The 134,784-nt window shown below is 39.5% G+C and overlaps 1 long non-coding RNA gene across 9 annotated transcripts; it reads left to right on the forward strand.

The window, feature by feature from the left end:
* The first annotated feature begins 36,987 nt into the window (after positions 1–36,987).
* On the forward strand, positions 36,988–115,203 carry LOC132406813 (uncharacterized). 9 transcript variants are annotated; one of them, XR_009516247.1, is made up of 6 exons: positions 36,988–43,210; positions 46,854–47,161; positions 75,455–75,555; positions 101,418–101,667; positions 112,211–112,397; positions 113,542–115,203. It is a non-coding gene; the product is annotated as an uncharacterized LOC132406813 (long non-coding RNA). The 9 variants fall into 9 exon arrangements; XR_009516245.1 differs by lacking the exons at positions 101,418–101,667; positions 112,211–112,397; positions 113,542–115,203 and adding exons at positions 79,243–79,295; positions 81,664–81,821; positions 85,252–85,619 and having other exon boundaries at positions 36,992–43,210; XR_009516250.1 differs by lacking the exon at positions 112,211–112,397 and having other exon boundaries at positions 36,990–43,210.
* The last annotated feature ends 19,581 nt before the right edge of the window (positions 115,204–134,784 follow it).

Below are 134,784 nucleotides of genomic sequence, written 5' to 3' on the forward strand. Positions count from 1 at the left end.
TGAACCTGGTCTGGTGGCAGGTCTCTCAGTAGGTGAGCATTTTGGAGACAGTGACCACAAGTCCCTGACATTTAGTATAGCCATGGGCGAGGATAGGCACATATGGTATAGGAAAATATATACTTGGGGGAGAGAGAATTATGATGCTAGAAACATCGGAGTGTAAAGTCAGAAATATATACAATGGTAATGTGGGTGCACTTGCTTAGGGTTCTGGATAGGTTTATCTCATTAAGACTGGGAAAGGATGGTAGGATGAAGAGAGATGCAACATCTAATTGAGAAAAAGAAGAAAGGATATTTAATGTTTCGGAAGCAAGGATCAAACAGGGCCCTTGAGAGCTATAACATACACAGGGTCTTAGAAGAGCTAGAAGGAGACATGAGAAGGCGTTGGTGAGTAGGATTAAGGAAAACCTCAAGGCATTCTACATTATGTGAAGAATAGGAGGATGACTATAGTGATGGTAAGATCAATCAAGACTAGAAGAGGAAACATGCCTGGAGTCAGACAGGGTAGGGGAGTCCCTTCAGTATTCACTAGTGAGAAGGACCTTGACAAATGTGATGCCAGTGTAGAACAAACTAATGTATTTCAACATGTCAACATTAAAAAAGAGGATGTGCTGGAACTTTTAAAAACATTAGGATAGATATGTCCCTGGGGATAGACGGGATATACCCCAAGTTATTATGGGAAGTGAGAGAAGAAATTGCTGTGCCTTTTATGGTGATTGTTATATCCTTACTGATCCTTACTGACAGGAGTAGTACCAGAAGATCAGAGGGTGGCAAATATTATTCCTTTGTTCCAGAACGGTAATAGGGATAATCATAGGAATTTTAGACCAGTGAGTCTTACATCAGTAGTGGGTAAACTATTGTAGAGGATTCTTAGCAATAGGATTTACAAGCATTTGAAAAGCATAGCTGATTAAGGATAGTAGGCATGGCTTTGTGAGGGACAAGTTGTGCTTCATGAGTCTGATTGACTTATTTGAGGAAGTAACAAAACAAATTGAAGTTAAAGTGGTGCATGTGATTTATATGGAGTCTAGTAAGGTGTTCAGCAAGGTTTCCCATGGTGGGCTCATTCAGAAAGTCAGGAGGCAAGGGATCCAGAGGATCCTGGTTGCATAGATTTAGAATTGGTTTGCCCACAGAAGTAGCAGTGGATGAAATGTACTCTGCTGAGAGGTTGATAACTACTGCTATTCCACAGGAGTCTGTTCTGAGATCCATGCTCTTTGTGGTTTTTATAAAGACTAGATAAGGAAGTGGAAGGTTGCAAAGCAAGTTTGCAGATGACACAAAGGTTATGGTGTTGTGGATAGTGCAGGAGATTGTCTTACATTAGTGTAGGCCATTGATGGGATGTAGAGCTGGGCTGAGAAATGGCAGACGGAGTTCAATCCAAAAAGGTGTGAAGTAATTCACTTTGGCAAGTGAAACACTGAAGGCACAGTACAGGGTTAATGGCAGGATTCTTAGCAGTGTGGAGGAACAGAAGAATCTTGGGGTGCATGTCCATAAATCCCTCAAGTTGCCATGCAAGTTGATAGGGTGGTTAAGAAGGCATATGGTGTGTAAACCTTCATTAGTCAAGAGATTGATTTCAATAACTGCGAAGTAATGTTGCAGCTCTATAAAATTCTGGTTAGACCGCAGTTGGAATCTTGTGTTCAATTCTAGTTGCTATTATAAGAAGAATGTAGAAGCTTTAGAGAGGGTGCAAAGATTTACCAGGGTGCTGGCTGGAGTAGAGAGCGTGTCTCATGAGGAAAGGTTGCATGAGCTCGGGCTTTTCTTCTTGGGGCAAAGGAGGATGGGAGGTGAGTTGACAGTGGTATATAAGATAGAACAGATCAAGTGGACAGTCAGTGTGGGTGGCAATGACTAATATGAGAGGGCATAATTTTAAGGTGATTAAAGGAAAGTGTAGGGGGATGTCAGAGGTAGATTTTTTAATAGAATTACAGTGCATGAAATGTACTGCAGGGGTAGTGGTAGAGGCAAATATATTAGGAACATTTAAGAGACTTGTAGATAGACAATGAATGAAAGAAAAATGTTTGGCACAACATTGTAGGCCAAATGGCCTGTACTGTGCTGTACTGTTCTTTGTTTTATGACATAAGTAAAAATATTTCTATATTGGACAAATGATCTGGAGAGACAGGATAAAGAAAAATAAACTGAATGGGATTGGCTAGATCCACCATGTTAAATAAACAATTATAGGCCTGATGACCCTATGGGAGATAAATTCCACAACAGAGGTCAAATGGCAAGTTTTAAAACGTAAAATGTAAGGTTCAAAGTATCTTGAAATCTTTAGAGCTGCTGACTTCCAACCAGCCTATTGGCCAAGTTGCAGATATGCTAAGTATTATGGAAGCTATAGGGGGTTTATTGCGGCGGGTATTGAGGTAGTAATATTTGCAATTGTATCTGATCAGCATGCACTTCAGACAGTTTCAGAACCTGCTTTGAGGAGCTCTAGTGAAGATAAAGGCCATGAAGTAGCAAAAAAAAGCAGGAGGATTTGGTGAAAAGATTATAAGTGTAAGTGAATTCTACAACCCAGAAAGGGGCAAGGATTGCAGTGACTGTGCAGATTTATCCATAAGAAACCAAAGGCATAAATGAGTCAGCCAGAGTTTAAGCGAATGTAAAACTGATGATGATCAGATATTTGATTTGCAGAAACATCCTGTTGAGCAAGTAGGAGGCAAGCCGGGGTGAAACTGAGATAGAATCAAAGAGCTGCTACTGTAGTTCTGGGAAGATTACCCTTGAGCTGCCCTAATATGTGGAGCAGTTGTGTGGGAAGTGCCAAACACACCTGCACTATTTGCATTATCTCAGGGGATTACTGATCCATGCAACTAACCATTGTGCAGCTATTACTTGTAAATTGTTGGTGTTGCCATGACTCGGAAGAGAATGTGTCACGTGGATGCCTACCATATGTTCTATGTTTCGTAGTTCATTATTTGCAAGTTGACTGCCACAATAAATGGGCATTTTCTTGACTGTCCTATTCTAAATTATGTTCTACTATACAAGAATCCAATACTCTCCTCACAAGGGTGGCACTGGATCTGAGCTGGGAGCATACACTTATCTTCACCATGTTTCTCTTCCTCTCCCCCCCCCCCTCCACCCCCATGCTTCTCTTGTGATTATTTCTAAATTCTTCAAAGCATGCTAAAGATCTCCTCGTTCCGGTTTTGATTTGTAAAGTCAATAAACAATAAAGATAGCATAAAAACATAGAAACGTTGGAAATAGGAGCAGGGGTGGTCATTTAGATGTCTAAGTCAGTTCTGCTATTCTGTGCAAACATGGCTAATTATCTATACCAATATAATATTACTGTTTCCTCCCATACTCCTTGATGCATTTAGCAATAAGAAATGTATTTATCTCCTTCTTACAATATTCAGTGACTACCTCTACAAGCTTCTGTGGTACTGAATTTCACAAGTTCACCTTCCTCTGGGTGAAGAAATTCTCCTCATCTCTGTCCTAAATATCTTGTCCTGTAACCTGAGACTCTGATCCTTTATTAGACACCCCAGCTAGATGAGAAATAATGGTTCCTACAGACAAGTATAATGAATACATGTGTATGATGAATTTAATCCCACTGATGATATTGTTAAAGTTAATTTTGAGTGAAACCTTTTAAGGTTATTGAGTTTGCAAGTTATGGACAGTAAATGCAACACAGAGCTCTACTACAGAATCAGCATTTACTATGAACATTTCAAATACTGGATTTACAGAGTGGGGGAAAATCCTTTGTGGCATACATACTTTGCCATCCATGGGGTACAGGGGTTTCATGGGCAGTACTTATTTGGTTGATAGTGATAGCAATATTATAGACTGCTATCTTTTCATTCTGTTTATGAACTGGCAAAGGAGCACTGTAGGCTCTCTTTTCATACATTTCCTTGAGGGACATTTAAGCTGGAATATTGCATTTAAAGATATACTATGCATATTTAACCAGACTTGATCCTAGAGAATGCACTGATCTCAGGTATGGCTGGCTGGGCTGTTAAGGGTACAGTGAATAGCTCTCATTTGCACTAAATGAATGCATTAAAGGATTTTTTTCAAATCAAGGAGTAGGTTGAAGAAACAGTTAAGGGAATGCATTGAAACAAAGCAGGGATTCAACTTTCAGGACAATGAGTTTTCTATTTCTGCTGTTTCTGAAACATAGCCTAAGTAAACTGCCAGAAAGGAATGAATCTCTTTAAGCTGGATGGATACGTTTGCTGTCTTAACAGAGCCAGTTCTGCTTCACCAAGTGACCTCTTTTGTATTTTTAAAACCAAAGTTGTTTCCTTTGACCTTTGGACATTGCCTAAGACTAACTGTGGGAAAATGTGTAACAGTGCACCAAGTGTCATTTTCAGTGCCAGGAATAAGAAGAATTTTTGCATATTGACACTGAATTGTGAACCATGAAAAGTAATAGCTCTGCCAGATTCCAGTTTGCTCACAGTATTCCACTCCATTTCTGGTTAAAGAATCTTTTTAACAAAAACCAATCTGTTTAGCCTGGACAGAAAGCCTTAGCTGTCCTTCCTGTGCTACCACAGAAAGAATGAGAAATGAAGGCTGAAGGCCTAGACAGTTTGCAAGGGGAAATGCATACAAGGTCAGGATAAGAAATGAGAACTTGTTCGCTTTGTGCTCCCCAGGTGAAATCCAATAACCCTTTCAGCTTTCAAACTGTAAAACACGGATTCATTTTCTCAATTCAGAAGCACAGGACAGATTTTGTCACAAATTTAGTTGGAGTTATATATGACAGAGCCTTACATAGCTGAAGAAACGTTTTCTTTATCTAAGCAACAGGGGGGAATGAAAATGTAAGCACTTGGAAGAAACGACATAAATTCAGTCTTTTGCTGATCTGACCCAGACCGGGTGGAAGGAATGCATCGTTTTCCTTTGACGCTCCGATTTCCTGACTGACATTTGAGAAGTTGTCTCGCCTGGCCACTAAAGAAAGTCTACATCAATTACTTAAAAGGAAACCAGCCTTGTCTCTGAAAGCTTGGCAGTAGAAGTGGTTATTGTTGAGCTAGAGTTAATGAACTAACTTTCTTTTTGTATTTTCAAAGCCTTAATTATTTGTCTTAAGGTCACAAGACCCTTAAGAACTTGAAACACAGCCTGCTATGGAACTGGAATCTCATTAGATCAGATAAATCACAGCACGCTCCTCATGATGTACTATAAAGCTTTCTTTCCTCCAGTTTTACCACTTTTCTTTATAATTTTCCTTTGCTTGCAGTTAGCTATTCATATTTCTATGTGGTTCGCACACAAATAGGCATACAATTCCCCAAAGAGATCAGCACTCTTAACTTAAATACTGCTCCATAATTGAAAACAAAATCTACTTTATTTTAAGTAAGATAATTGTTTGAATTGGTGGGAAGATCCATAAATACAGTTTCAAAAGACAACTTGTATTTTTAAAGCACCTTTAATGTAGGAAAATGTTTTAGAGAGGAGGTATCAGAGAAAAATGAGTATGGGGATATGAAGCCTTATATGCATGTAACTGAAAATTCAGTCGAGATGGTGGGTTTTAAGGAAAGGGAGAGACTGAGATTGAGAATTTTTGGGGGGAAACTGCATGTCTTGTGTCCAGATTGCTGAAGGAACAGTTGTCAATAGTCAACAAGAGATTGGAGATTGTTGACACAAGTGTGTGGTTATGGCCCAAGTGCAGCGGGAGAGACGCTGAAGCAGATGAACAGTTCACTGACTTTTAATCATAACTGTGCAGGAAAAAGGGGAAAAAAACAATAAACACTAGGCCAACAGGACCATTAACTAAAACTTCCATATTGAAAGCTAATGCCAACTCTAGGGCTCCAAAGCAGTAACTGATTACTAAATGAATATCACTCCTTTACAGTGTCAATTGAAACGGTAGTTTTCAGAACAAGGATGAAGGTAAGCAGGGAGCATAGACGTTGCTGTGCTTTTTGTCAAGTCTTGACATGACTAGAACGAGAGGAAGGGAGTTAAGTACCAGCACAATAGAACACTGATTGGCTGCAATGTGCATATACTTGTGAGCCTGATTGCCGAACCCGGCTGCAAGGGCGCGCTGACCCCATGGCACTCCGTCGTTGTGACAGGCCCCCCCCCCTCTCAGTGCAACTCCCGAGGTGCCTGAGACCTGCGGCTGCCGGAAATCCCGGATGAGAGATTGGTCCAGAATGTCATGGGTCGAAACCGAAGAATGTTCCTAGAAGCCATACCTCAAGATACTGGACGCTGCCCTGCACCCAGTGAGATGCCAAGGACCCATCCACCAGGTGGGTAGCAAGGGGGGAAGGTGGAGGTCACCAGCTTGAGCTTGGAAACATGGGACACTGGGTGGATCTTCATTGATGACAATAGGCACAATCTATATGAGATTTTGTTGATAGCCTCCACTACAAATAGTCCCACATATCATGGGGCCAACTTGCAGCTCTTAGCTTTCAAGGAAAGATACCTAGATACCAACCAGACTTTCTCCCCTTGCTTGAGAGGCTTCACATGTCAGTGGAGCCAATCAGCCTGCTGGTCATGTTGCTTCTGGCCCATCTCCACGTGCGCTTGTAGCATTCAACCAACAGTTCAGCAGCAGGAACTCTCACGTCAGTCTTCTGGTCAAAGAAGAGTAATGACACAGATAGGGACATGCCAGTGGAGGACAACTGGAGGTTATTGTGGACAATCTCTGCCCAAACCATTTGGGAGCTCCAGCACATGGGGTTGGAAGAGGCAAGGCAATGCAGGGTTGTCTCCAGCTCCTGATTTATTCCCTCATATCTGGCTGTTACATTGGCAGAGAAACCAGATGAGAGGCTGGCTGTGGCCCCCACAAGAGAACAGCAGGCCTTCCAAAAATGGGATGTAAACTGTGCTCCACAATGAGACATTATGTCCTGAGGGAAGCCATGTAGCCTGAACACATGCTGAACTATGAGGGTGGCAATCAAAGGAGCCTAGGGAGAGCAATGAAGTAGGCAGCCTTGGAGAATTGGTCCACAACTACCAGAATGGTAATGTTTCCCTCTGACAGGAGCAGATCAGTGATGAAAACTACCAAGAGGTGGGACCAGGGTTGAAGAAGCACATGCGGTGGACATAGCAGATGTGCAGGGTAGGCGAAGTTGTGAACGTCCTGGGACATTTATGGCCACTAGAACTGACTCTTGATTAACTCCAGAGTCTAATGAATTCCTGGATGACCAACCAGCCAGGAAGAGTAACCCCATTCCTATCTGGGCCTCGATCAAACAGTTGGGCGGCACTCACTTCTGCCTCTATCCCTCAATTCTTGCTGCTGGGACGATAGGTGAGGGTGAAATTAAACTGGGTAAGGAAAACCAAACAGGAGTGATCTGCCCCTGCCAGCCAATGTCGCCACACTTCCAAGTTCTTGGCTCCCAACATCGTAGTTGCACTCAGTCGGAGTCAAGCGATGGGGGAGAAAGGACAAGGGTGCAGCCAGTTATCTGCAGAAGGGTGTTGGGAAAATACGCTCCAATCCCCACAGCTGCTGTATCCACCTCGAAGATGAATGGCCGGATTGAGTCTGGATGTTGCAGCACTGGGGCAATGGAGAAGCTTTGCTTTAGTTCCAAGAATGCTCGGTCTGCTTCACTTGTCTGTTGGGTTCAAACAGAGGCCTTATTGGTGAGTTTATTTATGGGGACTGTGATGGACCTGTAGTTTCTGATGAAACAGCGATAAAAGTTTGCAAACCCATGAAGTGCCGCACCTTTTTGACTGTAGATGGTTTGAGCCACCCAGTGACAGCCTGAACTTTACACAGGTCCATGTGTGGCTATAGCCCAAAAGCCACACCTGCTCATTATGGAACTTGCACTTCTCTAGCTTAGCGTAAAGGCTATTCTCGAAGAGCCGCCCGAGAACTCTCTAGACATGCTGAACGTGTTCCTGGCAGGAACAGGAATGGATCAGAATGTCATCCAAATATGCAGAAACAAACTGATTCAACGTGTCCTAGAGCACGTCAATGACCTCGGCCTGAAAAACTGCAGGAAGGTTGGATAGACCAGATGGCATTACAGGGTACTCAGAGTGGGCAGTGGAGGTGCTGAAAACTTTCTTTTACTCATCCTTTTCTCAGCTACAAGCCAAGCTGTAAGCATTACGCAGATCTATCTTAGAGAATATGGTTGCTCCTTGGGGATGCAGTGGCAAATGGGGGGATGGGGTAGTGGTTCCTCAGTATGATGTTGAGGAGCATATAATCAATGCAGGAATGGAGCTTGCCATTGTTCTTGCTCACAAAAAAGAAGCCTGTGCCTGCTGTTGAGGTTGATGGATGGCTATATCATAAGGCCAATGCCTCCTTAATGTATTCCTCCTTAGCTAGTGTTTCTGGATGAGAGCTTGCCCCGGGGAGAACTAATTACTGGGCCCCACTCTTGGATGCTGTTAGGGACCAATCAATCCACAGGCTGTGTTGAGATAACCAAGGAAGGCCTATCACCAGCAGCAGTTCAGCCGAATCAACAAGATAGAAGGAAAGTTACTCTCTATGGTTGCGCTCTACTGCAAGTGGAAAGATGGATCTTGTCAGTGCCCAGAGGCTGGCAATCCAGAGCCTTGACATTGATATTCCCTCTCAGTTAATAAGTTAGGCTCTCCATCTTTGTGCCAGACAGATATCCATAGGGTTCCTGGCTGCTCCAGAGTCAATAAATACCTGAAGCTGATGGGTCTGGAAACCCCTAACAAGGAAGCTGAGAGCATTACGTGATTAGGAAATGATGCTTGCAGGGAGCATCAACCCATCAGAATTCTCTTTCCTGCTGACGCATATCTTCTTTAACTGGGCGCTTGGGACATGATGCCCCGAAGTGTTGTGGATTGCCACAGTAGGGGCAGGAGCTCGTCCTCCTGTGCCAATCTCATTCCTCCTGAGATGCGTTGGACAGGCTGAGTGGGGGATTCACCATGTAAGCCAGTTTACGCGTATCGCCCCGAACCGATTTGCTGGGCCTGGAAAGTCAGCTCACATTGGGAATAAGGTTCCTGCAGTCATTGGGGTCACCAGAGTATCTGCCTTGTGGAGGAATACTCAGCTCTGATCCAGAAAGTGCTATGGGAATATGGGCATTAGTGTCTGAGAATGATGAGACTGTAACCGGAGAAAATAGAAGAGATGCTGGGAGTGAGGCTGTCCTGGTTGAAGGCTGCTGCTGCTGAATTGTGGTTGTGAGAGCGGTAATGCCTGCCACCGGATTCTGGCTGTCAGTAGTGACCTTCTGAACTGCGGCAGTGAGAGCAGTAATGGCTGCCACCTGATTGTGGCGGTCTATAGTGAGCTTGTGAACTGTCACTGCAAGTGTTGAGACCTGTTCTTCCTATTTGGGCTGGGTTTACCGCTCTGAGCAGTCGTCGTACTGCATGAGCTATTCCAGCCAAACCAGACTGCATTGACTTTAACTTCTCCTCCAGATGACCAACAAACTTTGGTTTGGATGGGACTTACTGCTGTCTGAGTAGTCGTCGCACCATAAAAGCCACATCAGCGAAACCAGCTTCTACTGACTTTCACCTCTTTCTCACCTACACAACAAAATTCAGGGCCGAGATCAGCTCTCATGTGTCTGCTGACTCCATTTTAGTTGGTGAAGATTTGCTGACGCAAGTGTGCGATTAAAGCCCAAATACAGAGGGAGAGACACTGAAGCAGGTGAACAGTTTACTGACTTTTAATAAGAACTGTGCAACAGACTGGTTGGCTGGTGGTGCAGTAACATCAGCGCTTGACTCCGGAATGGAGGTTCCTGGGTTCGAATCCAGTTGGGCCGTTCCCGAATATGGTTTCCATCTGTTCTGGGTTGAGTGTTGAGCTCGCAATTCGACCTCGTAAAATAAAGAAAAATACTGCGAAATGTCTGTGTGAGGAGTGGTGTACCACAGTGTTTCATTCCGCACCTTGTAAGGGATGAAAATGCCCGACACTGGCCTCTCAGGCCTGAGTCGACGTCATCATCATCATCATTGTGCAAGAGAAAAGAAAAGCAATAAACAATAGGTGAATAGGGCTTTTAACTAAAAATCTCAAACTGAAAGCTAACACCAACACTGTGGCTAGGAAGCAGTAACATGTTTCTAAATGAATACTGCTCCTTTACGGTGTCAGTTGAAGCTGTTGTCTTCTTTCCTGGAACAAGGATGAAGGTAAGCAGGAAGAGTAGATGTTGCCCTACTTTTGGTCAAGCCTTGACAGACAGGAACAAGAGGAAGGGAGTTAAATACCACCACGTTGAAACACTAATTGGCTGGAAGGTGCATACCTACGAGTGTGATTGCTGAACCTGTTCTGTGCCCCACCTGTAAGGGTGCGCAGTTCCTGCAGCAGAGTCATAAGAATGGTCTTTGTGACAGAGATAAAAGATACAGTAATAGAAAGCAGTGAAAGAACTGAAAATAAAACCGAGTATTTTAAACTACTTGCATTGCAAAACAACAAAGTGGCAAAGATCACCCAAAACTGAGATTAGTGGGTAAATTGGTTCAGGAAATGGTTCTGATAAGGGGTCTCGCCCAAAACATCAACTGTTTACCCTTTTCCATAGATGCTGCCTGGCCTGCTGAGTTCCTCCAGCATTTTGTGTGTGTTGCTTGGGTTTCCAGCTTCTGCCGGTTTTCTCTTGTTTGAGAATAACAGCAGTGATGGTTTCGAAATTGCAAACATTTCTGGATAGCTGAGAATGTAGACCAGTCAGTAACCCTTTAGTGTAGGTATGTCTGTAGGTGATAAAGGTTCTTAGTGGATTGAGGTAAATATGGAGATGGTTGATATTTCAGAGTTAAGGAAGTAGGTAGTCTTCATGATATTTATAGTTTGTGTAATTAAAATCTGGACTATATCCCTTTGATTGTAGAATTGCTGACTAACTCCTTTAACCACATATAGATCCAACCATGATGCAGGAGCTGATGGTCAATTTTCTAGCATCTAATAACATGTCCTTACTCCCATTACTCCCATCAGGCAGTAGGCTCTGTAGCATCCACGCCAGGATCACCAGACTCAAAACCAGTTACTGTCCCAAAGCAGTAATGCCGTTCAACACCTCCATCCACAGACTCCAGCATGACTTGATTATTTCTTGTCATTCACCTTATGTGCAGCTTAATGTCACTTTATGGACATATAATCAATCTATGTATATAAGCTGTGTTATATATTGATATTTGTGCTTTTAAAAAAAATTTCTGTATTCTTTATCTTTTTTTTGTGCTGCATCGGATCTGGAGTAACAATTATTTTGTTCTTCTTTACACCTGTATACATGAAATGACATTAAATAATCTTGAGTCTTAATTGAGTACTATATTTGGAAGTGTCATGCCAATTGGAAAGGTCCCCAGGATGACAAGCATTAAGACCACTCCTCTAGTACTGTGGCCATTGTCAGTTCACTGGCTGAGACTGCTGCTGCCTGTGCTGTGACGCCCAGTCCACATCCAGCCTTCTAAACTCGCAGGTTTGCTTGTCTCAATCACCCTGCAAAGCCACTCCACCCCCAAGTCAAAAGCTTCCATAAGCCATATTGCTCTCTTCATACATCCTCTTGACAGACAAAAGCAAACAGAAGACAGGCACTGAAGGAGTGCAGAGGAGTAATTAGTAATTGTGTGTTTGGTGTATTGGTTTTAATGATTATTTAATGTTGTCTTTTTAAATTGTGGTTATGGATATTTTGGTGGTCTATAACAGAGGGTGAATAAACTAAGGAATTAATGGTGAATAGAAATGTGGATCATAGGTTCTACAATTGAATTAATTTGAGAGAATTTTAGTAAGGAAAGATTGTCCATGCTGCGGCCTCTTTGTTTTCTTCCGTATTCTTCTTTTCCTCTGCTTTTGACCTTCACTTGCTCATTGTGTAGTTAGAGTGAGCGAGTGCAAACTAGCAGCAGACCACCCTAAATCTTGTTACCTGCTCTGCCAGGAACTGCCATATGGAACAGGCTACAGAAGAGTTTGTTCAATCAGATATGAGACAGTTATATGGTTTTCATGATGCTTATGTCACAAATGTGCATCGGCTGTGCATCAGAATGACTTGTCACATTATCAGCAGATAGCCCAGTAAGCATACTGATTTTTTGTGATGGCTCAAATGCTATCAGGGTTGGCGACCATTGGAAAGTGAAAGCAGTTTGTCAGCTGCGTCGATACTGGCCTTTAACTCACAGAGTTCACTGTATATGGTGATGTAACAATAGAGTAATGATTGGAACATTCCAGGTCAGGGAAGAGTGCAACGGTGGCATGGTAGCATAGTGGGTAGCATAACGGTATTACAGCTTGGGGCATCAGAGTTCAGAGTTCAACCCAGAGTCCTCTGTAAGGGATCTGTATGACCTCTCCATGGAATGCGTGGGTTGTCGCCGGGTGCTCCCACAGTCCAAAGATGTAACAGTTAGTACGTTAATTGGTTATTGTTATTTGCCCCATGATTACATTAGGGTGAAATCGAGGATTGTCAGGGGTTGCTGGGTGGTGTGGATCACAGGGCCAGAGGGGCCTATTTTGTGCTATATCTATAAATTATTGCATGCATACATTGAAAAAGAGGAAGCTATTTTGATTTGATTTATGGCAGATTTGAGGTATGGTGCCCATACAAAGTTATGTGCGTGCATGCAATGACAGTATGGGGAAGTGCTATGGAAATGTATGTCATCTCAACAAAACAATTCATTCTCTACACTTTAGAGGCTGATATATTGAAAAACACAAAATGTAAATTTGTTCTTTAAGAGGAAAGTTTCAGCTCCCTGTCTTGCATAATAGATGTTGACAAACTCCAAGGAAACTCCAGTACCTCTTGCTCCAACTTGAAGGAGCCAAACACACAAACGTTCATCTTAATGTTAATGTTGATCTTCATCTTTGGTAGTTGGTGGCAACATTGCCCTTAATCTGTTCCCAGGTTTAATACATGGCTGGAGCAGATGGCGCATTGCAGATACGTATATTTCCACTATGCACTCCTGTCTGGGAGGAGATGACTTCAATTTATCCAAATGCCCTTCAACATCTGCCACTTTACTTCACCTAGACTTGATTAATGTGGCACAACAATAGATAGAGCCAAATCCTGAGCAGGACAGCCAGGAAAGATTAAAAGCAACTAACCAGGTAGTATTCAAAGATCACTATAAATGGCAGTTTCTTGCTTATTGACATTAACTCTGCCCTAGTCACGTGCAAAATTCTAGTTTGCAGTCACTACTTGTGTATTAAGTCATCTTGCAATATGATGTCTGCTGTTACAATATCTAATGTGATCTATTTTACAAGTGTGGATGTACATATCACATATACCAATTTGGAGGTCAAAGGGTACTCATATTCTCTTATTTCAGTCTTAGTTATGTAGGCTAGTTCAAAAATAATTTTAAAAGTACTAATTACTTAACACAACTTATTTATTAATAACTTATTTATTAATAATTAATAATTAAGATGTCTTTTATTTAAAAGACATCTGGATCCTAACATTAATTCATAACATTGGAGAGCATGACCAAGTGGTGAGATGGATTTCAAAGAGTAATTTAATAGTAGAGATAAAGTTTAATAAAGGGCTATGTCTGCAGAGTTAAAAAGTGACACATATGAATTTGGTATAATTTGGAAGTGGTGGGACTGCGAGTGATAAAGTCAAGATTTCTAAGTTGACTTAAAACATGGAACCAATTTGGCTAAACAATTACAAATAAATATTTAGCACTTTAAAGGTTGATCTAGGCCAAGCTAAGTAAGTAACCACAATCTTTTATGAAGCTATCATCATTGATAATACATGATCATAGTTAGGGATTGGGAGTGTAACCTATTGGATTTTGCTTGATGGTGCTAAGCTAAGTGTCTTTTTTAAATCAAATGTCCTAGCAACCAAGAAGAAATAACATGAAAGTCCTGTGATATATTTTCTAATATAACTAGCAACAAATCATTTTATTAGCATTTGAGAACAATGGATAAGGGTCACACTTTGATCTAATTAATTATTGTTTATTTCGATCCAAAATTTATCTACATTAGTTACATGATGGATGTTAAAAACTGGTTTAACTACATTTCTTGGTGAAGCCTTATTTACATAGTTTTATCTTTATTTTTATATTGTTGCTGCCAATATGCTTTTCACTTCCAGGCTTTTGGTTTGATCAAATGTGTGAAATTTCTAACCATTGAAGCCAAGTGTTTGATGCTGAAGGATACAAAGTGTATCAACTGACAAAATGTAAATGCTTTAAATTGAATGCCTAATAAATAAATGGGTTTACAATATGCAGCTGTTGTCAAAGTGAAGTATTATGTATACTAGAAGGAATGTAAGAAACATAGCCAAACAATATAGCCACAGTCAGTTAAAAGGCTGTCTAGTCTCTATGGATTCTTCATGCTGCTCATTGTCTGAGATTACTTTTTCCCTCCAATTCATTTGCATTTGTGGGACAAAGACCTTCTGTTAGACACCCATAGCAGCGCATCACATTTTATCTGTCAGGGAACATGGGTATCCATAGGGTGGGTAGTTTTCATTGCTTCACTCCTTATGAGTCTACAGGAGCCAATTCAAATCTGCCTATTAACACAACTAAGAACACAAATGTAGCATTTCTCCAAGAATAAAGCTGGTGGTTTGAAAAGCTGTCTCAAGAATAGAAGCCTTTAGTGTGAAAGGTTGAGGAAGGGAAGGATGGTCAGGATGGTTAGATTGCTTACACAAACAAGATTGTTAGGAGGTCTATTCAGGCTGTCTGCTCCTTAGTTTATACTGTAAGGAACTTGTGACTTCTGGAATGACAACAGAGGATTCCCAGCTTCCGATGCTTGCATGCGTTAAATGGCCATGAATTATGTATGTGATTTTTATTAAAATGCAGCAACAAGCTATGTGCTAAGCATATCTTGTACTTGGCAGCAAATCAGCAAATACGTGTAACTTCTCCCATTTGTGAATAGACAGAATTAGTTGTTTGCCCATTGAGTAGCTTTAATGTGATGACCAGAAATGTGAGGTCATGATTTTTTTCTTGTTGATGGTCTTTATTTGTGGAAACGTGGTTGATTTTGTTTTTAATTTGCGACATTAGGCAGCGTATTAAACTAGAAATCTAAATACTTATGAACTTCAAATTTTGAACTCACATCAAATGAACTTAAGATGCTATTTAAAAATTTTGTAAATATACATCTTATTATTGCCTAATTTTGCTATTGCTTTTAAACTCTTCTAAAGGAAACACTTTTGATCATGTTTAAAGTTACTTCTGATGTCTAACAAACATACCAAATTCTGTAATTTTTTTAGTATAAATATCCAGCCTATTGTCCTGGCCCCCTGTTTTAAAACCCCCATTTTTTTCTCCTTGGTTGCATACTACAGCAGGAAAAGAAGTAGTGACATTATGTACTGTAATAAATGAAATGTGAAATGATTGCCCAAAAATAAGGGTTTATTTTAATGAATGTGATTTTAATGAATGCATTGATGATCACTATAAGGGCATGCTACTATTCAAGGTTCTTATGATGTCACCTGTAAACAGGCAAGAACTTTGACACTCACACAGCTTGAAGCTACTTAAATCAGGGCCTCATTTACAGGACCCTGCTGCCTGCAAAATGGTTCTAATGGCATTATCCCCAGGCCTGAGGGGCAAGTTGAATAACAAAACCCAAAAGCCTCTGTTATGTAGAAAAATAAAGCTAATCTCTGATAGTATAACCTAATCTCCTCTTGATCTGCTCTAAAGCACCTCTGAAGTTGTGCTAAAAGAGTTTTTTAAAGTTTGTAGATCTGCTTTGTAAATTTTATTAGAGCATAACTTAAAATCTTTATAAACTCTTCCAGTCGGTTGCATACCGTTTTGAAAATTAAACATTTATTATTCCCCGTGACAATTTGTACAGCAGATCAAATTCCATCATAGAATTAATTTTATAATGCTTACTTAATTCAAAATATTAAATCAGGGTTTGGTTGCCCCAAGCATCATTTATATTGAAATATATAGACTGCTTGTTTCATTTGTAGTTCTATACAAGTTATCAAGGCATATACGATCTTGTCTGTTGATAACACGAAACATTTTTAAAAGCCAAGTTTGTTTGCAGTTATACACACAGTACTACTTATGACCTTAACAATAAAATTTTATTGAGTATCCACCTGACCTCAAATTGGAAATTTGTGTTGGAACCAATCTAACTAACTATTATAGTTCTCAACTGTTGTTAATTTTACATTTGACTAATAAAACTCAGCAGGAGCTACAGTACTTCCCTGTAATTGACAGTTTTAATACAGTTTGTTTTGGGTTAATTTCTGAATTTATTAGTCCTACTTTTTATGAAGTAAGCATAAAAATACTCCTGTTAGCAATGGCACAAATGTAATATAATTTATTTTATTTGTTTTTTTTTCTGTTTTGTGCAAGTTGCCATATATGTCTTTTTAATTAAGTATATTTGAGTCAATTATGCTAGATATAAGGGTCCAGAGAAGAAAATGGTTCAAGAAAGGCAAAAAGAAGACTCTATGCGTGAGTGTTCATCTGAGAACGGTTCTTTAAGGTTGTCATAAATGGGGAGGTAGTGGGGGATAAGTTCCCAGTACCTATTAAATACTCACAATGGCATGTGTCTCAAATAACCTCTGACAACCAAGTCCAGCTCCTGGCCTTCACATGTGGTTCAGGTCTGAAACCCCGCAGAACAGTTTCTACTGACAGGAGAAGGGACATAGGTAGATTACTGAAGCCTTAAATTCAGTCACTTTGGGCTGATGTGGCCCGTCAGCCATGGCTGCTCACCTAGGAGTAGGAAAACTCTGCTGCCTTGTGGCTATACCCACTCATGGGGAGAGCTTCAGAAGTAAACCTCAAGGAGAAATCCAAAGCTGAAATCCTACATTGAGTTCAACACTGACTAGCAACTCCTGCTGCCAAACTTTATTGACCTCTGCTGTTCCTTTGGATTTATCAGCTGCAAGGAGAGGGAGACCCTGCTGCATGGGCAACAGTTTGTTTTCCATATCGTTCTGCCCTATCTTTCATACAAGCTTGCATATCACATAAACAGCTGGGACACAATATCGATGGTAGACCCAGACTAATGGAGAACCTTATCTGAAAATGGTTTAGTGCAAACTTTTATCCTAACTGAATAGATATTAACTAAAGAATAATACTAGCTTGTCCTCTGTTCAGGCATTAGAAAGACATAACCTCCCATAAATGAATACAAATAGTTCAATAAAGATACACGGACTCACCCAAAACATCAACTCGTTATTCCTTTCCATAGATGTAGTCTGACCTGCTGGGTTTCTCCAGCATTTTTTCAGTTTCCAGAATCTGAAGAATCTCTTGTGTTTATGATTTTCTGAACTTTCTTTGTTATTTTAAAACTACATGTCAATATGCACAAGAAGGATTTTGCAGCTCAGTGATATCTGCACAGTTGATAACTTTAAGATATTTTTGTCCCTAAGTGAAATTTATAGCAAAAGATATTCAATAATCAGTGTAATTGTATGAATATATCAACTTAGTCCTGTCAGAATTAAAGCTAAAAAAAAAGATAGATTCAAAATGTTGTAAGTTTTATCCTTCCAACATAAACTTGAATGAATGCTGCTTTATCGATTTATTTATTATGTACAATGACCCCTGATTTTAGCTATGTTTATAATAATTATTTTCCAGTCCATGACCAACTAGTTTTACTTTAAACCTGTTCATTCCAAATTCATCATGCATGACTTCACTATATTGTTTTGTAGACATACTTTCATTGACTATGTGGTTTACAATAACAACAATTTGTTAAGTATAAGTGAGCTTTCTACATCTTTTTGTCGTGCAAAATAACATTTGAAAGCTGCAGAGAGCATGTTGTAATAGGTTACAAAGTAAAATAAAATGACCACTGATAATGCAAAAAAACTAGCCAGTCTAAGCTAATTTTTCTTTACCTGCTCAATGGGTTTGAAACATACATTCAGAACAAAATGCCTGAGGATTTTCTTGGCTCAGACAGGATTGATGTGTTTGTGTGCTTAATTTTCATTAACAGTTCTTTATCATTCAACAAATCGAGTACAGGAACAATGATAGCCTTGAGAGTTCTCTGGGTTGTTAATGACATAGAATCGCTCACTCAATTTTGTGTGCCTGCTCCTATGAAAACTGATCTCACAGTGAAACACTGATGAAAAAAGTGACCTTGTAATATAATTCAAAATTCCACTATTTATCATCATTAGTGTGTGAAACTGTCTTTGGATTCAGTTTCCTGATACTGCGAAGAATGCAGTCAACATTAAGAAGGGGTAACTATTCAATTTAGAGAACGCACATTTGAAAGGAATTGATCCTTAAACAGATGATAGAATTAGTACTGAACTGAGGGAACACAGCTACAGTTAAAAGTTTTCCTACTTGTGTTTCTTCACATGGGGGAGTGTTTGAAAGGGAGACCAATATTTTATATTGATTTTTGCCACATATTGTCACCATCAATCATGTTCTGTTTGTTTACCTAGCAACATGTTGTCAGTGTTTATTTTGTGTATGTTCTAATAGGGTACAAAACAAAGAGCTCTCCTCCTAGCAGGCATTTGATTTAACACCTTGTCCATTAAATCATTAGTCCTCTTGTTTCTTGATGACAAAATTAATTCATTAAGCTCCAACAAGAAAATCATTTTGTCTGGATTATATTGCTTCTAGAGTGACTTAAATAAACAGATTAATCACTGGATACAGCAACTTTCATTCATTACCAGGAGTATAGCTATTAACTCTTCAGGAAACGGTCAAGATGTCCAATATAGACTGCTATCTTCATAGATAGGTTTTCAAGTATTATTTCATCATATTTATGTAAAAGAACACTTCTAGATGTCAGCACTGTATAGACTAGACTATCTAACATCTCTAGCATGTAACTTGTTTCATCGACTAAGAACCTTTTACAATGGAGTTGAAGCATATGATGCATATTTCATCTTTCTATTTTAATAAAATGCATTTGAAAATTAATTTGATGTATACAGAAAAATGCACATCTATTAAATATATGCCATTGAAAATACAGTCAATTCCCATTCACTGGGACACATCAGGACCAGTACTTTTTGGCCCAATTAGCTGCATTTTCATGGAAATGGTTAAAAAGGTATATAAAAAAGACACACTACCATTTAACTGAATAATAAATTATGTATTTAAATAAAATACAGAACAAATTGGAACACTTCAAAACACTACAGTACTAGGAAACAGTGTATTAGTTTCTAGTAGTTATTGATGTTTTTTTTTGATGGACTATAAATGAACAAGATGAGCGCAGATGCCTAGTGCAGATAATGGTCTGCCTTCATACGATGCCTTCAACAATTGCATCCACTAAATCTTAATTTTCATTGTAACATTCAAGATAGTTGCCAATACCTTCAAATTCTTCATAGTTTCTAACTTGTTGAAGTAGCGAAATAATTTCATTTTCACTCTCGGCCACTTCTGGCATCTCCAAGCCTCAATGCTTGAAACCTCAGTGAGCAAATCAGTTCTGAATTGTCTTACTATTTATTTCTCAGTAACAATCAGTGAAAAAACGATGCTTTTTGAATGCAAACACACACAACTGACACTATTTAAAATCTGTTCAGTTTAAGCACAGTGTAGTATCTAATGGCCTCACAAGTTAGAAACTGTTTAGCAACAGTCTCCTGTCCCAATTAAGCAGCATACGATCCCAAATAAATGAAGGGAAACCTGGCTATTGTCCTGATTAGTTATTGTTCGAGTTGTCCCAAGTAGCAGCTGCCCTGATGAACCAGTGGTCCAATTAACTGGGATCCATGATATCATTAAGTGGTAACTCTTTGCATGCCACTCTGAAGGGAGTCATCAAGTATTCCCATGTTGGATGACTATGTCTGAAATCCACAGCCCCCATGAGTACTTCCATATGCAGCACTGTTTTAAGATGTTAAAAAAATCTATTGATACTCAAAATTAACAAACTTTGGATTGCAGTTCCTCTTTAAGAAAGTGTCAGTGAGGATGCCACACCAACCTACAGGTACGATTGAAACACGGAGGCCTTAGACTTTCACTCCCAACTATCCTGCTGATGAATGTATAGTCGCTGGAAAATAAAATTGAAGAACTCAGAGCAAGCTTGCTGTACCAGAGGGGGATCATTGACTGCTGTGTACTCTGCTTTATAAAACGTGGCTCACACCTGCAGCCCAATGGCTTCACCATCCTCCGCAAAGACAGGACAAAGTCTTTTAAAAGCAGAGGAGATGGAGTATGCTTTATGGTTAACTCATCATGGTGCATAACCATGGCATCTGTTATGCCTTAGTGCTGCTCAACCAACCTGGAGCATCTAGCAGGCTAATGTCATCCATTTTATCTGCTGAGGGAGTTTTCAGCCATCATCCCATTGAGATGTACATTCCACTTCAGACCATAATTAGGCAGGCGCAGGAGGTGCTGGCCAATGGAATCAGCAGGAATGAAACTGAACAGCCTGATGTTTTCCCTGTCATTGTGGGAAATTTCAGCCAGACTAGTTTGAAGAAGTTTCTGAACAACTACCACCAACATGTCACCTGTGGAACCAGAGGAGCAAATGCACTTGGCCACAGCTACACCACCATGAAGAACGCTTACTATGTCATCCCACACCAGGATTTTGAAAAGTCCAATTGCCTGACTGTACTTCTACACCTGGCGTAAAGGCAGAGACTAAAGACTGCAGCACCAGTGGTGAGGACCAAAAAGGTCTAGTCAAGGAAGGTGGGGAAACACTTAAAAGATTGCTTTGAGTTGGAAGACTGGACAAAATTTGGGGGTTTGAGTCTGAATGAAAATGCCACAGTTGTCACTGACTTCTCCAAGACCTGTGTGGATGAGTGTGTGCCTTTGAGAATGTACCAGACATACCCAAACCAGCTGTGAATGAACCAGACAATTTGTTGTCTGCTGACGACTATATCTGTGGCATTCAAGATGGATGAAGTCAAGAAGTCCAGGTAGAACCTACGGAAGGCTATTTTAAGAGCAAAAAAACCAATTCTGACTGTTGTTGAGATGGAATTGAACACACATCAGCTTTGGCATACTTTTCAAGCCATTACTTGAAAAGTGAAACCTAACATCATGAATGGTTGTGATTCTTCTCTTGAAAAGAACTCATCACCTTTTATGTATGCTTTGAAAGAGAGAATAGTACTACACCTGTGCAAATTCCTACCACATCTGGTAAGCATATGATCTCTGTCTCAGAGGCTGAAGTCAGAACATTTTTCAAGAGGATGTACCCACGCAAGGCGTCGGGCCTTAGTGATGTACCTGGTAGGGTTCTGAAAACCTGTGCCAACTAACTGGCAGGAGTGTTCAAGGACATCAAAATCAGAATCTGAATCAGATTTAGTATCACCAGCATATATCATGAAATTTGTTGCTTTGCGGCAGCAGTATATTGCAATACATAGTAATAAAAAGTATAAGTTATAATAAGTATATATAAAATTAAGTAAGTAGTGCAAGAGTAATCAAAATGCTGAGGAAATGTTCATGGGTTCATTGTTCATTTAGAAGGGAAAAAACTGTTTCTGAAATGTTGAGTGTGTCTTCAAATTCCTGTACCACCACCTTGATGGTAGCAGTACAAAGAGGCCATGTCCTGGGTGATGCGGCTGCTTAATGATGGATATCATTCATTTTGAGGCATTGCCTTTTGACGATGTCCTGGATACTGGCAAGACTCCCCCTTCCTGATTTCCACAATCAGTTCCTTGTTCTTACTAATGTTGAGTGCAACATTGTGTCACCACTCAACCAGCTGATCTACCTCGTTATTGTACGCCTTATCATCACCATCTGAAATTCTATCAACAATAGTTTTCACATCAGCAAATTTATAGATGAGTTTTGAACTGTGCTGACTACAGCAGTGAGAGGTTGAAGATGTTATGGAATACTCTCACCAGTTGGATGGCACAAGTTTTCAGAGCCTACCAGGTACACCATCAGGCCCTGATTCCTAGTGAGGGTTCACCCTCTTGAAAGATGTCCTGATGTCAGCCTCTGAGTCAGAGATGACATGATCACCAGATGCTGCAGGGATTCAAGTAGATGTCGTTTTATTCTCCCTTTCAAAGTGTGCATAAAAGACGTTGATCTCATCTGGGAGTGAAGTATCACAGCCATTCATAATGTTAGGTATTACTTTGTAGGAAGTAATGGCCTTCAAACCCTGCCAACGCTGACATGCATCCGATTCCACCTATAGCCTCAATCAGAATTGGTTTTCTCTCTTAAGATAGTCTTCCATAGGTCATTCCTGAACTACTTGTATGGTTCTGGATCACCAGCCTTGAATGCCACAGATCTAGCCCTCAGCAGGAAACTAATATGCTGATTCATCCATATCTGGTATGTACTTGAAGGCACATACTTATACACACAGATTTTGATGAAGTCAGTCACAACTGTGGTGTATTTGTTCAGTCTTGAAGATTAATCCCCGAATATGGTCCAGTCCATTGACTCAAAGTAATTCTTTAAGCACACCTCTGTCTCCCTTGACCACAACCTTGGTCCTCACCAGTCGTGTTGCAGACTTTAGCCTCTGCCTATATGCTGACAGTAAAAGTACAGCCAGGTGATTGTCTTTCCAGAGTGTGGACTTGGGATGTCACAGTAAGCACCCTTGATGGAAGTACAGTATTCTGGTGGTCAAGTGTGTTGGCTTCTCTGCTTCCACATATGATATGTTGGTGGTTATTGTTCAGAGACTTCTTCAAGCTAGCCTGGTTGAAATCCCCCGCAATGATAGGGTAGGCATCAGGGTGCACATTTCATGCCTGCTGTTCACAGACCTTAGCTCCCCTACTGCATGCCTGACACTGGCCTGAGTTGGAATGTACACAGCTACCAGGATGATGGTGGAAAACTCCCTTGGCAGATGAAAAGGACGACATTGGACCACAATGTGTTCCAGGTCGGGCGAGCATGACATCTTCAATCTCTCACTGCTGCAATCAGACATTCCCATCTGCTTCAAAAAGGCGATAATCATATCAGTGCCCGAGAAAAGCAGTGTGACCTGCCTCAGTGACCATCACCCAGTGGTACTCACCTTGACTGTGCTGAAGTGCTTTGAGAGGTTGACCATGGCTAGAACCAGCTCCTGCCTAAGCAAGGATCTGGACCCAATGCAATTTGCCTATCGCTACAATAAATCTATAGCGGATGCAATTTTACTGGCTCTTCTCTCGGCTTTAGATCACCTGGACAATAGTAATACCTATGTCAGGCTGCCCTTCATTGACTACAGCTCAGCAGTCAACACAATCATATCCTCAGTTTTAATCAACAAGCTTCAAAACCTGGGCCTCTGTGTATCCTGCTGCAACTGGATCCCTAACTTCCTCACCAGGAGATGAAATAACATCTTGCAGATTCTGTGCAGATCAGAACTAACGTCTCCTCCTCACTGACAATCAACACTGGCACACCTCAAGGATGCATGCTAGGCTTACTGCTCTACTTTCTCTGCACCCATGAATGTGTGGCTCGGCACAGCTCAAGCACCATCTAAAAACTTGACAACACAACTGTTGTTGGCAGAATTTGAGATGGAGTTGAGGAGGCACACTGGAGTGAGATAGATCAAGTTTCAAGTTCCTGGGTATCAGTATCTCTGAGGATCTATCTGGGCCCAACATATTGATCCAACTACATAGAGGGCATGACGGCAACTAGATTTCATTAGGAATTTGAGGGGAATTGGTATGTTGCAAAAGACTAGCAAATTTCTATAGATGTTCTGTAAGAGCATTCTAACTGGTTGCATCGTTGTCTGGTATGCACATGATTGGGAAAAGCTGCAGAAAGATGTTATCTGTCGGCTTTATCTTGGGCACTAGCTTCCACTGCATCCAGAACACCTTCAAAAGGCAATGCCTCAAAAAGGATCATTAAGGCCCAACACCCTTTATATACCCTCATCTCATTGCTACCATCAAGCCTGAAGACACAACATTTCAGGAACATCTTCTTCCCCTCTGCCATCAGATTACTGAATGGACAATGAACCCATCAACGCCACCTCAGTGATTTTTCCCTCTCTTAATGCACTACTTTAATTTGTGTTAATGTATCTTATAGTAATGTATAGTTTTTGTTCTTAAGTATCGCAACATACTGCTACCACAAAGCAACAAATTTCACGACAATGCCAATTATATTAAACCTGATTCTGATTCTGAGATCCAATTGATGAGGAAATCTTTTGATCTGAAGTCTTAGTGTAAGAGAAAGGGGTATCGGTGCAATAAGCAATAACTCAGATATCTGAGTTTTTTCTGAACGTCTACTGATATTTAATTGATTGTAAAAATATTAGTCGGAGCTCTCTGCTTACATGCGCTCTCTCAATATTTGTTCTCAAACATGATTATTACTTTTTCTATTTCAACAGCGCGGTATCTTAGTGTCAAATCAAACATGTCCCCTTAATTTTTTAAGCGTTATATCTCTTGGCACATCTATATATTGCAAGTTGCATATCGAAAAATATACTTTGAGATAAAAAAAAGGCAGTACTACATATCAAAACTAACATTCATCGAAGCATTACATTCTCGCATCACCAAATAGCTGTACAGATGTGGTCTTGTGTTCTGCAAGTCTACTCTACCTTACTGACTATTATATTTTTATAGGTTTTGTTCTGCATTCCTTTGAGTCAACCCTTAGGAGATGGAGGGCTGTTAGCTTATTACTTGCATATGTTTGAGCCCCTTTACCTCAGCAGGGAAAGACAAAATATGAAGGAGTAACTGTAGATTTGGGATGGTCGACTAATCTTTCTCCACCTTGAACTAATCGACAAGCCTATGTGTTATTGCGCTGAATGTTGTTCTGCAGTGCATAGCCAGTGGGGTTTCAATTTGTAGAAGCATAAACAGATACTAAACTAGAAGAAATGGTGCAGTGATTTATTAACAGAGCACAGATCAAATTATCACAGCAGTTCCCTGCTGTCAAACCAACAATTGCCTCCTTATTCCAGTTGCTGCAGAGTTTTTCTACATTATTGTCTGATTTTCTTCTGGAAGACTAAATCATTTGACCTGTGCACTGGATCATTAGAATTAACTTCAACATTTGTTTCCACTCTTTTCTTCCCTCTCCTTTTCCCAACCCTTGACTTTCTTCCTCTTGTAGTTACATTTGTACATTTCTTACAGTTCTTCTGGGACTGATTTATCATCATTTGTGAACATATATGTCTCAAAATCAAAGCTTTGATCATGTTGTATTTTATAACTTATGTCTTTTGTAGGTTTAACCTTCTGTTATGCTATTTTTAACATCTATCTTCGAAGACATGAAAGAATTATTTAGTTGGAAACAATGAAATTCTGTCTTGAAGAAATTTATCACCCTTGTCTTCTCCCTCTTCATCTACTGTTATCATTCTTGCTGGAATTCTGTTTACATCTTTTTTTACTTCATTGATCTTTAAGTGGCTTAACTCTTGTCACCTTCCAACTTCTCCTAAATCTTTAAACTTCATGCTCGCAATCCCTAGCCCTTTCAAATGCTTACAGTTTGATCCACTGGAACATGATTGGATTCACTTTACTGCTATTAGAAACACAGCTGTTCTGACGATCGTTTTACTTCAGATTACAGCCCTCGCATCACAAAAGGCAAGATTTAGGGAATGAAAATTCTATCAGTTCTTATCAGCGTCTAAAAGTTATTTTAAAGTCCTCTAAGTGAGGCATGTTAATATTATAAATAGATTACTAAATAATTTGCAAAGAATAATTAAAACATCAACTGAAATTAATAATCCCTGCAAATGTGAAACAATAAATATATTTCCATTCATAAGATTTATACATAGATAGTATTGATGAAAATATACCTGCAGATTATTGGTAAAATATGTGATGTCAAGGTGATAATTCACTAATTATTGCATATGATTTTTCCTCTAATTTGAAGCATTATAAATTATTGGAAGACCATAAGACCTAGGATCAGAATTAAGCCATTTGGTCCATCGAGTCTGCTCCACCATTCAGTTATAGCTGATCCTTCCCCCTCCCCAAGCCCCAGCCCCACTCCCCGGCCTTCTCACCATTACCTTTGATGCCGTTACCAATCAATCTCGGTCTTAAATACACCCAATGACCTGGCCTCTACAGCTGCCTTTGGTAACAAGTTCCACAAATTTATCACCCTCTGGCTAAAGAAATTTTTTGGCAACTCTGTTTTAAATGGACGTCTCTCTACCCTGAGTCTACGCCCTCTTTATCCTAGACTCCCCACCTAGACTTTTGTTCTAGACGGGAAATATCCTTTCCACATCCACTCTGTCTAGGCCTTTCAACATTTGAAAGATTTAAATGAGATCCCCCTTCATTCTTCTAAATTCTAGCAAGTACAGGCCCAGAGCTATCAAACGTTCCTCATATGATAACCCTTTCATTCCCAGAATCCTTGTGAACCTCCTCTAAAACAATACTTAAAGGTTAGACCTCACCAGTGTCTTATAAAGCCTCAGCATCATATCCCTGCTCTTACATTCTAGACTTCTTGAAATGAATGTTAACATTGCATTTGCCTTCCTCACCACTGACTCAACCTGCAGGTTAACCTTTAGGGTGTTCTGCACAAGGATTCCCAAGTCCATTTGCATCTCAGATTTTTGAATTTTTTTTCCCCATTTAGAAAATTGTCTGCACATTTATTTCTTCTACCAAAGTGCATGATCATGCATTTTCCAACATTGTATTTCATCTGCCACTTTCTTGCCCATTCTCCTAATCTAAGTTCTTCTGCCGCCTTCCTATTTCCTCAACACTACCAACCTCTCCATTAATCTTCATATCATCTTCAAATTTGGCAACAAATCCATCTACTCCATCATTGAAATACACCATAAAAAGAAGCAGTTCTAATACTCCTGCAGAGCACCACTGGTCTCTGCAGCCAACCAGAAAAGGATCTTTTATTTCCACTCACTGCCTCCTACAAATCAGCCAATACTCTAACCAAGCTAATAACCATACACTCTTACTTTGGATCAAGTTAAGAAATTTTCCAGCGAAAATGGCCAAACCTATTTATTATAATTAATTTAGTTTACGGAGATTATATTATCAGAATGAATAAAGAATATACTTTTTTCAACATTTCCTACACTGATGTCAATTCCTGTATATTTTGCAACTTGTTCATAAGTCTATAACTTTCATTGAACAAACTCAGCCCTAATGAAGCTTGTGTTGAACTTAGAGAAAATAAATAGCTCAGTTTTCACAATATTTTATTTAATGCTAGGACTAAACCCTGTCGTTATTAATCCCATATTTCCTTTATATAATAACCTGAATAAACAGGGATTATTCTATGTAAAGTTATTAAGTATTTTTGCAAGGAATGTATATAGGACAAGCTGTAATGATTGAATAAAATGTCAATGTTAAAGTTCAAAGTATGCATATGTCACCATGCACTACCCTGAGATTCATTTTCTTTAAGGCATTCGTTGTAGAACAAAGAACTACAATAAAATCAATGAAAAAACTACACAAAAAGACTGATAAACAACTAATGTCAACAGAAGGCAAAAGCATTTATTATAAATGAATAAATAATAATATTGGTGGGTGCGTTGCCATTACAAATTCACAAACAACAAAATGGAACAAAAAATTTGTCGTTTTTTCAAACCCCAGATAAGTGAGTAAATTAATTATTTTCATCTTTGGTAAGTACAAGAAAAATTATGAAACATAAAATGTATTGTTTTATGTCACTTGAGACATTAAAAATAGACTTTGTAACCAAAACTACAATTTGTTGTAATATGGCAGAGATTTTTGGCCTATATCTTCATTTTATATAACACAAATAAAACACTGAATTTACTGTGCTGGTTGTTTGTATACAAAATGGAAAAAGAATTTCTTATATATCATGTTGAGTGAAGTCGGTACTCTTTTCATGTGACAACCTAACATACAAACAAGGTGTATTTTAGATTAGTGTTTGATGGGGGCTCAGGTGTTGGTATCACCAAGATATCATATTTGTCCGAATAATTTAAGTGAAGTCATTTTGATTGTATTATCTTAAAAAAAATTCTTTGAACAAGCCGCTTAGTGCAGGCCACTTGTACTTTCTCAAATCAGTAAAAACTCTGGTCAGTAGATAAGGGTTCCTGACCGCTAAAGGGCAGATGGCTGCCTTTCATCTTCCATTTAAATGTGTAAGTGTAATGTTTGCTTATCCTAGCCATTGGTGTGCCTAGAGGATTTTAAAAAACCAGTTATTTAGCTTTTACACACAATATGCAAACAAATTAGCTAAAACTATTCTCAATGTTTAAAAAATAGCATAAGTATCAAATTTTGCTGAGCAAATTTGACTTTAATGTATTAAGTATGACATATATGTCTATTAGTACCTACATAACTGAAAGACCATACACTAAGATGTTTTGACTTTATTACATATGGTATATTGACTTCATTCTGCGATATGAAAATGAAAAGTTTTTCTTGGTTTGACTAGTCTTCACATCAAGTAAATTATAAGAATAATTGAATGGTCACATCTGTTTCACCTTTACACACTTAAGCTGCTTGACATTAAGGGGGTATCTTTACCAGTTGCCAATATTATTAAAATTTTTAGAAAATAAGGAAATATTTGATATGTTGTTCACAATGAGTAGACAGATATAAATAGCTCGCAGCATTTGTGCTAGCTGTGGTCTTTTTGTTTTGCCAGAGGAGGAAAAAATGTTATTTCAATGAGCCTAAATTGTGCTGGGCAGCATTATCAGCTGAAAGACCCTGCGTTTTGACAGGCTGCACTGTATAATGATTAATTACTTCTTAGCTTCATTGGACTTTTCTAATTTCCTTTTGCCATTTGCTGGAGGCTACAGGCAATAACTGCTGCTCTTATTACTTTGTGCGAAAGGAAAATGACTCTTACTTACCCCTATTCTACAAGTGTTCAGGTTGAAATGCTGGCCAATCAGAAGTTCCTCTGAAATATGCTCTTGACTGTCTTTATTTTCCTTCCACCCTGAAAACTTTATTTTACATAGAATATCAAGGTCAAGAACTTAACTGAGATAGGTCATGTACAAGTAGAATATAGAACAGTGTAGTAACAAGCCTTTCAGCCCACTATGTTGGCACTGAGCATGAGGTCAAACTAAAATAATCTCATCTTCCTGCTGACAGTCTATATCTCTTTATTTACTGTCTGTTCATATGCCTGTCTAAATTCCTCTTAAACACATCTAATGTGTCTACCATCTCCCATTGTAGTGTGTTCCAGACACCTACCATTCACTATTTTAAACACTATCTGCACATATCTCCTTTAAACTTTTCTCCTCTCACCTTAAATCTATGATATTTGATATATAAATCTCTAATATTTGACCCTTCTACTCTTGAGGAAAAAGACCGACTACCCACTCTGTTTCAGCCCCCGTAATTTTATAAACTTACATCAGGTCACCTCTGATAGTACCACTAAAAAAATCCAAGTTTGTCCAACTTTTCCTTTAGGTAATACTCTCTTTTACAGGCAGCATCCTGTTAAACATCTTCAGTACTCTCTCCAAAGCCTCCATATCCTTCCTGCACTGCGGTAACCCAAAATGTGCACAGTACTGCAAATGTGGCCTAACAAACTTTTTACTGCTGCATCATGGCTTTCCAAATTTTGTACTCAGTAACACAAGAGGTTCTGCAGATGTTGAAAATCCAGAGCACCACACACAAAATGCTGGAGGAACACAGCAGGTCTGGCAGCATTTATGGAAATGAATAAACAGTCAATGTTTCAATCCAGGACAGGAAAGGAAAAGGGAAGATGCCAGAATAAAAAGGTGGGAACAGGAAAGGAGGACTAGCTAGAAGGTGATAGGTGAAACCATGTGCGTAGGGAAGGTAAAGGACTGGAGAAGAAGGAATGTGATACGAGAGGAGAGTGCACCATCTGAGAAAGGGAAGAATAAGAGGTGCTGGGGGAGGTGATAGGCAGATGAGGAGAAGAGGTTAAAGGCCATAATGGGGAATAGAAGAAGAGAGAAGGGGAATGAAAAATTACCGGAAGGTTAAATTTATGTTTTTACCATCAGGTTGCAGTCTACCCAGATGGACTATGAGGTGTTCCTTCTCCACCCTGAAAGTGGTCTCATCGTGGCAAAACAGGAGGCCATGGACCAATGTGTCAGAATGGGAATGGAGAATTAAAATAGTTGGCCCTTGGGAAATTCTGCTTTTGGCAGATGGAGCAGAAGTGCTCAAAAAAGCGATCCCCCAGTTTATGTCTCATCAATATAGAGATGACCCAACAGATTTGCAGATGAATTGTTGTCTCTTCTGGAAGGACTATTTGTGACCCTGAATAAGGGTAAGGGAGGAGGTGAATGGGCAGATGTAGCATTTCTGGTGCTTGCAGGGATATGTCCCAGGAGGGATGAATGGACAAGGGAAACATAGAGGGAGTGATCCTTGTGGAAAGTGGGGGTGGATGGTAAAGACATGTCAGGTGATAGGATCCCATAGATGATAGTGAAAGTTGTGGAGAATGATGTGTTGGATACAAAGTCTTTTATACTCAGTGTCCTGATTAATGAAGGCAAGCTTGACTCTTTACTACAATAGACTTGTACAGCAATCTTTCTCAGCATATAGTGTTCCTAAGGTTCCTGCCAATGTACCTTCCTCATTTGACCTTTAAGGCTGCAACACCTCACACTTGTCAGGATTAAATTATATCTGCCGTTTATCTACCCAAATTTTCAACTGACCTGGATTCTGAGATCATTTGACAACCTTCCTCACCATACGCCCTTCAACTCATGTGGATACTTGCCCCATTCAGAAGAATAGTTCAGTTAGTCACAAACATCAAGCAGTTTCTGAAGTGTCTTTTACACTGTTACATTTATTAAGCAGTTTCAAAGTCTGGAGATCAATGACAACAATTAATTGTGTATATCACTCACCTTCCATAATGTCTGAGGTGCTTCCTCAGATTATAACAAACAGAATTTACAAGGAACTATTAAGGTAAACATCCAAAAGATTAGCCATGATGGTAAATATGCCATTTAGAAAAAATAATTAAGGGAACTGGTTAGAGCTTTAGGTTAAGGTTTCTAGAGTTTACAGCCAAAGGCCTAAACTCCAGAATTCCCTTCCTAAATCTCTCCATCTGGTTCTTTTAAAAATTTCCCCTAAATGTCAAACTTTCTGTTACATTCCTTCATTGCTTGCCAATATTGGTCAGCAAATGATTGGGCGATGAATGATCAAGACTTCTGTAACTTGGAACGTGGTTGGCAGTTGCATATACATTACATCTGTAAATGGTGTAAAAGGAAGTTGGCTAGTATTGTGTTGTCACAGACACCTCAAGGAAAGAAGTATGGGGATAAGTGGTACGTAAATCAAAGTAGGGCAATGTCCAAATGGGACTGGAAATTAAGTAGTCTTAAGTGACCCCAGAAACTAATTTCAGCACCAAATACAGCAGTATTCCATAGTCCAGTTGAGGGTCAGATTGTTGTAAAGTGAGAAGAACAGGGTAAGGCTTTTGCATATTTCACTGTATTTTCAAATTAGTTAACATCAAAATGCCATCTCATAGTTTAGTTATATTGAAAGGATTGAGAGAAATAGTAATGCGACAGTCTTTATCTAAAAATTATCACCTTGCTTTCAGATGTGGAGGGCTAACTCAGAGATAAGAAAGAGGAGAACCCCAGGGGTGAATCACTGGGTTATAGTAAAAGTAATGGTGGAAAAGCAGAAAGAAAAGTCATAGGTTCTGTTCACAGCTAAATAGTCAAATATAAAACCTGTAGAATACAGTAAAAATAGTATGTATCGAAGTTTTCATTCATAACAATTTGCATCCTATAAATGGAACTGCAACAGTGGAAATTATTGTAACAATCATTATATTTTTAACAAAATTATATTTTTAGATTCCTTGTGGTAGGTTGCCATGTTGACTACATTTTCAATTTCAGATATGAAATTAGAAAGAGACTTTCTACTTTTTCTAGGGGAAGGGAATGATTTTCTGGGGGTTTCAAAGTGAAAATGTGACTAATGCTTAATCAAGGAAAATACAATTGACTATAGAGTACTTTCTCAAAATTTCTCTATTTTGCATCTTTTATCCATATATGCAGGATCATATTCAATAAAGGCTCAGTCAAGTTATCAAACTGAAGTGAAAATGTGATTGTGTATTTTGTTAAAGAGTTGTAACTTTAGTATATTATCCTCAAGAACAACGTAAAAAGAAGTTCCTTTGCCTGCATCAATAGGTTTTCCAATAAACCATGTGTTAGCTTCATCAATTAGAATTCTAATTCATATTTAAATGGATGGTGGATTCTTTCAAAGGCAAAAAAGTCATCAGAAATAAAAGTAGAAAATACAGGAAACGATCAGGAAATCTGGCAGACTTTGCAAAGATGTAATAGAATTAATGCCATGATCTATTTTTATACAGTATGTTCCAAAAGATATTTCATATTTACAATTCATTGTTTATAAGCAACAAGTTACTGAGACATTGTATAATTCATCATAAATCTTTCTTGCCCTCTAAAAGTCTATAGAACCAACTCCGAATTTAAATGTAGCCCTTGTTTGAATACACTTGTAATGGGATGATGTGTATCTACTGCAACAACGGCATTGCATGCCTGACTACAGTGAACACCGTTTTTGATCATTCATAGAGAAAAACCTTTTAGATTAGTGAATAAACTAAAGGTATCCAATAAATATGAAAGGAAAGCACAAAAAAGATCTAAAATAAGACTAGAAATTGTTGGAAATGCGCAGTTAGTGTATGAAGTCCTTAGTCTTTTACAAAATGAATTTTTCTTCAAAAGCAGATCAGAGGTAGATGCTAGCTCAATTTCCATGGGCTGGAAATCACCAAATGCAGTTCTTCCATGCTTGCATTAGCCTGGTACAGAAGAAAAGGGTCTACCCCCCTAGCACTGTCTTTCCCAAAGCATACTAGGCGCTTCTCCTGAAATGCCCATTACATTTGCAAAACTGTAGGTAGTACTTTGCTTGTTTTAAGGTCATAAATGATTTATAAATGTTCAAATATTTCTGACAACAAAATACATTTAAAATCTAGTAAACAATAACTTAGAACTAATAAAATAATAGTTAACTGAAAACACCTTAAACCACATAAATTTTAAAAAACATTAAAGCCAAATAAATTTTAACATAAAGCATGCCTTCTCCTTTGCTCTAGAAACTCAATGGAAATGTAGGTCTCAGACCCTGCACAGGATTGATCACCAGGGTATTGAGCTAAAAGATTTTTCCCTCTGAATTGGTCAGTAAGTATGTCACTTCCATTTTCAATGTATGTGCAGATGGCCAGGATAGTGCAGTTTTGTCACCTCAGTGTCTGTGCTTTTGTTCATAACAACTGGAAGCAGTCTACAGGATCTGGTTGAAAATGTTACTTACCAAAGCAAATTATTATCTCTGTTGGCCCATTTATGTGACAACTCTAGCAACTAGCCCTTTCAACTCATATGTCACACCATGTGAAAGTCAAGTTTATTGTCATATACTCAAATACATGTATGCACAGGTGCAAAGAAAAACCTACTTGCAACAGCATCACAGCCACGTACCTCATACAAGTAGCATTCACAAGAATAAGGTTGTGCGGGTTGATTCAAGAATCAATTGGCTGAAGAGAAGTAAACACGAGGAAATCTGCAGATGCTGAAAATTCAAACAACAACACACACAAAATGCTGCTGGAACACAGCAGGCCAGGCAACATCTATAGGGAGAAGCGCTGTCGATATTTCGGGCCGAGACCTTTCGTCAGGACGTCCACCAGCATTTTGTGTGTGTTGAAGAGAAGTAGCTGCTTTTGGACCTGGTGGTGGGGATTTCAGACATCTGAACCTCCTGCTAAAACTTGTGTATCAGTATATTAATTTTGGTTGTGTGTAAATACTTCACAGGTTTTGCAGCTTTGCATATGTTTGTAGTTTTATTATGATAGGTCTTCAGTTCTAGTGACATGTCATTGTCTCTTTGGAATATCTTTGTGGCCAGCTTCTATTTCAGTCATGTGGGTTCTATGGTAACTGGTAAGGTCAGGTCAGTGTGAGACCAACAGGTTCAGCCAAAGCTGGACAGGAAATGCATGATGAAATAAGAATGCTCCTTCTGCCATTTTATCGCTGGGCTCCCTGGACAGGGAGGTAAGAAAGTCACATTTTCTTTTCAAGAAGACTTTGGGAACATCTTTGAAATATTTTCAATGTCTAGCCATGACGGAGCTTGAAATACAGTGCCTGTTTTTGGAGTCCAGTATGGAGCATACACACAATGTGACCTTCCCACTGGAACTATAATCAGAGATTTAATGTTTGTCTGGGTAATGGTATTGATGCTGGTTCCCTTTTCCTGCTGATGGTTTTGGAAGATTGTGCAAAGCCAACTTTGCTTTGAGATGCCTCCTATAAGTACTCCACATCTCAGAAGAGTAGGCAATTGAAGTGATCATTGTTGTATAGATTTTGAGTTCAGTGCTGGGTTTTAGGTCTGGACCTTTAAACACACTGTTCCTCAATTTCAAGGTTGGTGATGGTGCACTGGAGACTGTGGTGAATGTTATTTCTACTATTTGTACAAGATTGAAGTAAGTTGCAGAAACTTGTAAAATTACCTTCATCATGGTTACTAGTCTCCATAGTATTCAAGACATCTTCAAGGTGTGGCACCTTAGAAAGGTAGCGTCCATCATTAAGGATCCCCATCACCCAAGACATGCCCTCTTCTCATTGTTACGATGAGGAAGAAGGTACAGAAGCCTGAGGGCGCACACTCAGTTATTCATGAACAGCTTCTTCCCCTCTGCCATCTGATTTCTAAATGGTCATTGAACCCTTGGACACTACCTCACTGCATTTTTTTGCACTACTTATTTTAACTTAACTATTTAATATATTTCCTCTATATTTATTTATCAAGTATTTCATTGTACTGCTGCCATAAAGTTGACAAATTTCACGACATATGCTGATAATACTAAACCTGATTCTGATTCTGCCGAGAGATGGCTCATGAAAGTGACAGGTGATTTGTGTTTTCCAGGGTCACGTTATGAAGTTTCAACTCTCAGTGGAAGAAAATAAGGATGGTGAGAGCAATGGAGTGTGGTGCACCAGGGGGTGGTCTTTGATGGGCTTTCAGTAAAACTACTTTTAGGTTAATCAGCAGGCCAGGCAGCATCTACAGTATAGGAAGAAATACAGTCGACATTTCGGGCCGAGACCCTTTGTCATCTCCCTATAGATGCTGCCTGGCCTGCAGTGTTCCACCAGCATTTTGAGTGTGTTGCTTGAATTTCCAGCATCTGCAGATTTCCTCGTGTTTGCTTCAGGTTAATCAGGGTCAGTGTAGTGTTGGTTTCTGTGAATTTCAGATAGGTAGCAATCTTTAAAATGAGTTTCTGAGAAAGGGCAACATCAGTATATGGCTTTGGAAAACTAAACTTGAAAGAGGAGCATGTTTTCTCCTGTGGTTTCCTATGCTTTGTGGCTGCTGAGCTTGTTTCTGAAGTAAAGCACTGGTAAGAATTGTACTATATATCAGGATTTTTTCTGACCATCCATTCCATGTGATTTAATACTGTGTGGCTGAGTGCATAAATTAAGTATCTATAAGTAGAAATAAAAACAAAATATTTTGGCAACTCTCAGCAAGTTAGGCAGCATCTGTGGAAATAATACAAGTGAAAGTCAAGGAATCCATAGGAGCTGCCTGGCCTGCTGAGAGTTTCCAGCAATCTTTGTTTCTATTTCACATTTCTAGCATGTGGAGTACAGGAAGTTCCAGGTTACAGAAGACCTAATGTATGGTAATCTAACTTTATGCAAAATCTCCCAGCCCTGCTTTCAGGTATAGTCCCTGAATCTCTTTGCACAGAAACAAAGCAGGGACCAACCATAAGAACTGCAAGATAATGCTTTCTCCAAAATCTGTCAGGTGAGATCAGTCATCAAGAACCCAGTCACCGCTCATTCATGCACACATTCTTTGATTAAAATGCTAATAGTTTTCTTCCTTCAGTGGATCAACTGCCCCCATTACTTCACCCAGGCTGTAGTCAGTCAAATGTTTGTCACAACTCATAAAACCATAAGACATAGAAATGGAATTGGGCATTTTAGCCGACTGAGTCTGCTCTACCATTTGATCATGGCTGATTTATTTTCCCTCTCAACCCCATTCTCCTGCCTTATCCCCATAACCTTTGATGTCTTACTAACCAAGAACCTATCAATGTCCACTTCAAATATGTCCAATTACATGGCTTCCATAGCCATCTGTGTCAATTTACTTGTTGGTAACAACCCTTATCACCTCTGATGAATTTCTCCAGTCTACTCTTTGCAAATCAGTCCCTAATGGCTATCAAGGGAAAACATTTCACATTAGTATTTTGGGGGAAGTTGTTTCTGATGAGTGGAAAGTTCAGTTCATGGATAGTTCTCAGGAATGGACCTCTTATATAACCAAAGAACCCCATTCAGTTTGAGTTTCTTTATCTGTAACAAGATTTGATGTTAGAACGCAAACACGAGGAAATCTGCAGATGCTGGAAATTCAAGCAACACACACAAAATGCTGGTGGAATGCAGCAGGCCAGGCAGCATCTATAGGGAGAAGACGAAGGGTCTCGGCCTGAAACATTGACTGTACTTATTTCTGTAGATGCTGCCTGGCCTGCTGTGTTCCACCAGCAATTAGATGTTAGAAGTTATTTTCAGATTTATATTCAGGAGGAAAAGGTAGGAAAAAAACTAATGGTTTGGATATGAAGAATGTATCATTCAACAGAGATTAATGGCAAGTCAAGTATCCTTTCAGCAACTTAACTCAGCAAAATTCAATTTAGTGGAGAATGTCCTAGCATTCCATTAATATGAGATGCCCTTTGAAAACATCCCAATGCAGCTTTCCTGAAAAAGTTGAATGCTGACACGATAGTTCCAAGACACTAAACAATTTTCCTATGTTTCATGCAAGAGGCTAAGTATCAGTAAGAGTCTAAACAGGAGGCAGTGGCAACCTAAATCCAAAGGACAAACAGTATTGCAACCAGATCCAATCATTTTGTCAGTCAATATCCAAATACAGTCAGTGTTCAGACAAGGGTTCATAGGTACTCACTACTGGGAACTGATTTATCTCATAACTTGAAGTACTGAGACTCATGATCTTTTTAAGATGTGTTAGAAAATGAATCATCTGCAGTCCCATCCTAATACTGCAGTAGCAATCGGGCATCTTTGTGATCCCAATCTAACTTAATTTCAAAATTTCTAAACCTTTGTAGATCCAAATCAACATATTTTATCCAAACAACACTTAAAACTTTAAAAGTACCGGAACTTAATCTGATTCGAGAAGGAATTCCTAATTCCGTTAGGAGCAGCCATGGTGGGAGCTCCACAAAGGAGGATTTTTTTAGGGATGCCTTGTAGACCCTGGATAAGTCTGTATCTTGCACCGTTTCAAGCACCATCAGACAAAAAGTCTTCCAGTATTGTTCCAATGTTAATATTGCCAACTGTCAAAATCAACCACCCATAATGGATTGGTGAGGAACACTCCAGACTTTTTCTCTTCTGTCCTTGGGAGAGATTATGCACAAGTCAGATCATTCCATCTAAGATCATTGAGCAAAACATAAATCCATATGCTAGAAAAGAAAGGATGCTCTAATACATGAATTACCTGGCTCAGATAGAACCATAGAACTGTACAGCTCAGAAACGGGCCTTTTGCCCCTTCTTGGCTGTGCCAAACCATTTTTCTGCCTTGTCCCACTGTCCTGCACCTGGCCCATATCCCTCCATACACCTCTCATCCATGTACCTGTCCAAGTTTTTCTTAAATGTTAAAAGTAGCCTCCATTTACCACTTCATCTGGCAGCTCATTCCACACTCCCACCACTCTCTGTGTGAAGAAGCACCCCCCCCAATGTTCCCTTTAAACTTTTCCCCTTTCATCTTTAACCCATGTCTTCTGGTTTTTTTCTCCCCTAGCCTCAGTGGAAAAAGCCTCTATCTATTCAGTCTATCTGTACCCATCATAATTTTATACACCTCTATCAAGTCTCCCCTCATTCTTCTACACTCCAGGGAATAAAGTCCTAACCTATTCAACCTTCCTCTGTAACTCAGTTTCTCAAGTCCTGGCAACATCCTTGTAAACCTTCTCTGCACTCTTTCAACTGTATTAATATCCTTCCTGTGATTCGGTGATCATTCAGTATTATAAGTATTCTTAGAGCAGAAAAAGTTAGGAGGAGATTGGCAGAGATGTTCAAAATTATGAATTTTGTTCAAGTAACACAGAGAAGTTATTTTCATTGGCAGAAGGATGAATAATTAGATGACAAAGACTTAAGGTAATTAGCAAAAGAACCACAACGTAAGAGAAAGATAATTGTTTGCTTTGCATTATAACGTGAACTGCAATGCCTGTAAGATTGACAGAAGCAGATTCATTAGTAAATTACAAAATAGAAAACAGGCAAATACCTCCTCACTGGTTTTGTGAACTTTGTCTTCCTGTAGCAGTGTTGATAACATTGTTAACAAGTAGCAGCAACTCCATCTTGGTACGTTGTATAGAAACATAGATCTAGTATATTAATAAGCCCTTTGGTCCAGCAAGCCTATGATGACCTTAACCACCAATCTTACATGAATCGCATTTCTTAATTCTCCCCTTTGTCTCATCAACCTTCTCCCTACCCCTGCCACCCCCAGTTTCTATCATACACCTAACACATCAGGGAAAATTCACAGTGGCCAATCAGCTTGCACTTCTCTGGGATGTGGAAGGATACCAAAATACCCAGAGGAATTCCATTTCATCACAGGGAGAGCATGCAGTCCCCACCCAATCAGCACCAAAGGTCAGAATTAAACCTGCATTGCTGTAGCCGCACGACAGCAGTTTTGCTAGTTACACCATTATACTGTCACACGTTATGTTTAACCTTTGAGTGAAGTGATCCATTATTGTATTTCCATATTTTCATACCACAGAATTACATTTCAATTTAGCAAGCACGCTGGAACAGACATTCACAAACAGTTGTACAGCTGGACTTCTTAATATGTGTAGTTTTCTTACCAATGAGGCAGCTCATCCCTGAACTTAACCGCATCCCTTGGGTTAGCCGCTGACCCTTAGGCAGCAGGATAATAGGATACCTTGTTTCTTTTCATTCCATAATACTGATGATTCTCTAATCTGACCAACATTGTGGAGGAGCAGCTAAGTGATAAGTTTCAGAAATAGGAAAAAAAACTAAAGCACGAAATGCAAGTTAGTCCTGGATTCCGATGCACATTTGCTTTGTTAGCCAATCATTGCAATTTTCTGTCCATATATACTATACTTCCATAAATGGACTAATGAAGAGATGGGCAGAGGGGAAGAATGAGTTAGATCTGTGTTCAGTTGTACCCTCATCATTATTAAGTGAAGAAGAGCGACTATTAATGTCTTCTCTCCTCCCTCCAAAACGTGCAGCCACTCCCTGCTAATTGATAATAATAACCTAGTGAGATGTTCCTGCTATGACAGGTGGTATCCATCTCCGTCAGCTGGGGTATTATGAACCGTATTCCAGGAACTCTAGCAGTGTTTTGAGAAACTGTAACCTGTCGATGAACAGCATCATGTGGATGGCTCTACATTATCCTAAGGTTTCTGGGGAGAGACAGGAGGAGGGAACGGGGGAAGTGGCTTCAACTAGGATGAAGCAGTCAGGGTGACTTGGATGCTGTGACCAAGGTTAAGGGTGGAAAGATGATTAGTATTTGGCCAATGGCTCTAAAGCGAGCAAACAGCAGTGGTTCATTAGAAAGCCTTCATTATGACTGTAAGTGTCAGATGTGGCTCATTTGATAAGACCTATGTTCCAGAGTCATTGAGAAAGGTCAAAGGAGTCCTGGTTAATGTCAATATCTGGAATATCAAAATCCAGAGGGCATAGGTTTAAGATGAGCGGAAGGGATTTTACATGATATTGGATGGGTAAATTGTTTTTTTACACAGAGGGTGGTTACATATCTGAAACACACTGCTGGTGGAATCAGATATAATGACAATGTTCTCGAGAGAGTTAGTTGGCAGATGTGAATGTTGTCACTATAATTAAGAAAAAGGTGCTTGGGAACCTGAAAGGTCATAAGATGAATAAGCCACCTGAACTGGATTTACTCCGGGGTTCTGAAAGAGGGAGCTGAAGAGATTGTGGAGGCATTAGCAGTAATCTTACAAGACTGTTACAGTCAGAAGACTGGAAAATCGTGAATGTTAGTCCTCTCTTTAAGGAGGGAGGGAAGCAGAAGACAGGAAATTATAGGCCAGTCAGCCTGACTTCTGTGGTTGGTAATGTTATGGAGTCCATTAATGTTTCAGACTTTCTGGAAGCACATGATAAAATAGACCAAATTCAGCATGGTTTCCTGAAAGGGAGATTTTGTCTGACAAATCTTTTGGAATTCTTTGAGAAAGTACAAGAAAATAGCCAAAGGATACTTTTAGAAGGCTGTTGGCAAGGTGCTACACATGAGACTGCTAAATAATTTTGGAGTCCATGGTATTTCAGGATAGCTAGTAGCACATATAAAAGATTAGCTGACTGGCAGAAGTCTAAACAAGGGGGATTTTTTTTGTTGACTGCTGATGACTAGTGGTTTTCCTCAGGGTAGGTGTTGGGTCCACTGCTTTTCACGTTATATGTTAATAATCTGGGTAACAGAATTGATGGTGTTGTGGCTGTGTTTGCAAGTGATACAAAGGTAGGTGAAGGGGCAGGTAGTGTTGAGGAAACAAAGAGCCTGTGAAAGGGCTTCAGATTGAGAGTCTGGGCTAAGAAGTGTCAGGTAGGGAAGTATAACACTTCGATAGAAGGAATCAAATTCACAGTGCAAAATAAATTTGTTATCAAGGTATGTTCACTACCCTGAGATTCATTTTCTCACAGACCTTCACTGTAAATAGCAAGAAACACAATAGAATCAATGAAACACCACACATGACAAATACCTGTTCCTGAACTTGGTGGTGTGGAACTTGAGGCCCTTGTGCATACAATCCTACAAAAAGTAGGACCCAGCCCAGTCCGTCATGGGTGAGGCCCTCCCCGCCATTGAGCACATCTACATGGAGTGTTGTTGCAGGAAACATCATCAAGGACACTACCATAAAGGCCAAGCTCTCTTTTCCTTGGGGATTGGTGTTTCCATACCAGGCCTTGATGCGACCAGTCAGTATACCCTCCACCACACACCTGTAGAGGTTTGTCAAAGTTTTAGATAACATGCCAAAAATGTGCAAATGTCTAAGAAATTAGAGGTGCTGCCATGTCTTCTTTGTGATGGCAGTTACATGCAGGATGCAGGACAGATCCTCTGAAATGGTAATGCTGATGAATTTAAAGTTGCTGGCCCTCTCTACCTCTGATCCACTGAAGAGGACTGGCTCATGGATCTCTGGTTTCCTCCTTCAATAATCAGCACTTTGGTTTTGCTAACATTGAGTGAGGGAAGAAGCATAGGCTATTTTATAAATGAGAAGCATATTCAGAAATTGAAGGTAAAAAGAGACTTGGGAGTCCTTATACAGGATTTCCTAAAAGTTACCTTGTAGGTTGAGGTGAGTCAGTAGTAAGGAAGGCAAATTCAGTGTTACCATTAATTTCGAGGGAACTAGAATATAAAAGCAAGGATGCAGTGCTGAGGCTTTATAAGACATTGGTCAGACCACTTTTGGAGTATTGTCAGCATTTTGAGCCCATATCTGAGGAAGAATGATCCTAGCGATGAGCAGTGTTTGATGGCTCTGATCCTGCACTTGCTGGAGTTCAGTCGAATAAGGAGGATCTGAATGAAACATGAAATATTGAAAGGTCTAGATAAAGTGGACATGGAGATGATGGTTCCAGTAGTGGGAGAGTCTACAACTGGAGGGCACTGTCTCTGAATAGAAGGACGGCCCCTTTAGACCAGTGATGAGGACGAATATCTTTAGCCAGAGTGGGTTGAATCTATAGAATTTATTGTCATAGGTGGCTAAAGGATCATGTTCTTAACATTAACTCATGTTGAATTCACATTCAGTTTGATGACACACTTGGATAAGTTTTGATCAATGATTGCTAGCCCTATAAATAAATCAGTATACACAACTCTTTGTACCTAAGTATGGTCCACTGGCCAAATAGGTGTTGGATTTGCCAAGTGGTTGCCAAAGGTAACTGGGTGGTCGGTAGGGAATTATCAGTGCTCAGTGCATTTTCATGTTACTTCAGTTGATTGCCCTTGGACTGGTTACTGCTAGTGAGTACTTGAGCTACTGTTCACCACTGAAGGACAGGATTATTACTTACAGAAGGATCTGTTCATCATCCTTCAGTTTTCACCTGGATTGACCCATGCAATGTCACCACAAAAGTGGACCAAGTTAACAGGGCATGTTCCAAACTCTGTGATACCTGCCATTTTTCGAAAATCTCATTTTCTGGTCTTAACTTTTATTCTTGAAAATGGAGCAGTGAAGCATTAGCATCACAGCAGGTTCTTTTGGTGCTCATGAGTAAAGTGGCACAGTTCAACATTTCCAGGTTTCTATCTCAAGATGATTATTTTCTTTGTTTTGTTTTAATAGAGATGAAGATGAATGATCCATCTCTGCTATTTGATTGCAGAGTGTTGCTTATTTAATTGTGTTGCCTCTTATCTCTTGAGTGAAATCATCAAACAAGAGAAAAAAGAACATGCATCTCCTCACTGTCGGCAAGACTTAATTCACCCTGTGCTGTCTTCTCCAACAAGTAAACCAGTCGATTCGTGAGGCTAATTTGAATGCGCCAAATACATGAGAATGTACCAAAGAATATCCTTCACTCAACTTTACTCCAGTAATTATGAATAGTTCAGTCTTCTAAAACTGGGTTTGATTGCTTAGGTAACTTGGGATCACTTTGTTGTCGCGCGAACAGTATAGGTAATAGAAAATATTACTTGCTAAATTTTCAAGGGTAATCATATTGGTAAGATAATCTATTTCTGGAAATAGATAGTTCACAGCACTTCAGCTACAAAGCACTAAGACACTATGTGAGCAAATAACGCAATTTCAGATCAGAACAGGAAAACTGACTGTCTAGATTTTGATTGAGAGTGTGCTGAGTGACTATTCTACGTTCCTTCATTCCCTGGCTACTAGGTTTACAAACGTTTATACCTGAACCTGACTGATGAGATATGCAGTCATACATGACCTATTTCACACATGCTGGATCAAATAGCTAGGTTCTTCCATGTTGGGCTACTGAACAAAAGTCACAATGCTTAACTTTCCAGTGCACTCACAGGGTTCTTGTTAAATAACCACCTTACTCGCCTTTGTTAATTTATTATATTGTTTATGCTTTTACCAACTGATACAAGCTTAAAAATGATCTTAATTTATTTACATTGCTTGACATCCTAAGACATAGGAGTAGAATTAGGCCATTTGGCCTATCATGTCCATTCCATCATGGATGTATTATTATCTTTCTCAACCCCATTCTCCTGCCTCCTCCCCATAACCTTTGACATTCTGACTAATCAAGAACCTATCAACCCCTACTTTAAACATAATCAATAACTTGGCCTCTACAGATGTTTGTAGCAAAGAATTCATAGATTCATGACCCTTCCTGATGTTTGTTCTAGATGAATGCCTCTCTACTCTGAGGTTTTGCCCCCGGTCCTGCTATAGGAAACATCCTTGCCACATCCACTCTATCTAGGCTTTCAAAATTTGACAGCTTTCAATGAGAACCCATCTTATTCTTCTGAACTCCAGCGAGTACAGGCCCAGAGCCATCAAGTGCCCTACATGTGTTAACCCTTTCATTGCCAGGATAATTCTCGTGAACCTTCCTTCAACATTCTCCAATGCCAGCTCATCTTTTCCTACATAAGGGGACCAAAAGTACTCAAAATACTCCAAGTGCAGTCTGACCAATGCCTTGTAAAGTCTGAGCATTACATCCTTGCTCTTGTATCCCAGTCCTCTCAAAATCAATGCTAACATTGCATTTGCCTTGCTTACCACCAGCTCAACCTGCAAGTTACCATTTAAGGAATCCTCCAAAAGGACTCCCAAGCCTGTTTGCACCTCTGATTTTTGTATTTTCTCCCCATTTAGAAAATAATCAAAGCCTTCATTCCTTCTACTAAAGTGATGACCATACACTTCCCTACACTGCATTCCATCTGCCACTTCTTTGCCTATTTTCCCAATCTGTCTAAGTTCTTCTGCACACTTCCTGCTTCCTCAACACTAGCTACCCCTTCACCTATCTTCATATAATCCACAAACTTCATTGCAAAGCCATCAATTCTGCCATCCAAACATTGACATATACAGTGAAATAAAGCCTTCTGACATTGAATCCTGCAGAACCCACTAGTCACCGGCAGTCAATCAGAAAAGACCCCTTTTATTCAGACTCTTTGCCCCTTGTCTGTCAGCCAATCTTCTATCCATGCTAGTATCTTTCCTGTTATACAGGCTCTTATCTTGTTCAGCAGCCTCAAGTGTGGCACCTTGTCAAAGGCCTTCTGAAAATCTAAGTAAACAACATCCACTGACTCTATTTGCCTATACTGCCTGATATTTCCTCAAAGCATTCTAACAGATTTGTCAGGGAAGATTTCCCCTCAAGGACTTTGGCCTATTTTATCATGTACCTCCAAGTACCCTAAAACCTCGTCCTTAAAAATGGGGCTGCAACATCTTCCCAACTGCTGAAATCAAACTAACTGGTCTATACTGTAATTTCCTTTCTTCTGCCTCCCTCCTTTCTTAAAGAGTGGAGTGACATTTTTTATTTTCTAATTGCCTGGCGACATTCCAGAATTTAGTGATTCTTGAAAGATCATTACTAATGCCTCCACAATCTCTTTAGCTATCTCTTTCAGAAACCTGGGGAATAGTCCATTTGGTCCAGGTGACTTCTCTACCTTCAGACTTATCAGTTTCCCAAGCAACTTCTCCTTAGTAACAACAATTACACTCCCATCTGCCCTCTGACACTCATCAAATTTCTGGCATACTGCTAGTGTCTTACACAGTGCAGACTGAAGCAAAATACTTAATCAGTTCATCCACTATTTCTTTGTCCCTCATTACTACTTCTGCAACATCATTTTCCAGTAGTCCATTATTCATTCTCACCTCTCTTACTCTTTATTTATCTGAAAAAATACTTTTTTTCCTCTTTTATTTTAATGGCTAGCTTAACTTTATACTCCATCTTTTCTCTCCTTATGGGTTATTTATTTGCCTTCTGTTAGTGTTTAAAAACTTCCCAATCCTCTAACTACCCACTAATTTTAACTATATGCCTTCTATTTTGCTTTTATGCTGTTTTTGTTTTCCCTTCTCAGCCACAGTTGCCTCATCCCCCTTTTAGAATCCTACTTCATCTTTCCTGTGTCTTCTGAATTGCCCCTGAAAATTCCAGCCATTGCTGTTCTGCCGTCACCCCTGCTAGTGCCCCATTCCAGTCAATTTTGTCAGCTCTTCTCTCATGCTTCTGTAATTCCCTTTATTCTTCTGTAATACTGATGTACCTGACTTTAGCTTCTCCCTCTCAACCTGCAAGATGTTTTCTAACATATTCTGATCACTGCCTCCTAAGTTTAACTTAAGCTTCCTAATCAAATTTTGTTCATTACACAACACCCAGAATTGCCTTTCCCCTAGTGGACTTAACCACAAGCTGCTCCAAAGAGCCATCTCATGTGTACTCTACACATACCCATTCTTGGGATCCAGCACCAATCTGATTTTCCCCAGTCCACCTGCATATGGAAGTCCCCCATGATTATCATAACATTTCTTCTTTTTTACATGCCTTTTCTTTCTCCCGTTATAATTTGTCTCCCACATTCTGGCTACTGTTCAAAGGTTTGTATATACCTCCCATCAAGGTCTTTTTACCCTTGCAGTGCCTTAAATCTACCCACCAGGTTTCTACATCTTCCAATCCTATATCATCTCTATTGAAGGATTGGATTTCATTTTTTACCAACATAGCCTCCCCACCCTCTCTGCCTACCTGCCTGTCCTTTTGATACAATGTGCATCCTTGAATATTAAGACCCCACCTGGATCTTGCCCCCACAACTCGATGATACCACAATGTCATACCTGTCAGTCTCTAACTGTGCTACAAGATCATCTACCTTGCTCTGTAGATTGTGTGCATTCAAATATAACACCGTCAGTCCTATTTTCATCACCCTTGTTGATTTTGTCCCCATGTTACTCTTCAACTTTTCTGACCGACAGCAATTTTGCCCTATCATCTGCCTGCCCTTCCTCACAGTCCGACAACACATTGCATCTACTTATATACCAACTGTCCCATCCTCAGCCCAATCTCAGTTCCCATCTCCCAACCAAAATAGTTTAAACTATCCCCAATAGCTCTAGCAAACCTGCCCTCAAGGGCATTGGTTCCTCTCAGGTTCGGATCTAATCCATCCTGTTTTTTTTTACAGCTCACACCTTCCCCAGAAGATATCCTAAACCGTTCAACAATGAACAGTTGGATCTGCCTACCCAGGGAGTCACTGCTTTTGGACATTCTTGCTTTGTCATTTCAAGCAACCAAGTTGAAGTTCTGACCTTATAAATCAAATCAGATGTTGAAGGAAGAGGAAGAGATCCAATATAACTGTTTTCTTATTTTTATTTGGGAAATCTGCAGGTCTCCCACTGAACTAAAGGAGGACTTCCACGGATATCAGGGCAAAACCCCTTAATGAGAAGAGTAAAGTGTACAACAGTAGACGTGCGGTATGCTATGGTGAATATGTTTTATATGCTTTCAATGAGCGTACTAAAAATATAGCATGTTATTTTAGGAAGTGTTACAGAAGCAGTCAGCAGGAATGAAAAATAATAATCTAGTGCTGAAATTCTGCAGGGGCTGACTTGATCTCCTGCTGTAGCTACTGAAGTTATAACAGGAGATTGAGGGAACCCCTGTGGAATTTCAGGCCCTTTATGTTTAGGTGCTAAAGGCTTTGAAGACTTCAGTTTGTAGATTTCAAACACTGACAGTTCGCATACTGCACATGCATTACTTTTGTGCAATGCAGTTAGTGATGTCAGTTGAGAACAATCTGTTGTATTTAACAATTTTTCACTGTTGTAATGAAAACATTTTTGATTCAATGCGAGTGAGCCATGTGACTCATTTCTGAAGGATATCCATGTGGAATAGAAAGACATGTATTAGGTCTAAAGTGGAAGATTACTGAGTTCCATTGATATGGAACAGAATTGTACAGAAAAGGTACCTTCACAGCAAATATCATTAAAAAATGCTCGAATGGGATTTTCATTTGATCACAATTACTTCAATTTTAGAAAGAATCATACAAAGCATTTTGGATGCTGAGCTATGAAATGTTTTCTGCAGGAAGCTTTCCATTAAAGGTGAAGCAAGCCTTAGTATATAAGACTTCCCAAAATTTCACTTTCATTTGATTTTATTAAATTATTTATAAGATTAAGTAATTTATAGTAGTTATGCTAATTCTGAAAAGTTACCTGACTTGTATTTGGCATATTTTGGTATAGTTCCCCATATTTAGAAAGTAGATGATTCATAACAAAATTGATCTGCAAGAAAATAATACAAAACATGTGAACCATGTGATAACTTTTTATAAATCCTCCAAGCCTACACAGCATGTATTTTCTTATTTTACAATGAAGAGTGGTTCCTCCATGGAACAGTTCTGGAATTCTGATATGCCAAGTGTATCTATTTTGGGCTGGATCAAAAATGTGGGCACAATTTGGAGCCAAAAATCTGCTAGCTTTGCTGTTCTTTTGGGCTCAGATTGCCAATCACCATCTTTGGCAAATTACAGGATACAACATCTTCCATTAACCAATATAATGGAATAGTGTTTTAATTTTAAATCTTAAAAACTAGAAAAAACCCTTCATATATTTAAAAATAGTCTTTTTAAGGCCTCTGTTTATGTGGCACAAGGTCCATCAATATCATATTGCATTTGAAAACCTGATAGCTAATTTGTGCACAGCAAGTAACCAGAAACTGGAAGATGTTAATGATTCAATTGAGGAGTACATATTGGCCAGGGAAGACTCTTTCTTCTCGACTTTGAAATAATGCGGTAGGATTTGTACGCACGCTTCAGAGGCCAATGGGGCCTCAGCTTAACATTTCATCTGAAAGATGGCATCTCCAACAGTGCAGCACTCCCTGAGTTACCTCTGAAGTGCCAGCATAATTTTTGTGATCAGATCTCTAGAGTTGGACTTGAACTTACAGCCTACTGACTCAAAAGAGAGAGCATTATCAAAACTGGCAAATGGATCATTCAGCCACTGTTTTGCTAATATAGGTAAAAAGGCATAAACATTAAATTTGAATTGAAACTGCAAGTGTGGCTCAACCTGTTCTCATCTGCTTCACCTGTGGGCATCCTTGATTTAAACAACTAAAAATTATTTTTAAAAAGGCTAGGCTAAACAGCTATAAAAGATATTAGGGTACAGCAATCAACTTGATTGCTTTCAAAAAATGTATGCTCAAAATCTGATTTTTGATATGTTTGCACCCAAAAAAAGGCTCACTAATCTTTAAGTGGATATCTGTGTTAATTGTGGGGATGGTTGGGAAGAGACAAAGTAGCATGGCAGTTTAAAGAATGAGGAATGCTTCTAGTGTAAAGTAGTGTCGAATTACACCAAATATTGCATAAACTCAATTTACACTTGAATTTCAAACAAGAGAAAATCTGCAGATGGTGGAAATCTGTCCTGCCAAAGGGTTTCGGCCCGAAATGTCGACTGTACTTTTTTCCATAGATGGCGCCTGGCCTGCTGAGTTCCTCCAGCATTTTGTATGTGTTGCTTGCACTTGAATTTCTTCAGTCTTTTGCAGTTTTGCCAGTTTGGGGTGAATAACACTGGCAAAACCAGTGCATTCAAACAGAATCTCCCTGCCCATGACTTTAAACTCTATGTATATTTGACAGGAAAAAAGTATTGCTCTTGATTATCTTTCTCAAATTTCCATCAATTGTATCTTATGCTATCACCAAACAGTCAATGCCTGTTTGCCCAAAATTACCATTTTGTTAAGAATACGGACTGCAGCCCTCTATGCAAAGGGTGGTAGTACATGGACCATTTCCCACCTGGAGGTCAGTGACTAGTAGGGTTCTGCAGGGATCTGTTCTGGGTCTCCTGCTTTTTGTGAGTTTTATGAATCACTTGGATGAGGAAGAGAAAGGACATTTAAGACTCTCTGATAGAGACAAATGGATGAAAGAAAATTGGAGAGGGAGGGAAGGGTTAGATGGGTCTGGATCTTGGTGTAGGTTAAATGGTTAACACATCATGGGTGAAAGGGCTGTACTGTTCCGTGTTCTCTCACACTGTGTTGAATATGGAAGATAACAACTCCAAAGAATTGTCAGGCACATAGTGCTGAAAGACCTTCATTGTAGTCAAGATCAGAAAATCAGCAGCTCAGAGATCACCTATGGAGGGAAAGTGAGACAGAGTTACTGTTATGGGTTGAGGACCCTCCATCAAAACTGGAGAAAGCTAGACTTCACATGTGTTGTAAGTAGCAGAGAAGGGGAAGGGGTGGAAAGAAAAAGGGACACAAGAGACTGCAAGATGTTCAGAATCTGAATCAACACTCACAAAATGCTGGAGGACCCTCAGCAGATCAGGCAGCATCTATGGACGGAAATGAACAGTCAACATGTCAGGCCAAGACCCTTCATAAAAAGGTTTCATAAAAATTAGACGGAAAATGTCTGTGATAAGTTAGAAACCACAAGGAAATAAGGTCCTGGCAGAGGATAGTGAAGGTTTGGTAATCACATTTGATCTCTCTGGAAGAGATATAAATAGGAAGAAAAAAATGAAAACAGAGGGAGTAACATTATGGATTGGGAATTTTTCCAGAGTTCTGTCTGAGCAGGCCAATTGGCACTTAAAGCCTCCTCCACTGTTAAATATGAACATCCAAAGCAAGAAAACTGCTCTTATTTTCTCCCATATACCAAGAGACTTCAAATAAGATCTAATTTTGTCTTGAGTGTTAAGATTCTAGTTTAGCATGAACTGCCTTCTGTAGCAGAGAACTCTACAGACTTCATTGGTGAAATATTTTTTCTCATCTCAGTCCAAAACAGCTCAGCCTGTATCATTGCATTGTATTCCCTAGCTTTGGACTTCCTGAATCTGAGAAAATCCTTCCGACATTTACACCGCCCACCCCCCACCCTGGAAGAGTTCATGTTTAATTGTTTTACAACATTGAATCACAATGCATTTAACTTCGCTTTTTTGACACTGATCAACAGAAAATGACTCTTTCATGTTAAAGTGAAAACAAATATCTGCAAGGTGATCTAAGTTAATTACAAATATAAAATACAAAATAATTGATTGCATAAGTATTCACCCACCCTTAAAATGATACGCTACATCATCACTGGTGCAGCCAATTGGTTTTAGAAGTCACATAATTGGTTAAATGGAGATTTCTTTTTGGAGACCTGTGTGCAGTCAAGGTGTTTCAATTGATTGTAGTAAAATTAGACCAGTATCTGGAAGGTCCAGCTGCTGGTGCGTCAGTATCCTGACAAAAACTACACCATGAAGACAAAGGAACACTCCAAGCAACTCCATGAAAACATCACTGAAAACTGTATGTATGTCAGGAGGTGGATACAAGAAATCCTGAATATCCCTTGGAGTTCAGTTAAATCAATCATCAAGAAATGGAAAGAATATGGCACAACTGTAAATCTGCCTAGAGCAGGCCATCCTCAAAAACTAAGTGACTGAATGGTGAAAGGCCTTGATAGAGTGGATGAGGAGAGGGTGTTTCCTATTGTGTGAGTGTCCAAGGCCCGAGGACACAGCCTCAGAATAGAGGGGGATCCTTTTAGAATGGAGATGAGGAGGAATTTCTTTAGCCAATGAGTGGTGAATCGGTAGAATCCTTTTCCACAGGCAGCTGTGGAGGCCAAATCTGTAAGTATATTTAAGGCAGAAGTTGATAGATTCTTGATGGTCAGAGCATGAAGGGATATAGGGAGAAGACCGCAGATTGGGGTTGAGAGGAAAATTGTATCAGCCATGATGAAATGGCCGAGCATACACGATGGGCCAAGTAGCCTAATTCTGCTCCTGTATCTTATGGCCTTAGGGACCATGCAAGAAGGAGACTAGTGAGGGAGACCACCAAGAAACCTATGACAACTGTGAAAGACTTACAAGCTTCAGTGGCTGAGATGAGAGAGACTGCATGTACATCTGTTGCCTGGTTTCTTCACCAGTCAGTGTTATGGGAGAGTGGCAAAGAGAAAGCCACTATTGAAACAAACTCACTGGAATTCTTGGCTAATGTTTGCCTGAAGGCATGTGGGAGACTCTGAAGTCAGCTGGAAGAAGCTTCTGTGGTCTGCTAAGCCAAAATTGAGCTTATTGGCCATCAGAGTAAATGCTATGTTTGGCATAAACCAAACTCTGAATATCATCCAAAACGCACCATCACTAACGTGAAGCATGGTGGTGACTGCTGTGGGGATGCTTCACTGCAGCAGGCCCTGGAAGATTTGTGAAGGTAGAGGGTAAAATGAATGCAGCAAAATACAGGGAAATCCAGGAGGTAAACCTGATGCAGTCTGCAAGTGAACTGTGACTTGGGAAATTTGTTTTCCAGCAAGACAATTACCCCAAGCATAAAGCCAAAGCCACACAGGAATAGCTTAAAAACAACCAACAACCAGGAGTGACCAAGTCAGTGTCCAGACCTCTATCCAATTGAGAATTTGTGGCTGGACTTGAAAATGACTGTTCACTCATAATCCCCATGCAATCTGACAGAGCTTGAGCTGTTTTGTAAATAAGAATGGGGGAAAAATTGCAGTGTCCAGATGTGCCAAGCTGATTGAGACCTATCCACACAGACTCAAGGCTGTAATTGCTGCCAAAGGTGCCTCTACTATATACTGACTTGAAGGGGATGAATACTTATGTAATCAATTATTTTGTGTTTTATATTTGTAATTAATTTAGATCACTTTGTAGAGATCTGATTACACTTTGACACAAAAATCTTTTTCTGTTGATTACATTCACTGTGATTCAATGTTGTAAAACAATAAAACATGAAATCTACCGGGGGGGGGGGGCATGAATACTTTTTATAGGAATTGTAATCTTTCCACTTCTGTCAGTTCATAAGTTTCAACAAGGGCTTCTTCTAAATTCTAGGAAATATAAAATCAATCATTCTAATCTAGCTGCTTGGCAGAAATCAGCCTGGTGAGTCTTCATTGCACTCTGTCCATAGCAAGAATATTCTTCCTCATAACAAAATTGCACAGTATATTCAAGGTGTGGTCTCACCAAGGCTCTGTAAAACTGCAGTAAGTCATTGCTATGTAGGCCAACATACAATATGTCGCCTTAACTGCCTGCTGCAACTACATGGTTACTTTAATCAATTGGTATAAAAGAACACACAGGACTCATCATAGCTCCCTTGTCCTAAAATTTTGCCATTTAGATAATAATCTGCCTTCCTGCTTTTGCCGCTAAAGTTGATAACTTGCAGATAACCAAAGTAGTTAATGTTTCTGGATGCCATTGAGCGGAGTTGCTAATGTTTTCCCTCCAGTTTCTCACTAGAGTTTTTCCACTTTCTTTGTGTCATTGTTTGATTGGATTGTGGGGAATGGAGCGTGTTTGGTTAGAAGGAGGTCACGGTATGCATAAGTAAACTCACTGCATTGACATTTATATGTTTACAAACTTGGCTGCCACACCACTTTTATTTTAAAAAATAAACTGACAGGAGAAACTTACTTTCATTACTTTATGAGCTCAAAAGGCAAAGGGAAATGCCAGTGGAAAGTACCTCAAATCCCTTCATTTCTGTGGAAATATTTAAGGTGGTATTTCAACATATTATCTGTTTACCCTGGAGAAAAGTTCACAGGTACTAATGTCAAAGGTGGGCACAGGCACGTTGGATTAGGAGAATCTCTCAGAAAATATCTTGAGTTTAACATGGAAGCTTTGCTTAACTGATATAAAGTACTCTTTGACCTTGCGTACACTTCTATTATGTTTACTAAATGCCTGTCAGTGATGAGAGTGGCTCCTGAGACCCACTACCTGTATATCTAGACAACTGACTGATAAGAGCTTCCTTCCGGGAATCTGTCAAGACAGCCACCAGCAGCATTTGAACCTTCTGGGAACCTGCACTACATTGTAAGCATAGAAAGGTACAAGTCTGAGACAGTGCAGAACTTATACTGCACTGTATATGAATAATTGCACTGTTGCTGGTGACATTCAGTGACTGAGCTGCGAGATGCAGGTGCTCTATTGTGATGGGATCCCAACTCAGATAATACTAGCCATTTTGCACAGGGCAATGTAAATGCCTTCAAAGGGCCTTGGTAGCTGTGAATTTTTATACTGTGCTTAAAAAGTCAAATGTTCTCAGCAGGGAGTAACTGCACTCTCTCTCTTCTCTGACCACTGCCCTCCTAAGCAGTGGGGAAAGGAATTATTCTCTTATCTATTGCTTCTAGAACAGTTACCAATATTGTATTTAGTGATTCAGAAGGCAAAAGCCATAGCTCTTGGTGAGTGGTCAAAATCTGTAAATGTTCCCCCTTTCAAAATAGTTTACCATATTTGATATAGGAAAATCATGCTCATTCTTATAAAGCTGAAACCAATAAGTTAAAGTGCATGAAGGGTTACAGCCTAGAACAGAGATCTGGAACCCTGACTATAGGGCCCTTTTTTGTTGTTTTGCTGATAAGTGTTTTAAAATTGGGAACTTTACTTGGAGCAGCTCAGCACATCCTGGCTGGAGGATCAGTCAGTAACTGCAGAATCTGTTTAGCATATTGGCAGCAAGTTATAAATGTTGTTGTTCAGTCAGTTAGAAGATCTGGAATTGTTTCCTGAAAGGATAGCTGATGGGTTCAAAAGTAAGAATTGTTCAGAAAGGAATTGAATATGTACTTCTAAAGCTGGAACAGAGCAGGGAAAGGGGTAGCTTATGCTGCAGCATGTTTCACCCACTGGCATGACTCTTGTGTTGCCTTATCTAGTGTTGTTGAGCGCAGACTCTTCTTATTGGTGAATGGAAGAATCAGCACTCATCCCAGCCTGAGAAGTTTCGCTTGGGTATCTGTGCAGCAAGAGGCCTTTCAGATTGCATCCTCCTCACAACGTGGTCCATCTGGTCAATTCCCTTGCCATGATGTTTTCACTGGAGGCGCATAAGTCATGGTTTCTGCCCAGTGCCAATTTCAATTGTCTGAAACTGAGGATGGGAGTCATATTTAAAGTGCTGCTTTTTCCTCTTTGTCTGAAAGCTAAGTCCTCCAGTGCTAAAGGTCAAATGTTAAATTTCAGATAATATATTAATAATTTATTTTTAGGCGAAAACATAATAATCTAGACTGCAAGTGTATTGTGAATGTGATGGGTTGACCCCTGCTGCCATCACATATATGACTTTACACTTAGAGTTGGTGGTAGAACAAATTGCAAATATTATTTTTTTTAAACCTCCAGAAGCTGAAAATCTGAAGCAGAAATACAGAAAAAATAGCAGCAGGTCAGGCAGCATCCGTAGAAAGAGAAAACCCTTCATCAGAACAATTGATCCCATGCACGTCATTTGTCCATGAAAGCAATTCAAAAATGCATTCATTGTATTCCTCTCTTTCTCAAAACACTGTACTCTCCCCTTTGTTTTCTGAGTGTTTAAATGTAAAAGTGAACTGCTGTCTCTCAACCACTTTCTGTAGCAGATCATTCTATCCTCCTGCCATCAGTTGAGCAAAGATACTTCTTCTAAGCTGCTTCTCATTTTCTTAGTGCCAATTTTATATTAAAATCATTTTGTCATCAACAGTGCAAATAGAGAAGATGATTGTTTCTAATGCACTCTGCAATTTTAAAATCTCTATTGCATTTCTTGACAGCCACCTTAGCTCTTTTGGAATTAAGACAATATTTCCGGCCTGTCTTCAAAACTCTCCTTTCTCATCTCATTGATCATTCTGGCAAGTCTAGGCTATGTTTCCTTTACTATAATCAGAGCTGGAAATTATTCAAGATAGTCTGATTGAAGCTTGATCTATATTTAATACATCCTTAACATATTTTTTTATCCTTGCACAAAAATATACATGTAAATTATTTGGCCTTCAATCAATAATGTGCTGTGTGCAAGAATCCAGTAGATCTAATGGAAGTAAAAACAGAATAACAAGTCAACTCAAAATAGCATTCAAAATTATCACATCTGAAATAGTTATACATTTATTGTAATTTTAATTCCATTTACCAGGTGGTAAATTCTTATGGCAGCAGTATCAGCTACCCGCTTCATTGAAATGTATTTGTATATTCTTACGGTGATACTGGTGGATTTATGGGGCCACAAAGAATTTAAGCTATCGTATCTTAAAACCTCTGCCCGTTGGAGTAAGACTGTGTCAGTTTAGAAATGCTATATTATAACTAATATAAATAAATTCTTCAGGTCTGTGCAGATTTTGGTAGTATTAAATGTTAGTAGGCACATGCAGGCATCTACATTTATTAACATTTATGGGATATTTAAATTAGTATTTTCAGAAGAATGAAACATGGTTTCTTACTCTTCTTTGTGTATTTTCAAAATGAACACTTAATCTGCCATTCACTTTATTCTCATTCTCTTTCCCTCATAAGGTAATGGAACACTTGAGTATCATCTTTAGCATGATATTGGCTGGGCTTGTATTCACAATCATTCTGCATACTGAACTGAGAAAAGCCTCTAATGTCCTAGAACCTGTCTCCTCATTAATTTGACCATTTGTTTGATTTTTGGTACAAAGAAATGAAGGAATATGATGAGATCATGATATTTTAAGTCAATATTTATTAAAAAATCAATCTAGATGAAAATCTGCCCATCCCTCTAATTAGATGAGGCAACTAGAGGTCGATGTTTAATTGCAAAAGTAATTACATGGAGCAGATAGCCAGTGACATTTGATTATCTAGTTGATTGATTAAAAAGCCTACCTCATGGAACAGATTGTCAGCTATGGGATTCGAGACAATAGAGCAAATAAAAAAGTTGTCCTGTTAGCAATCATGAATTTCAAGGATGAAATTAAAGGAACTAAACACCTTCCAATCTTTTTAACCACAGCCATGCAAGTAAAGCAGTTGCATGAATGGGATACAGAAAAGGCTTGATTTTAGATATTTCTGGGAATTCTGGAAGAAAAGAGAGGGTTTATCAAATTACATTAGTATATATTAAATGTAAAGATTCTGGATTTTCTATTGTTGTGTTCGTAACTAATATTATTACCAACACCATTTCTTTCCCCTTCCTTGTACTGATTAGCTTCTTCCCACCAACCAAGCAATACAGTTTCCCCACTCCTGGGGGGTGGGGGAAGGGATGAGCGAGAGAGAGAGAGAGAGATTGAGATTTTTAAACAAAGAAGACAAATCTTATTAAGTTACTAAGGTCTGCCTGCTGTCCATTGTAATAGAGTGTAACTCCATGTTTCATAATAGTGTCCTGACATCAACTCCTTTATCTGCTCATCTATGATGTAGGCAAGTGATAGGATGTAGATGAATACTGTAACCAGGTTGGTCTGCAGTGCTGAAAGATGATAGAAATTGAAGTTTAGACACATATACCTTACAATATAATGTGGCTTACATACGAAATAGGTAAGATCTTTTAAACCATTCCATTGTTTAAAGAGGTATTTACCTTGAGGATGTACATATTGGCTTAAGCTACATAGGCCCCGGGTCCCTGCAACAACTGTTGTAGTTTCCAAAATGCTTGTAAATTGTCACATATGTGCCTCACAGTATCAGGCTGTTTCCTCTGCAGGCAAATACAAAGCAGCAGGACTTATTAAATTTCTATGAAGTTTACCAAATTTGCAGGATCAGTGGGGTGGGCCCAACAGGGAGGCTCTCCCACTGCCTCCAGCACCTTTGAAGCAGCTGATGGTTCTGATACTTAGCATTCTGCTGATATTACACAACTGAACCCATCCAGTTAATCTCTGCAGCAAAGATTAGTTTATTCAAGTAATATTGTTCTATAGGGACATCCTTGGTTATTCCCTGGAAAGCCTCAAGTGTATCTTATTGTAACCTTTTCCTGGCTAAAAGGGCTCAGAACTATTTTTTTCTTTCATTTTATATGATTGAAAAATAAATTGAAAATGTACTTCCGTTAAAGCCAATGTTTTAAATATGAGATAAAGGTCAGTACCCTAAGGATTTCTCTTTTTTTAAGAACAATAAAAACACAATAGTGTTTCTTGTAAAATCTCATGTTGATGCCAGAGTTTAGCCAATCCTACCTATCTGTTTCCTAATAACCACAGGCCTTCGAAGTAAGGTTATTTATTTATTTTGCAAGAAAGCAAACCCAGATTGAGAAATTTATAGTTGTCCATGAAACAAAAAAAAACTGTGTTTCCTATCCAGCAGAGTACAGTTCTTATTACATAGCATTTTAAATGGTAGCTGGCAACAAAATCATCAGAATGACAATTAGATAGTTAGAATGAGTCTCTCTCACCAGCGGATCAAGCTGAAGTATCGACAATTGGCATTCTGTGTTTTTATCTAAGACCACATCATTCACAAAACAAGCTCCCAAACACATTATGCTACATATTTGCAAAAAGAAATTCACTCAGAATTAAGAATCACTGATATTGAATATCAGAATGCAAGTGAAACAATTGAAATTTAAAAGAACTGAAATGTAGACCTTATTGCGGTAAAGGCAATATTGTGGTATTCCTATATACAGGCATGTATCTAATATCAGTGTTTTACCACAAGAGCTGTTGCTTCATGAGTAGTTTTTAAGCAAAATATAAAGCTTTATGAGAAGCAAATATGAACAATTACAAATTAAAGCTAGGTTGGCTAACCACGAATTAAATTAAAATCGTGACCTAAAACATTTGTGAAAATGCAAGAAATAACACCCAATGAGAGGAAAGCATACTTGACTGTGACCTTTAAAAGGAGACACATACCTTCATATAGTGGAGATATTAAAATATGTGCTTAAAATAAACAATTCTAGATAAAAATTTGAAATTATATCTAGGTTGATAAAATGATAGACTAGGTTCAAAAGGCTGAATGGTCAAGTTCTTAAGGTATGTTGAGGCTTAGGCATCCCAAATCCCTAATCATTCTAATTTTTGTATAGCAAATTATAGATATCTTTTAATTGACCAATTCAAGAAAAGCGTTCTATCTTGATCTTGACTCATCTACATATGTTCATAATATGTAATGTGTAAAAGTACTAAGCTGAACTTTGATTACGATAAGTTTGTCAAACATCCAAATGTGATACGCAATTAACATGTTCAGCTCCAGAACATTTTCACTCAAAGTTGTTTTAATTACATTTCTGCTACATTGTATCTATATATTTTTCAAATATTATTCATATTTCTGTACTGTTGTGATTTAAAATTGATGGGCTTCAGCTTTAAGTCATTTTTAATCAGAAGTTATTACCTCATTTTCCTTAGGGAATATTTAAGTTTGTATCAAATTTATGCATCTTTAAATGTTTCACTATTTTTTAGTATGTATGCAAAATATTTTAAGAAAACACTTGCAGTACACACTCCGTGTGTATGGTGTATTTCATGTCACTATACAACAAATAGACAAGCAAGCAGTCCAATCACATTTAATAGCTGGTTCCTAAAGCTAATTAACAAATGTTCAGAAAATTACACCAGCAGATAACAAATTATAGAAGGTAGACTGAACAAGGAAGAAATGATCTATAAAGTAATTGAGACATGATGTATAATGAAATGGAAAGTATACAATTTAAAATAAGGAAACATGACATTTGACCTAACCGGACTGTGTTAAAGAGCACATAGTTATAATCTGGAAGGAGACTTGCAGTATGCAGATGGTTGGAAACTAGCTAAAGGGAAGGAAGAATCTGAAAGGGGAGGTCAGAAATGAAACATTGCATGGGCAAGAAAGAGCAAAGAGTGTCTGAAGAGGAGCAACAGTAGAATGAATGAGAGGCCGGAGCCAGGCATTCAACTGTTCACCCAATGGAAGCTGTGAATATAATGGACGCATAGTAATGACCAGAAATGTTCGAGACCTTCCACAAAGTATGCCAAAAAGAGTGCAGGTATACCACTTCAATATCTGTGCAGCCAAGCATGATAGACTGTGAAATATGCAATCTGCCATGAAAAAGCAGCAATTCCCCAGATATCTGTAGGGAATCCCCCGAAGAAAGTAGACCAAAATCAGGAACCCTTTCTCCAGTGAATGCTCTTTCCTCACCGCCAACACTATGGATTCTAAACTGGACCATGTCCTCTACATTGTGTTGATAACCTTATGGTTATAGATTAGGAAAGGAAATTAATGGCTAAATACTACTCCAGAAGTCAAATAAACTCTTCTCCGGCTTCTAGCCGGGTACAGATATCGATTATAATTGATGTTTCAATGACAAACTCTGCCATCTTCTTATGGCAAAGTTTGTCATCAAAACATTGGTTATACTCGATACCTGTACCCAGCTGGAAGCCCAAGATGACTTTATTCATCATATACGCCAGGAAATCACTAGATCCTTGTCACTCTGGAAGTGTTTGATTATTGTTTACTGTCAAGCAGATCTCGAGCCAGCCTCAAAGGATGCATTAATGTCATTATATTCCAGAAGCAAGCATGGGCAAGATATATATCCCAGGGTAATCTCATTTCCATAGAACACTGTCAACTGATCTCAAAAAAAGAGAAACGTATAGGATGAGCCATTCAGTGCAGGGATAGTTTCAGCTTTGTTTTATTTTTAGTTGAATGGGGTAAAGACATCGCTCACTCACTTTAACAGTAATTAGAGAGCCAACATTGTAGCTTGTGTGTTTTTTTTCTCTTGTGTGCTGTGGGTATTGCTGCCATGTCCTATGTCCTTAATATATTTGAGAAGAGGTGACAATAGGCTTCTTGAACCACTGGAGTTGGAAGTTCAGGGGCTTAGACCCAATGGTGATGGAGGATCAGTGATGTATTTCAAAGTTGGGATGTGCATATTGTGGAGCAAATGACTACTTACCGTGGTCTACAGATTGATGATGGGGTCTTGATGGTGGAATGGACCAAACATAGTCCCAGTGGAGGGACACTGTATGAAAACAGCATGATGAATATGTTAAAGGTTGCAGAGTGATGAGAAGAATGAGCTCTAATCCAGAACTTTGCTACAAAATTATGAAATGGAAGAGGTATATAAATTAGATATGACAGGGAGTTGGGAACAAAGATCTGGGAGATGACCACTCATCTTGGAGAGAATGGAAACTGGACAATAGTTTGAAAGAACAATCTGGTCAAGGATAAGTTTATTTTCTGGATGGGGTATGAGTGAAAGAGAATAATGGTAAGAGTGTTAATGAAACTGAGAGCAATAATGAGTGAGCAGCAGGAAGTAATTATAATGGCATTGAGCAAACTAAAACAGAAAATGGGAACTACAGTAGAATTTAGCATCATTCAGTGTGACCAAAATCAGTAAGGGCCCTTTTACTATGAATACTGCATTAACCTAGTCTTTGGCTAAATTCACAGCTACTTCAGGGAGATGAATTCTTTAGCACAGCTTAGCTTTTTAAATACATCCTTTTTAAGAAAGCAAATTTGTACGAAATGAATATTATTGGCTGGAGATGGTGGTGCAGCCTTGGAACTTCTTCCTCTTGGACTTTTGAATACATGTCGTTGTACGTGGACCTCTGTGGCTTGTTGAGGAACAGATGGCACTGCATCTGTCACTACACTCCACTGGAGCTTGATGGCAAACCCCAGACTGGTGGGACTCCCCTGGATTACACTGTGGAATTACCACTTAGAGCATAGCACAGAATGTAAGACCTCACTGATTTCAATAGTGATGCTTAGCTTGTAGGTGAGGAGACAAAAGGTAAGTTTTTAAAAATAATTTTACATTATTATTGTGAGTTAATTATTTCTAAGCTACTTATGCATTTAAACTCTTATATTTTTAACACTTTTAATATTTTTACTTTGGTTTCAAACTTTTTAAGGAGAATTGCCGATGAGAAATCTTTAAAACTGTTTAAATCTGTGTCAGCTTTGGCAGGGAGAACTCCATCCCTATGGGGTTTCTGGACTATGTTACCTGAAGTCTAGTCACCATCTGGAGCCTAAGGCCTAATCTGCAGAGCCAGTGAAGTTGATCCTAGGTCAGGTTAGCCATGCAGAGATTGCAGTTTGACCTCCCACTCCTATGTGATCCAGCAGTGTGTTTAAACAGTTCAGAAGAGGATGGATGTTAATGTTGTGCTATAGCATGTAGAACAGAGCACAGTACATCACAGGACAAGGGCCCTTGGCTCATCAAGTTGTGCTGAACAAGCTAAAATGTAAATTTAAAAAACCCAAAACTAATTTCCCCTACCTACACAATGTCCATCTCTCTCCATTTTCCACACATTCATGTGTCTATCTAACCATCTCTTAATAAAGTATTTAATGTTTAATGGAATTTAATGGAACATTAAGCTTAACAACACAAACAGGCCAAACGTACAGAAATTCAAGGTCAAGTTCAACAGATGTGCATAGACCTTTTCCTCACGTGTCAAGCCTTCAGCAAGTTTTCCATCGAATTTCATGATTATACTTCCAGTGGAAAAGATCAGTTCTATTTTGCCAGTAAAGTAAGACTGGCAACCCCTTGTACAAAGGATTAGATCCCACGGTATACCGTATTTTTATCAGTGGGTTCCAGGGGTGCAACGGCTGGGAAGTACAGGTATTGTGGTATTTGTGGCACTGTTAAAGTGTGGTACAGGTTGAGTAATCTAGTTGATATTTTCCTCCCCGTTTTTGCGAGGGGTGGTGGATTTTCTTGCATTACGGTACTTTTGTTAGTGCAGGTTGTTGAGAATATTCGCTATTGAATAATCCCTCACTGTGACCATTAAAGCCTTTATTTCTGGGGATCTAATTCAACATCAAAAGTTTTCAGAACATTACAAGCACAACTGTCAAAAGATTACTGAAGAATGGCCTGGTCACTGATTGGCATTGTATTAGTCACTGGTTGGACAAAGACAACAAAAAAAAATGTTCGTCCACAAGAATTTCAATGGAGCAAGGAACCTCTAATTTAGCTTCATGTGAAGAAAATGTTCCCTTCACACACTACTGGGAACAGAATTAAATCAAGATAAGGCAAAGGTGAGAGGAAGGAGGTCTTCAGGTTGCTGAGAGGCTCAGGGGTTGGTTGAAGATCTGGAATCAGATCCCAGTGTCACCCTAGCACCTGAACTTGCAGGTTCCTTTAAAAATCATGGCAGAAGCAGGATTCTGTGAAAGTCTGCTGCATCAGAATCCCAGACATGGCATCCAGGGAAGCACCGCATGTGATTGTATGCCAGTCTGTACGAGGCCCTCATTCCCCAGAATCAGAACACAACATTTGTGATGCATCTTCGCTTTTCAATTACATCTTATTTTTTAAGCAAATGAAATGATCTCATTTGTAAAATCTGCACTATTCTATTTCTAGGAATATATATTTGAAGTCATGAGTTAAATTTATTTGGTGAATGCCTTGTAGTGAGTTTAGATTTTGAATGTACCATCTATTTCCCACCCTCTCCCCAACATCCCCACCACAACCAATGTTCAGACAAATATATAAAGATATCGCGTTTTCCTGACACCTATGGAGTTCTCACAAATGCCTATCAAAGACGTGTCAATCACAATGGTAATAAGATAGTTTAAAGACATTTTGAAAAGAAAATATTGAAAAGTGCAAGCAAAGAAGATAGTGCTAATGTGGGACTGGAACTAACGAAGGGACAGTATGTCGAAAAGCCTTATAAGCTGAAATTTCTAATTTGCGATATGATTAGAGTTGTACTCTGATTTCCAAAACTGCATAATGCAGTTTAATTGCATTAATAAATTTGAGCGTAAAAGTCTTCCTCTAATTTGCAATTCTGAGAAGAAATAGTAATAATCAACTTATAAATCAAACTTTTTTTGTGTGAAAATGAAGAAGTTTACCATATATCATTGTTTAACCAAATTCAGAGCTGGAATTTCAAATGGAGGTCAAGTTATCTCATCCCACAAAAAAACCAGTGTATTATTGCACCCCTGTGGTGCAGTTTGTATTCCTTTTGCTTTATAAGCAAACTAGAAGTGAAATTTGGCTAGTAACAAAGTGGATAACCCTTCACTGCTTTGCGGAAGCTGTGTTTGCATAAACCAGTATTGTGAATAGCAACCCGTAGTGGTGTGAATAGAATACTGAGAGTGTCACATCACTCAGATTGCTGGTCCTGTCACCAGAATCATGTTATCCAATTTCAAAAATACACAGAGCTGATGGGGCTTTCCATTAAAATTTGCTATATATCAAATTCCACAATGAGGTAGCTTGGGGTTTGAGGAATGCTAGGGTGGGGGAGGGAGAGTGACAATGCCTCTGGTCAGTACTTGTGTTACATTGGAGCATGAATGGTTGCATCTCCAAAGAACAGGGATGTATTTGTGGTGGGTAAGAAATGCAGATATAATCAGATATGGGGAAAGATAATCAGGTGAGCTCATTAAAGTAAACAGGTATAAAATAAATTTTGCAGAGGAACTATCTGGCAGATGACCAATGCATCAGGCTGAGTGGCCAAGGACTGGATAAGGTTGGTTCCCTTGAATTAGTGCAGAATCAGGTTTCATTTGTGTTGTTAAAGCCAGCTTTTGGGAGAGCGGCCATTCACAGTCCACTGTTAGACAAGTTAGTTTTGTGCAAATTACTTGAAAATATGCTTGCTGTTTGACATCACCATGCATATCTTGTGGTCTTTTGTGAATAGTACACAGAGAACCTAGAGTAAATCTCGCAAGCTGCACCGCCTGATCAATGGTGATGATTACATTCAGCGGCATCCCAGGTTTCTCTGGGTGCCTTGAACACACCGCAATAAACAGCCAATTGATCCGTGAGGCCAGGCAGAAGAACAGTCGTCTGGTTAGACCTAGCCAATGCCTACGGATCAATTCCACACATCCTCATCCAGGTCGTCCTGTTACTACCATATCCCGCTAGTAACGCGGGACGTGATCACCAGCCAGGTAGGATTCAAGCAATGTTTCACTTCAGCCTACTTTACAACCAGGTGGCAAGACCTCCAAAAAGGGATTCTAGTCGGCTGTACCATCGTCGGTATCTTGTATGCCACGGGTATGAACCTCCTCATATCAGCAGCAGCAGACGTAACCCGAGGCAGCAATGACAGATAGTGCCCACATCACCAACACTGTAAAACAGACTGAAGAAGATAGAGAAAACTGAACTTGCTGGCAAATTTAAACATGGCTGAATCAACATGGTCAACAAGGCTGCTGTGGCTTTTCTCGGTGTACAAATTACCACTGTAGAGGACATCGAGCGGAAAGTCAACAAGCACCTGCAGAGGTGGCTTAGGATTCCCCCCCCCCCTAAGTTTTTCTTCATTGGGGCTCTACTTAAGATCAGGGCAGCTACAGCTCCCATTGTTATCAGTAGTGGAGGAGTTCAAGGTGGCAAAGTGTAGAGTTGTGTTAACACTGAAGGGCTCTGATGACAAGCTGATAAACCAAGCAAGCAGGAGTCACAAGAAGATCAGGCTGAAAGTGGGCCGCCAACTCGCCCATAGACCAGGCAGTGAGCTCCCTGCAATTGAGAAACATCATCGGCAACCCACGCCTGGGACGGTAAGGCCTCAGCTTTGCACACTTCCAATGATAGGGGAGTGCAAGTGCAAGGAATAGGCATGACGTAGTCCCCATCCAGATGTACGAAACCAGGAAGATGAAAGGTGGGTATCAAAGGCAGTGGAGTTAGGGTCATAGGGCTCCTGGGCAAAATGGGATCTTCCCAAGTGCAAGGTCACTTGGGCAGAGCTTTGGAGTCTGGAGCCCTTCTGCATTTCTTTCCTCCTGCAGTCCATGTGTCACACTCTCCCTACACCATCACAGCTGCACACATGGGTCCTGAGAGAGGATCCTTACTGCACGCTTTGTGGTCAGCAGGGTTCACTAGCACACACACTGTCAAGATGCAAAACAACTTTAAGGACAGTATACATTGCGTCACAACAAGGTCCTGCTGTCCCTTGCTGACACACTGGAGTGCGAGAGGTGTAAAAAGAGACCAGCTGGCAGAGAGGCAAACAGGCAGTCATTTTCTTCAAGGACAGGGCCACACCAGTCGTATCAAAGAGGCCTAAGCCCAATTTGCTGCAAAATGCCAAATCATGGGAGATGAGGGTCAATGTGGGGAGGAAGCTGCAATTTCCAGAGGTGGTGCAAACCACACTTCAACCAGACATCGCATTGTGATCCACCGAAGACAGGAAAATCATCCTGGTGGAGCTCAGAGTACCATGGGATAAAGGATGCAAGGAGGCTCATGAGAGGAAGGCCCTGAAGTACCAGTCCTTAGTCCAGGAGTGCAGGGACAAAGGATGGCAGGCGTGGCTATTCCCCGTGAAGAACAGCTGCCAAGGGTTGCCAGCAAGGTTGCTCCATGAAGGTCGGGCACCACCTGACCACATCTATTCCTGGCCAAAGGCTGCAGTTATCTCACCAGGTAACTGTAGAAAGCACCCTGGTGTATAATGTTAGCAAGTGATTGGGTTTGGATTAAATTCAATGACGTGATGCACTTTCATAATAAACACCTTTCATAATAAATCATATAAAAATATTTGTTTTCAGTGCAATAAGAAAATTATGTCCCTATTTTACTGCAATTTGGAGCAACCATGAATGAGTTTTAAGTACTCATATTGAACATTCAAATTGTGCCATTGATCACACTGCATTGAGCAGATTATTTCATTATTTTGGAAAATATATTTCTTCAAATATCCCATCAGACTTCTCAAACATTGTCACTGATTTAGACTACACGTACATTGGGACAAAGGCAATATGTAACATCTTACTTGCTGTTACACAAGTTGTTGACAAGCCTGCTGTTCCATATTTACCTATGCTGCTATACTACTCCTGGCCAGGAAATTTCACTATTTTATTTACTAGATTTAAAATATGACATCACTCAAACATAAAGATATTGTGCTTACTCTATGGGAAGCAAGCACTCCTCGTCATGATTCGTAGCTGGTCTCAAATTAGATAGAGTGATGGAATTCGGAATTGTGCAATTATTATATGAGGGACTACAATTAAGCTGTAAGACTGCAGTCAGTAATTCTTGGGGCATCTAGAAATTTTGAAATGATGACACTTTCATCCTGTTGCTGCTGCTTTGTGAGAACATTGATAAGTATGCTAGCTGCTTTAACACTCGTCAGTCTGACCTGCCCATGCTCTGAAAACTGACAGATGTTCCCGATGTCCTTTCAGGCAGTCTGGAATTAACCAGAACCGTAGAGGGTGCTGGAATGACCTTGTCAGTCACTAGCAGAGTCACGCATAGTCTTCTAGAGCCTGTGAGTAGTTTAGCTTTCAACATGTGAAACTTTACAGAAATCCACTTTTTTGAATCTTTGCTTACAGATACTATTAGACAGCCACTGGCGGAAGTGATGGATGTGGGTTCAATTTCAACATTTAAGTGAAATTTGGATAGGTATATGATGGAAGGGGTAAGGAGGATTTTGGTGCAGGTTGATTAATAGTTCGGCACTGACTAGGTGAGCTGAAGGAACTGTTTCTGTGCTGTAGTGCTCTATGATTCCATAACAAGCTCAAGTCAGTTCAACAAATGCAAATTCAAAGCTGGAGAAACTTCCATAAAGATACTTCCATTGCAGTTACTATTCTTGACCACTAAGTTGGCTGAATAAGAGTACTGAAATCTATTGAAAGAGCATAGACTAACTTACTCACACAAATCACACATATGGAACTCTCAATGTTTCTTTAAATAACTTCATACCTAAAGGCACAGCCCAGTAACCCTGAAAGGACATCCTGACACTCACAGAATTATGAAGCCGCATACTTCTTATGTCAAGGTAGGAAAATGTCATCAATATGTAAATCACACCATATTGAAATGAAGCTCTTGACTACTTCTGGTGAAAGATTCTGCTGTGCAGGAAGTGCACATGATACATATTAAGTGTGAAGATTAAATGCAACTGATCTCCATCTAGATTTCTGTTCTGTTACACACAATTGCACTCATTTATGGGGTGTAACAGACTCTAATCTGGGTTCATTTTCTCCTGTTATTAATACTTTCCTATTCTCAGTTTTTTTCGAGTTGTAATTGTGATTGTGATAGGTAGATGCTGAAAAAGCCAGGAAGGCAACCATCGGTCAAAACAATGGTAGTGACAGTCTGAGTTTTTTTTATTGAGGAAGATTATTTTAGATGGTTACATTCACCAATTCCAGACTCAAGAAATGATTGTGGGAAACCTTCTTACTTTCCTTTTGGGGACTGGAGAATCGTTATCTATTGTTAAGGTTGTTCGGATAACGATTTTCTCGCTCTCCATGCTATAGACTGCAAAACCAGACATAATATCACTGGCCTCTTGATTACATTAGTGAGGCATTACTACAGGTTCAAGTTGCACTTGAGGTTAACCTTCTGTGTTCTTAAGTCTCTTCCAGTTAGCATAGAACAGTTTTGAAAAATTGTTCCTGTTAACCCCAGACAAAATAATTTTATTATAATGAGATAGTTTCAGTTAAGGTTGTGAATGATTTAGTATAATTACAAAATGATGTGCTTCACTGTAAAATTACCACATAATGCCTTCAATCTGGGCAGAAAACAGGATGGGGCTGACAGATGAAATACAAGACAAAAGCTGTATTTTGTTCATGGTGAGCACTTAAAAGGTTAAATCAATAATCAAGTAATCTATGATTGTAGTACAAATGGAAGATTGGATTTGTCTATCTCTGATTTATTTTAAATTGTAGTAGATGAATATAAGTTACCTCCTCCTGTGGAAAGGCACTTTGTTCCTTGGTGGCCCAGGTCTTTTGTTTTCTGCCTTAGCTCATCCTGCTATGATACACAAGTCATTGTCCACTAAACCAAATCAATTACATCTTGTCCTTTCTCTTTTCTCTGTTTCCCTCCTTGCTGTCTCTCTCCACAATGGTGTTTGGGAAAACTACTAATCCCTTCACAATGTGCTCCTAGGACTCCAACTCTGTAAATATCAGTGGGATAATGCCTTGACTCAGTAAAACCTCCTGCTGAGACTAACTCAGCAAAGCTGATTGTTGCAGAAGGGAAGTCAAAATGCATGTTGGTCTGATCATATTGCATTTTACATTGTCTTAATTTTTACTCCATGTTAACAAGGAAAATCATCTAATCCCACTCCATGGTTTAAACTGCTTTGTCCGGGAGAGGGGAATACTGGAAGAAAAGGCAGTGGTAGACAGACTTCATGATTATCCCTTAGCAACAGATAGTTTAGAAAGAAAGTCAGCAGCACACTTTCTTGTTGCACATGGAAGGTAGAACTACTGTAGGCCAAGTAATGAAGGTGACAGTATCCAGATGTATTAACTACAATCCTTCAAAATGTTCTTTGTATTTTTGATTAGGTTGATTAGTGTATGGCCAGAATAGAAGCCAAACTGAAAGAAATTCTAGAGGGAATAACTAGAGGTAGACTGGATATGGAAAGTGCATGGGTTGAATGTAGGGGAGGGTGGTGATCAGTTTGGGAATTTGACACAACAGTGTTGGAAGGGATGGCATAGTAGTGTAGCTGTTAGCATATTCACTTCACCAGTCCAGCTGTAATATAGGGGTTTGATTCCCAGTGCTGTGTGTAATTTGTTGTTATGTTCTCCCCATGACAGCATGGGTTTCTTCTGGGCTGTTCTGATGTCCTCCCACATTGCAAAGGCATACAATTAGGGTAGTGAGTCGTGGGCATGCTACATTGGCACTGGAACTATAGCAACACAATCCTTGCTGATTTGATTTGATGAAAGCAATGCATTGCACTGTACTCTTCGATGTACATGTGACAAATAAAGCTCATCTTATCTTATCAGGGTTTATTTAAAGTCCCTGACAAGTTTTGTTTTGAGTGGAGACTTTGCTACATCATTTTATCCTCCACAGCGCATGAAACTGGAGTGTTTATTTACTCTGTAGTTTTGTTTTGCAGAGCGCTAGGTTATTATGTCAGAGCAATTTAGATAGTTATTCATTTCCTGTGGTGCAAGGGCTTGAGGCAAATAGATGGTTGAGTGCATTCTACACTGCAGCCTTCTTACAGTGTATACCCCAGGGAGATTTTAAAGGCCAATCTGCCTCTATTTCCTGAGCATCTCTCAATTGGATTCCAATTGGTATATGTGGAGGAAAATGAAATTTAAAGAACTCAATTTTTGCAATACTAAATTGGCATAAAAGCAGTCATCTCAATGTAATCTCGTGATAACATGAATCATGAGAGTAACATTTGAGTAATCTTAATTTTAACTTCTTGCATGTCTTCAATTTCCTTACTCTACCACTCCAGCCTGTAACTTTCCTAAACTGTTCCATATCAAATTACTTGCTAAAGTTTAGTTTGTATCAAGAGGTTGTTTATGTACTCTACACATTTGCCATTACTCCTCACGTGGTTTATGTATCTCAGCAAAACATACCATTTCAACATAATCTTTGAAATATAATAAGTACCATTTTACAATTGACTGGTTAAAAAATAATATGTTTAAACTATATAATGTAAAAGTGGTTTAATTTGTATGATGTTTTCAAAAGCAAATATATTGTGAAAATGACTGTGATATATTAGCAGTTATCACATTTATATTGTATGTCTATTGGAGGGCCAGAGTAGCTACTGACAGTGTTCTTTTGCCTTTTATATAAGCAATATAGCAATACTGTGTTGGTGTGTGGTCAAATGGTTAAGGCGTTCGTCTGGTTATCTGAAAGTCGCTAGTTCGAGCCTTGGCTGAGGCTGCGTGTGTGTGTGTCCTTGAGTAAGGCACTTAAGGTCCTAATGACCTTCCCTTGGTCAACATCAGTGGTGTGGAGAGGGGAGACTTGCTGCTTGGGCAACTGCCAGTCTTCCATTAAAAAAAAACCTTGCCCAGGCTTGGGCCCTAGAAACTTTCCAAGACGCAAATCCATGGTCTATCGAGACTATCGGAGGACTACACACTGCCATACTAGAACCAGCTGAACTGAACTGAATCATAGCAGCTTGTTGCTTCAGTGTTGTGCAATGAAAATTACAAATTGGCCAACTGATTTTCCAAAAACTGATCTTCAGCTAGTTGTTGCTTATGTTTTGCCTGTGAACAAGAGGGCAGACACTTTGCCCCTCCAGAGCCTACCTGGAGGAAGTTTACAATGGCTATATGACGAGTACAGCACAGAAGTACTCTTGCAATGAACCCGTGAGTTCACAGGGAGAACATGCAAATTCAATTCAAGACGCCCTGGAGATATGCTGTCTCAGAGGTGAGATGAGTTGGTTGATTTCATGTGCACTATTGCTGAAACCTAAGAGAGTGATGATGGAACATGCACAATGTTGAATCTTGGCAAACCTGATCAGTATCAAATCATAAACACAGTGATTCTGCAGATGCTGGTAATCCAGCGTAACACACACATTGCTGGAGGAACTCAACAGGTCAGGCAGAATCAATGGAGGAGAGTAAGCAAATGGCATTTCAGGCCAAATACTGATGAAGAGTCATGAATGCTCACTATTTCTTCTTCTCCATAAACGCTGCCTAACCTGTTGAGTTCTTCCAGCACTTTGTGTGTGTTACTCTGTGTCAAATCAGCATTCTTCCCACCTGCCAGAGAATGCAGAGTAATTTCATCCTAATTTAAAGGAATAGCTGGGAGCCTGAAGTGCATAGAACACAGAAGTACAAGTCCTTTGGCCCTCAATGTTATGCCGACTTTTTAACCTACTCTAAGGTCAATCCCTCCTATTTAGCCCTCCTTTTTTCTATTGTTCATGTGTCTTTCTAAGAATTTCTTAAATGCCCCTAATGTATCTGCCTCCTCCACCACTCTCAGCAGGGCGTTCCACACACCCTGAACCTTTGCGTAAAAAACGTACCTCTGACATCCACCCTATATGTTCCTCCAAGCACCTTAACCTGAGAAAAAGTTTCTGGCTGTTCCCTTGGTTTACGCCTCTATGCCTTTTAGTCATTCATAGTAATTTATTAAAACTGAAATTTTAATTCGAGAGTTTTCATGTTGGGAATGAGTTAATTCTGGATAGATCTGGGTGCAAGGGCACAAGCAGTAATTGAAGTGTTTGTATGTGTACTTTGTTAGTGACCATTATTAAAATTGAAAATGAAATTAAAAGCTAATTAATACGAATTAGTTATAAAATTGTGAATAATCGAACATACTAGAAAGCAAAGCAGATTTATTTGAATATTAATTTGTGAAGCAACCATTATTCGCTTTTGAAAATGAAACCCTGTTTAAGAATATAAGAGTCCTAAAAGTAGGAGGAGGGGAGGAATTAGCTACATGCCCCCTCAAGCCTGCTCTGTCACTTGATCAGATTGTAGCTGCTCTGATCTTGGTTTCAACTCCACCTTATGGCCTGTTCCTCACAGGTCTTGGCCCAAAACGTCGACTGTATTCTCTCATTCCAATGATGCAGCCTGGCCTGCAGGATTCTTCCAGCATTTTGTGTGAGATCCCAGAATCCAATATGTTTCAATAACTATTCTGCCCATGTTAGCAGTTTCAAGGCTTTATACACATGTACTTGTTTCCTGTCTGTCCTTGGAACTGAGTCAATTAATCAAAATTCTCATTCCTTATGTTTTTTTCCAATGAACATCACTCCACATTTCTCTGTATTAACTTTCCCCTGCCACTTCCCTGCTCACTCGCTCAACCCAAGTCTTATTGCAAAACATTATTCTTCTCCTCACACTTCCAAGCTTTATGTCAGGAACAAATGTTGAAATTTTGTTCTTCTCGTCCATCATTTATTAATTTATAACAAATATATACCCAGTACCAACTCCTGGGGGACATCGTTACCAACTATTCTCCAAATAGAAAAACAACCAATTGTCAATGCTGCTCTGGTTTAAGCAAGTCTTCCATTCTTGCTGTATTCAGTTTTGGTGAGGCTGTTTTCTTCAACAGCCCATTGAGGTTGAGGAACATATTTCGGTTCTGTAAGTTCTGTGCCCGATGATTCCTACGAGGTGTAGCAGGTGGAGTTGATGGGACAGATAGACCGCTCTCTCTCTGTTGTTTGCACTTTGCCTCCCAGTGCTCCCACTGGAGAGATGTGAACACTACCTTATTATATTATTTATCAGTTTAAGATGTCTCAGGTCAGGGATGCACATGAGTTGTAGATGCTATATTATGTAAGGAAACTTTGAGGACTTGCTTGATTTGTTCTATAGCCTCCTGAAAATGACTTACTGTGATGGGTCAAAAGTTGGTTGAAGATGATTGCTGGACTCAAAATTATTGGGTTGCAGCTACACGTAATTTCTAAATATGACACAGAAATTTGTATTTGGGTTGTGTTCACTAGTTCTTCTATTAACTTGCCATTACACTTTTCATTAACCGCCCAGGCCTTAAAGCTGATTTATACTTGTGCATCACATCTACGCCGTAGGTGTCGCGTACCCTACGCCGTACCTATGCTGCACCCTACACCGTAGGGTGACGTGTGCCTCTCCAGAAAAGTTACTCACGGGTTGTGGCGATGCAGACCACAACAACTGTGATTGGCCCGCTTGGTAGCATTACATTTCCTCCTACACATTTCTGGTTGCTTCTTCTCTGCCATGTTTGTAGGCTGTGCATACACCGTTATGAAATAGATGAACCAAATCGTCAAATCTACCTGCTGACATGCAAAAATGTTTGAAATGCATTTCCTCGTCCATGTCTCTCACAAAGAAACTCAACAAACCCAAAGGGGAAATTCTAAATAATTTGGTTTAGGCACTGTCATGATGCTTGTAGGGTAAAACATTTCCAAGTATATTATTAAGCCAGGGAGACCTAATTTACACAAGTAAACTGGGCCTGGGTTGCACAGCAGTTTGGATGCTCTGCTTCCCCAGCTCAGCAAGAGAAGCAACCAATGAAGATTCTCCCTTTTTGATTACTTTTCAGTGCCCTCTACCAGAGGGTGTGCAGGTGTTGATATCTGGGTGAAGCAGGACCTGGTTTGTGTGTGATGCCTTCTGTGGCACAATGGCCTGCTAACAATGACTTATGAAGGTTGGTCAGTGGGACTAGAAAGATACTGAAGAAATGTTCATAGCCCTGAAAATGTACTCAACAATTAAACAGCATTTTGGGTGGGGATAAATTGGGATTTTATAAAGTCAGGTCAGATTATAAACATTTGATAACCAAAATTCCCTGAATTCAGATGAAGTAGACAACACAAAACATAGAACACTGAAGAACAGTATAGACCCTAGGACCATGATGTTGTGCTAATCATTTAGCATACTCTAAGATCAATCCAGCCTTCCCTCCTACTTAGCTCTCTATTTTCCTATCATCCATCTGAATTTATTAAATGTCCCTAATGTATCTGCCTCTACCACCACCCCTGGCAGGGTATGCCAAGCACCCACCACTCTATGTGTAAAAAACTTACCTCTGGCATCCCCTGCCCATACCTTCCTCCAGTCACCCTAAAATTATGCCCACTTGTATTAGCTATTTCTGCCCCGAGGGGAAAAAGTCTCTGGCTATCCATTTGATCTTTGCCTCTTATCACCTATCAAGTCACCTCCATTTTCCTTTGCTCCAAAGACAAAGACTATAGCTCACTCACCTATCTTTATAAAACACACTTTCTAATCCAGGCAGCATCCTGGTAAATCTCCTCTGTGCACTCTCTAAAGTTTCCACACCTTTCCTTTAGTGAGGCAACAGGAAGTGAACACAATATGCCAATGCTGTGTTCCAAAAAAAACAGGGTTTTACAGAGCTGCACTATTACCTCACAACCTACATCTTAAGGGTATTTTTCCTGGCTCCATTAGCATTCATTCACAATTCAATTCCTAAACCCAGTTATGTCAGAGGTTTTCTTCATTATAGTGTGGTAGTCTTGCTCTGATGTTAGCTGGAGAGGAGCGCCTATTGGAAACATTTCATTATGAATGGTAATGGCCTGTAAACCTCTCTGTCTGTATAGCTTGCTTCATTCTGCTTTGTGTTTTTGCTGCATTCAGGTCAGTCACAGAGTGTTTGTAAAAGCACTTTATTCTGACCATGATTTTAGCTCAGGCTAAGTTGAAGGATAAAAGGGATATTGTTTTTTGAGCACTTCATTAGAATCTGAGTTTTGTTTTAAAGAGGTGCAGCGATAAACCTATCTGCGACGCTGCCTCCAATCCTTTCAGGAGCATGAGTGAATGAAGTTGATCCTTTCTCGTTGAAATTCAATCAAGGGCATTAAAGTGTAAACCAGTTGGAAAAACAAAGAGCTTAGGGAAATCAGATGCGTAAACAACAACAAACATGTACTTTGTAATCTTCTTAGAGAAATTAATGAAGGGAAAAACCCCTGTGCTTGAAAGGATAATGATCCGCTGCGATCGTATAACAGCCCTGGGAGGATGAGTCTGGAGGTGAGAATGAAGCAGACTAGATTAAAGTAAACCCCCAATGGAATAAAGAAAAATTAGGAACAAGGATCACAGCCAACCCATTCACACATCCATAAAGATTTTGTGGATGTGGGAGCATAAATTTCAGTTTATTGTACTAGAACTCACAAAGACTGCAACATTGATACTGTCAGCTATATCGTTTCATTTGATTTTCTTATTTAAAAATAAACTTCCTTGAGTTTAAAAACAAAATAAATAAACGATTTATCCAGTGCGAATATTTTCTTCTCATAGGAATTAAGACTTTCTGTTAAAAGTGTATTTACTTTAAATAATTTTCCTTTGTTTTTGCTCCAAGCCAATTGCATTGCCCCGACATGCACAGCTATTGCGCTCCTTGATGGACAACTGTGGCGAAGATGCAGATTCATCCTCAAACAAATCATGCAAACAAAGGAAGTAAGTCTTGTTTTTCTAATGATGATGTCTTTAATCTGGCTTTTGATCTAATAGGCTGCATCCTGAAAGTTTGATATGGGCCATTGGAAGTGCTGAAAGATCAGTGTTACAAGGAAATAAATGCTGATTTGATTATAATGTCTCTGATAAGAAATAGCAGTTCTTTCCCAAGAAGCCTAGAAGAAGCTGTTCATTAGTTCTAGTTATCAAGTGATTGTTTCAATCCCTACCAAATAATTTGCAGACTAGTCTCATTCATTTCTGTCATTAAATGCATTTACCCATGAGACAGCAAGACTGACCAAATAAAGTCAGATGGCAATACAACCTGTACTGTTTCCTTTCTCTTCTGAAATGATAAATGTGCATTTGGAATCGAAGATCATCATCCATCTTTTTTATAAATCTTTGGCTAACCAAAAGTTAACAAGCGCAGAAATTTTTTTGTGAACGTATTCCGTGAGATTTTGTTCTTCATCTGTTTTTTAACTGAAGCAAACTATATTAAGAACAACAAATACAGACCTTGTAAAGACCATATGGGCAGAAAGCTACATGATGTGGCTACCACTGCCCTGCTTGTCATCCCCAATCATGTTTAGTATAATCCTTGTTTTAATTTACTCTGCTTGTATGGCACCAATCTTGCCAGGGCATTCCTCCGGGTCCCTTCATTCCTGCCATTTATGACAAGGAATATGCAAAGGCACAATTATTCATCCGCTAAGGTGACAGAGAAGGGCTCTGCCTGGGAATATGTTTTCAGTGGCTCAGCATCTTAATGTCAGTTGCTCAAACACTTTGCAGTTACAAGCAATTCTTCAGAGACCATTTTATTAATATGTTGATCTGAGAAGCGATTAGGCTTGGTATACATGAATAAATATATTTATTTCAGCAGCGATAATCTTTGAGACTGATGGTGTGAATAGGCCCTCATAGTTTCCTCCCGCTATATTATTTTAACGTATTTGTTTGGTTTTAGTCGGAGTTGACTTCAGCTGTTGTTTTGTTTATTTCAAGATTATATCTTTAGTTTATTTCACACAATAATGCAAAGTGCAGTCAGGAAAAATGCAAGAAGTCTCAAGTGCGGTATTCTGTTTCTTCATGCCATGATGTATTGCATTTGCCATGGTCAGAGCAGTTTTAACAATGGCTTTCATTTTCTTCTGCTCTGAAACCATTTTCTTTTTGCAAGGCCTATTCTCTGACACTTCTCTTGCCTTTTCAGGGTATCATTTGCAATTTAAAGCTCACCTGGTGTGTGCACTAACAATAGGCTTCAGCATGAAATGGTTCAAGGCCTGCCTGCATGCCTAATGAGGTTGATGTTGAGCTATTTAGCTCTTTGTCCCACCATAATATCTACTTAATGCAACTCAATGGGAGTGGATTGTTGGAAGCGTTAAAGATTCTATTAAGTCTTTACAAAAGCCACTCTATTCTGCTTCTAACTCTATAGTGGTGGCAGCATAAAATTTAAGAATGCAATAGTGGGAACAAGTGGTCCAAATAAGACCATATAAAGAAAATCTGTTAGAAATTTTAAAGAAAGTTTGTTACAAAAAATAAGACCCTTTAGCTACAAGATTATGGCAATTGTTCACCACAGTACAGAATTTGTGACATTCAGAGTTTTATTCAGCAAGTTTAAAGTTAAACACTATTATATTCATCGGCCCTTCAACCTCTTTCATTATTTGCACTTCACTTTAAATGTTTCTAAATCTTATGAGGTCAAAGGGCAGCAGCAAAGGAACAATAAAGCAATATAGATTAATTCACAGGCCAGGCTCCACCTGTTATTTTTGCAGAAGATTATTTAAACCCTAACCTCTTGGAATAACACAAAACACACAAAAAATTGTATTTATTCAGGCTCTTTAAAAAAATTTTCCTTGTGGGATTTTATCGGGCACGTATGGAGCTAGCCACCAGCCATGAAAAGGAGAATGTAGTAGGGCCAGGATTTCACACACTGGCTTGAGGAGGGGGGTACTAAGCTTTCTTTTCAGACATGGTAAAACCCTCCATCTGGCCACCCTAAACTCTCAGTTAGCTTGTTCAACTTGCTGTCAGCTGATTGGGCTTTCTGAAGCAGAAGTAACCACATCAATAGTGTAAACCCTTGCCACTTGAGAGTATTACATTTCATTTCATGCTTGACTTAATCAAAACTGGGGAAATGAAATTTACACCTTTTTGATGTTCTTTTCCCTGCTGTTTAAGAGAAAAAATCTTAACCCTTTTGATCTTCACAAGGACCTACTAAATGACCAAATATGCCAAGCTGCCAGGAGCAGACGGCTGGCAGTTGCCAAGTTATGTCAGGTCAACATTCAGGCACTTATTGCTGCACTGCTTCAGAAGCCCCAAAATGGAAAATGACAGTTGCTGTAGAAGTGCTGGTTTAATTACTCATTGGTGTGATGAGCCCTCAGATCCTGCCAGGCTCAGGGAGAAGTCTGCATCTCGCTGGCTGTGTGCTACTATCCAGCATCACTGTGCACTGTTTGCTCCTCTTAATGAAACCAGGGTTGTTAAGGCTGTTGGCAGCATCCTGCTGCTCATGGCACTGTGGTTGATCGTGACAAACACATGCAGGAAAAAAAATTAGTTTCCCCCCCCCCCCCCCTCGGAAGCTTCCAGAGGCTCGGACGCTCTCCTGCAGGCTTTTTGCTTTTTTCTCACCCTTACTAAAGCCTCCATTTGTGACTTGATGAAAACATTTGTGATAGATAATCAGATGCTTGTGTCTTGCGGGGAACAACGTCCTGTTTGTTAAATATAAATTACCATTAACGCTGATAGCATTGCAGAAGGCAAAGGGTTTTGACACATTTTCAATGAAGCAGGCTGGGTTTCAATGAAGGGAGCCAAGTGCCTGTAAAGAAACTTGTCTGGGACCGTGATGTTCGGACAGTTTTTGTGTGACAAGATACATAGTTTCTATTCAGCTACATGGAGATTATTGGTTACTATAGTTTCACTAATGCTCAATTGAAGCTGATGGCTAAGCTGAACAGAATAGGTTAAAAGGTGCCGATGTTCAGACCCAAGAAACCACATGTTGAGAGTCAGGGACCAAACAAAACAAAGAGCACATCTCCGTGTTCTTTGATGTCTTCTCTGAGGGTTGTAGAATGAGAAAAAAAGAATATTTTGCCCTCCGATAGGATTGCTCGATGGGACCTATGACAATGCTTCAGTGTGAAGGCACAATCTAATGGCTCAAACATAATAGGGCAATAAAAAAACATTCACTGCATGCATATTTATTTTGAATTTATTTGTCATATCTTTTGAAGCTAATATATTTTTCTCCCTTTAACCTGTTTTACCAAAATGAAAAACATTACACCCACTAATGCAACTTGGCCTGTCAGGGTCTGTTTGCATTTATTGGACAAATTGTCTCCGCCATAACACTGATCAGTTTAAAAAGTGGGAGAAATTTGTATTTATTTCTTTAACACTTACTGAGGTTCTTGTATCAAATACATGATATGCTATCTTGCCCATTGTTGACACCCAATGTCCAATAGGGATATTGTGTCATCATGAGGCAGAATACACATCTGAAGCCCTGCAACGTCATTTTATTTTTGGTACTGTTGTAAGGTGGAGGAGTGCCTATAGCATCTAATGTTTTTATACGTTGCTTCTGACATAAATCAACACTAGAGGCGACTTTGCATGCTCACTGCTGAAGAGAAGAAAAGCCAAAGATATCACAGGTAAATACAGGAGCTGCTTAATAATTATAAACCATCCAATATTTTTTAAGTCAAATAGAAAACGCATAATACTCATGCACTTCATCCTAAATCGATTTTTTAAAAATATGCTGCGAGTAAGCGGTGAAGCCTCTGTCTGTTTCTTCAAATGTTTAATCGTTGGTCAGTATTAGGCCCTTCTATAGCAGAACCGAAATTTGTTTTTTTTATGACACTGGTATGTTACACTTCACAACAGGGATGAACCACAGGCCCCGAGATTCAGCATGAAATGAAAATGTTACATATACTCAAGATATTTTGGAAGGCAAACATTCATTTGGGTTGGAGCCTCAGGCAATGAGCAGCAACCACCAGTGCTAACATATATTAAATCATGCTCATTGTCTCTTAGTTCATGTTTAATTTATATCCAGCAAGCTCTAGCTCCGGTTTTCATATAAGAATGTAATTTGTACTAACTGTGCTCACCAAGTAAACACTTTAAGAAAATTCAATCCTTATAGAAAAAAGTAATCAAACAATAGCTTTAGGATCACTGTCCTTGAATTTGAGTCTTTAGTGATGCATCAGTGGGTTTACAATATGCAGAATTACCAAGCATATTAATGACCAGATGCAGTACCAACCGATTCTCCTCACTGAAATCTTCTTATGCAAATACCCCATGAATCCAGTTCAAAGGGATGGTTTCAAAATGAGCTACTACGCACATTCAGATGAGTCCTTTCACTGCCTGGGAGAGGCCCTGTAAAGAAAGTGACGTGAGAGAAGTTTGGACACTTGTTTTTATACTGAACATGATCCTGTTGTTCTAATCTTATACTAGTTTCTTTTGCTCAGTTTGGTTTTTGATTTCTAAGTATTTAATAGAGGGGGATAATCCCACCCTTTGTACCACTATGTACTAAATTTGGCACTCAATGAGAAATTGTTGTGTTTGGTTGCATGTTTAAGCCATCTTTTCAGTTAAGAAGGGTTATGGTACTGAATAGTCTTTTGGATTTGATAATTGCCTGCATTTTGCATAAGAATGTAAAGATTTTATTAGCAAATTAATTAAATATGCTTTGAAGTTTTAATTTGTAAAAAAACATTAATATTTTCTGAACTAAGGATATAAAATGAGTAAATATTTTAGCATGATGTAATTTTGCATTTGGAACTGATAAAATGTATTTGCAAATGATAAAGAAAAAAACAAGTTAAGTTTGGTTCTTCAGCTAAGCTGTGTTATAATGTCAGATGTTCAGCATATAACGTATTGAACTGGTTGATAAAGATGCAGATATGAATTCTAGTTGATGATGCCAAGCCTATTTCTGATCAATTTTTAAGTGTTGGTTATCTAAGAATTAAGGTTAGTTCAAAATTAATATTAGGCTTCCTAAAGAAGAGGCTAAAATACACGTGGAGCTGTGTTGACATATATATTGGTTAAAAGATAATTAATAGGGTATTGTTTATATGAATCTTTCTTTTGAGTGCTAGTTTTAGTACATAATTATGTCAATCTATTTTCTGCCTTAAACATTTTCGCACAGTTGTCTAAATGTATGAAGAAAAAATTAATCATCATTGATCATTTTTTTTTCCTTTTGAAAATTCTGAAGTGAATGATCTAATTTTGGAAGTGCAGCAAAGAGCTTAAATGAAATTTATATAACATTGTATGTAATTACTGTTTTAAATCTCGTGCTCAAGTGAAAGTTAATGACTCAGTGGCCACCGGCGGCAGCACTTCACAAAACATTTGAAGCCCATCTTTCATTAGATGCTTCATAGGCAAATGGTACTGTAATTATGCAGAGGTAGGTAGCATTACTTGACAGCCTAAATAAAAAGAAACATTTGACTGTTGCAAAATTGAATTTTTATACAATTAAAAGATCATTTGTGCCATAAGTGTCCAAGAAACTATAAACCCATAGACAGAATTGAAACCTTATGCATTGAAAACAGGAGTGAAGTATTCATCCTATTCTGAATATAAGGAAAGGATGCATAATGGAAAACTGCACAACAAAAGTTTGGACAACAAAAGTATAAAACTCATTTTCATTTGAATGCTAGAGATGTCACATCTTAGAGCGAGTGATTCTATGTAAAGAATAAACACACAATAAAACGTTTATTAAAAATGAGACAATTAGACTGAATACATATCAAAATGCATGAAGGCTGAAGTATTAAGTTTTTTTTAAAGCTAGGTGAAGTCTGAACTTAGCTTGTTTGCTAAAAGCATGCTTTTTGTAAATTGAGGTAGATATACAGACAGAACAATTCATAGAACTCCAAATAAATGACTTAAGGAGTTCATGGAAATGTCGTTAATCTGTCTCATTTAATCCTTCTCAATTGATTCCAGTGTGTGCGTAGATTTTGAGAATTGATTCTCAAGCAAGAATGTTAGTCCACTGCACTGCTTCGGGCTGATGGGTATAACACTCTGATCAAACTTTGTCTGCAGAGGACCATGCAACTTGATTTCACCATCTGTGCCCCATCACTCCTTTCTCTGATCTGGTCTGTCTTCTTCAATTAGTTTGCCACACTTGTTCTTAAAATGTCTATTAAAAAAAAGCAATCTGCCTATTTATATTTAAATTTTAAACTTTATATTTTTGCATTGTAGCAAGGAGAACTATAAACATATATAAAAGTAGAACTATAGACATATAGCTAATTATTCACAGAATGACTGAGCCAGAGCTTGTAGTGAAAATCTAAAAGAGTAATGTCAGATTACTGGCACTTCATCACGTAAGTGTCACAAAATTCCGGATGCCCTCACAAGTGTAGAATTCCTAAACTTGTTAACCATTCTTTGGGATTCTGACAGGTGCTTGCTGATGTTGGACTGCTCACAGAATCTGCCTTAAATGAACCTGTGCCAGGTTAAACTGAGGGATCTGGCTCTGTATAAGATAATATAATTTGATTAATTCAGCTTACTTAAATACATTCTGTTATTCTCATACAATGGTAACTGCATTGTGTTGTATTTGTTGGAACAGTTCAACTTTCTTGCAGGTCAGGATGGCAAATAATTGCCTCCAGTAGCACTGGACAAGCAATGGTCCAATAGCTGGCAGATAATGATGGCCATTCTGGAAGAGGTAGTCAGATAGTCTCACCTGTTTCTGCTTCTCCAGACATGGTAGATGATCCCTTCTGACTCACAGAGTGCAGCTAGTAAAAGCATGGATTATCCAGTTGCAAACCCTTCCCTCTTTGTAGTTGTAGAGGAGCTGGATGAAGACTTCAAGAGAGCAGCTTTCATCAAAAACTAGTGGATAGGTTCTGTGAAATGCTTGATCAGCTGGCAGGTCTACTGAAAAGCCTACACGCAAAGGCAATGAACATGAGGAGACTTCATCAAGCCTTGGATCTGGCCTGGCATGAGTGTTGATTCCATCCTTTCTGGTATGGAAGTGGAGTCATATATTTCACTTCTCTATGTCTTTTACGTTTGTCTTTCATCTTGAACGTGTTCCTGGAACTTTGGAACCTGTGATTTGCAATTTGGAGATCATTTGGGTGTTTCAGCACACTGCAGTCTCTGAGAGGATTCGGGGAGATGGAGGCAGTGTGCACGAACCTCGTGGTGAGGAGACTGCGGGACGGGGCACAAACCGATGTTCAACTTCATATCGCCAATTAAAACTTCCATTGTTCACCGATTAAAGTGATGAGGGAGATTGAAGCATCGAGGCCAATGTGGAATGTGAGCACCAGTTATCTGCCTTTTGATCTCTGGTGGGATCTCTCTGCTAATGGAGAGGGGAGACTGCCTTTTGATCACTGGTGGGATCTCTCTGCTAATGGAGAGGGGAGACTGCCTTTTGATCACTGGTGGGATCTCTCTGCTAATGGAGAGGGGAGACTGCCTTTTGATCACTGGTGGGATCTCTCTGCTAAAGGAGAGGGGAGACTGCCTTTTGACCTCTGGTGGGATAAGTTGCTACTGGAGAGGGGGGAAGGCCAGCCACTATGCCCAGAAAATGTTACCTAGGTTTTCTGCATTTTGGATATGGACTTGGACTATAGATTTTTTTCAGTCTTATAGTTCTTTATATTCTCTGTTTTTTTGCCTGACCTTTCTTGTTTTTTTTTTGTGTACAGTTGAGGGGGATTTAGGGGTTGATATGCCCGTTCTATTTTTGTTCGTTTTTGTGTGGGGCAGAGATTTGGGGATTGATGATCTTGCTGTCGTTCATTTCTTTCTTGGTTTTGTGGCTATCTGGAGAAGAATTTCAGAGTTTTATACTTTGATAATAAATGAACCTTTGAGTATAGCTCCATTTTAACAGCTGCAGGCTGTTCTTCACAGAGCATGCCCCAGCTTAAGCAGAAGCCACCAAAGAAGAACTGTTAGACCTCCGTCTTTTGCCATCGGAACTGCGCATACCAGTGTTCCAAAGGACTTTGAGGATGTTCGAGCTGTTTAGCAATCTGACCTTTAATAGATTACAAGGACTGCTGAGTCAAAAACCTGAGGAATTAACAATGGAAAGCAAATTATCTGTTTTAGGGATGACAAAATTCATGCTCCCAGCACTGCCATTCCTCCAGTCCTATTGCTATTGTCTGTCAGTCAGTCAGCCCAGACCTGGATTGACTGACTGTCAGACAATGGCCATGGTATTTCATTGTGGGCCCAAAAGTCTCGGGTTTGTCCTCCTGCACCTTCCCACAGCTAAGCTGCATCCATTGAGATCGGTAAGTGCGAACAGCAGAACAGGGAAAGGCACGGAGAAGACAGGTAGTAATGGGAAAAGTGATGAGCTGATGATTTTCTGGTTTTGGTGATGGTTGGAAGTATAAAGATGAAATGCAGTGTTGAGTATTGCTCCATAATTTCAGTCAGGAAATAATGGGATGATTAGAAAGAGAGGCAAGGTAACACGGGCAGAGGTGGGGTGGAAAAACTGAGATTAAATGAAATTGCAGCCTGAGAATTCTGAGATAACCCAATCAGAAAGGAGTTGTCATGGTTGTGTTCCTCCTTTCTCTTCAACCCATTCTACCACAGAACCAGGACAGAGCCCATATTACTTCCAATTTATGGAAAACACAAAAGGTGAACTCAGATGTATAGTTTTATTCTGCAGTGTACTGCAGATTGTTTCCAGAATATTCCAAGCATTGGAATCACTTCAGAACATTGGTCCGTTCTTGGGCTTTGCGTAGCAGCAAGGCTATCACTGTGCCTTCACTTCCTGTGCATTGCCTTTGTAGTAGTTTAAGGAAGAGGGAAGAGGGAATCAGAAGGGAGCTCATATCTTCTTATCTTTTTTTTGCTTCAGAAGTGATGCCGTAATGAGCTGTTGTAATATAGAATGATTGTCACTGCACAATGGATACCGGACATTGTTCAGCATTGTCTTTCTGTATGTGGTTGCAGTTCAGCTAGGTCTTCAGGCAATGAAATTCCTTATGGTTATAAATCATCTCAGTATCCATCTCAAGGCAGTAATTTACTTCCAGCACGTTTAGGAAGCCTGCAGTCTAGGCACTTCCATGTTGCCATTTTCTCCTTCAGGTAGAAGGGGGATCAAAATTGAACTCATTGGAGTAGAGAGCACCTTGTGAAGTCTCTATATTATGCTGCAAATTGGAAATGCAGTGGATTCCAGTTAATTGAGCCACTGATTAATTGGAGCAGCTGCTTATTTGGGGCAAATCTTAAAGAACAAAAATGAATTGAGAAAATAGCTGGGATTTTCTTTATTTATTTGGGACACTACACCATTTAATTGTGACTAAAGGTTGTTGCCAACTAGCGTCAGTCACATTCACATTGTGTGGCCGTTAGACTCCGCACCGGTGCTTATAGTGAACATTTTAAATTATGTCACTTGCGTGTTTCTGTTCAAACAGTAGTGATTTTTGTCACTGATAGTTGGTGAGTAATAAACAATATGATAATTCAGATCTGTTTTGCTCACTGCAGTTTCAAGCATTCAAGCTAGGCAAAGCCCGAAATAGCTGGGAGTGAAATGAACCAATTTCACTACTTCGTCAAGTTAGGAATGATGAAGAATCTGAAGGTATCAAGAATCATCTTGAATGTTACAATTAAAATGAAGATTTGGAGGATGTAATTGTCGAAAGCACTGTCTGAAAGCAGTCCACAATTGGCACAAGGTGTCCACAGACTTTCTTCACTTACAGTCAATCTAAAGAACATGTGAACATATGCTGAATGAATTCCTCCATTGATAACTATTAGGAGCTAATACACAGTTTATCATACTGTAGTACTTTTGGTAGTGTTCTAATTTGTTCTGTATTTTAGTTAAATACATAATTTATTACTCTGTTAAATGGCAGTTTGGCTTTTTTTTTATACCTTTTTAACTATTTCCATGAAACCTCGGGTAATTGGGGTAGCCACTTAATTGGGCCACACTGTATTGGTCCCACTGTGTCTCAATTAACCAGAATGCACTGAATTCCCAGTAACTCTACAGTATCATGATAAAACCAAAGGTGTAGATGCTAGCATTATGTCAGTACCTCCAGTTGAATTCTATCTTTTTATGTGTTTTCCCCTAACTGTCAGTCTGTGGTTTTGTATTGCCCTGTGCTCCTGTCCCCACTCCTGCTCTACTCCGGCCCCTGTATCACTGAGTACTCTATCTCTCACCTGTTTCTCATTATTACCTGTATTGCTGCCACTTCTGTCTCATTGTGCTCCACCTATCATCTGCCTCTCTGTTTATTGCTCAGTGAATTTCAGTCCTGTGTTTTCCCCTGTCTGTTGTCAGGTTATGCTGCTTAATTTTCTTGAGTTTTTGCAGCATTTGTATCTGTACTCTGTTGTTCTGAATATCAACTCTGCCTGTTTCCTGATTGTGGATTTTGGATTTCTCTGGATCCTTTGATCTCTGCATGAATTTTGACACTGACTTTGTTTGCACCTTGGGATTTGTTACTCAATCAACATCACTGTGTGCACAGTACTGGGCCTGCGATTGGATCCCTGCTCCAGCGTCCTGACTCCTTAACATTCTGGTTCCATTGCTGCAGTGAGGAGTGGCAGATGCTGCAAAACATGATGGATTTATGATCTGATTTATGATAACTAGTCTGAAAGTGGCTAGTGTTTGCCAGCTAAGCAGGACCTCAGAGAGAAACCTTTGAGGGATGATAGGCTTGGACGGTTCAGGAACGTGGTTGATTTGTACCTGAAATTAGCTCATCAAATTTTGATCTCTATACTCCCTCCTGCCCCCCCCCCCACTTTTTTCTGTTCCTGCCCTACACACTAACAATCTATTCGTAAGATTATTAACAAAAACACCAGCTTTTACCCTTTTACAAATAGACTCTAGCCACAGATTATCATATTAGTGACCTTCCTCAATCTGATAAATCAAATATGGGATCTTTATTTGGCCATTTATCCCATTGAATTTGCATTCAATTGCAACTGATTACTTTTCTAGCTACACATGTTGACCTGCTTTCTCCCTAGGACTCTTGAGACCCCCCCCCCCACCCTTTATCAATCAAGAACCCATCAATTGCTGCCTTAAATACCCCCAACAATTTTGCTTCCACTGACCTTTGTGGTAATAGATTCACTATCTTCTGGCTGAAGAAATTTTTTCTCATCCCATTATCAAGGAGTCTGATGCTGGGCTGTGGATTCTTAGACTGTCCTACTTATGGAAACATCCTCTTCAATCTGTCTAGGCCTTTCAACATCTGGCAGGTTTTGATGGGATACTCACTCCCTCTAATCTTTGTAGTATTCAATTAATTTTCATGCAACTAATGTCAAACTGACCATTTCCTGGTCTCTTCTTCCCACCTTAATCAAAGTTCTCATTGTGGAAAAGGAAGTGGAAAACCTGAAGTGGGAATATTTTGAGGCAGAGATGGCCTTTCCGGTTTAGGGTCATGGAAGTCTTGGGATTATTTAGGTTTGTTGAGTTTGGGCACTGCAGATCTCGGACTGTGAAGTAATATATTGGAAATTGCAACAATGAAGCAAAGAAGAGGGTAGAAGCAAATATGACCAAAGTGGGATTGAACTCTGAACTATAATGCAGAAGTATGGATATTGTGAATTGATTTAAACAACTGGCATCATAAGTCAAAATGAAGAAATTGGTTTCAATTTCCTGTTCTCTACAAGAACAGCAGCTGTGACCAATCATCAGGCTTGCACCTGGTTTCCCCATGTTGCTCAGAGGCATGTCAGACTAAATCATCTAAACCTTTTATCTGTACAGAAAGATAAGCCCAGAAATTGCTGTTTGTCAAGTAACCATGGCCTGCTGGAAGTCTTTATATGTTGGCTTACTATTTTAATTTTCTAAAGATCCTCTTCCCCCTTCCCTGCCCCTCCCCTCCGCACACCTTCTTGGCATTATGGTGTGAAGTGAATAGGTGGATGCTGGCAGGCCCCCAACACAGCGCCACTGATTCAAACTGGCAATTTTACTGGCATGTCAACCGATAGGAAGAGAGGAGCAACAAATAAGCTGTGAGCCTCAATGAAGAAGTAATTAAGCTCTAGCAAAAGTACAGAGATGACGAACCAGTCTGGGGGATGTCGATTGTGATTGAATTGAGAGAAATGCCAACGGGACGCAAACTTGCTGGAAGGATGCTGAGGAAAGGCATACACTGAAAAAGACTAACGTGTCTTCCTGCACTGTCACCACTGCCAGTAGCACCTGGTGCACCAGGCCTGGGAGATACATGCACTCATGAAAAAGGACAGAAGAAAGAATGGAATTTATATAGTCCCTATCATATCCCTTTCAGAATATCCTGAAGAATTTTATGGTTCATGAAATATTTTTGAAGTGTAGTCTATATTATTGATTATAAATTGTGAAACAGAGCTACCAACCTGTCAAAAGTAGAAACAATGCAATAATGATCAGATAATCTCTATTAGAGGTATTAGTTATGGGATAAACATTGTTCAGATTACAGGGCTTAATTCACCAACTGACCTGTAACTGTAAAGGAATTCACCATTCCTTTTACATCAATGTAGGAAAACAGATGGACCTATGGTTAAGGATTCATCATAAAGATGCCACATCTGACATGGAAGCACTCCCTCTGTGCTGAAGCTTGAGCCTAGGGCTTTATGTTTAAACCTCTAGGACCATTATAATCACCCAACTCAGACAGAAGAATTTTACTGAGTGAGTTACAGCTGATATCAACAAGATTAAATGCATCAACAATCACAACTTTTATAGAAATGGGAATAAAACTTACAGTATATCCTTGATTGATACTGTGGTGATAAAATGCACAGGAACCCAATATCTGGACACCTTTGGCAGCCAAGTGACTGATGTTACTTATGTTCCTTGAAATAACCTGGATAGTGTTCCTGGCACAAAATTTAAGTTATGGTTGCCTTGACAGTCTCTGTTTATGTTGTCCCAATGTGTGAGGTTGTCTTTGGTCTTTGTGAATAAGATGCTGGAGATGTGTAACTGACTCAGCCTCCAGCAACAGAAAGCTGTGTCTGGGGACGTGAAGTGAATAGGTGGATGCTGGCAGGCCCCAAACACAGTGCCACTTGGTTCAAACTGGCAATCTTTCCCCAATTCCCCTTGCCCTTATGGTACAATTGCCACCGGCATAATGCTGTATGCCAGCAGCAGTTTGCAAACTTTAATGATGACAAAGTCAGATAGGTTATCAATTGTTTGAAAGCAAAGTTGCCCCCAATCTGTTACAAGCCTTATCCTAAATTTATAATATGAATAAATTTGAAAAAATTGTTTTAGTATTCAAAAATCAACAAACATTCTTAATGAGCTACCAGTACTTTGATAACCTTTGGACACTGGTTCTATTATATTGAAGGCTCTGCTGTCTTTTCTGCTCACCTGCAGTTTGGAATAATTTTCAGCTGTTACATAGTTTTTTTGTGCCAAAGCCATAAGTATCCGAGCCATAATTTTTCACCAATTCAACAGAGAGAGGCTGCATGGACTTCTGGCACATGATAGTACCTGATACCCATTCCACATAGGTAGCATGTGAACACTTCGAAGAATTTTCCCAAGCTGGCAAATTATTCTCCTTTTTGCCTTGATGATTAATGCCAGTTAGTGCCAATGATGATTAGATTTGCATTGCAGATATCTTAAGGACACAATATATATTTCAAGTCATAATGAGTGCTCCAAAGTTCTGTAACAGTTTGTAACCAGTGCTCAGTGTGCAAGAAGCTCACGGAAACTGTTGAATCCTCTCACTGACCTTATTTAAAATCCAATATAGTCACACCAGTTTTGCTCATTGTTAATACAATGATAGATGGTGATACAGACTTTTTGAGGCAAATGAGTGTGAGGAAGCAAATCAACATTACCTAAGTTGCTATGATGCTTTTGAACTGATTGGGCAATGACATTTCAAATGTTTGCGCTAACTTAACTTCCTTACATTGTTGGCTTCTTAACTTCTGCGATCCTAGTAGTAAGTTGATTGTCTTACATACCATCCAAACAGGGCAGTTCATTTCAGTAGTGCTTTGAGGTCATACAAAATAAAACAATGATAGAGGGCAGAATAAAGTGTTCCAGTACAGGTAGACAGTAAGGTGTAAATTCATAATGAGGTAGATTGTGAGATCAGGAGTCTCACCTAGTTCTACTAATGAACCATTCAATGGTGTTATAATTGTAGGATAGAAACTATCTTTAAGCCTGGTGGTACACGCTTTCAGGCTTTTGTATTTTCTGCAAGATGGGGATGGGTGGGAGAGAATGTCCTGGGTGGTGGGATCTTTCATCATGCTAACAGTGAGAAGGGCAGACAAAAACACATGGAAGAGAGGCTGGTTTCCATGAGGTGCTGAGCTGTGTCTAGAACACTCAAAACTTTCTTGCAGCTACAGGCAAAGCAGTTGCATTAACAAGCCACGATGCATCCAGATAGTATGCTTTCTATGATACATCAAAAAAAAGTTGGTGGGGGTCAAAGGAGACATACCAAATTTCTTTAGCCTTCTGAGAATGTGGAGGTGGCTGTGAGCTTTCTTAGCTGTGGCATCCGAGTGGTTAGATCAGGACAGGCTGTTGGTGATGTTCCCTCTGAGGAACTTGAAACTCTCAACCTCCTCGACCTCAGCACCATCAATGTGGACATGAACAAGTGCACTGCCCCCCTTTTTGAAGTCAATGACCAGCTCTTTTGCTCTGCTGACCTTGAGGGAAAAGTCATGACATCATGTCCATAGGCTCTCCACCTTCCTGCACTCCGACTCATCCTTATTTGAGATAAGGTATCAATCATCAAGTTGCCTCAAGATATCTTCGGAAAGGATTCATACAACTTACAGAAAAGGAGAAATTTCTGATTTATTTTATTCGATCTAAATTGTTATTGAAGTTTACATTTAAATGTAACCCACAAATGTAATAATAATACTTCTTGTGATTTGAACCAGATAGCCTTGTCTTATGCACATCAAACATGCTAAAGTTGTTTATATTAACATTTGGCAGACCAAAGCTTCACATTATTAAGCTGCTTTATTTCATTGTGTGTGAATGGAAAGTGAGCAAAAACCACAGTTAGATTCACTTATTTGCAAACATCTTTCAAATTATCTTTACTTAATAATAGAAAATAACTAGCAGGCGATGCTTCCCCACATCAGTGGGTTATCTTCCATAATAACTGTCCTGAGTTCTGGCCTTCAGTGAAGTGGATACACATTCTCTCACTGCAGTCTGAAACTACTGCTTCCTCTTCATCCCAAACAAATACACAGGGGCAGAACTAAGTAGCCTAACTTGGCAATGACTCCTGCTGTGTTCAAATAAATAGAGTTGTCGTAGCAGCAAAGACTGTGAGTGATTACTCGAATGCTAAGCTATCTTTCATTGTTTACACCACAGTGGTTCAGACATCCCATTGGAATTCAAATTTACATTTTCCAGTCCTGCTCTCCTGTGACATTGATAACCAATGATAAATATATACTCAGTCAAGTGATGGGGATTTATTTCTTTTATTATGTAGTGTGTAAACTTTGACTGCTTGAATTGGCATGGCGCTGGCCTTGGTGTTTGTGCTTTTTTTAACATTGTGGATTCCAACCTAAAACACCTGTAAGGTCTTCACAAATGCATTTACTTACAGTATATAGTATCAATGTCAATACTGTAGATGTGAAGAGGATGTTTCCATTGGCGGGGGAGCCTAGGGCCAAAGGGAACAGCCTCAAAATAGAGGGACGTTCATTTGGAATTTCTTTAACCTGACGGTGGTGAACCTGTGGAATTCAGCTGAATGTGGAGGCCATGCCACTGGGTGCATGTAAGGCAGAGGTTGATAGGTTCTTGATTTGTCAGGGCATGAAAGGTTACGGGGAGAAGGCAGGAGAATGGGTTTGAGAGGGAAATGGGTCAGCCATGATGAAATGGCAGAGCAGACTTGATAGGCCGAATGGCCTAATTCTGCTCCTGTGCCTTATAGTCTGATGATCTTATATGATCATGTGCAAAGTAGACCATTTCAACTGCATGCACATTGAACCTTAGCTCCCTTTTTCATAGATTGTGTGTTTCATTCATTTTCTTTGTTGCATTGTAATGAACAGGTATACAGCTTGTCCAATGGGATCACACTATATCAACACAGAATCATAATCATGGGATAGTATTTTACAGATTATTGAAACTAGTTTGCTCCTAAAGAAAGTAATTTTGCCTGCACTCCAATTCCAAAGTCTAGAGTGTGGTACTAGTGGCTTATTAATATACACATTTCACTAAATATAAGTGGCATTTAAAAAAAAATTAACAAATAAAAAATTTTGTCCACTCGCTGGTTTTAAGAGTCTTTCTGATCACCTACAGTTATTGATAAAGAAATGGACTGTTTATTATCTTTTAGTTATATTTGGCCTGTTTGGTTCTGCAGATGAACTCAGAGGAAGTTCCACTTCTTTGCTGAACTTGCCTGGGTTTAGAACTCCACTTCCTGGCATCATCACTGGATTCAGCTTGTACTCAGTTCATGATCAAGTGCCTCACCATCTGGACTTGGTTCATTCACAGCAGAGCGGTGGAATTTGTCACCAAACTCAACTAAATATCTCTTGGCTTTGTAAACCTCTACTGTGGGCCTCGCATCCCTCTTGAGTGAGCCCAATGGGAAGTAAGGGCTAAGACAACAAACACATTTTAATTGACTCTGCATGCTTCCCTATATCAAGAACTTCTGCAGCTGCACATACGGCAGTAATGAGTGGAGTGGTTGTGTACTTCAAAAACAAAATCGGCCAGCTTTATTTCACACTGAGTTTTAAATCTTCCTGCAAAACTTGAAGAGTCTTTAACGTAGACCTCAACTCATCTACACTACACTCTATACTAGTACACAAACCCATATTCTAACACTAGTGCAAGAATCTTGAACAAATGGATATAGCTACAAGGTAAGGGAGTGATTATTTAAAGCTGAGGTGCATAGGAACATTTCTTCACAGAGGGTGGTGAATCTCTACCTGGAGGTGGGGGATTGTGAAAGCTAAGTATTTTGTGGGATTTAAAGAGGAAGTAGAAATATTTTTGAAGGATCAGGGAATTACGGGCAATGGGGAACTGGCTCGGAAGAGGAGACAAGGTCTGTGGCTGACCAGCCATGATCATTTTGAATGGCAGAGAAGGCTTTAAGGATCCAATAGACCACTTCCACTCCTATTTTCTTTAGTTCACTTGAGGGACTATCTGCCCAAAGCAACAACTTCTCATTTCATTATGCATGGAAACACTTGGTTACTCATGGCATGGCTTTGGATAGTTTGTTCCTACCATTTCGATGAATCCTCCATTTGTTTATCAATATTTTGGCATAACACTATCCACACATTTCTTGCACTTGCTTTTATGCCAACTGTCCTTTAGTGTGAAGTTCAAAGCTATCAGCCATAGTGATTTCTATCAAGTAGGGTCCATCACTCCAAGGACGTTATGTGATGCACCATTCTCACATGACAGCTCGGTGTGACAATTATGGAATGGCTTCAGTTCCCATTCAATACATTGGTTATCTTCTGTCTATGGATCATTTTCAATATTGGATCTTGTCTGCAATTTCAGATGCAACCGCTAGGATGTTCCTCAGGATGCACTTAATGTGTAAGTTGTCTTTCACGACCAGCTTCAGAGGTCTTCTGTTGTAACTGCAACACAACATTCATAATGGTGCTCTGCTTGGAAGTCTTGTACATACTTGCATGGTTTCATTGCAAGAAAACAGATCCATTTTGGGTAAGTTGATGCCGCAACAGTAGTATCATTGAAGGAGATCTTCACTTGTTGAGCTTTGCTTGCATCCATCATGTGCACTTTGTTGGTCCCTTATTCACCTCTGTTTCACATGTCTTTACACAATGATGCAATGATATGAACAGCATCACATGGCCTTGAACAAATGGCATGATATAAGACTATAAGACATAAAAGCAAAATTATCCCATTCCGCTATTGAGTCTGCTCTGGCATTCCATCATGGCTCTCTCAACCCCATTGGCCTACCTTCTCATAACCTTTGAGTCCTTATAATCAAGAACATATCAACCTCCATTTTAAATATATCCAATGATTTGGCTTCCACAGTCATCTGTTGCAATGAATTGCACAGATGCACCAATCTAGCTAAAGAAATTCCTCTTCATCTCTTTCCTAAAGCACATCCTTCTATTCTGAGGATGTGCCCCCTGGTCTAGACCCATCCACTATAGGAAACATCCTCTCCACATCCAATCTATCCAGTTCTTTCAATATTCAATAGGTTTCAATAAGATTCCCCCTTCATTTTTCTATAATCCGGTGAGTACAGGTTCAACTCCTGCACCATCCCTAGGACCAACTAGATTAATATATCAATCCAAGATTAAGATTGTACATTATTAGCCTATCAACTCTGTACCGCTGCTTAAAGCATCAACTCTATGCCTCTGCTTTCTTCTTTACCGATTGTGGGCCGTTGACATCAACCTTCAAGGTACATTACTCATTTGAAAAGTCACATTTTCTTTACTTTAACTTCATGTTGTGTTTGTATCATCTCTTCAACTATCTCCAAAGTCAGAAGATTTTCCTCTTGTACTTATGGTAATTATTGGGTTATTTTGGTTACAAATGCAATGATTTATTCTTGTCAAGATTGTATTTATTATTGTATTTATTATAGGATTTGATCGCAAATAGTATCTTTTGAATATGTTGATAGCCAAGTATAGCTGATGATTCTTATTAACACTAATTTATGCATTGACAGGAAAGAAGTCCAAATTTTGTGAATGTTTTTATCTTTATCAATTGTGTACAATCCTTTTAAAGTGATAACAGATATTATCAGCTACAGCATAATTTTGTTCGACATTGTATTTCCCATTTGGCAGTGAATTTTGTCTACCTTGCTGTTATTGGTTTGGTCCTCTCTGGTAACACAAACACATAATTTTGTTCTGATTTACCCAATTCATTCTCATTTTGTCTCCTAAGAGCACATGGAATTGGTCTGGGCTTACAGCAGACCAACCTTACATTTTTCTGTATTGTCTTTGAATATATTAACAGTGCTTTATGTCAATAAGTGACTTCAAGAAATCATCGTCAAAGTTCTTGGAACAGATCATGCCTGAACCCTGAATCTGCACTGGCCTTTTGTGACTGCTAGTTCCCAGCATCCTGCAGGTTCTGCTGCTGCGACCATTTTGCAAGGCAGAGCACGGATCTTGAGTTCCGCCTGGACCATCCTTTTGACAGGAAGCATAATCCTTTTTAACTGTTTCTAAATGTCTAAATAACAGAAATTAATTTAATAAATTAGAATCATGCATTTATTGAAAACTCTTCCATCTTAAGTAAGTTGATTAAGAGCAATAGTATTAAAGTGAGGAAATTAATGAAAATGAGGAAATTGAGATATTTAGCTTAACTTAACCTTTTAACAAAGATGCTGATCTTGTTCTAATGATGGGATTGCGCAGGATGGCAGGCTTGTATCTGAGGAGCTAGACATAATTAAGAACAGCAGAACATAAGAAAGTAGGAAGAGGGGTAACGTATGTGGGTCACTCAGTCCCTCAAGCCTGCTTCGACATTTAATATGACAACAGCCGATCTATACTGGCTTCATCTCCTTTTCAGTTCCAATTCCCCACAGTCCTTAATTCCATGATCTTTCAAACATGCATATTTCTTCATCTTAAACATATATAGTGACCTGGCCTCCACTTCCCTGAGAGAACTCTAGAGATTCACTAACTTCTGAGAGGGAATTTTTACGCACATCAGTTTAAAATGACTTCCTTATTTTGTAACGTTGTCCTCCCTTATATATTATTTTTATTTAGAGATATAGCATTGTAACAGGTGCTTGCAGACCAACCAGCCACACTGCCCAATTACTCCCATGTGACCAACTAACCTCCTAACTCGTACATCTAAGAAATGTAGGAGGAGATCGGAGTACCTGGAGGAAACTCACACAGTCGCAGGGAGAACGTACAAGTGTCTTACAGAGAACATCAGAATTGAACCCAGGTCACTGGCACCGTTGTAGAGCTATGCTAACTGCTACACTACCATGCAACCCCGGTTATGTGACTCTCTCACAAACATCTCAGCGTCCTCTACAGTGCAGAGAACATAATGAGCATGCACTATGGTCATCAGTTCCCTACTGATCCACCAACTGAAGATCAGTGTATTCTGGCCCTATCTCCCAGTCTATATCAGGCCAGCTCTATTTTCGACATCCACTAGATCTATGGGCAATTGTACTTACTTTTGTGTTGAATAGTGCACTCCTTTCCCCCTCGCCAGGTTACAGCAGTGCTTTGTATAATGGTAAATGACAGAGCTTGCTTTACAAGTATCTTGACCGATCATTGAACAACCCACACCAGTATCAATTCACAAATTACCAATCGTGACATTTAATCAGAAATCTCTAAGCACTGTCAATACAATTTGTCACATGAATAACAAATAATTCCAGTTTCCCTCTGTCTCAGCAAACTTTCAAAATATGAAGTTCTCATTTATTTTAATTTAAAATGCTACTTAAATTGTTCCTCTTTGTTTTGGGTTTTGAAATGATATCATTGTTTTGCTAATTGATACTTTTGGCTGTTCTAAACTCACCAGAGTGTGGTAAATGGTGATCATTGCTACTGACAGCATTGGTCTCTCCAATACATTTTTTAGTCAGTTCCACAGCTTTGGATTTTGCAACTGGTCTCTGATTTTGGAAAACAGTTAAACTGCTTGCCTATGATGGAGGCAATTCATGTACCGTCTTGGATGACTTTCTAATGACAAATCAATTTTACATGCAAGCTTGAATGTCAGATTTTGCTTTCTTAACTCATAAACACAAGATGATGGAAAGCCAGAGTAACACACACAAAATGTCGGAGGAACTCAGAAAGTCAGGTGGCATTTATGGAAAGGAATAAACAATCAACATTTCGAGCCGAGACCCTTCGCCAGTCCTGATGAAGTACAAACACTTGTATCTTGGCCTGAAATTTTGACTCTATTCCTTTCCGTAGATGCGACCTGACTTGCTGAGTTCTTCAAGCATATTGTGTGTGTTTGGATTAAACTAACTTTAAGTTTCTGCATATTAACTTTAATTAAGGTGGCTTTTCTCTTTTATACCACAAGGAGTGTTGACAGCATTCCACCTGCTTCTGGCCCATTCTCCATCAAGAATTTGCTTTTTCGTGTATGCATCTCACATTATTTTGCCCTTTCACTTATATCAGCTTCTCCTTTAGCCTCCACACTTTAAAGGACCTAACTGTTTGCTCTTCAGCATGGTCATATTTGGCAAGGCACCTGACTCTGTTGATACCTAGATAACAATGTGTCCATATGCATGGTAATACCACAACACTAAAGTAGTCATCTTGTGGCTGCATAGATATTTTCAACAACAGACATTGGGCTTTTGGTAACACTGGATTTCCTTGTGTTATATATCGGAAGGAAAACACATTCGAATCAACCACTTCTGAGACTGTGCTTACTGACTGAAAATGATGCATCAAGCTACCTTCTCTTCTGCTGGTTCTGCAGATATTTCTATGGAGTAACCATCTGCTCTCACATGGATCTTTCTCTGCATCCAAGAAGAGTGTCTTAAGAGTCACTTTAAATAGTAGTACAGACAATTTCAGCAGTTTGGTTTCGGAGCTTTGTATCTTTCATGTTGTCCCAAGCAGCAAAGTGATTCTGAATTCTGATTCAGGGTAGACTTGTTGTTTCCTTCATTAACTAAGAAAATCTAAAGTTTTGCATATCAGTTGGAAACAGCAATTCCCTATGTAAACCAGCAGGAGGAAACTACTATAGAAAACAGATGTAATGCACAACATTCTTTTAAACTGAGCGTCAACCAAAATGTTTAGGTGTTTATGAAAAGTGTGTTTTATTATGTTAGCTAATTAAAAATTGTTATAATCTTCTGTGGGAAGTTACATATATATTTATACATAAAATATTATACGTTTGCAGCACTCATTTGAATTGAAACTACAATTCAATCTACTTAGTATAAACAACTTTTTACTACTAGGTGCCATGCTGAAATAGTGGTTATCTTGAAACTATTACAGCTCAGAGCATTGAAGTTTGGAGTTCAATTCCAGTGTAAGGAGCTTGTATGTTGTCCCTGTGACCATGTGGATATCCTCAGGGTGCTCCAGTTTCTTCCCACTAGGTTACTTGGTCATTGCAAATTGTCCTGTCTTTAGGCTAGGGTTAATTAGCTGGGCTTATCTCTAAATAATATTTTTAAAACCATTTTAAGTCATAAGAGCTTGCACTATAGAATGGAACTATTCCACCGATCAAGTATTTTACTAATATTTCAGTTCAAATTTTGTCTTTCAATTGTGAGAACCTGCTGACTTGATACCAACAACAAAAGAAGAGAAACCAAAAATATAACTGAACTGCTTCAGTATAATCTCAGTACATATCTATAATAAAGGGTAACACAACTTTGGGTGTATTTCAAGGCAGTAATGCATCTGTAAATACCAAAGATTTTTGATTTCATCTAAATCCATCAATATGTTAGTGGCTTGTAACGTGATATGAATCGTCATGGTCCTTTAAAGACAGATTGTATATTCTAATGTTGACACTGACAGCTTCTCAATAATATGCTTTTATACATGTTGATCCACAGATTAGTTCTACATGTTATATTGAATGGTATCCAATGATTAAGGTTGTTTCTCTGAAATTGGATATTTTTGTTGTGGTCGTCATGGTGATGGATGCAGAGTGCCATAATATTCAAACATATATACTTGCACATGTCTGCAAGTTTTCTTTCCCCCTTTTTGTTCTGGGTGGTATGAAACTGGAGAAGAGGAATGGAGTGGAATGATCTTCCAGAAAGTAACCCATGTGTTTTAATGTTTTTCTTTTGCTGCAGAAGCAACTAAGCTTCATGTCTTTGTGTTGACAATCCCCCTCAGGTGCTTCTCTGATACTTATAGTGAGAGAGCTAGGTTATGAGCATGGTTAGGGAGATGCAATTTGCTGCACATAGTTTGGATTGAATATTGTTACTTCATTTCCTGTTCTCCAGGCTACGAGTGATGTCTGCAAAGAGGTTGCAGGATTAGACATACTTATTGTTGATTCCAGGGTCTTTGCTCAGAAGATCAAAGTTATGACCACAATAGGCTGTTTTGAGTGCTACTGGATATGTTTTTCTGAACATAATACATCCTGCAGACTAGCTCTAATTCGTGAACAGAACTTGGGCGCGTCAATGGAGAAAAAGATTGCAGTGGGTATGTAAAGCGTAACTTAGCCAACGGTGGGAACTTCATGCTCCTGTTGTGTGCATAATATTTTGTTCTGTGAAAAGATAATCTTTATTTTATTTTTTTTTCTTCAATTTTCTCCTTTTAAAAATTGTCTAAGTCTCGTTCTTCTAAGATACGTTGTACCTGGAGCTGTAAATGAAGCATGGGAAGAGCATAAGTCCAATGGCTTTCTCTTCTTTCATGCACATAGAAACAGTATGGAGGAAAGTTAGAGGAAATATTTGATTAGGAGGAAGCTTATAAAGTGTCTATTTTACTTACTGTCACTGAATTGATGCAGTAAGCTTTATTGGTAAGATTGTTCCCTCAAGGTGAAGATAATGTATGATGTTCCACAATTGCTCTCCACTTGAAGCTCAGTTTGTATGCAGGGTCATTTGTTGGGGATGCTAGAGCTCTATGTCAAGCATTTTGTATTCAACCAGAAGATAGAAATAGTAGTAATACGGAATTGGAAGAAGCAGTGAAGGGCCCTAGACAATTGGAAGGTCAGTTTCCTTGGAAAATGGTGTTAACTGGGGAAAGTTTGAGGGAGCTTTTCTGGTTTAGGTAAGTGAGAAGGAGGACTGTGGCAGTAACTTTATGGTTTGGCATTTCCTTAAATTTTCACCTTTCTCGATCACAATTGTTCACAAATCTGCCAATTCATCGGTAGTTTCTTTCCCCCCACAGATACTGCTTGACCTGTTATGTTGCTCCAGTAGATTGTGCTTTACTTTGGATTCCAGCATCTGCAGTCTCTTATGTCTCCTGTTCACAAATTTTCCCCAATTCTGATTAAGACATAATGGTCATGTGATCTATTCGAGCAAGTTTCCAGGCAACAAAGAGGTGGTCAGAGGAGGCAGAGGAGTGGCTACGGGATTGCTTCAACTTGATGGACTGTGTTGTGTTCACGGATTCATTGGAGGATCTGTGCTGATCACCATGCTGGATTGTTCACCAGTATCTTTAACTTCACACGTTGACAATCCAAGATACCCACCTGCTTCAGTTATACTGGTGCCTAAGAAGAACATGGTAACCTGCCTCAATGACTATCATCCAGTAGTACTTCATCCAATGTGATGAAGTGCTTGAATAGTTGGTAATGAAACACATCAAGTCAAGTCAAGTCACTTTTTATTGTCATTTCAACCATAACTGCTGGTACAGTACACAGTAAAAACGAGACAATGTTTTTCAGGACCATGGTGCTACATGAAACAATACAAAAACTACACTGAACTACATAAACCAACACAAAAACTACACTAGACTACAGACCTACCCAGGACTGCATAAAGTACACAAAACAGTGCAGGCATTACAATAAATAATAAACAAGACAGTAGGCACAGTAGAGAGCAGTAAGGTGTCAGTCCATACTCTGGGTATTGAGGAATCTGATGGCTTAGGGGAAGAAACTGTTACATAGTCTGGTCGTAAGAGCCCGAATGCTTCGGTACCTTTTCCCAGATGGCAGGAGGGAGAAGAGTTTGTATGAGGGGTGTGTGGGGTCCTTCACAATGCTGTTAGATGATCTTCTCAGCTGACCACACTATCCGCTGCTGGGTTTTCTTTACAATGGAGCTGGTATTGAGGGACCAAGTGAGATTCTCCACCAGGTGAACACCAAGAAATTTAGTGCTCTTAACGATTTCTTGCCTGAGGAGTAACTTGGATTTGTTCTGGTTTGCCCACTGTCTTTCAACTCTGGAACACCTGGACAATGAAGATGTCACTCAAGATACTCTTCATTGACTACAGCTCGACATTCAACACTATCATCCCCTCAAAACTAATCAATCAGCTTCAAAACCTAGGCCTCCATACCTCCTTTTGCAACTGGATCCTTGTTTTGCAAATGGGGACTTGCAGACCCCAGTCAGTTCGGATTGGCAACAACATCTCCACCACAATCTCCATCAGCACGGGTGCACCATAACGATGTGTGCCTAAACCCTCTGCTCTACTCGCTTTATACTTATGACTGTAAAGTTAAGCACAGCTCCAATGCTACATTTAAATTTGCTGATGACACCACTGTCATTGGCCAAATCAAAGGTAGTGATGAATCAGCATATAGAGGGAGACTGAAAATCTGGCTAAGTGGTGCCACAACAATAACCTCTCACTTAATGTCGGTAAGATTAAGACCATGATTATTGACTTCAGGAGGAGGAAACTGGAGGTCCATGGGCCATTTCTCATTGGTGGATGAGAGGTGGAGAGAGTCAGCAAATTTAACTTCCTCAATGTTATCATTTCAGAGCATCTATCCTGACTCCAGCATGTAAGTGCCATTATGAAGAAAACACAGCAGCACCTCTTCTTTCTTAGAAGTTTACGAAGATTTGGAATATCATCTAAAACTTTGACAAACTTCTAAGGATGTGGAGAGCACATTGACTGGTTTCATCATGGTCTGATATGGAAACACCAATGCACTTGTATGGAAAAGCTGACCAAATGTAGTGGAGATGGCCCTCCCCAGCAGGTCTACATGGAGCACTTTTGCAGGTAAGCGGCATCAAGAAATCGCACCATCCAGGCCATGCTGTCTTCTTGCTGCTGCCTTCAGGAAGCAGGTATAGGAGCCTCATGACTCACACAACCAGATTTAGGGACAGTTATTGACCCTCATCCATCAAGCTATTGAACCAGAGGGTATAATTTCATTCAACTTCACTCACCCCATTACTGAATTGTTCCCGCAACTTATAGACTCACTTTCAGGGACTCTTCATTTCTCCACATTTATTGTTTATTTACTTATTTCTTTGTTCTCTTTTTGTATTTGAGCAGTTTTTTTTACACATTGGTTGGTTTGTCCATCCTTTTTGGGAGGGGGGGCGGTCTTTCATTGATTCTATTGTGTTTCTTGCATTTTACTGTGAGTGCCCACAAGAAAGTAAATCTCAGGGTTATATATGGTGACATATATGTACTTTGATAATAAATTTACTTTGACTTTGAATATTCTAGATTTCTGGCTTCTTAAATAACATGACATTGTAGTAAATATTTTACTATTCCCAACAATCATATATTAATATCTTTAAGTTAGAAACTAACTGCAAAATATAATGAGCTCTAAAACTACTTTGGAACCAGTAAAACAAATTTTAACTTTATTAACTTCCTATTTAATTAATTAAGAATAATACACTAAAACTGTGCAAAAACCCATCCACCAAAAAAGAACCTCTAGCCTCTCTTTGCTAGAAATAAAGGGGATACACATTCACTTAAAGTTTTAATGTTATAGGTCTAAAAGTGAGCGAAAGATATTCTGAGGTTGTTATATCTCCCAATCCATTACTAGACATGTCAATGCCCCTCTACACACCACAGAGTGAACTGCATAGAATATTGCAGTGTTCCTCTTATTCACTAGCATATTTCTAGCCAGTTGTTAATGATTATAAAAGGTTTGTCTCATAAAATGTATTTAGAAGAAAATCCAATTTCAGCAAAAAGAATGAAGAAGACAGATTTTCTTTAGCAAACATGAGGAAATCTGCAGATGCTGGAAATTCAAACAACACGCACAAAATGCTGGTGGAACACAGCAGGCCAGGCAGCATCTATAAGGAGAAGCACTGTCAACGTTTCAGGCCAAGACCCTTCATCAGGACTAACTGAAAGAAAGGATAGTAAGAGATTTGAAAGTAGTGGGGGGAGGGGGAAATGCGAAATGACAGGAGAAGACCGGAGAGGGTGGGATGAAGCTAAGAGCTGGAAAGGTGATTGGCGAAAGTGATACAGAGCTGGAGAAGGGAAAGGATCATGGGACGAGACGCCTCAGGAGAAAGAAAGGTATTTAGTTGTTAAATTAGTTGTTCGCCTGTTCTCCATCTCCCTCTGGTGCTTTCACCCCCTCCCCCTTTCTTTCTCCCGAGGCTTCCCGTCCCATGATCCTTTCCCTTCTCCAGCTCTGTATCACTTTCGCCAATCACCTTTCCAGCTCTTAGCTTCATCCCACCCCCTCCGGTCTTCTCCTATCATTTTGCATTCCCCCCCCCCCCACTTTCAAATCTCTTACTATCTTTCCTTTCAGTTAGTCCTGACGAAGGCTCTGGGCCCAAAACGTCAACAGTGCTTCTGTGCTTCTCCCTATAGATGCTGCCTGGCCGGCTGTGTTCCACCAGTATTTTGTGTGTGTTGTACAGATTTTCTTTATTTTTTTTCCTTCTTGGTCCTACTGAATTGCTAGCCAATGTGGCAACATATCGATGTTACAACATCCTATGGTAAGCCTATGTCATCATTAATTTCTGCAAGTAGCACTACCATCGGTCAAATATGAAGTTCTATTGGTGTGTATTTTTACTTCAACCCTGCGACAATTATTTTATATTTTATTGTATGGTTATATTGAACATTTCCTTAAACCTCTAAATCTTTTATTCAGGAAATGCTGATAGGATTATTGGAAAATCATAATACTATTAGTAGGAGTTAACAGATGGGTTAAAAAGGGAAATTATGTTTCAATGTTCTAGTAAGAAATGAGGGGAATCAGTGTCTGCCATATATCTTGACTTTTAAAAGATGTTTGATCAAGAGTTGCATAAAAGATTATTGTTCATAACAAAGGCTCACACATTTAAGGAAATATATCAACATGGACGGGGATTAGTTAAATGGTCAAAAAAGCAGAGTTGAAACATGGGTTATTTTGCTTTTAGCAAGACATTTCTAGGAAGGTGTCAGAAGAATCACTGTTGTGAGTTCACCTGTTCATAATTTATACTAATGATGAAGATAAAGGAATCATGTCTAAATTTGCTGATGATACAAAGCTATATGAGAGACTGGGGGAGATGTGAAATGTTGGAAAAGGCCAATAAATGAAAACATAAGTGGCAGTTGGAATGTCACGGTGGTAGTGAGGTGTGGATGCTGGTGAAGGTAAGATTATTCATTCTGATGGGCATGAGGTACAAAAGAACAGCATCTTTTAAAATATTGCTGTTTCAAGGGCCTTAATGTCCTTGTGTGTAAACAATCCAATGATTAATTTGTTAGCTCATATTACAAGGGAATTGGAGTGAAAGAATTTGGAATTACTTACTGCAGTTGTACTGTTTTGGTGCGTAACTCTAAAATCAGTACAGCTGGTGTTCCTTGGAATGATTACGCGGTCCAGAGAGTTGTCCTATGTGAAGAGAACAGTGCACAAGAGGAGTCATAAGTATTGGGGGTGTTTAAAAAACCCTTCACTACACGGGTGACTGGCAGCCTTGGTTAGCATTCTTATTTGTCTGCTCTTTGTGTGTGCTTAACTAGAAAACAAGTGATGAAATTAATCTTTAATTTTATTTTAGTGAACATTCCTGAAAAAACAAACCCAGGGGAAACTGCTTCCAGGATGATTATTTTCTTTAATAACAACGAGACTATTTTTTCCCCACATTTACAATTATAATGTTGTCAGTTCTCCTTAAATGTTGATGCATGTTTTCCAGTAATGCAAATAGAGCTGTAAATTTTTCCCATCAAAGGTCACAAGCTGTTCTTATTGGAACGGAATTGAGATGCAATTCCCTCATGGCAATGGAAGGAAATTGATAGCTGAACTGGCTTTGGTCTGTTCTGCACTTCCATGCAATATTGTATATGGACGTGGAATAGTTTTCTCTCAGTCCATGGGAACTGCATGATAATTCAACTGAAAGGTCATTTGATGTCTCAGCACGTGGATGCTGCACCCTTCAATTTCACTTTAAACAAAAAAAATTGTAGTGTGCAATTGACCCAAATGTCAACCATCATGTTAGAGATACATTGGGGTAAACAAGTACATGGTTGGATGGGTGAAATGTTTATATATCTATAGACTTGAAACATGTTGATATTACTATTTTAATTTCAGCATTTATCATTGTATATTTCATAGTTGTCTGGAAAGAAAGAGGGAGAAATGGAAGCTAAAAAGGAATCAGAAATAACATGAGCCAAAATGGATAACAATTGATAATTAATCCAGAGCAGTTTTCCCTGAAAAACTTGAGTCATCATCTAAACTTAAATTGTTTCACAAATTCTTCCCTAAAGAGTACTCTGTTTGAATTTCAGAATCAGAGTCATGCTTTGTATCACTGGCATATATGGTGAAATTTGCTAACTTAGTGGCAGCTGTACAATGTAATAGATACATTTAATGTCAGAGAAATGTATACAATATACATCCTGAAGTTCTTTTTCTTCACAAACATCCACAAGAACAGAGGAGCGCCCCAAAGAATGAATGACAGGTAAACATTAGAACCCCAAAGCCCCCCCAAGCTCCCCACTTCCACGCACAATTCATGATAATATAAAAAACTAAATCAATTTCAGTGAGTATATGTATTTCTAATAAATAGTTAAAATTAAAATAGTGCAAAAACAGAAATAATGTTTGTAAAAAGTGAGATGGTGTTCATGGGTTCAATGTCCATTTAGGAATTGGATGGCAGAGGGGAAGAAGCTGTTCCTGGATTGCTTAGTGTGTGCCTTCAGACTCCTGATGGTAATAATGAGAAGAAGGCATGTCTTGGGTGATGGGTGTCCTTATAATGGACATGGATGTTCTGAGGCACTGCTTCTTGAATATGTCTTGGGTACTACAGGGACTAGTACCCAAGATGGAGCTGACTAATTTTACAACTTTCTGTAGCTTTTTTTGATCCTATGCAGTAGACCCCCTCCCAATACCAGACAGTGATACAGCCTGCCAGAATACTCTCCACAGAATATATGATCTAAGGTCGTGTGAAGAACCATGGAGATTACATCTGCCTTAGACCTATGGTGACATCGGGCAATTTGCAGTGGGTCTAGGTCCTTGCAGAAGCAGGAGTTGATTCTAGACATGACTAAACCCTCAAAGCATTTCATCACTGTAGATGTGAGTGCTACTGGATGATGCTCATTAAGGCAGCTCCCACTACTCTTCTTGGGCACTGGTATTATTGTTACCCTTTTGAAGCAGGTGGGAACTTGCAACCATAGCAGTGAGAGGTTGAAAGTGTCCTTGAATACTCCCGCTGGTTGGTTGGCACAAATTTTCAGAGCCTTACCAGCTACTCCATTGGGACCTGCCACCTTGCAAGAGTTCACCCTCCTGAAAGACAACCGGACATTAGCCTCCGAGGCAGAGATCACAGGACCACCAAGTGCAGCAGGAAACTTCACAGCTGTAGTTATATTCTCCCTTTCAAAGTAGGCATAGAGGCATTGAGCTCATCTGATACTGAGGCATCACTGCATTTATGCTATTGGGTTTCACTTTGTAAGATGTAATGTCTTACAAATCCTGCCAGGGTTGATGTGCATCCAATGTTGACTCCAGCCTCACTCGGAATTGTTTCTTCACTCTTGAAATAGCCCTCCACAGGGCATATCTGCTATTCTTGTACTGGCTTGGGTCACCAGACTTAAATGCCATAGATCTAACTCTCAGCAGACAATGAACCTCCTAGTTCATCCAATGGTTTTGGTTTTGGGAATGTACAGCGAGTTTTTGTAGGCACACATTCATTTCTGAAGGTGGCAGCTAATATCTGTACTGAGCTTTCCTGTCAGTTTATAGCAGTGATAGATAGTTGATCGTGGAAGCTCATTTCCTTTCACTATGCATAAATGCTATCTGACATGTTGAGTATTTCTGGCATGCTCGCTATTTTTATTTCTGGTTTCCAGCATCTACAGTATTTTACTTTTGGAAATCTCCCACAAACTTTTCAATCTGTATGTAACAAATGGTATAACATTACCAGAGTAACTAATTTTTGAAAACAAAATTGAAAACAAAATGGTTGATGATCAGAATCAAAGCATGCCATTGCATGTAATAAACAGTACCAGTAGTTTGACAGATAAATTACTTCAAATCAGTATCTTACTATATTGCTGAAGGCGCTTTGCTTCCTTTTTTACTATAAAAGAAAATTATCAGTCTAGCGTTAAAGAATGAAACATACTTTTGTCTCTTTGATCAATATACTTTACTCCCTTTAATCATATTAAGTAGAATATACTCTTGTTTCATTTTAAATAATGAATTGTATAGAACATTTACAATAAGAATATCAAACCAACATTTTCCAGTATCATTTAATATCACTTGAACCACAAGACAAGAATAATCTTGAATTCATCCTCTTGTATCTGTTAATGTTCATAATTTATACTGTTTACTTTTCATGAAATTTGCATATGTTAGAGGTGTTTTAAGTGTTTTTCATCAAGTTTTCCAGAGGCAGTTGTTATAAGATCACTTCTCAGTGGTTTCTGCATGATGGTTGATTCATTTAAAAAGATAGTCTACTGTCCAGTAGCAGAAATCCTTTGCATTGTATTTTAAAAACAGAGTGATACTAATTGTGGATTGTCAGGGTGGAGTACAATGAAACACTTCAAATGACAGTTAAACACTCAAAACAATTCAAGGTATTAGTGAATATTAAGTGAACTTTGGTGGTATTACTTCATGTCAAGACACAAATTATACTGTTAAGAGCAAAGGATATTAAAATATGGAAATGATTAAAATTTGCTGATTGAATTTGGAAAACTGGTTTACAAGAGTGCTGCTTTTCTCCTATATTTTGATCACTTCAGAGAAATCAATCAACATTGCTTTCCTAATTCTCAGCTTGGTACACTATAGTTACATAATTAAATTACTGAATATTTGACAAAAATAAATTTCTGAATTTCAATCAATTTCCAGAGTAGTTGCCTGAGTTTTAGTTCTGTAAGTTAAGTTATTTCAGCTGGTTTCACTAACCAATGATGTCTGATGCTGGAGTACCTGGTGGCACAGAATAAAGAGAATGATAATATGTCATTTTAATAACCAGCAGACTCAAAATGTCATCAACAACAATAACTATATAACAGAGTATGTAGTGTGTCTATATATTTCAGTAATATTTGAGTAATATTATAAATTTATTGTTTGATTAAGCATTCTTGTTTGTTTACATAATTCACTATGGGCAGTATGTACAATACATGTAAATTGCATAGAGACAAGCAATGGGGCTGATACCAGAAGTGAACGGCAAATTAATTAAAATGGAACTGGAAACTGGCTTGGCTGTCTGAATGGAATTTCAAAGATACTGAAGCCTGCAGACAACTAAGAACTTATACTGGAGAAAAGATAACCTGTGAGAATGACATTCATAACAGTGAAATGCAACAACTAACAAGTCACATTGGGCTTGTGTGTGGTTAAAAGCAGGAGGGCCTGTTTTGTGAGGCTGTGATTGGCTGAGGTAACCACAACTTGATTGGAGATCTATGTATAATATGCACGTCACATCCCCTGGATATAGTCAACTGAAAGCAAATTAAGAAATGTACTGGATGATGCCAGAGTGTTCAAGTTTGAGTTTTCCAATGACATCCAAATCAAGGGTAAAATAGCGTTAAATGAAAATGCCACACACAAATTTTATCAAGCCCGTCCAGTTCCTTATACCATCTGTGATAAAGTAGCCAGTAAACTTGATCGCACGGAGGCTGAAGAAAATCTTTCCAAAGTTGAGAGGAGCCCATTGGAAATGTCAGTGCAAATGTAGAGTGGAGTCCATGGTAATGTTATACCCCACTTGGAGTACTGTGTTCAGTTCTGGTCACCTCACTACAGGAAGGATGTGGATACTATAAAAGGAGTACAGAGGAGATTTACAAGGATGTTGTCTGGATTGGAGAATGTGCCTAATGAGAATAGGTTGAGTGAACTTGGTCTTTTCTCCTTGGAGTGATGGAAGATGAGAAGTGATCTCATAGAGGTGTATAAGATTATGAGAGCCGTAGATTGTGTGGATAGCCAAAGGCTTTTTTCCAGGGCTGAAATGGCTGACATGACGGGGCATAGTTTTAAGGTGCTTGGAAGTAGGTACAAGGGGCATGTCAGAGGTAAGTTTTTCAAATGGAGAGTGGTGGGTGCATGGAATGCATTGCCAGAGAAAGTGGTAGAGGTAGATACAATGAGGTCTTTTAAGATTCTCTTGGATAGGTCCGTGAGACTTAGAGAATAGAGGGCTATGCGGTAGGGTAATTCTAGGTAGTTTCTAGAGTACGTTACATGGTTGCCACAATATTGTGGGCCGAAGGGCTTGTAACATGCTATAGATTTCTATGTTCTATGTCAGTTGGCCCAGTAGCCAAGAAGGATGGGTCTGTCAGGATCTGTGGCGATTTTAAGGACAACATCATCCCAGCCTTGAAAGTAGATCAAACCCCTCTCCTCAGGATAGATGATATCTTTGCAAATCCTTCTGGAGGGAAATGCTTCAGCAAAGAGGACTTAGTTGAGACCTGCCCTACAGATGGAGATGCAAGCATCCAAAGTGTTTCTCACCATAAACACTCACAAAGGGCTTTATCGCTATAATGGGTTTATTTTTGGAGTCACATTTTTGCCTGTATTCTGATGGAAAGCTATGGACCAATCGCTGCAAGGCTGCTTGGATGACATCATTGTTACCAGTGAAGAGAAGAAAGAACGTCTCCAAAATCTCAAGACAGTTTAAGAAGATTACAAGATTATAGGTTCAGAGCACAATACAAGAAGTGTGAATTCTTTAAACCAAGTATCACTTACTGCGGTCACACCATTGTTACACAAGAATTATACAAGTCTGTTGAGAAAATTCAAGCAGTGGTGGATGTTCCAAGGTCAAAGAATGTATCACAGTTGTGGTCCTTTTTAGGATTTGTCAATTACTACAACAGGTTCCTGCCAAATCTGGCTACTGTGCTGCACTCATTACTACAGATTGGGAAGAAATTGCAATGGACAAAGCAGTGTGAGGTGGCTTTCCAAAAGACAAAGGAAATGTGGCGTCAATCACTGTTCTCACACATTATGATCCACATTGTCCAGTGAAGCTTACCTGTGACATAGTGCAGTCATGTTATGACTGATGGAAGTGAACACCCTACAGCCTTTGCATCACATTCCCTTATTGCTGCAGAGAAAAATTATGCACAGATTGACAGAGAGGCCTTGTGTCTGGCTTAGAGTGCAAAACATTTCAACCACTACTTGAATGGGAGCAAGTTTACCCTTGTTACTGATTATCAACCACTGGCATCCATTTTCAATCTACCGAGGGGTTTCACTAACAGTAGCAGCATGAATGCAGAGATGGGCTCTGTTTCTTGGAGGACTCAATTACAAGATTGAATTTGAGAGGAAAACTAATCATGGAAATGTTGATGGATTGTCCCATTTACTGTTGGGAAAGAAAGTCCCTGAAAAGTTTATAAAAGCGAGCACTCCTTTTGACGTATTCTTCCTAATGCAAATCAAAAGTCTCCCTAGAAAAGGCCCCACACCGTCTCAGGTCTTTATGGCCACCAAAATGGCTGGAATGTGCAGCAGAAACTCCATTTCCCTCATTTTTGCCAGCACTGAGATGAACTTGCCCTTGACAGAGGTTGCTTTATGTGGGGATTGAGAGTTGTTGTACCATCCAGAACTAGAGTATTGGAGGAGCTACATGCTGGTCATCTAGACATGGTCAAAATAAAAGCATTGGCTCAAAGTTTTATCTGGTGGCCTGGAATAGATCAGCAGATTGAGCAGCTTGGTCTGTACTGTTCGGAATGCCAATACGTCCAGAAGATGCCAAGAGCAGCACCTCTCCATCCCCGGGAATGGCTGCATTGGTCTGACAGAGGATTCATGTGGATTTTGCCAGACCAGTCATGAGGGACAAATTTCTTGGTAGTAGTGGATCCAGCTACAAAGTGGCCAGAAGTGTTCCCAATGGCCTCCACTACTGCATCACACACTGTTGACATGTTGTAACACCTCTTCTCAAGGACTGGTGTTTCAGAACACTAAGCCAGTGACAATGAACCACCGTTTGTTGGGGAACAGTTTCATCGATTCATGAAAATCATCCACAGCAATTAAATCTTTAGTCCTGAATGCCACAATTCAAACTTTACTATGTTTTGGATGTCTACATAGTAGTTCTATCATACAGTATACTGTGCAAGATGGCTGGAGAGCAATATATTAAATATTTGAGTTGAGATGCATTCCATATTGAGTTGGAGTTTATAGCTAAGCAGGGAGGAGCGTAGTGTATTTCAGTATTATTGATTAATATAATATTGTAAATATATTGTTTGATGAAGTTTTCTTTCATAATTCATTATGAGTTATATGTACAAAGTACATGAATGGTATACATGATTGTGCCACCATGTCATATGTGAATGCCTCATTAAAAACAGAAAAACAAAAGTAGACAAAGCACATCCCAACTCTTGTGGTTTTTTTTGATTAGTTTCTGGAGTTACAAAACTTAACAGTTAATAGTAAATGATAAGATTCTATAAATAATGTCAACTGTACCCATCATAACCTGAAGAACAAATGTCGTTTTGGTCTATGAACAGTATCTTACTAATACTTGTGATAAATTCTGCACACTGCACATGCTCAGATGGTAGAATATTTAGAAGTGCTGGAAATGAGCAGCTAAAATTCCAGTCAGCTGACAGAATAACTGTTAAAGGAAAATATAAAGACTAGATTCTTATGACACACACAAAATGCTGGTGGAACACAACAGGCCAGGCAGCATCTATAAGGAGAAGCACTATCAACATTTTGAGCCAAGACCCTTCGTCAGGACTAACCGAAGGGAAAGATACTAAGAGATTTGAAAGTAGTGGGGGGAGGGGGAAATGCGATTTCAAATGCTGCCTGGCCTGCTGTGTTCCACCAGCATTTTGTGTGTGTTGTTTGAATTTCTAGCATCTGCAGATTTCCTCATGGAGGCTAGATTCTTGGTCTCTTGCCTGCATTAGGTACACCTTCACATTTTGAGAAATGGTAGGCACCTTGTAACTTCTGTGCAACAGTAAATCCAACAATTCGAGTTAACCAAGGAGACTTGGCACACAGCAATAGATTATGGTGGAGAACTGGACTGACTGGTTATAGGAAATGAATTCAGTGCCTCACAATCTGCACATGGTGTCAACGTCTTCTTTTACCTTTCTCCTCTCTCTTCATCTCAATGAACCTTTTTCACTTCAGATATTCAAGAAACAAAACCCTGCAAACAGGAGAGAGAGAAGATGATTCAGCAAAAGATGATTATGCTGAAACAACTTTAAATGATCTCAGACTTGGCCATCAGCCCAGAGACTGATACATGTGATTGTATCTGCATATCTGCATATGATGGGATACCAGACACTTACCAGAGACAGCAGGAAGGAAGGTGAGATGATGGTCATTCCTCCAACAGCATCCTGGAAGAAATTATTTCCATACAATTTAAGTCCTCATCAGCTTGGCAGCTGCAAACAATATATAACTATTCAACCTACGTTGTCTCCATAATCAGAAGGAAGATCACCACGTGCAGTCGTCAAGCTGCAGTAAACAGACAATACTTGTGTCTGAATGCATTTGGAGACCAAATTCTAAATAACTATCATCTTGTTTACCTAAACATACAAGAGAATAGAGTTTACCATGCACATCTGCAGAACATGGTCCTCTACTTGTCCCTAAGATTTAAGGTTACTTAATGTCATTTCCAGTATACAAGTGAAAAGGAGAACAAAATAATTGTTACTCTAGATCTGATACAGCATATAAAATACTCCCCAAGATAAAGAACATAATTAATTCATCATTGGTCTGTGAAACTAGCTGAAGTAACATAAGTTATAGAAACAATACTGTAATATAAATACACAAAGTAGCTTATATACATAGATTGATTATATGTATATAAAGTGACACTAGGTACAGGAGTGTCTGTTCATGAGGTGACTGATAGGAAGTGATACAGTAGTGGTGGTGGTGGGGGGGGGGGTTACTGGGTGGACATATTAATCAGCCTTGCTCTTTGGGGAAAATAACTGTTTTTGAATCTGATGGTCCTGTGTATATGCTACACTCTCCCTGTTGAGAGTTGTTGACCAAGGGTGAGTGGGATCCTTCATGATATTGCTAGCCTTTTTCCAGTCACTTTCTGTACACATGCCCTTGATGGTGAGTAAGCTGGTGCTGGTGATGTGTTGGACAGATTTGACTGCCCATTGTAAAGCCTTCTTGTCTGCTGCAGTGTAGTTTCTGTATCATGCAGTGATGCAGTATGTTAGGATGCTCTATACTCTGCATCTGTAGAAGGTTGTTAAGTTTTGATGTGCATAATCGAGATTTCTTCAGCCTCTCAGAAAGCAGAGGCATTGAGCTCTTGATTATGTAGGATGCAGTTTGAGAGCACAAGAGGTTGAGACCCAGGGGTTTGAAACTGCTCACAGTTTCCACTGCTGTGCTGTTGGTGTAAAGAAGGGTGTGAGTGCTGAGAATACTCCTGGATTTGATAACCACCTCTTTTGTCTTGTTGACAGTGAGAAACAGGTTATTTACCTGGCACCAGGCTTCGGGTTCTTCCACTTCTTCTCTGCTGTTGATGATGAGCCTCACCACCGCCGTGTCATTGGTGAACTCGACAGTGCAGTTTCTTGGGTGTTTGGCTGTACAGCCGTATATGAACACGCTGCGGGCACCCATGTTGAGGTTTATGGGGAGGAAGAAGTGGTTGTGCATCCTGGCTCTCTGAGGTCTGTTGGTTAGGAAGTCCAACACCCAGTAATGAATTAATTAGTACAACACCGCTCACCAAGATTCAAGAAAGCACTGGGAAAATGTGGACAATTCCCACAAACTGGGAGTTACCTCTCAATGACAGCAGATGTGAGTGATAAAATCTGTCATCATCTTCAGTGCACCAACACAGTCTGAGAAAAATCAGATGTTGCACAATCCTGGCACACTCTCTTGGGAAGAGATCACTAGTTGACAGTTTGAATGATTCAAGGATTTTCTCTAAAAATACAACATGACCATTGACTTTTGAGAATCCCTGGCCCATGACTGATCAAGATAGAGAAAGGACTTTTGAAGTGACGTTGAGAAATTGAAATCCATTTATCAAAAGTGCATAGAACCCACGTTAGAGGGAACATAGAAGGAGTGCATCTCTTCTAAAACTACTCAGGCACTATCTGACATCTTGTGCCAAACCAGTATAGTCTGCAGTTCCCAGGTTAGTCTCAACAATCACTTCAGAGCCCAGAGAACTGGAAAAGTTATTTGTGTCCTGTTTTGAGAATGTGTTGACAACAGTTGGAAATTTCAGACACTTCCTCCCTTTGAAAAAACAGTGGCACCTCAAGCATGGGTATTTCACTCAAACTGAGATAAGAGATCTGCTTCATAGTGACCATCGCTGAATATGATCGCCTGAGAACCTCCCTCTTCCCTCTTCCAAAATTTACCATATGCCCAGTCATGTTAAATTAGTGGAAGACCAAACGGACTGATCATATTGGGAAGCAATTTTATGACAAGCCTTTGAACCAAAATATGTAGCACCTTGGTATCAGTCAAATTACCCATAATTGACAACATAGTCTGTATCCAATTATAAGGTTCCAAATGTTCACATGATTGCCTCAGTAGTTAGCATAAGTAATCCAACAACTAATATGTTTATTATCACAGGAAGCAGGACTGGCAGGAACTTTAATTTACTAAGTTAAAGATCAGACCTCTTGTACGATAAAGATAGACTATTGGCCTCAGTCTACCTCAATGATCTTGCACTTTATCACTTAACTGCACTGTATGTTTCTAGTAACTTTTATACTTTATTCTGCATTGTTATCCCAGTTCAGTGCACTGTAATGGTTTGTCTTTATAAACAATATGCAAAACAAGTTGGTACATGTGACAATAACAAGCTAATAGTCCACGTTAGATAAGGCATAGGCTGATACAAGGTATCTGGAAATAGCAGCTTTTAATTGGATCAGAATTTCATATCTAGCCTACCTGCTGGTGGAGGTTAGTAGATGCAAATACAAAACCAACAAAGTCCCATTACAAGTGAACCCCAGTTGCATATTGTAGGAAGCATTGTAATGACTAAAATGCAAATACTTCAATGTTTGATTGTTGCTTATAATAATTAAACTCAAACTTTTGATGTTATCCTTCTCAAGTACAAATAAAACAAATAATGAATGATACAGAGAATAATTCTAAGAGGGGAGTTAATCAAGCCATTGAGATAAAAACTTCTTCAGATTTGATGACTTTTGCACCTCTATTTTGAACTCTTAATTATGTGATCAGCTCCACACATTCACCTGTGAGTTGTAAAGTTCCAATGTGTTGTCCCACTCCAGAGACATGAGGAGATTGACACTGACACGGTACTGAGGGAGTGCTGAATGATTAGAAGTGCAGTCCTTTGGTCTCTTATGAGAATGTGAAAGATTTCATGGTACAGTTAAAAATTTGACTGTGGGGAGTTATTTTTGGTGCCCTGATCAATATTTATCTCCAAATTATTTTTCTTATATATCGAGAGAGTGATTGGATGAGACTTTTTCATGCATGGTACCATTTTTTTCTTGTGAATTGTGAATAGATGCTGTCCAAAACTGGATAGCAGACTGCAACGAAGTTCTTTGTAGATGTACAATGAACTTGCAAGAATGTAGTCAAGTGCTTTTGTACATAGGTAGTGTATGTGCAACACTCTGCTGGACATGCACAGTGACACCAAATGGTATCTCAAAGTCAGGCACAACATCCTCAAGAGTATTTATTTAGAGATAGAGTGTGGAATAGACCCTTCCATCTGCATCATCCAGCAACCTCTGAAAACTCTAATTTAACTCTAATCTAATCACTAATGAATCTAGCCAGTACTTTGGACTGTGGGAGGAAAGGGAAGGACCCAGAGAAAACCCAGGCATTCCACGGGGAGGAAGTACAGAGAATGCCGGGATTGAAATCTGAATTCTCACATCTTAAGACCATAAGACATAGGAGTAGAATTAGGCCATTTGGCCCATCGTGTCTGCTCCACCATTTAAACATGGCTGAACCATTTTATTCTCCTCCTCAGGCCCAATCTCCAGTCTTCTCCCTGTAACCTGTGATGCTGTGTCCAGTCAAGACCTACCAAGCTCTGCCTTAAATATGCCCAGCGACCTGGCCTCCACAACTGCCTGTGGTAATAAATTCCAGAAATTCACCACCCTCTAGCTAAAGAAATTTCTCCACATCTCTGTTTTAATGGATGCCCTTCTATCCTGAGTCCATGCCCCCTTTTCCTAGATTCCCCCAACACGGGAAACATCTTTTCCACATATTCTCTGTCTTGGCCTTTCAACAATGGAAAGGTTTCAATGAGATTCACCTCTTATCCTTCTAAATTCCAGTGAGTACAGAGCCAGAGCTGTCAATTCTTCCTTATATGATAACCTTTTCATTCTCAAAATCATCCTTGTGAACCTCTTCTGAACCCACTCCAATGCCAGCACATCTTTACTTAGATGAGGAGCCCCAAACCGTTCACAATACTCAAGGTGAGTCCTCACCATTGCTTTATAAAGCCTCAGCATCATATCCCTGCTCTTATATTCTAGACCTCTTGAAATGAATGCTAACATTGCATTTGCCTTCCTCACCACTGACTCAACCTGCAGGTTAACCTTTAGGGTGTTCTGCACAAGGATTCCCAAGTTCCTTTGCTTCTCAAATTTTTGGATTTTCTCCCTGTTTAGAGAATAGTCTGCACAACTATTTCTTCTACCAAAGTGTATGACCATGCATTTTCCAAAATTGTATTTCATTTGCCACTTCCTTGCCAATTTTTCTAATTTGTCTAAGTCCTTCTGCAGCCAACCTGTTTCCTCAAAGTGTCCCTCTGTCAATCTTCGTATCATCTGCAAACATGGTAACAAAGCCATCTATTCCATCATCTAAATCATTGATATGCAGCATAAAAAGAAGAGGCCCTAACACCGACCCCTGCAGAACACAACTACTCCTTGGCAGCCAACCAGAAAAGAGTCCTCTTATTCCCACTAACTGCCTCCTACCAATCAGCCAATATTCTAACCGCACCAGTAACTTCCCTGTAATGCCATGGTCACTTAACTCGGTAAGCAGCCTCATGTGTGGCACCTTGTCAAAGTCCTTCTGAAAGTCCAATATACAATATCCGCTGCACCTCCTTTATCTATCCTATTTGTAATCTCCTCACAGAATTCCAACAGGCAAGACTTTCTGTTAAGAAAACCATGCTGACTTTGTTCAATCTTGTATTGTGTCACCAAGTACTCCATAACCTTATCCTTAACAAATGTCTGCACCATCTTCCCAAACACTGAGGTCAGGCTAACTGGTCTATAATTTCCTTTCTAGTTCTCCAATACAGTGCCTTCTCCTGCAAGTTTAGGCACTGAGAAATTTCACAAGGATGGCTCATCCAACCTGCTGTTAACACTTGGCAGCAAATGAAAGGAAATTGAACGAAAAAAATGCAGAATTTATTTTTTTTAATGAATACCAAATGAATTGGGTTGCTGCTTGTACTCTAGCCGTGACTGTTGTAAAGCCAACCAGATGTGGAACATCTGGATGCTTGGCTTAGAAGAAACTGAAGCTACCATTGCACTCAATGACAAGCACAACAGCAGAGCGAGAAGTCAGATGCACCAGCTTGTCTCTAATTCCAGAGGGAACTACTGGCTACATCTTAGCCCAGTCTAGCCCATGACCCTTTCACTGTTATTTTGGTCTTTGTGGAAACCTGCTCACTATAGGTGTTGATATTACTGAACTGTCCACACTGTAAGACGTGATCTATTGGAAATGCTGTGAGGCACGCCGCAAGGAAGAAGAACACCATACAAATATAAATCTTTGACATGAGATTCTGCAGATGCTGAAAATCTTGAGCAACACACACAAAATACTGGAGGAACTCAGAAGGTCAGGCAGCATTGATGGAGGGAAGTAAATTGTCAATGTTTCAGGCTGAGATTCTTCATCTGGACTGGAAGAGAGCTCAGCCAGAATAAAAAGGTGGAGGAGCACAAGCTGGCAGGTAGTGGCTATTTCCAGGTGACAAGGGGAATGTAGGTGGATGATGAAGGGGGCTGAAAGGGACTCCTTTTATGATACCATTTCATGACAGTAGACCATGGAATAAAGGAAAGAAGGTTGGGATTAAAAGTGGATTGATGGGAAGATTTTGAAGGTAGAGAAGGGGAAAAGAAGAGATGAAAGGGCCACAAAAACGAGGGAATACAAAGGGAGAGGGAAGGAAAACAGAGGGGAGAAGTTACCAGAAGTTAGAGAAGTCAATGTTGTTCGGCTGGAGGCTCCTCTGGTCCCATTGTGGCTCTAGCAGAAGCTGTGCACAAACATGTCGGCGTGAGAATAGAAGTGGAATTAAAATGGATAGCCACTGGTTGTTGCAGTGGACAGAATGAAGGAGATTGACAAAACAGTCTCCACTTTGCAACAGGTCTCACTGATGTAGTGGAATCTGCACCGGGGGTAATGGATGCAAAAGATGATTCTAACAGACTCACAGGTGATGCGCTGCTTCACCCGTAAGGACTGTTTAGGACCCTGAATGGTGGTGAGAGAGCTAGTGTAGGGGCAAGTGCAGCATTTAGTAAAGTAAACAGGGATAGATGCCAGCAAGGAGATCAGTAGGGAGGGATGAGTGGATAAGGGAGTCAGAAAGAGCACTCACTGTAGAAAGCAGAGAGAGGGATTGAAAAGATGTGCCTGCAAGTGGGACCCTATTGATGACGACAGAAGTTATGGAGAATAATCTGTTGGATGTGAAGGCTCATGTGGTGGTAGGGGAGGACAAGGGGAACCCTATCCCTGTTGTGTTGGCAAGAATGTGGTGATGCCAGACATGTGGGATATGGAGAAGGTACAGGAGAGGGTAGCGTTGATAGTGGTTGAAAGGAAAACTCACTTTCTGAAAAATCTTGGATGTTCTGGAACGGATGTTCTCATCCTGAGAACAGATGTGGCACAGGTAGAGGAACAGAGAGGAGGGATTCATATTTTTACAAGTGACTGTGTGGGGAAAAGTTTAGTCGATGTAAATGAGTGAGTTTGTAGATTTGTAAAAGATGTTGGTGGATTATCTGTTTCCAAAGATGGAGACATAGTGATCAAGAATGGAGAGAGAAGTGTTAGATCGACCAGGTGTATTTAAGAGCAAGATGGAACTTGGAAACAAAGTTGATAAAATAAATAAATAATCGAGAAACTAGCCAGGATTCCCTTCATTCATTTGGGACACTCTACCACTTAATTGGGACACAAGACTGTTGCCGAACAATCAGTCGTCTGCACTCGTGTGGCCTTTAGATACTACACCGTGCTTAGAGCGAACTGTTTATAAATAGTGTCAGTTGCATGTGCTTGTGTTATGTTCTCTATATGAGCCAATGGATGCCTATTCAAAAAGCAGTGATTTTTGGATTTTTTTTTAATTGTCTTTCGGACCCTTGCCAGGATGCCAAGAAAAGATTTGACACTAGCTGAAAAAAATTACCTTAATGGATGAAGGAAAAACCATCCACCTAACACCACACGCTGCCAGCTGGCAGAGATAACTGGAGTGTTGAAATCTACAATGTACAATATGAAGGTCGTCTATTATCTGCACTAAGTGTCTGTGCTGATTTTGTTCATTTACAGTCAAAAGAACATGGCAGTGAATTCCTCCATTGATAACTATTAAGAACTAATACAAATTAATAATACTGTAGCAATGGTGGTACTGTTCTAATTTGTTTTGTACTTCATTGAAATATATAATCTGTTACTCAGTTAAGCAGTAGTTAGTCTTTTTTTAAATACTTTTTTTAACTACTCTAATGAAACTTCAACTAACTGGAGCACCTGCTTAATCAGGTCAAAATGTATTGATCCCAATGTGTGCCAATTAACCGGAATCCACTGTACAGATCCTTGCTTTCTTTATAATACATATTTTGAGTAAATTGTAGCTTATTTGGCCCTTTTATTCTCTTTTCTAAAGCTTAAGCCTATCAATTTTTAATACAGTGATGCCATAAGTTTCTCCATTTCTGCATAAATATGAAGTAAAATATAATCAGATCTTCACACAAGTCCTAAAACTAGATAAACAGAACCCAATTAAATATCTAACACAACAAAAATTAATTTTGTTCATTATACTTGTTCATTTATTTACTGATCATTTGAAGTTCAAAGTAAGTTTATTATCGAAGTATGTATTTGTCACTATATACTACCATCAGATTCATTTTCTTGCAGGCATTCACAGTAGAACCAACTATATTAATGCCCCTAGGGATTTTATAAATCTCTACTACATCACTCCTCTCTCCTTCATTCCACAGAAAACAGCCCCGGTCTATCTAATCTCTCCTTAACTCAGTCTTAAAGCCTCCAGTTGTTGTAACATCCTTGCAAATCTTTTCTAGATCTTTTAGCTTAATCACTTCTTTCCTATACCATAACAACCAGAACTGCACTTAATACTCTAAGTGCAAATTTTACCAACACCCTGAACAATTGTACCATGCCATCATACCCCTTGTACACCACGTCACTGCAGATGATGGCAGGTGGATCAGATGCTTTCCTCACCACCCTGTCTACTGCCACTTATAGAGTTTTGGCAGAGCTCTACAATTTGATCAAGAAAATATGCACCATGTTCAACTTTTGACATATAAACATATTGGAAGTTAATTCTGTTTATGTCAGCCAATGATTTCAGATGTTATACCTGAGATTTGAACAGCTCCATATTTTGGAATTTCCAATCCTTACAGCTATTTGTCAGTTTGAAACACATATCACTAATTACTGAAGTTATATAGAACATAAATATTTTAAAATAAGTATCACATAGAACCTTAGTTATCACTGTACATAATCCATGAAAATATGTTTCAACGAAAAACGCATACCTGCTCACAATGAAGTTTCCTATCTCCATCTGCTCAGCTTTTCAAGGAGGTCAGTTCTAGGTTATGTATTCAAGGTGCTGACTTTTACCCTTTCTCTCTTGACTTCTGCCAATCACAAAGGCAAATAGTGTAGGTCATCAGTGTAGCACATCAGCTGTACCATATTGAAATTGAGTTTCACCTCAAATATGTGAATACCATTATAATCCAAGCCTCAACTACAACGTGGTGCATCTTAAGGCAGAAGTGCCATTTAATTAAAATAAATATCTATTTTGTTTCTGTTCCTGTTTATAGCTTTCTCTCAGTATTTGGACATAACTTCCATACATGTGTCTTTCTTCACTAAGGTGACAGAAAGATAGCTGCTAATCACTGAAGGAGTTGATGCAAGTTGACTCACACTAACAATAACCAAGTGTATGTCAAACAATAGTAACGTTCCATGAAGCTATGAAGATTGGTGCATCAATGGAGTCTGAGATCAAAGTAGAGAAGCTTGAGGATTATTCCCAAAACACCCACGATCTTATTGAATGGCAGGCTTGTTTAATGAGCCTTTTTGCTTACATCTGCTCTTAGTCATCTGTCCTTATGTTCTTGTACATGAGAAGAAAAGAACAGTGGGTGATACAGTGATGCAACTCGTAGAGCTGGTATCTCACAATCCTTACAACTTGGATTTCTGATCTTGGGTACTGCCTGTATGAAGTTTGCATATTTTCTCTTATTGCATGAGTTTCCTCTGGATGATTTGTCCTGTTGCACATCTCAAGGACATGCAGTTCAGTGTGTTAAATTGGCCACTTTACACTGCCCTGAGCGAGTAGGTAAATGGTCGAACTGTCAGGAATTGTGGAGGAGGCTTGACCCAAAAAAACTGAGAAGCGGAAATGATACTTTACTAATAAACTGCAGAATAACAAGCAATAAGAGGCCACAAAACTGGAGAGAGCAGATACTTAATATGACAAGGCAGCAAGTTAATTGAAAGCTAGGAGCAACAGGTTGAGGCTGGCGGGTTCTATAGGTGAACAAGGATAGTGGATGTGAGCTAGGTTTAAATAGGCTGCAGGTGATGAGTTGTAAATGAGTGGCAGGTGACTCCTGTTAGCTGGGTGGAGACTGGGAGCTGCCTATCTGTGTGAGCCTAACAGGAGCTCCCTCCTATGGCCGGCACCCAACAGCCCAGGGGGATCCAGATGGGTCTGGTGGAACTTCTTGAAGAGCAATAGATCCAAGATGAAACAGGATGGCACCCAAGACCTCTCCTCTGGGTCATACTCTTCCCAGGATGGTATGAATCTATCAACCAAAGAACCCTATTCACTGGACCACTTCCACCATCCTAGGTCCTGCAGGTATAGAATCAGGTGGGCTGAGTTGTCCTTGAACTTTGTGTTTGAAGCAGGACACGTGGAAGTTAGCTGTAATCCTGAGGAATAGTGACAACTGGAGACAGTAAGTGACTGGATTGATGTAATGGGAAACCTTGAAGGTAACGATGAACCGGGATAAGAACTTGTGGGAGTTGGTCTGCAGAGGCAGATCTCAGGTGGACAGCCAGACGAAGTAGCCTGGCTGGGCACTGCTGGCAGTTGGCCTGGCAGCAGTATGTATGGTTGGCAGCTAGGACCTCTGTCTGTGCCCCCTTCTAAGCATTCTACTGGTGAATACTTGATGAAACAGCAATAGAAGTTGGAGAAGCCCAAGAAGCTCTGTAGCTGTTTGAGGGAAAGTGGCCGGGGTCATTCAACGATGGTGCGCACTTTCTCTAGGTCTATAGTTTTGTCTTGGTGTGAGAGGACATAACCCTGGAAGGAAATGACTGGGGCATGGAATGGAATTTCTCTCATTTGCAGTACAGTTGGGTTTTTTTTTAGCTGAACTAATTGCATGGTCTGTGAGGTAGCAGGGTGCTAGCTTCCCTTTTACTGAAGGCAATGGGCAAGTCATGGTTTTCCTTTGGGGGTTTGTAAGGTCAAGGATTTTTCCATCTCCACAGGTTTACAGGGTGACGTCAACTGAGGTTGCAGGCAGGTGGATCCCCTACTCAGCAGTGAACTGGATGACCAGGTGAAGTGAGAGTCGTGAGTGGAGAGCCAGAGGTAACCCAGGATGAGAGGAGCGTTGGGTGAAATTGGATGGACTCATGGTGCTCTCAGGTACTCATGCACACAGGCTGTGTGTGCAATCTGACCATCCCAGACCCTCTGGGACATCCATCAATGGCTTTGATGCGGAAGGGGTGAGAGTTAGGCTTGGTAGTGAGTCCAAGCTGCGCACACTGAGGCCAGTCCAGAAAGTTACCTACTGCACTGGAACCTACCAGAGCCTCCAGTGCATGTAGACCCTTCAGGGTGTGGAGGAGGACAGAGAGAGTAAGTTGGGCTATGGAGCTGGAATTAGGGGTGGGGGGGAGCTTCCCAGATAAGAGACACATCGTCTCTGCCTGGTGGTGCAGTTTCTTGGATGCAGTGGGCATTTGGTACGTGAGTGATCAACTGCTCTGCAGTAAGCACATTGTATGTTCTTCACCAACACTCTCACTCTTGGATTTAAGAGAGCTCTCCTTAACTGCATGGGTTCCGGCGGTGTTGCTGATGCCGGAAATAGCACTGGGGTTCTGGCTGATGATCTAGAGGATTATTCCATAAATTACTTCTCAATATGGAGGGACAAAGTGATGAGGCTTTCAGGATGGGCGGGCATCTCCTGGGTAGAGAAGCCGTGATGTTACTGGGCCAGCAACTCTTCTGTATTCCAGCCACACTCCACTGCGAGGGCCCTGAATTCCACCACGTAGTCCAGCACTGAACATGAGCCTTCATGCAGGTGAAATATCTAATCTGCTGCTTCTCTTCTACTTTCTGAATGGATGAAAAACCAGATCAATGGTGAAATGCCCATATCTGTTGCAAATAGGGTTAGTATTGTTCCACTCAGTGGTGGCACAGGTCAGAGCTCGACCAGTCAAGAGAGAGATGATGAAGGCAATCTTGGCTTAATCCATAAAAAGTAGATATGTCTGGAGCTTGAATTGTAAGATGCATTGGGACAGGAAGTTGTGGCATTGGGTTAGGGAATCTGTCAAAGTGTTCGGGCACCAGAATCTGTGACTCCAGGGGAGGAGGTTGACTGGCACAGGGTTGCTATGTTGAGACAGAGATATGGTTGAGAGTGGTGAGCAGATCTTCAATGGTTTTCTGCAGCTTCTCAATCATATGCTCATGTTGATGGTCAACTACCTTTCGGCAAGTTAACTCTACTGGGTCAATCACAGGTTCATCAATGCTGTCAGGAATCGTAGAAGAGGCTTCACCCAAAACCAGAGCAGCAGAAATGATTTAGCAGTAAACAATACTTTAATAATAAATAGCAAAATAACAAGCTATGAGGGGCACAAAACAAGACAGAACAGACACTAAACGCAGCAGCAACGAAGTAACTGATGGATAAGAACAACTGGGTGAGGCTGGCTGGTTTGATGAAAGAACAAGGACTGTGGATGGGAGCTGGGTTTAAAAAGGCTGCAGGTGATTAGTCGGAAATCAGTGACAGGTGACTCCTGTTTATTGGGTGGAGACAGGGAAGTGCCTACCTGTGCAGGTCTAAGTAGAATTTGGGAAGAGATGGTGGGAATATGGGCAAAATAAGACTAGTGTGAATGGTTGGTTGATGGCTGACATCAACTTAATAGACTAAATGGCCTGTTTATTTGATGTATCTCTCTCTGCTGTGTGGTTTGACATTTGTTTCTGTGATTATTCTTTATACAACAATATGGTTACTCCACTTCTCCCCCTTTTTCCTCCTGGTCTGGCAAGCTTTTTCTTGCATGGCTTTTTTGAGTACCCTGATTAGTACTTTAGCTACCTCCCTTACAGTCAATGAGTTCCAGATCATCACACTGTGCAACTCAGATAAATGAGCTTTTTTTTCCATGTATCTTTTGCTATTCATATTTAATCTGTGATCCCCAATCCTTCAATTCTGTGGTATTGAGACTTTTGTCTATTTGTCCTATCTAAATCAGTTAGAATCTTGTTCATTGCTACCAGTCCTCCTTTCATTTCCACCTTCTCTAGCCAAACTTTGTAGTTGAAATCCCACTGGCCAGGACAGAAAAGCGACTACAGTTGCTAGAATCTTCCACAGAAACAGAACACTGGAGAACTCAGTGGGTCAGACTGTATCTGCAGAGGAAAATAGATAAAACTGGTAAGGTATAAGTCAGTGTATCATGTTAAGGCCCTGCATCAGAACTGAGGAGCATCAGGAAAGACATGGGGAGGTGGAGTGGGATAAAGGCTGGACCAGAAGGAGAGGGTACGATGGGTTGACGGACCCAGGTGGGGGAGAGTGAAGGTGGCACTGCGACTGATGGAAGACAGGTGGAGCTGGATTAGGAAGGGATGTTTATATTTCATCCCCTCTCTGACATGGAAATGTTTTGGTATTCATGTACTGCACTCTCTCCAGTACTTCAACATTTTTTTCCGGAAGTGTTGGGACCATAACTGAACACAGTTCTCAAATCCTGGTCTAACAAATGTTTTATACAGATTCAACATTATTTATTGTACTTATTTAATTTATTTAGTTATACAGCAGAGTTGACCCTTTGAGCCACGATGCCCCAGTAGCTCCACAACCCTATTTAACCTTGACCTAATCATACCACAATTTGCAATGACCAATTAATCTACTTTTGGACTATGGGAGGAAACCGGAACACCTGAGGAATTTCCATGCATTCAATGGGGAGGATGAACAGAGTCCTTACAGAACAATCCTGAACTGAACTCTGGACTCTGAAATACCTCCCCCCACCCCGCTGTAATTGCGCTATGCTAACCACTACGCTACTGCACTTTGTAATGTGTTCTATAGCTAGAGTAGGTTTGCTTGGTTTGGGCAATTTTCAGGACTGCAAACCTTATCAGAACTCTCATCTTTTACACCATCAGATCAATGATGTCTTAGGCTCCCAACAAGAAGTTCCAAAGATAAAGTCAGCTACTGGTCCCTCCTAGGTGCACATTACCATTGGAAGAGATTCACTTTTTGGTACACAGGAGCAGATAACTGACTCCTTTGATATTGATTGAGTTTGTAACCAGGAGAAATAAAAGAATAGAGGAAGCATGTTTGAAGATTGAGGACAGCTATAAGATTAGGAAAGAGTCAACAAGCTTATACTGTCTTGGAATTTGTTATATTAAAGAAGAATTTACACTTTTGTTAATTCTTTTATTAAAAGGGTTCAAAATTATGCAGGAAGAGCATGTTTATTTCATACTGAAATAGAGTCAGCTAATTATAATTGGCATGGTTATGTAAAGACAGAGACTTAATGTATTATGAAGGGCTTTGAAGGATACAGACTGAAAGATTAGTATTGATGGTTGGTACTTTAATTGAAGATGGTAAGAATGAGTTATGATAACGGTGACAAAGTCAGACTATGTTAATCGAAAGGAAAGTCTGCGTTGATGCCCCTTGATACAGAGTTCTCTGGGGATGGTTGTCTTGATGTTCTTCACTATGCACATGTGCCTCCAGAACAGCTTGAGGCTCTTTTCCCAGACAAACTCATACCCCAGGTCTCTTCAAATGGGAAACCTTTGCAGAAAGGACAGATGAGCTGGAACTTACTTCAATAGAGAGAATTGCATGACATAGTCACATTCTTCTCTCATTTTACAAACAAGGACACAAAGGATAATACAAGGAAATGTGCAGATTTCTTCTGTAATCCGAAAGCTTCTTGAAAATAATATTCAGTATTAAATTACTGTTACATTGCAACAGTGATTATAGTGACTTCAAAGATGTAATTGGGTCCTCGATGGTCACATTAGACTCAATGGGCTGAAGGTTCTATGTCTGCGGAGTATGATTCTATAATTCAATGAATTGGAGAGCTTTAATTCTTTTGGATTAAGGATTTATTTTACAGACTAGATGTAGCCCCGTGATAAATATTAATTTGTTTGCAGATTGGTTGTCAGTTTTCTGAACTTTTCTTGAAAACAGTGTAACACATACAAACTGCTGGAGGAACTTAGCAAGTCAGCAGCTTTGGAAAGGGATAAACAGTCAACATTTCAGACACGACCCTCCATCAGGACTGGAAAGGAAGGAGGAAGAGCCTCTCTTCAGATGCTGCCTGACCTGTTGCGTTCCTCCAGTATGCATTACTCTGGATTTCCAGCATCTGCAGAATTTTTTAAAAATATCTTTGTTTCTACTTGAAAACAGTGATTAGATGAAGCTTGAGCTCAATCTTCTCCATCGTCAAGATCTAAGTGAATATTTTGACATCAGCACTGTCAAAAGTTCTAGTTTTAGCTTTCACTAGTGGTAATTATCTTTACATACTCTTGATCCTAGTTCTATACAACAGATCAGTGCCATTTACCGTAGTGCGTACCTCCTGCCTGTCTCCTCTTGTCAAGCGTTTTCAGTAACAGTGGCCTAGCTGATTATTAATTGAATGATGGTCTGCAGTGGACGAGGCTGCAGTTTGCAGTGCAGGGCCCAGCTTCAAGTTTCACTGTTTGGTAATGCATGGGTGAGCCAGCCTGCAGGCAACTGGAAATGTAAAGCAGAGTGGCAGCACTGAGATCGCAAATACTCTCATTTGTTCTCCACTGACTCACCCATTGAATTTGTCAAACTTGCTGGAGGACAGGTTTCCAGGGCACTGTGACACTCTCAAAGCCCCTACTGAGAGAACCAGGAGAGCCATGGCCTGAGCTCGCATGGCAGACATTTAGGCCTCTGCTCCAATATTTGAGAAAATAAGTGGCTTACACCTGTATTGTAATGGAGATTGAGATCTCAACTATTATACACCACAGGATGCTTGTGTTTATATCAAATAAATCAGCCATGATCAAATGGAGGAGCAGATTTGACTGACTGAAAACCCTATTCCTGCTCTTATGTCTAATGGTCTTTCAGTGTTGTAATTGTTTGGCTTCAGGCTCCATGAAGCTGGATTCACCCATGGTCCTTGACTTTTTTGTATGGACTGCTATAACATTTCATTGTGCATTCCCATAAGTGGTATCTGTATGCTATCCAGCAAACTTCTCACCTGAGTGCCCTGCAGCAAAAATTGTTGGCTGCAGAGCTAACACTTTGGCTATCCTTGCCTCCAACCTCAATGTAGGATATTCGTGCTTGGTGATCCATCACATGTTATTCCTACTAGGTTGATTGACAAAACAGAGCTCAGTACTCGAGGCATCTGCTGGGCTATCTGATAGAAGAAAGTCATAAGGATTGAATGATTTTAGGGGAGGGAAAAAGCCAAGTGATGCTTATACTACCTGCATCTGCAAATCAGATAAACCCATGGGATGGGAGGGAGGTGGTGTAAGACTAATTAAAGTAAACCATCATCAGTAATGGCTTTGGCACCTCCGCTGGCCATGATTCTTTTGCAACCATTAACCTTATAGTCATGGTGTAGACTTCACCATTTCTAGCATGGCTGGTGGCAATTATGTCCCATTATGTACAGCAACAGAGTAGACTGTGTGTGAGTGTTTGTGATGAGTTTGGTGACATGTCTGGTATGTGGAACAGCTGGAAGTCTGTGTCATCCAGTAAGAGATGTAAGTATTAGTGTAATGATTAATGTGAGGGTGTAACTGAACCTGTGAATGCTGGTTCATAGGGACTGATATCAATTGAATGATCTTACTATACGGTATGGAATGGCACAATAGTTGCGAGTAACCCTTTCTGTATATTGAATACATTGCACTGTAGTGGTATTGGTTTAATTTTATCACGTAACGAAATGCAGTGAAAAGCTTGTTTTGCATATTGCTCATACAGATCAAATCATTACATAATGTATTGAGGCAGAACAGGTAAAACAATAGCAGAATGAAGAATAAAGTTTAACAGCTACAGAGAAAGTGCAGTCCAGATAAACAATAAAGTGTAAGATCATAATGAAGTAGATTGCAAGGTCAAGGGTCCACCTTATCATACTAGGAAACCATTCCATTCAATAGGAAACTATTCCAGCAAGGTAGAAGCTGACCTTGAGCCTGGTGGTATGTACTTTCAGGTTTTTGTATCTCCTGCCTGATGGGAGGGGGGGGGGGAAGAAGAAATGTCTAGGGTGGGTTTGGTCTTTGATCTGGTTGCTTTACTGAAGCAGTGAGAAATGTCCATGTCCTTAGAGCTTCACTCTTCACGTTAACACCTAGACTTCTGTGACTGGTACTTCATGATGGATCCTGTTGGCTTCCTAGGTTCCTGAATATCAATGACCTCTCTTTCCCTTACCCTCTCATTTAGTAAGGCACCCAGAGCCTTGACGGAGTAGGCCCAGATCCAACATGGCTGGGACCAATCTTCCTAAATTTTTTAAATCACTTCTAGTGAAAGTGGCAGATGGTGATTAATTCCAGATCAACACATGCCAGTTAGCCCCGGTTATTTTTCAACATGTGCATCAGTGCTAATGAAATAAACAAGAACTCAAGGAAGTTTGCAGAATCTGGAAATTCAAAGCAATACACGCAAAATGCTGGAGGAACTCAGCAGGTCAAGCAGCATCAATGGAAGTGAATAAACATTTGACGTTTTGGGCCGAGACCCTTCTGCAGGACTGGAAATGTTGGAGAAGATGGCAGAATAAAAAAAATGGGGGGAGGGTAAGGAAGCTAGCTAGGTGATAGGTGAGGGCTAGGGTAGGAAGCGCTGGAGAGAAAGGAACCTGATAGGAGAGAAGGGTGAACCTTAGGAGAACGGGAGGGAGGAAGGGATAGGCAGGTGAAAAGAGGTAAAGGGGTACAGTGAGGAATAGAAGAAGAGGGGAGTGGGAGAATTTTTTTTACCAGAAGGAAGAATCGATATTCATGCCATTGTGTTGGAGGCTACCTAGATGAAATATTAGGTGTTGCTTCTCCACCCTGAGGGTGGCCTCATCATGGTGCAACAGGAGGCTATGGACAAACATGTTGTAATGGGAATAGGAATTAAAGCGTCTGGCCACCAGGAAGTTCCACTTTTGGCGGAAGGAGCAGAGGTGCTTAACGAAGTGGTTCCCTAATTAACAACGGGTCTCACCAATATAGAGGAGGCTGCATCAGTAGCACCAGACACAATAGATGACAACAACAGATTTGCAGGTAAAGTGTTGCTTCACCTGGAATGACCATTTGGGTCCCTAATTGGAGGTAAATGGGCAAGTGTTGGACTTAGGCCTCCTGCAGGGTTGTGCTGGGAGGGAGATTAGTGGGAAGGGACAAAAGGACAAGGGAGTCATGGAAAGAGTGATCCCTGTGGAAAATGGAGAGGGGGCGGTGAGGCATGGTTGCATTGGCTTAGATCTTCAGCTTGTAATAATGAAGAGGGGGCGTGAATTTTAGGTGTGACTTCCACAGGTGTGGGCTACTGGCACATTGTGATTCCAGCACCTCTTTCAGCATGATCCAAATTTCATCCCCAGTGTACTTCATTTACTTGAGGTTAAACTAATGTCAGTGAGTTTTTCTTGTCCTGTAACAACCACACAAAAGTGTTCTATAATTTCCAGGTTATTAACCGTGTTGTGCTCCACAGAAGCCCAGATATGTTTTTGATTATGAGAACAATAAGAAGAACAAATACTAAAGACAATGCCAGCTAACTGGAACCATGCAGAAGTGTTTGTGCCACCAGTTAATTCCTCCTTCTGCCTGTCCCTGTCCCATACACCGAAAGGAATATTTTCTTGATTGTAACATTCTTTGAAAATGGTAAAAAAAAAGACCTTGAAGTGTTTATAAAGAAAATTTCATTGTTTCACAATGCGAGCATTCCAATTGCCCTGTTGCGATTTTTCTCTAATGGTCTTTAGACTCAACGAGCACTATTTTCACACAGATGAACAATACTATATAATTGGTCATGGGAAAATGCTTAAAAGCTTTGTGCTATTTTTCTGGAACTAACTTGTGTTATTATCCAAGCCTTTTAACATTAAATGACCACGCTTTCAAGTATCCAGCTCTAACCCACTTCATGCCGCCAAATTTCTAGGGAGAACACTGATACAGTATTTATCCAACTCCAAAATCTATACAAACATAATTAAACTCACCAGTTTCAGTTGTGCTCTGTTAGTTTTACGCATCATCATTTAATCTGTAAAAGGAATTTATAAGAGGCAGCAAAAACAATTTAGTCCCCAATTGGCACAATGCAGAATTGATTGAAGTGAGTATTTATTTTCTGGAAGGGCATAAGCTTACTATTGTTCAAATATTGTAATGCAGCATCCAAGACAGTTTAGTCTTTTTTATTCCTTGGATACGCTTATATTTACCAGTACAATGTGGGGAAGTAATCTGTATTGATGAATCTCATTAAAATTAAATTTAGAGAAATTACTGACTTTATTAGTAGTTATATTTTATAAAAAGCTATTTTTAAAAAAAATTACATGTATGATATATGGATAGACCAAATTGCACTGATAAATAAAGTGATTTTATTGCACTTACTTTGAATACATTTATGTATCTCTAATAAATTAGACTTTTTTTCATCTTTACAGAGGGGTTCAGTTAATTTACTTTAATGTTGTATCCAATGCAGGTTTATTAATAGTTCCATACAATCTGGAGTAGAACAATTTTAACAGAGAAGTTGATTATAAGTGGACTGTTTGCTGGTGTAAAACAGGTTGATCAATGTATTGTCGCGAGTGTCGGTAAACAGATAAGAGTTCTAAATGGGTTTAATGCACGTCATACGTTTCCGCAAACATGGAATTTGCCCATTAGGCTCAGTCACAAAAACAAGCATACTACGTGTCTCTTCTAAGTAAAAAAATTGTCCCCAACATCTCCCACTTTTGCAGGCTGCTTGATACTCCAGGGCCTCCCAGCAGCTCTCTCCAGCAGGAGCTGTCTCTGAGCTCTTAGCATCAACAAATAATTGAGGTTGTCACATCTCTTGTTCATTGTTTTCGTAGCCTGAAAAAATGCAAATATTTCATTGTAGTCATTAATTTTGCCATCCTTTTCTTAAAGCATTTTGTTAGTTTGATCAGATGAAAAGGGCTTGAAGGCATTATTGCAAACATGCTGGTATCCAGGTCTGCCTGTAGTGGAGAGAATCTCATCAGATAAAGTCTCAGGGAGGTCATCAATCATTGGTGCTGACAACCATTTTGCCTTCGTTTGTTACAGATGTGAACATGCTTAATTATTTGTAGTGTAATTAGTTCATGAAATGTCAGGAAATGTCAAACTGTGTTCACAGTGCAGATTTCTTCAGCAAAGTGGAATGAGAGCAAGTGTCAATAGGAGACATGCAGGACTGATGAGCAAACCCACGTCTGCAGGCAAATGAGGAAATGGCATAGAACTGATGAGAGAGGGTCAAGAACTACTTAGCTCCAGCCTTCTGAGTGACACTTTTGTAGTACAAATAAAAAATATGTAACAGAAAAATGTGGAAAAACTACCTAGAATTTAAATGCTTTTGGAAGTAGATACCAGTGACATTTTAAACATTTCTAAATCTATTTAATCAATTTTCTGCCTTTTTTTTTAGTATTCTTCCAAATGTAGAAGGTGTCTTTTCTGTTTTTAATGGCTTGTTCTGAGTTGTGTTCAATTAAATAGTTTAACAATAATATTGAAAAATATTGCAAAGACTGAATGCATGTCTTTGAGCTTTCTGCTGTCTCTGGAACTTCCCAAAAAATTCACCTTGGAGAGATGGGCAAAAAATGTTTGCACCCTAATGGCAGTGAAGTGTCTTAAATATAATGATTTTTGGCACTCTCAACTCAGTTCCCAATGAGCAGAAGATCGCTACTCCAGACCTTCCCATAATTCAACATTAATTAGATACTTTACTCAGGTACCATTAGGAAAGAATGGAAATGAAACAGTCTTGTTGGTTTAGATAGGAAATTCTTGTGCTGGTTCAATCATAGTGCTAGAGGTTTATGGAAATAAACCTACATTAGGCTTTACCTATTTTATTGGATATATACATTCTTTTTTCCTTGTGTTTGAATAGCACAAGGTTTCACACAATTGTTAATTCTTTGCAGTTTTTAATTAAATACAAGAAATTCTTTTCACATAAAAAGACCTGAAAGTCAAGCAATTTCATGTAATAAAGGTTGTCACAGATAAAGGGGTATGGCTGTTCAAGAGTTTTTGTATGTATATTAGGAAATCATAATGGATACATACTAATTAATCCCTTGTTGCTAAAACCCCAATTAGTACTATTTTGTTGTCACCAGGTTATCAAGTTAGTGTGGAATAATAAAACAGTTGTGACCATTTTTCTGGGAAATGTCATTTCTTTGTGGAATTATTAGAGAAAATCAGGCCACAGCCATTAGGAGACTATTTATATTGCGCAAGAGAAACCTTTTATTTAAAATGCAATGAAAATTAAACGAGCTTTATACTACAGATTGTATTTAGCTGACCAATTTATGAATTTCTTAGAAGGCACTCCACTGAGCAACCGAGCAAGGAAAGGAAAAAATGGCAGAGCTGGTCGTCAGAGCTGGCATTGATGTCAATGACTGAGATGTTAAGTGATGTTTGATTGGTCTCTTTAAGTCTTAAGGCATATTTTCTTTCCTTTTCTCCATCTTTCTTTGTACTTTCACCCCCTGCTGGCCTACTTTATATAAAGCACCTTTCTTCTATTAAATAGACAAGGGCCCTTTATAGTGGTCTTGCTATACTGTCACTCAGACCTGTCAAATCTGCCATCTTAGCATACTATTTTAAATCTAAGCAAGGCACTACTGTCAATTTATTTTAAAAAATGTATTTAAAATATTTTAAAGATACAAATGTAGCTCCAATATGATTTTGAGGATTCTGTAAATATCTAGTAAATATTTTTTGTTTAAGAAGTTGAAGTCTGTCCTTGATATATACCACATTCAATTCATTGGGTGCAATTTATATGTAAGTTAATTCTCAACCTTTTTCTGAAATTGCTTTTTTTTGCGTGGTGAGAATTATACTAACTAAAATGTTTTATATTATACTGACAATATAATCAGATACGCTATCCAGTAAGAGTTCAAAGCAATGTTGATTTTTTTTGTTTGTTTATTTTTCATCACCATAAACTTCAAATTAAGAAACAGCTTTAAACAAAATTGATCATATCAATTCAATCGGATAGAGCTCTTTCTAACCTAAGGGTATGGAGTTTATTTGTGTAATCAAATGAATTTGGACCCTGGACAAAACAAAAAGAAAAGACTTGAGCATAAAACTTGAATTTTAGATTTGTCTCTTATGGAAACAGCTGAAGAAATTTTCATTATGTTCAATGAGAATAAAAAATGTGTAGTTTCTATAACAGACTATAATTTTGTAATACCCCTCAACCTCTGAAGCTTGTCCCTCAGACTTTCAGTTTTCAAACTTAAAGGCCCATGCAATGAACAATACAGTTTCAACATTATTTGTATTGCCACATGGCTTAACGTAAAGCCTGAACTGTAGTTAAGCACAGAGATGAAGTTTAAAATTCCTAAGAGAGCACAATCCTAAAGCAATCAGATTGTGATAATGTTATTGCAGAGCAAGAAGGTTGATGGCATTGATTGAAAGAGACCACTACATTTCACAAACTTAAAGTTATTATGATTCTGCAATTTACAATCCATGCATATTTTCTCTTTAAGGATGATTTTTAGGTAAGGGTATTTTTTATCAAATATAACATTTTTACAAAAGGTCAATTGTTTTGAATGGAATGTTGATTAATTAAAATAATGTGAAT

Source organism: Hypanus sabinus, chromosome 17 (genome assembly GCF_030144855.1).
Source record: "Hypanus sabinus isolate sHypSab1 chromosome 17, sHypSab1.hap1, whole genome shotgun sequence".
NCBI classification, from domain to species: domain Eukaryota; kingdom Metazoa; phylum Chordata; class Chondrichthyes; order Myliobatiformes; family Dasyatidae; genus Hypanus; species Hypanus sabinus.